Raw genomic sequence first — 144,179 nt, 5'->3', positions numbered from 1 at the left:
AATATGTTATACATTTATTTTATACTAAACAAAACAATATACCTAGGAAATAGCTGCTGTGCCAATTATGAAATAAACTAGGTAATGAATTCGATATGGTGAGTTGTAAGCAAATGCCACGTGGAACAATACTCATATACTTTTGGGGAAGCAATGGTTGAACACCATTTGGTCCTGATATACATTGTATAAACTATTTAAAGACCCACTACCTTTCCGAAAAAATACAAGTTTCTTAAAAATAATAACATATGGATATATATATCGATGCCATAAGATGATGTTAAATCACACAAATGCAATATTTACTGCGTAATGTATGATAAAAGTGGAGATTCATTTCGCTATTTTGCAGTTCGGCGCAGTCAACTAACGCGCGATCATTAGACGACGGCGGGAAACATAAGACGACCCGCGATATGAAAATTGACATTTCATTTATTTTAATCAAATGGTTCAGAAGGTAATGATAAGTGTAGAATAAATATTAAGGTTTTGTGACTCTTCAAAATTATCGATCTCGTTTTATATTCCCATTTTAAAAATCAAAAACCGTTTCGGTAAGTATAGTGGCCCTTTAAACATGACAGCATGCCGACAAGATAAACTTTAAACTATGTTTAGGTGAGAAGTGCATCTTTACTTGTGCTGTGTTGTATTTTATACGGCATTAAATAGGACCTCGGCGGAGAATGTTATGTTTCTAGGATAATCCGAGTCTGAGCTGTGACTTAATCTCCTCCACAGTAATTCTAATCTCATCAAAGTCGTATTGCGTAATCACGGCGTTTCATCTCAAAGTCTATGATACCAGGTGAGGGTATATCATATCCATACCAGGTCATTACCTGTTTACTTCTATAAGCTACCCACTTTGTGCAAACACCTTCCAATATATAAACAAACAGAAGGGTTATGGTTATATTAGGGTCTCCCCTGACGTTTGCTATTTACAAATTCATGTCAACAAAACCGCATCGTCATTGTCATATCCAAGTCAGATTCAGTAGTATTCAGTATGATTTGCTTGTCCTCCTATTGGCAGTCAGATCCACTTAAAAAGGAAGTGTTCGATGTGTTGGTGGAGGAAAGCCAGAGTACTTGGAGAAAAGTCCCCAACCAAGGGTCAGGACCTGGCAACTGCCCAATATGGGATCCGAACGTACGACCTAGTGATGGAGGACTTGTGGTAACATGTCGAGACATCTTAACTACTCGGCCACCGGTCCTTTTAGGACAAATGGTGATGTCGGTGTAAATGACCATTTATTTTTTACTCTATCGGTAAAGTGTAATATCCAGGTTCAATGTTATTACTGTTAAATATAAAAGCTATATTGCGATGTGATTTTTTCTTAAATTATTTGCCGAAACTTTAAATTATTTCATACAAATGCTTACGACTATTAAATTGTATTCATACACTACAACCATGCGTGTGTTACTAATTTTGATCAAGACATCATATTGATATTCAATTGTTGGATGGTTGGTTGATTCTATATCTCCTAAATATATGTCTGTGAAGTTTGCATGAGTTTTGGGAGACTGCAGTACAATCGGGCTTTCTATGTGTAATATTGTAACTCTTGTCAATTTTAAAGTGTTGTCTCCTTGAAGCATGCTGTAAAAGACATGTAAGCAAATCATGTTGGTTACATCATTACGACGATGGGGGAAACTCGGAATCCTACTTCACCTTTCTGTAGAGCGCTAAGCAGTATTTTAACTGCAATTAGAACTGAAAAACCAACTGAGGTAAAAAGAAACAACGCATAGTTAACTACAATAGCACTTCGCCTTACTATGAATTATGATGAAGTCGCTAAGCTAGAAATACATCAATACCGTAAGCGTGACAATTAGATAAATGTAACAATTAGAAATCTAGCACAAATGCGAAAATCAGAGCCAAAATGATGAAAAACTAAACAGTTAAATTGCAAAAAATAAAATCAATCAAAATGTGCTTCAACAAACAGTGGACTCACTGACCAATTTGTTTGGTCCTGTGTCCCATGGATAGTGTCGTATCCGATAGATCCATTTTTAGACACATATTTAGTGGACAAACATATATGACCTTGGTATGTAAATTGATATTTATATTGTACTTACCGAATTGTTTATCACAACTGCCTTTCTCCAGAAATACACACAAAAATCGGAGATATGGAACCGTTCCCAAATTTGGTGTTGGAGGCCTTTCACAGTGTGTTTAACAACTGCCAAAAAGGTCCCAACATCCGGGCAGTTTCGAACACGTTTGCGTCAAACTCTTCAGAAAAAGAAGACAGTTTTCAATGATAAATGGTTCATCAGAACACTTATGGCGGGCCACAATCACCACGGAGAAAGTGGGGAGATAAGAAGGTCGGGGACTTATGGTGACTGGGGTAAGAAATTCTAAACAAATTCGTGTTATAGTTCACTTTTATCGTATTAGTACTAATCTCAACAATGATAGGTCGTTTGTGTTATTCTATCTTGAATAATTGATAAACAAACAATGTTAATCTATTTGTCGTATTAAAGAACAACTCGTTTTCAAATCTTATCCTCAGTTGCCGGGTTAATGTCACCCCGATTCGTTTCTGTCTACTATATATAGCCTGCAGGCGAACTTACCGACATTTGGACAAGATTTCAAGGGTTAATCGTCACGATACTTGTTTTAGATTTAAAAAGCGAAAGCAAATATTCAATTATCACGTTACGTTCGCTTATAGTTTTCTATTTGTATTGTATCAGACAAAACGAGTCTAAATCCGACATATCAAATATTGAAATCTACATAATCTCCAAGGTTCATTAAGCACAGATCAGTGCTTGAGATTGGTATCTGTTTCAAAGAGCAACACATCTGGTATATACACCGCACATTAGAAACACTAATTAGATTTATATGCAAACATTCTTAATAGAAATCATTGTCATCTTACGAACTACAACTACACAGGGGGTGCACTTAACAGTCGCTAAGGGATGTAAACGCTCACTTGAAAATATAAAGCAAATTGAAAAGAAACATTTTCACTTTTTATCAAATGAAACTCCGATCATTGAATGATTTAGGGAGAAGCCATTTAAAATGTTTCTTGTTTATAAAACACTTTAAACGCTGAGTCGGATTTCTATCCTGTAAATTTGAACAACCTGATATACAGTTAAGTGGATGGCCACACAGGAATTGAAATCGATTAACAATGTAAATATTTCCCCTGTAACGTCAAACAAAGTATGTATTTCATCAGTACCTGTCCTTCGTACTAATTATTGATTATGTAAGTTGTCAGGACGTAATCTTCAGTATCCATGTTGAAAACGTTCAGAGGTCAGATTTTTTTTCTCTAGAATGAGGTTCGGTTCATTTTCATATATAATAAATGTAAGGGTCGCAATAAAAGAAAGTTTCAACTACACTAATAATGAATTAAGTGTAAAATCCAAAAGACAATCATATGACTGATAGATAATACTGATTAGGACAAAGACATATCGATGATGTATACGGAAAAGAGTATTGTATTGGGACTCGGAGATGAACTATTTTAGTCTATAGAATTACCGCGGAAATCCGGTCAAAACAAACTGTATAAATTAATCTGTATTTAGTATCATTATATATTGTCATAGGTTCATGCATCAAAATCATTTGAATGACGTATTTTATCACACTCAATCATTGTCAAGAAGATTTAAAGAGACAGAAGCTTTTCTGTGTTGCATTGACACATGTATTTGTATAGCTGTAGCATCTTTGTAATGATCTTCCGATGATCCCGTAGAAGTACAGTACAATGCAAGTCGAATCGCCTTGATGTAACTCTCAACACTGATATTGCCACAAACACTTTACTGACGTGCAAGTCCCATGCTTATCAGCCCTTGAGAGTATCTCCTATTTTAAGTACCCGAATACACTGTTCTCGAAACCCTACTTACCAACTTGAACTCCATTTTGCACGAGATAACGCGAGATAAGTCGAGATTTCCGCTCTGGCGGTAACGCAGATAACCATGTACTCTAGACCTTGTTAAAGAATGATTGAAAGTTTTTGTCAATAAATATCTCCAGAATCAGTCTCAAATCTAGTTTGCAATGCACTTTGGCAATTACTTGGCAAGTCAAGAATCTGAGAATATTACAATAACGAGAAAGAAGCGTCATTATTCAGTATCACTGACTGAGAGTACTAGTACTGGTGCCATTTCGTAAACCTGATTTTTCCTTTATAATTGTCACGTGCAGAGATAAATTGATACCGTACGGACTTGCTGCAAAAATATACGGTAAAGTTTGAGATGTTTTCGCGTATGGATATTTTCACCACGTCGGCTTCAAAACTATGAAAATATTCTTATTTTTTTCAAATTTAACTAACTAATGTGACTTTCTGATTATTTTGAGGAAAATAAACTATTACTCAGTTAACCAAGTATGCAAACCACGTTTTGACAAACTGACTTGAGATACTATACAAAAACATCAACAAATATTTTCAGAATATGTCTTAATTAAAACAATTTTTGACGTTGTCTACATGAGTTGCCGGAGACAGTACGGGGATATTGGTTTATCATAATATTATCATTTAAAACCGAATCACGTTTTAATACGTTCAATGTAATCTAATTAGTAGTTTTGATAAACATTAAGCTTTCAGATATGTTCAAAGAGACCGTCAAGAGGGTTGAGAGCTATGACGTCATTGGCAGTAATTTACCACCCGACATCATAAAGCACACATTTCGGATAAATAAACATACATATCATGCATGGTAGCATGTATCCGTATATATTGATTTATATCAGTAAGATTAAACATGCGTTAGGATACATCAGCAATCAGCCTATTTGTCTTAGTATTACTATGTTCGTGTGAGCGGAGTGACAGGATTTGAAATTTGAATTGAATGATAGCTTACAAATGATTGATTTATTACGAGATAAAGATTTACGTATTCAAACACTAATGGTGCCAAGTTACACAGTATATATGCTGGCTTGTACAACATGGAACCATTCTACCCATAGATTAACACAAATACATTCGGATAAATACACCGTTTAAAGTGATGGATGAATAACATTATCAAACATATCGGATGTTTTTATTGCAGTAATAATTCCATTTTGCTTGCATACAGTGTATCATAAATGATCATTTCCTGTCTTGAAAGTAAGTTTTGAAATTCAATTAGTTGAATGTATCTTGAAAATGCAACGGTTACAAAAAATAAAAGTAATTTAATCAATATACGTAATTGGCTAGCTATACATTATAGTGAAACGATTCTGCTACCAAATTCTCGAAAATACATTAAAATCAAAATTCAAATAATTTTCCTCTGCTACTTCAGTTACTAAGTTACTAATTTTGACATAAATCTACATTTCAGTAATTTTTTTTCAAGACACATGGCCTGTTCTTTGATTTTGATTGCACCTTTTAGTAATTCTTTACTGCAAAACGTTAATGTTGAGCTTCTGTGTTGACAAAAGTTATTATTTTAGAGGATATTGGGCCAAATTTGTTATTTTCGCACTGAATTATTTTACAAAGTCATATGACTACTACTCTTTGGCATGATTTTCTAAACAAAAATGCTTACATTTATGAAAATGAAAACACTTGCGAAGATAGAACTCATAGACAAATTATCAAATCGACTTAGATATATTTACCGTCTGCAGCGTCCTTCATTAGCAATGCTTTAAATCAACTTACCTTCAACTTTTCGGTCTCTTTGGAATAACTTTAGAGATAGAAGCTCCGACAAAACAGGTTCAAATACATCGATATCCATTTTGACGAAAAGTCGGTAGAATAAATCGTTTAAATGTGTCTTTTCACGATGAAAACTGCCCAAGAGACATATTTCAAGTCATGAACATTATTTAAGATTGTGTTATCTGAAAAATACTTCCAGAATACACAATATCAGCATGACTAGCGCGATCCATAATAGTAAGTGTTCTTCAAAAGACAGTTGGAATATTTCCGTGATAGCTTTACACTAATTCTCTGCAGAATGGCGCCCACCAGGTGACTAGAGACGCTTTCTAGCCTTATATGCAACACGTAATCGAATTTAAAAGTGTCGATATACAAAACTAAAACCATTCAAAACCGCATTATAATTGTAAGCATACAACGAAAATCGTATAATTTGTTTTCAAAATATTGACAATATGAATGCCTTCTCTTACATTTACTTCTGGTTATTGATAAAGAAATACGGCGATTAAAAAACCACCCTCCGGCTATATCGACATACGAAGGTCTTCAAAATAAACCAAATGGACAATGTTAAACATATAAAATACATACCTTCAATCGAATTTCAAAATCGAAGAAGTAATTCATTAGAAAAATGAAATTGACCAATATATAGCAGATTATTCAAGGCATTGTTGTTCTTGGACAGAACTATTTGAAAATACCGGATGTATATCAAAGGGTTTATCAAATAGGCATAACAAAGGACAGTTATATGTGAAATTGTATACAATGTAAGTAAGTTACCTACAAAGAGTTTGTTTATCGTCAACACGCTAAAGGGTACTAATAGGTATCGATTGGTCATAGAAGGTCCGAACTTGCCGGACCTTTAACGATAATGACGCAAAAATTACCTGAGAAGTACGTAAACGATGTTGATTGTGTGAACACGATTAAATCTGATGTCTGATATTATTATTTTGATTTTATTTGTAATGGGTGGATTTCTAACTACATTATGTACTATCTCGTGAAGAAATCAGAGAGATAAGATAAAGTGACCAGTGGTCAGTCGGTCAGTGACGTATTGTGTTCATTTAGACAAGGTCAAATAGTTATCGTGTCAAAAGATTCTTCTTACATTTGAATTAACATAGGTAGAAACGAACGCGGAAATTGATGTTAAATTAAAGGTCATGACCCTTAGAGCAGACGGGTGATGAAATTTAGAAGTGCTTTTAAGGGAATTAACTAAAGAAAGTGTATGTTCAGTTACCAAAACAATCTCTACAGCTCTTTTTGTCATGGAAATCTATACCCTATCCACAAAGGTATAGTGTAAGAATTTTTATCATTACGTTTATTTTAGCGTATTTTACGTTGAAGCCTTTCCCAAATTTCGGTGCAATCAACACCCTAAACTCGCTTAAACTCGAGGGATCTTATTAAGGACGTAGTATATTTATGTCAGAAAAGTTGTGATCCTCACAACATTCCAGTGTTTACTTTCAATCGCCTCTATTAACAGCTATTAAACTTGGTATGTATACGATTTAATATGATTCCACTACAGTCATGCTAATACGATATACTCATAGAAACGTGCTATTAGGCGATACTGACCAGATTCGGAACCCTTCACGTCGATAAGACATCTAAATCCTTCATACCTTAAGGTCACAATGTAATGTTGAATGTTGATCTAAAAAGCGGAACGACACTTGGTCTCAGCATAGTTTAAATCCTGCCGGATTACTTTTCTAGCACATCGATCAGGCAATTCTTGTTTTGGATTGGTGTTATATCGCTGATAATAATAAAACATCACGAAATGTAATTCTCATATAATTTGGTCTGAATTTCGAAAATTTGAAGTATACGGTCATGTTGGAATTTTAATTCTGCTGAGTCAGATTTGGAAATACTTATATTTAAATTTGATCTCTTTAAGAGGGAATCCATGCTTTCGTTTTAGTTAAAACATAACAATTTGACAAAAATAGTATGGTGTTTTTACAAAAACGAAACCTATTGTTTCTTTCACAGTGTCAGATTTTCGACCTGGAACGTGTGCAGTATACATGTTGTTAGTAAAAGAACATGATAAAGATAAGTGTAATCAGTAAACATGTACAATGCTACATTTAAATACTATTTGACTCGAAAACAAAATGGAAAAGTTATTTTCAATCAAACTATTTTGAAATGTGTGATACGGTAGTCGAGTAAAGCATATCAGTTGGCAATTTTAATGAGTATGACGAAATGTAAGCCTTGTTATAATGTAAAGAATGCCTGGATAATTGCCGCTTTCCAGTATTATGTCTGTGATATGAGAAGTGGAGTTGTTATAGTGTTGATAATAGAATTATGATTATCGTAATATTCAGACGTTTTTCGTACAAGATACTGGTTGTTTTGTGTTATTTTATCATAACATAAGGAGATAATTAGAAAATTGATAATAAACACCATTTAGATTCGTTGTCGCTTAGGCGTGGTCGGAGAAACGGACACCGTGATAATGTGACTGCAAAGAAGCTATGTCATGGCCAAAATAAAAGTGCAAAAAACAGGTTTATGTTAAGGAAACTCTACAGACCATTAAAACTAACGACATTAATGTACTTCATTTTTGGAGAGTTTTAAAACATCATTGATAAAGTGTCATCTTCACATGCCCTTTCATGTTTTGAATGCTTTAATGCAATCCCTTATGGTGGATGTTGTGATCATCTGTCAAATAAATATCTAAAAACATTTTCTCTATAAATGCCCACAGAAACGATAACATGTCATCTAATATGATTTATAACCGAATCATCTTCAAATTGCAGTCATAATGTGTGAAACTAAACTTCAAAGTAACTTGTAAATTGAACATTTGAGTTATGGTATGCATTGTTTGTAATGATTGTTTTTGTGATTAGCAACAGCATGCTATAATTAAAATGACTTAATAGCGCATAAAGGTCTGGTTGTCAATCTTAATTTTTGTACCTTTAAAATATATGACATTCTTGTATGATGAATCGACAGATGAATGCAGGAGCATCATCAAGCATCAGAATATTCTTTCAAAGTCAAGGGTAGTAGGATATATAATTGATTTTATAAAATAAAATGAAAGAAAATAAGTATGATATTGATGTATTCCTATAATATTTATAATGTTCAAAATATATACGATTATATTGGGATGAGATTGGGGTGTAATAACGAATCATAAAACTAGTGTTCATTATTGTAATCTTTCACTTTGTCCGTCGATATGCAGTATACATTATTTTGCGTTTTTCTGAAAGAAACATTGCTCAGTATGACAAGCTGATCAAGAAGAATGTATATATAAATGTATCATCTATCCTGACCACATACATACAAGTATTGAATTATTTAAATCGTGGTAACGTTTTGATATTGTGGTTATATTTACGCTGTAAAGTGAAACTGTGACATACACTGCTCACCAAGTTCGACTGTACTTTAATTCCTTACTGATCTAAATGAACTAGTATTGAAAGGTCAAGATCAGCTATCACTCATCCGAAATGTTGAATTGGCAATAAATAAAAAAAACCCATAAAAGATATTCACTATAGAAAGGATTGTCGGAGACACCGCGGGAATTACTAGCAATTAAAACATTGACCACTTGTTTTAAACTTCGATCAGTTAAGGATAGATGTTTTTTTTTTTTGTAAATTAAAAATATAATTACATGATTATTCCCAGACAATATAATTAGCAATGGGAGTTCGGGAGTTAATAGGTATTCTTCAATAGGAAGAAATAACGGAACTATCTCTAATTGATGAGGGCGCTTTGTAAAGCCCCACTCCCTGCTATACTGTCACCCTGCTGAGAGTTCACGGCCACTGTGATTTATAGCTCCAGTTTAGGTAATGGACACCAGTTTGTAAACGATAAATTGTCTTATCAGTAAACCGGAAGTTGGTCACCATTTACTTTAAAGGATAGAAATATTTTGTTTCCGCAATGATGCAAACAACTTGCTTTAATCGCCCACAAATACAGTTTTACATATTACGTTTGTAGACTTAAGTTATTATATTGATAAATGCTATATATTAAATGAATCATTTAAAAAAATGAATTGATAAAATTTCATTTTCAACATACCTGTATTACCTATTTTAAAGATTTAATGGTATCGCCGAGTGATTTATAGCTTTACCAGGAGCAAACAATCTCCAGCCAGGGGTTGGATTACCTAGACTAGATCCGAGACTAGTGTACCCATTGTCACAAAAAACACTTACTTTAATTATATGTATTCGTTAATAAGAAAGCACTTTAAAACTGTGTTATTGAAACATAATTGACATATTTCACCAAAATTGATTATTCACAAAATATTTGCTTCAAATAAAATTATGAAATTTGCACTACTTTATATCTAAATTGTAAAAAGTAACATTAACGGTTATCTTGACTAAATCAGAATCCACACGAAGCCTTATATTCCGAACAATGCTTTGTATCGAATTGTATTTCTTATAACGTAAGAGTGAAGAATATCCCTAATTAGAAGCATAGCTCTTACACTTGATTAATACATCTTTGGTCACTGAAGACATACGACAGGTACAGTCACAGCTCAATCCATAAATATCACTACTTTCCGACAAATATCAGGAAGAACTGTCATAACTCATTATAATGGTTATAATTTAGGTTTGTAAGACCAAACCCATAAGTTGTTTGTAAAAGATATGGTTTTGATGTGTTAATCAGACAGCCGCAAATGTGTTCATTGACGCAAATGTGAAATTTGATATTTATGTTATCATATAGTCGTCTTTTACAACAGTAAACTATAATTCATTGTAAGATATTAATTCCTAATTTAGTTACAGGTGTGTTTCCATTATAATAGATCATAATAACCATTTATTTCAAACATAATCGACTCAAACAAAATTACCCTTAACTACTATCACACCATTTAAACTATAATAACTGAAAATAAATTAACAAATAAACTGTTCAGATTATTATTCATATTACGGTCTGATAAGAAGTTTAGGATTTGAAAATACCGTGACAAAAATGGTGTAAATCTAATTGTTACGTTCTTCTTCGAAAAGCGATACTAGCCAAATGGTGTATCAAGACAGATTTCAAAACATCAAACGAATACCTGCGAATTAAATATGGACACCTTTTTATTTAATGAAATGTTAAGTTTAGCGGAAAGAAACCGTTTATTTTGTTGCACATTTTTCAGGAAACCTTCTAAACAATCATTACATAACTTAAAACCACTAATTAAGTGACAAGACAACGTTTTTCTCATATGACTCATCACCTTCTAAATGGATCATGAACGGTCGAAGTACCCCTTAATTAGCGGAGATTGTCTGATAAAAAATGAAGAGACTTAGATATTATCCTGTTCCGATTGCGATTGGATATCAATTTGTCATATTTGGTATTGTGACTAGAACATCATTTACAACGTGTAAACAATATGTTGGAATAAACTACATTTGAATCGTCTATGCCGGCACCATATAGGCTGGACAGACTGATATAGGTAGAATTACTCATCACAGTAACCAGATATTTCCAAGAATGCCGACAAAATTCTACCGCAAAACAAAAATAATTGAATTCTGTTGTATTGTGTATGTCTGGGAAAAGTCCCAAACACAATGTTATTAGATTCTTATTTTTTTTTATTTGTTATTAGCCGTGTTGCTAATATCATTAACCACAATGCTTAAATGGTTATCAGTAAAGCTTATTTTTTTTTCTCTACATCAATTTCACATTTGAACAATTTTTGTTCACGTTACGATATCAATTTGATTTTTTTCAATCAGAAGTACGTTTTATTCCTTTATTGCGAGGGCTTCTACCATTGTGAGAAATTTAACAACCATATAGGAAAGGCCAGAGAAGAATCACAGTATTCATCGCCAGTAAGAAATACCGCACAGTCGGTCATTTAGGCGGAGTGATGTTTTCACGATATCGCGGTACAACAAAATGTAATTGTATCTGATTCTGTAAATTTAGCGGGAAACTATGGGAGACGAGTTAGTTTATACTTTCATAAATTCACCTTCTCTAAATTGACTATTATACAATATAACCAGTGATTCGGTTGCGGGCTTTAGAATTCAGTCTCCCAGTCTTATCCAGACAAATCTTGACTAACTTCCGCCTATCTACCTAGACATGCTTGTCCATCAATTAGCTCGGCCACGCCCATTTTATCTACCCTGCCAACACATCACAAATACCCGACATAACCCGACCGATTTACCTGTATGTTTACCTGAACCACATCATAGACACAATGATCCACCTCATTATCTCCTTATACCACATCACAGACATATTGACCTTACGTTATAAAGGTCATTACCTATTTCCCTTCACTGACACAATGACCTATATCAAAACCGAGACAAATCCTTATAATAGGAATTAGGTATAAAACTATCTCAATATGTACGAAACAAACCAGTTTGTTACCGGGTCCCCCATGCTGTATACTACTTGTATCATAACAGGTTTTCATGTTCAACTTTTGATAAATGAAATTATTAAGCTATATCCTTGTTTTGTATTTTGTTCTTTAATAAACTATATATTAATTAAGTGTTTATATTCTTCATAACTTAATTAGTGTTCGTGAACTTTTTCACAATTACCACAGAGTTTTATATGATTATCAAATTTCTTCATTTTTGTATATTCCAATCGTATTTTTTAACCTTCACGATCTTATAATATTAAGCTAAATGCATTCATTATTTTATGAAAATCATACTTTTGTAATTTTAGGGGACTATACTTACATGCTTTAATTGATAACAATTTAGAAATTATTTGATAAAGTTTACGGGTCTTTCTATGTCGGTTTGACATGTTTTTGCTAATTAGTAGCGATGCGTAGCTTTCACGAACGTCATTAAGGTGAAAAATAACTGTATTGTGGGGAAATTGTTTTCTTGAAGGTAATACGATTTTGTGAGTCCTTTTTATGGAACATTACAATAAATCAGTAGCAAAAATGTATTTTGGAAATCAGTCCAGGTGCATAATCACAAAACTGTAACTATTTTCGTTTTTAATTGTGCACACGCGAGTCAAGGTCAACCCACAATTTCGCACCCACATTTTCACTTATATCACAAATAAAACTACTTACACAAATTAAATGTCACAGAGTCTATCAACATAAAATATGACACCGCGAACAAAACTTGCCATCAAGCCGACACCGCACGGGTGTTAACTGAATATAATATGTGCTACCCGGTGCATTAGAAACTTGTTATATTATTGCCGAAAACAAGACCCATCCTCTTAAGTGATTTCGTTTTAGGGGAGAAAAGGTCCCGGTTTGACACCATTAGCACTACGGTGAGATCATGTCTGCGATACGGGAGTGCAGTTCGCGTCAGAAACACAAGAACGCGTTGTGTGATCCCGTCACCGTTGGCTGAGTACAAACACTTACAAGGTTCTACCAGCTAAACATTCCAATAAATAAATATTAATATAAAATCGAAATACTACTGTATATCTGTTTTATTGAGGTGTGACTTACAAGTAAGAACAGACAGGAATGAATATTGATGATTTATTGCAAAATACTGCTACACAGCCGCTAATCCATTAATTCTACGGGGTGGTCGATTCAGAGAAGAAAGTGGAGCACGAAATTGTTCAGCAGTTTCTTTTTAAACAAATAAACACTTGTTTTTCAGTCATCAGCGTATATCTGTTGAAGATAATTACTTTTCATGTGTTTAGGTTAAAAGCCGAGGACAATGGCGGAAAAAGATGACATCATTCCGTACACATCTATGACACAACATTTGTTGGACTTTTGTGAGATAGATAAGGTAATATTCTAGTAGAACTTTCCAATCTAACCACCTCACTATACCGACCGTAACAATACCGCTGTTTTGCCTAAGATGCAATAAAAAACTATACTTTTCAATTTTAATCCTTTGAAAATACAATGGTCATTATTTCTATGATGTTTTGAAATTTGTCAATTAAAATTTCACTGCAAGGTACAATATTTGAGCTTGTCTTCACAGCGATGGAAGCTTTGTTATAGATTTAATTCCTTAGTAAGTACACCGTGTTTATGGTTAACTGAATTCTGACATTAAGACTTCATTCAAACATACATGTTCATTAACAAGTTTGATGGTTTATATCATAGCCCTATTCCTGAATACACATTGACGAAAACATATGTATTTCAAAGTAAGTTTGTATGGATTTCAAAGTTGAGGCTGGGGTTTGGGATATCTTGATGAATTAAATGTTCATTTAAATTTTAAGCATTTGTAAAATTCACCAAAATAAAGTTTCACACTATAGGTCTTTGGTAAACTTGCTTAATGTCATATTAACAGCCAGGCTCAATAAAGATAGTCTCCAATGTACGCGTATTTTGGGAGACTGTAGTAAAACATGCTCTCAGGGACACAAAACAAACAAGCACACCACACTTGTTAGTGGAATACTAACAACAGACAAACCAGTCATTCCACTTCATGAATTCTGAGCGTTAAGTATATTTTGAAATTAATTTCATCGAATGTGGTGTTTCTCGTCCAAAGAGCCTTCCTCACTGGGAATGAGCCCAAAAATAATTGATCGAAAACGTCCACAAAGGGCATGGACAAATAAGACACGAATGTACAATAGAAATATTCACACATTCAGCACATTAAAAGACTTATTAAACCATACAACTGTTGCGTACATATTTGAATTGTGTTAGCTTTGTCAAGGCTAAACTTCAAATAACCTACGTCAGCATTTACAAATACTCGATATCAAGACAATGTATAACCAAATCTTAGGCATTTATTACTGATCTCATTAAGGTATGTAAAACTATCATCAAAGACTTCTTAAACAATTCAGATTCAAAATGTTTACTGATTGTAGTGCTAAAAAGACAAGTGTTTAGATTTAACTGTGAGAAAATCTGATTAGCTCTAGATTCCCAGATAATTATTTTGAAAGAAAGGCTATTGTTTCTGTGACGACAATCCACTTAACATTGAATAAGGTCAGTTAAAATTCGATGGAAATCTCGAAAAAAACTAAATAGCCTCAATATCACATAAGTCATCTACTATCTACCCCTGTTTTTGTGAGAACTTGCGCATGAGTACCTATGCAAGCGCATAATGAATGCAGTCGTGGCCATGGCGACTTAAGGCGTGGAGAATGTTTCTGCTTATCGATGCTTAAAAGTTTGATGTTCATTGTGTAATTATATAACGCCCGAGTGATACGGATCAGATCATTCGGACACCCCTCTTATCTGTGTGTTGCAATCGGTGCATAATTAGATAAACAGTATAGTATTATAGGGAGTAGAATTTTACTAGGTAGTGACATGAACGTGTGCCTACCGCGAAAATGTTGTAAATGGTGATTCTCTGTTAAACACCTACGTCATACTGACACACCTGTCTAAGCGACCACCTGCTTAAAAAGGACCCCAAACCGTCAATTTCAATACAATTTGACCTGTGAATAAAGACCACCCGACTTTAAAGATCGTATGTCTTTGTCCATTGGGTTGTTTCTATAGACAGTTAAATTGTAACTGTTATTCACATTACATAGTTCATGTGAACGGTAAAATTTGTTCATTTCGATATAATCTTTTCGATAACAGTTTCCTAAAATAAAGGAGAAGGTACGTTAAGACCCGAATATGGCCTCAAAATTAATTCTCCAGTAAAGAACAACATATTTTGCCTTATAACAGCTGAATATATTTGCTAACGCATTACATCTCGAAAATAACCTGCATGTGCCAATTATGTTCACTATGACGTCATCAACATGCAGTTTCCCGCCATTTTTCACAAAAATCATTGAAAAATCATACTTTTTGAGTGGTTTTCTTTTAAAAATGAATGTGGCCGCCTTCGTGGAGCAGAAAGAGATTTTCACACGTTGTGTATCGTGTATTTACACATATCCATGCAAAATGTAAAGTTGTTCCAAGGTGGCGGCCAAATCCATTTCAAGCCTTTTCTAACCTAAAGATGATGAATTTCTAGCAAAATTTGGCGAGAAGAGGAAAATCATCAATTTGATGACGTCATAGGTGGGACACATCGTGTACATGGTTATAAAAATTATGTTTTGATGAATGGCAAGTATGAGAGTATTTATTGATATGAAATTGATGGGGATCAGAGTTAATTTTTATCGGCCTGAAAAATTAAGGCCAAATACTGGTCCTATCATATCTACTCCTTTTAGTTTGATTTTATTTTCTTTTGATTCTACATTAGTAACCTGACCATCACATTGGAAAAAGAGAGAAAAAAATATAAAAAAACAAACATGTGTGCTCCCTAATCAGTATAAAATAGAACTAAAACAATTTTACATTTAAAAATGTAATAATAAAGTTTGACCAGGATTGCAAGATTCTTTGTAACTTTTAGTGTTCCTCTTTATACTAGTGGATATTTTTAATCTTTCCGACACTATGAAAACTATAATACGTTCTAATTGACCGTAACTGTTAACAATGTGTGAAGAAACATGAATAAACCAGTCGACCGCCCAGTCCCACATGCCACTTTAACATTGTCTTCCGTTACACCTATAAAGTATAATATCCCACAGGTCGACAAACGTTCTGTATATCAACCATGTACACAAATTTGACACAGTTTCATATTCCACGTTAAACAAAGGATATATCAAATCTTAACACGTAGGGTAACGTTATTGAGTATTATAATTATTTTTAATGTATATATAAAGTGATGTATTACCATTAAAACAGTGAGCCACCTTCTGGCTGATCGCGTACAATACCTACCGATTTACCCATCCCGTCAAAACCAAGTAAACACACAAAGCAATTACGGTTTGATAATTACACCTCATTGTCATTTGACTCCGAATTCTAAAATCTGTTTTGACAATCAGAAATCATATTTATAACCTCTATAGGATGCCTCGATATCTTTTATCAGAAGCAGTGTAAAATTTTCACGCATTTTAACTTCAATAATAATGTCTTTCCATCAATACGTATAGTTTACAAACCTAGTGTAAAATAGAACAAGTATCAAGTTAGGATTATATATTCATCATTGTTTCAAAAACAATCAATCATCATTGTTAGCCCTTGAACTGATGATAGGCAGATTAAGGGCCCTGATAGAGGTCTGTGGTAGACACTAGAAGGAGCTAGTGTAATTCAACACTAGGTGGCGGTTTCCGGGTCATTGGCAATGGACAACTGGAGACCAGCTTTTAAAAATAAGATTCTTGTCAAATTTTACATCGGGATAAATTATCTTGTCTTTTTGTTTTTTACAGACCATGTATGAGTGTGTGGATAATACAATCGGTATGTCAATATTGACGAACACTGCTCCAAGGTTCTACGTTGATCACCCCTTGAAGACTTGAATATTAACCCCAGTGTTGAATTGTCCTGTGGTAATTGAGTGTGATTATAGAAAAAGACTACGAAATCTACAAAATGTATATTAAACAAAAACTAGTCTGCGATTCGAATCGAATGTTTGCACTTAATTTGGCACCAGAGTCGTTAGTGCTACAGATCATACAGAAATACTGTTTGATAGACAGAACAGGGACAATGTCAGTGTACTAAGTTACGACACTCTGATTACATGTCACTTTGTAGTGCTACAGATCATACAGAAATACTGTTTGATAGACAGGGACTAATGTCAGTGTACTAAGTTACGACCAGCTCTGATTACATGTCCACTTTGGCACCAGAGTCGTTAGTGCTACAGATCATACAGAAATACTGTTTGATAGACAGAACAGGGACTAATGTCAGTGTACTAAGTTACGACCAGCTCGATTACATGTCCACTTTGGCACCAGAGTCGTTAGTGCTACAGATCATACAGAAATACTGTTTGATAGACAGAACAGGGACTAATGTCAGTGTACTAAGTTACGACCAGCTCTGATTACATGTCCACTTTGGCACCAGAGTCGTTAGTGCTACAGATCATACAGAAATACTGTTTGATAGACAGGGACTAATGTCAGTGTACTAAGTTACGACCAGCTCTGATTACATGTCCACTTTGGCACCAGAGTCGTTAGTGCTACAGATCATACAGAAATACTGTTTGATAGACAGAACAGGGACTAATGTCAGTGTACTAAGTTACGACCAGCTCTGATTACATGTCCACTTTGGCACCAGAGTCGTTAGTGCTACAGATCATACAGAAATACTGTTTGATAGACAGAACAGGGACTAATGTCAGTGTACTAAGTTACGACCAGCTCTGATTACATGTCCACTTTGGCACCAGAGTCGTTAGTGCTACAGATCATACAGAAATACTGTTTGATAGACAGAACAGGGACTAATGTCAGTGTACTAAGTTACGACCAGCTCTGATTACATGTCCACTTTGGCACCAGAGTCGTTAGTGCTACAGATCATACAGAAATACTGTTTGATAGACAGGGACTAATGTCAGTGTACTAAGTTACGACCAGCTCTGATTACATGTCCACTTTGGCACCAGAGTCGTTAGTGCTACAGATCATACAGAAATACTGTTTGATAGACAGGGGACTAATGTCAGTGTACTAAGTTACGACCAGCTCTGATTACATGTCCACTTTGGCACCAGAGTCGTTAGTGCTACAGATCATACAGAAATACTGTTTGATAGACAGAACAGGGACTAATGTTAGTGTACTAAGTTACGACCAGCTCTGATTACATGTCCACTTTGGCACCAGAGTCGTTAGTGCTACAGATCATACAGAAATACTGTTTGATAGACAGAACAGGGACTAATGTCAGTGTACTAAGTTACGACCAGCTCTGATTACATGTCCACTTTGGCACCAGAGTCGTTAGTGCTACAGATCATACAGAAATACTGTTTGATAGACAGAACAGCAGGACTAATGTCAGTGTACTAAGTACGACCAGAACTTTACAGGTAATGATGTACTAAGTTACACCGCTCTGATACATGTCCACTTTGGCACCAGAGTCGTTAGTGCTACAGATCATACAGAAATACTGTTTGATAGACAGAACAGGGACTAATGTCAGTGTACTAAGTTACGACCAGCTCTGATTACATGTCCACTTTGGCACCAGAGTCGTTAGTGCTACAGATCATACAGAAATACTGTTTGATAGACAGAACAGGGACTAATGTCAGTGTACTAAGTTACGACCAGCTCTGATTACATGTCCACTTTGGCACCAGAGTCGTTAGTGCTACAGATCATACAGAAATACTGTTTGATAGACAGAACAGGGACTAATGTCAGTGTACTAAGTTACGACCAGCTCTGATTACATGTCCACTTTGGCACCAGAGTCGTTAGTGCTACAGATCATACAGAAATACTGTTTGATAGACAGAACAGGGACTAATGTCAGTGTACTAAGTTACGACCAGCTCTGATTACATGTCCACTTTGGCACCAGAGTCGTTAGTGCTACAGATCATACAGAAATACTGTTTGATAGACAGAACAGGGACTAATGTCAGTGTACTAAGTTACGACCAGCTCTGATTACATGTCCACTTTGAACTTACATCGCATGCTTATTGTCCGAGGAGTGACATAAGCAAACGGTGACATTACGTGAATATACAACAAGGCTTGAGTTACCATTTATTCCTTTCACAACTACTAACGATTTGTGGTGGATAGATTTAGTAGGAACACCCATCTTGTTATTCACTCACGCCATTCTGTGACAAATAAACTGTTTTCTGTACGATGTCTTTGCATATGACTCAGCCAGTTGTTTCCTGTATATTATCTTCAATAGATGAATGTAACATATAATGAGCAAATCCTAATAACTTCATTCTATAGAATACTACTTTCATTACAAAGTGTTTGAAACGTATTCGATATCACATTTACCTCTTCTTTGGCTGGGTAAATTGGTTCACCAGACATAAACGATTGCATTAGCTTACTAGATAATGTCGACAAATGTATCTACTTCCTTCAATTGTAAGAGGCATTGTCATTAAGGTGTTGCTAATAGAAGAAAAGAATGTTTGTTATACAATTAGGCTTAGGCATATCAAAACGACGTATTTGTGATATAATAATACAGATGATGATGATGATGATGATGATATGATGATGATGATGAACCTTTAATTAGGTTGATAGAAAACCCGGATTACCCGGGGGAAAAACCAAACAGTGGTCAGTACATGGCAACTGCTTTACGCGGGATTCGACCTCGCGAGCCAGAGGTGGATGACATGTGGTAATATGTCGGTTTACCTTAATTATTCGCCTTGGCACATAATCCCAAAGGTAGTTACTGAAGATGCATGTGGTATTAGAGGCATCTTTCGTTGACTTGGAACCACGGTGGTCAAGATGTCCTAAAATTATCACAAGCCCTTTACAATTGGATCGCGGATAGGGATGTTGTCATGTAATGGTTTTATCCGGGCTTTCTTCCAGTATGTAACGTCCTTAGTGACATTGACTGTTAAAAAGAAGTTAAACGAATCAAACCAAACGAAATATACTGTGGTTAGCATTTGTAAACGATGCACTTAAAACCAAAAACTGAAAATGTGTATACGGGAGTAAGCGGCAAGAAAAAAATACTCACCCTAATCCAAAGAATATACTAATGTTCCAAATGTAAATGTAAGATACATTTCCACACAACATCAATCAATTTATCATGTACATGTAATACATCCATATACTGTTTTGATTATCGGTATAAGGCATGAAAACTGGTATTTCCTAGACGAAAACTGCAATATATGGGAATTCTATCCAGTACAAGCCAGAATAACCAGAAGACGATTGAACAGTGTAAGGACATTTTTTGGTTTTTTTTTCTGTCCTTGACCAAAAATGTTCACAAACATGTTTGTATGAACCTTCCCTTCAATACATCTCAATCCTAAGCCATGGTTTTACATCATCATCGACAAATCGTGATCGCCTTATTTGAATGTACCGCAGGATCACCTTTTTTCTTGACATGATGGATTTAGATGGAATCAATGACTCATCTGCAGGAATCTCACACTTTTTCTACAGAATTAAAGGTTTCAATGCACTGCTTAAGACCAGTATGTGAAACAAAAAGTTGCCAGTTACGCACGAAAACTATTTCGGTTCATTTGTACTTGATCTTCAAATGATTCGACTGTGAGTCTCAAAAAGCAAGAATCACCGATGGTGACAAATTTAATTCAGATTGATTTATTAAGATAATCTATTTATGTTGATAATGGCGATGAGAATGTTGAAAGCCAAGGTCGTTTTATTGCTCAACAGTAACATATTTCTCCGGTATGACCTATTTTTGGGCAGGATTTCGCTGTGACCTAGATTTTATTGACGGTGTCGCTGCAACCTAGATTTGTCTGGTTGGTACATGTATTAATGTAACTAAAGTTTTTTAGAATGATGTTGCTGTGACCCAGATTTTACTGACAGTGTCTTTGTGACCTAGATTTTTCTGGCGTTTGTAAGAATATCCCTTCTATGCAACAACACCAGACCTTATTTTCTTTACACTTCATGTTATTTTTGATTGCAAATTTGATCAGTAATGATATCAAATAAGCAATGCGTTACTATGTTACTATTTTCGCATCTTTCAATGTAGGGAAACTTGAAATCACAGGAATACAGAATACTTAACCTGACGTACCCACATCATAATATATGAAAGCAGTGTTTTTATCAGAACCGTTCTGCTAATGCCCGTATCTAGTCCAAAGTGTTCGCGTTGTTTACAAACGGGGGCGTTTAGATAGCCAGTGTGTAAAGTCTTAGTGATGTATTCCTTTAAAATAGATACTAGTAAGTAATTTACGATTTGCACTGTCTTGAAAATTTTATAAGAAAAAACAAAATGCATACATCCCAAAACGAAGGGCAAATTAGAGAATGCAATTTGTCATCCCACGCTCATAAAATATCAACTATCGTTAAAGAGGGATAACTTGTTTCAGAAAATACTATCTCACATTGCCCAACTCTGATACCCCAACACTATATGCTAACAGATTTATAATCTGGAGATAAACTTTCGGCTTAAAGGATTTCATTAAAATCATTTCATGGACGACTATGATCGCATATCTTATTCTAGAATTCTCATTATATACTTAACACGTGACACGTTATGTCTGATAGTACGTTGATTGAAGGCAGAGGAGTCCTGATACATGTAGCTCTAGACATACATTATTTTGTAAAACATTTTTCTTATATTTACACTTGCTAGGCTTGGTCACTATACGCTAATACTAGCCGATTTTGTTTACCATAACTGCATGGTAACATTGAACTTTGAACTTGCGTATGAAAATGTTCTATGCAACGTAAAAGGACTACTTTTTTTAAAAAGAAACACATGGCTTTTTTTTACATTTTGACGCAACATTACGTGTATATTGTTGTTTTTCATAGAATTTTGGAAAAAATGTAAACAATATATACATGATTTATATTTATATATGATTCAAACAAATTTTAAATTAACAATTGTATAAAGAAACGGAAAAATATCCCGACCGGGGCGACGTGCTTTCATTTTTGTTAAAAATGATGGGTGTCAAATGTAAACATTACCTCTGTGTCTGTGTTCGTCCTACGATCGAGTCTTTGGGATGGACGGGCGCCCTCTGATAGAGGTCAGTTATAAACATATCCTCTTGTCTTTTTTCTTTGAGAATTTAATCATGTGTGTTATAAAACATGCACCGCTAGTAATCCACGTGTTGACAGCTACGCGTCACCACAAATACATTGTATCCATCGAACACAAGTGAATTTGTTTCATCTATCGATGGCGATGGATCTAAGCGTAGATTATATAATCACATGGCTCCCAAGGATGTAATATCGTCAAGTCAGACGACATCTCAAACACATTGAGCTACTTGAAAATCGGTGTTTTGACAACTTCGGCAAACTCAAGTGTGTAAGCGTGCGTCAGCTTCGCCTCGCTGCACAATAACGGTCGCCGAGTTCACACATGTGGCCGAGTACAAATACTTTATGTTATTACGCTATATATTAACTTTTAGCAAAATTGAATATATATTTAAAGTTCTGATCTGATTAAATAAAATTATCTCTGAAATTAACTTTGATTGTCATGTTTACTTTACAATAAAATATTGAACTTTTTGTCGTCGCGGATGAATAATTCTACCTGATGTGAAGGGTCATTATTCGCTGTTAAATTGAGTAAGCTCCTCCCACTTTTGACCGACTTTTATTGAATAATTACGTCACATTCAAATGACGATTTTATTGTATAAAATATAAATAAAAAAAGTCATGTGCGTGTAAATATAGGGATTGGATTTCGCTTTTATGTTAACCATGCTTGTATGGAGCAATTCCTCTAAGAATATATTCAATATGGGGCGCTAACGCGCCCATAGAATATATTCTTAGAGGAATTGCTCCATACCATCATGGTTAACATAAAAGCGAAATCCAATCCATATATAATAACACGACTGATAATCTGCGCTGCAATATCTCTTGTAAGACTTAAAGCAATTTTATAAGATACCGATATTTTAGATCATAACACGCTTCTTAAAATGTATTGTTTGGGAACAGTACCAGGTGTTCCGGATGACTAAGCCGTTGATGCATCTACATACGGCTATCGGCTATCAAAGTGTAAATGTAGGTCAAAATAAAGTGCAGAAACTTGATTGAAAATTGGATAAAGCTGAACGCATTACTCAAAACCCGAAACAGGTATGGTAATTTATTGAACAGGAAAGTATCTTATTCTTTAAAGAATATCATCGACCTTATAAGTTCCCAATCGTTCATCTTAATTTGATCCAAAGGAAATTATTATACTGATAATGTTTATTATCTAAATCTGATACGATTTATCTTGGAGATGTCTTATAATCTAGAAACTACCTTCAATATCACTGATATTAGACAACTGCAAGGACGAAAAAAATTATAATAAGTAAATCTTTATAACAAATGCAAAATTTTCTATATGGAATGATTGTAACATTATAGATTACAACCTACAGATAAACACACGTATCATCATTACTCGTCAAATATGTTTACCCTGTGTATGCTAGTGTCGTGTGTCACTTAGGGAGGAAATAATGTGTTTTACCGGCTGGGGAATCAATTTAACTTGACAGGAAGTTATTAGTGATATCAGTTTCTGTTTTTCGTGATCATGGCAAGACCGACAATAAAACTGGTACCCTCCTTCTGCGTGCATAATCTGTTTTATGTTTTTACAGTATTATTTGGGGTAAAAGGTATATTTCAAGATAAATTGTTTTCTTTAATTAATAATATATAGGTCTCGAATTGAACACAACTAAATATAGATAAGAACACAGTAAAAAAAATAAACAAAATTAAATCAGAAAATTAAGAAGATTTCAACGGAAGATAAATAGGAGTTGCAGAGCCTAAAATGAATACAAACCATACAGATGCTTTTCGAGTTTTGAAAACATAATTAGTGTCAGAGGTTATTTAAATGGAAATTATAATAATAGAATAAAGAGCATCACAATTAATACAACTGTTTCAATTTCAGATAGAGCAATCAGCTGTCGAGTTCATGGAGAATCCGGTTGCATTCCAAACCATCGGTTATCATCAACCAAAAAAGTGATGGGAATATCTTGGGTCTGTTAGTCTATGTGAAACAATTGTAGGTCTAAGTGCATCGAGGTGACATTCCGTTGATATGTGTCATGGCTGTTTACTTCGCCTTTGTCTCCTGCAAAGTCTGTCATTGTGATCGCTTTCTGCACTACTTCTTGACAAGCCGATCTCAACTCAACTAAATGTGACATTGATTATACATGTATAACGTTATCCCATCAAATCAAAGTAAGAGTTATTAATTAAAGAATGGAACAGAACGGGGAAATGAAAATCCGATTGTTTATTGTAGGAGAATCACGAGAAAAAGCTGAACAGTGTTTTAATAAATAAAAAAAATATCATTGCTTTTTTAAATTTTGGAATGTTCACTCAGTAAGAACCATCTACATGTCGGGGAATAATGTATGTGGATGCGATAAATATATTTCTAATATAAACAAGTATGCATTGAAGAACATATCTTCATTTCATTTTTTGAAATAATAATATTTTAGATCTTTTGAAATGTACTTAAATAAAATTCTAGAAAAAAATGTATGTGTCTGCCAATCCACTGCGTATAGCGCTGGTATATATCAGCTTTAATCTGCCAGAACATGTACTATTTGACATCAAAGAGATACCTAAAATTTTAATGAAGTAAACAAGTTGCATCAAATGTCAAAATTTGGATAAAATCCACTGAAATCGGGACCAATATGTACGCGAACCTGGAGACAAAATCTGCCTCTCGTGTGACATTTGGCCGCCATGTGGGAGGTCATCGAGATTTTAAAGAAAATGGCGACAAACCACAAGTCAGTTTGACCCGATAATGACCATAAATTCAAGAGAAATGACAATCATTGTCAAGATATTATTCTGATATGCCGATATTTATATTGAATAAGTTTATCTCGAGATCTTGTCATGAATGTATTGTTCAAAGAAACATGGGATCTAAGAAAACAATACAAACTTGTAACCCCCTTTTTGATTGGTCTATTTTGTTTTACACAGATTGTCTAGATCCACGAGTGATAAAGAGTCTTTATGTCAAAGATTCCGATCATGGTCGTTAGAATGTTTTGAAGATATGATCACGTAATGGGTAAGATTTGGAGGTTTTTAGTTACAAAGCAAATGGGGACTCATTGAAATCGTGTTGTCGTGTAGACCAGTCGGATGAGAGCCAGGTGATATACAATATGCCGTATAAGAGAAATAAAACAGTGGAAGAAACCCGATTCCGTCACCGCCAAGGACATGTTGGTATTTGTATATGTAACGGACCACGGGGTCGGGGGACATCTGAACTGATAATGACAACAAGCTTGGGAACAGATAAACATTTGTGTAAATTCTTGCTGACGTAATGACAATATGGATGAGTTTCCTATTAAATGGGATTTCAGGAACAAAAGAGTTCCTATAGATTCGACAGCCAACACGTGGCACAATTTAAATGGTATCTGTTCTGAACTCTGGTCAAGACTATAACGTATATGTTATAGATAAGTACCTAGACCCCAACGGCCACTGGTACGGATAAGACAAACATTCGGACAGGTGTTACCGAAGAGGAATGCCTCGTGTGAACTTTAGGTTGACATAAATTTCAATGTCACCGAATTAATTAACATTCCATACCATCCATTCGTTTATGGGAACAACCGCGCCAATTTAACTTTACTGCTAAAAATTCAAATTTCAAATTACAATTTTTTTTATTCTGATCTCTATATTGGTTTTTATACTGGTTTTCTTCTTGATTTGGTATGCATTTCTTTTTGGCTTTGTTATTTTTTCTTAATTTTACTTTTGAATTTATTTTTATTTGCCTTAGCTATCTGGATTTTTGAAATTAATATTAATATTTAAAATCATATACATGTATATAAAATATCTTGTTTGCATCGATATGTGTCCAAGGTTTATATAGTATAAAATATAATGGTTTTAAGAGGATTATTTCGGAAATATTGCATGACCGGTATCTCTCAGTACTTTGTAAAGACATCTTTGAATACTGAAAACAAGATAAGAGTCATCAATGCCTTTTAGTTTCCCTGAACTACAGTAGTTACAATGATCTGTTACCCTTAAATTGACACTAGAATTGACATTGGCATAGTATTCCCATACCATTTAAAGCTACCGTTACGCAAACCCTTACAGCTGAAACACAATTACGGCGCCTTACGATTCTTCATTTCTGATCTATTTCAAATCACGCCACATCAAAGTTAAATTCACCTGTCATCAAGTCTTATGTTTTCACCTGTAATTTCATGTTAATGAGACATTTCACCTGATTATCTGAAGGTTTCTCCAACCTTTCGTGGGGTGTTACAGTGGTGGTGAAGTTTGATTTGGTAATTATCGGCCTTATTATGGTGGCAAATTGGTAGGTATAAGGTCGTATTATTCAACACAAATAGATCGCCTGAGAGTGTTATGACACACTAAGTGCGCATATTACACGGGTAAAAGGCTATTACTGAAGGCCTCCATTGTCGCTGTGTCATAACCTGACGCGACGGACTAACCTTCAACACGCTACCTAAAGCCCTGTCTGTTAATCCGTGCTATTGAATATTCGGTAGGGTTATTTATATTTCTATATATACGTATATAAAGAGCCGGATAAATTTGTTAAATTGACCAGTGATATTTTCATAACTTATGAAATAGAAAATTGAATTACTAGATATATATCGGCATCTTTAGATTTAGTATGTTTTTCATTAAATTATATTTTTTATGTATAATTATGGACCGGAGCGACTATGCGTGTAGGTATAAGTCTTTTTATCAATGACTTCAGAAAATTGAATGACATTGTCTATTTATATACAAAACCTAAAAACCAAGACATAGATCTATGACGCCATAAAAATGGAAAATAAGTTATGAACGATTGCAATTCTATACAGTATACGCTGACAACAGATATATTGCACTTATTTGTACAAGTAAATTGCAGTAGATTTTAATATAAAAGCATGATGATCTCGCTTCATTCAAAGAAAATAGTCGCCTTTTCCCAAATTAAGACAACCTTGTAAATCATTTACATTGTCAAGTGACACGCATGTTTCTTCAAAGATAAGAAGACTTAACATTGAATAAATAAAATAGATAGAAAATAATTAAATGTTCGATAGATAAAAACATGGGACAAGGAAGTAATTCCATTCGTGTGGACAAAACAAAATTGTCAAATTTTCGAGGCGATCTGCCCCTTTATCAAGACAAACAAAACGAACAAGATTACATAATAGAATACGAACAGTAATGCGGGACAAAGTAGACAAATATTAAACTATATAGCACAAAGGAGCGCAAATTACCCTTCGGCAGTGGCACCCGGAAGGCCGGATCTACAAAAATGTGTCTATGCTGTTCGGCAGAACGCTTAAATATGAGTGATTACTGGAAAGCGTGCCCCGTGTAACTTCAAATGTGTGGCGAAATTTATATATATATTGTACTCATTGGTATAGGATGCAAATTTAGTCGCCTATCTTCTCCGTGTGTTGACAAAGAAGCAAAGTCCCAAATTTAGTCGCCTTTTGCTGGGCAGCATATGTGAAGGATCAAAAACGCGTAGAACAAAACGGGAAAATGCTGGAAGTAGGGATGATTAATTGAAAAGCAAGTGATTAATTGATGTCGATAAGTATATTTAACGTTCGTTAATGCCTTTGGGATAGCGGGTCTGTAGATAGGTAATCAGAATCTCTCTCGATCGTTGCTTGGTTTGTGTCCAGTAGGAACAGTGCTCAATTGCAATCACCTGCATGTCTTTCCAACTATGGATGGGTAAGTTGAAATTTTCCTGCATCCTAGGAGATATCAAAATGTAAAACAAGTATTCATTTACTATGCTATGATATAAAATTATTCAATATAGAGCATGCTAAAATACAGCGCAAACCGAATTTCAAATGCCTCAACAATAAAATGGAACACATCTGCCTCGCAATAGTAAATTAAAATTACAATTAGCGATTAAAGCAGCTGAAATATTCAGGATGCAGGTACTTAAATTTACTCTTTAAAAGTAAACGAGATGTTGTTTATATATATATATATATATATATAAAGCCGATAAGAAGACATGCCCTTTTTCTTGTTGAAATATGTCAAACAACTTGCAAAGCAAACTCTTTTAAGTTGTTGTGTTCGAGTATACGAAATCTTACCTTTTACTTTGGATGATTTTATCGCAAAAGTCAAAATGATTCAAAGATAAACACGTAAAAGATATTCTCAAATGTGTTGTTCTTGATAACATTAAGGAAAAACTGACCTGCTTTACAATCTTTGAAGTATAGAAATCGTGATTTTAACACACTTCTGTATTCTATTCCTGTTACACTAATTAAGCACTTGTTACTTACAGTTATTCAATACAGGAACAAAGTTGGAGAAAATTTCAAAAACACTTCACAACATCAACAGTTCAGTTGGAGTTACCTACCGTGACCCTTTCACTTCCGTTGACAAAGGTCGATATGTCAAAAAGAGCAGAAAGGTCAGTTCTTGCTGAGTGCTTGCCATAACAAACCTTGTTATGTTTATACTTACAACCGGAGTTAATAAGTGCGTTACCTTGAGATGTAACGTAACGTAAAGATAACCGTTCCTAACAACCAAACGAGAACAGTTTTTACTTTCTGGTACCAAGGGTATCAATGGCAGACAACATATAGTTAACAAAATACATTTTGTTTAATGTTTATCCAATGTGATTACGGATTGGGGTTTATTCTGGTTCACGTCCTATGATGAACTGGTGTTATTTAAGGACGTGCAATGTTAAAAAGCCAGAGTACCTAGAGAAAAACAACCATTTTCAGTCGGTACTTGACATGCATTCTGTCCTGTAAGTTTTCGATTTAGCAACAAATAGGTGAATATTTATGGGTAATACGTCAGGGCACCATAACCACTAAATCACTGCTGTCTCCTATGAATAATCTAATTGCAATATCAAATTGGTCTTAACGTCAAAAGTCGTATTATCCATTGTTAGATAACATATTCAATTGAGAAAGCTAGATATCCAACATTAAGCAAAGTTTTGTCAAATTATGGAAGTGTTTACAAAGTTTGGTCCCTAATATATTTAATTCATGTAAGTTATACATACTTTTGATAGTCGTGTTACAAAACTTTGATTGTCACTATAAATACAAATGCCATTTCTACTACTGAAAGTAACGACCCGGTTAACATAATCACATGTACCTTACTTCAAGTATATCATTGATATTCTGTAGGACAGAAAGTAAATTATCTAATTTGCCGTATTTTACGAAGCATGTGATGAGTTGCAAGTTTACCATTGTTTTCCTTTACAAGAATAGAATTGTTATTGTGATACTGATAATATCTATCTTTGACTGATAGAGATCTATACCTTTATATATTAACCCTTATCTACGGCGTGTGTCAGCCTTATCAGAACAATGCACAGGTAAGCATAGAGACCGTCACTTCTGACACTGCATTATCTATTGAAGCCAGTGAAATTTCATCAGATGTTTATAACACAACGCTAGTGTAATTTTGTAATTATAATGCAATATACTCATACTCCAACGTCGTTATGTTGGTGTAAACAAGGCCCGATATATCATTCTGATTCGGAGATTGTCGTTGGAAAGTTTCAAGTATATTGATACCTCTGGCATAAAATGAAGAAGAGACTTGGTTTATTACACTATTTACATGTTTGTATATGAACTATCACTGTAACAATCATCTTCTATTAAATATGAAATTGTTGTGTTCTTAGTAGTATGTCAGCAACTGTATAATGTGTGAAGTATTTTTTTTAACAGTTTTAATATCATATTGCAAACATACATGTATGACATCGAAAAGGAATCAAGGTCATTTGAGTTATCAAACTGCATCTTTCACTTACTAGAGGTTGGAGAGCATAATACATCCATAGATCAAAACCAACAAAATATTCGATGTGGGAAAATATGACGTGTTTAAGAAATATCAAACAATGCTGGTATCGCATATCTCCAATATCATATTTGATAAAGTCAAATAAAATCAAGATAGGGATGAGCATTTTGTTTTGAATTTATGATTTCTACATGTATAACTCCCATCTAAGTTAAACCCGTGGCCTACATTCGGGTAAATTTGCAATGTCACAATGTACATATATCAGAATATTTAGTACAAAGCTCATAAAATATCATAACGCATAAAAAGTAGCATAATTACTTTAAGTTTGTTGTACATTGTTGCGATCTGGCCTTGCAACTTTTAATGCAATAAATCATACGCGTTTGTAACACATAATATCAACAGAATTTATTTATTGTTACAAGACTTAGGAGCATAGTTACAGCCGAAATATAGGCAATAAAGGTGTGGGTACAATATAGTCCTTCAAATATAGTATGTTAAATTACAATAATACATGCGTAGCTATGAAACATCAGAGGATAAAATGAAATATTGTCATTCATTCTGACATTCTAGAAAGTGTATTAAATTATAAATAAAAGAAGTGATACCGAAATAACAAACTTTAAGTTAGTATGTTCAGAGACTGTACTATACATGTAGTATAATTCAAAATGTGTTTTTGTCACAATCTTTCTATCAGGACGGCAATTTTCCACAATACCGAAAATAGCAAATATACGCACATATATTCGTCACAAATAACCAAATTCAACTAGAGAGCATATTTGGCATGAAGAAAGTGATAGCAAAGTATTTCTAATTTTAATCTCTTTAAACGTATACTAGTCATGGTGTGTAACATACATTGTTTATTTTGTCCCGTATTCGTGATATGAAGTTTACATTTTGCTCCTCGAACACCTGTGCATGCATGTGCACCTGTATGCATTATCACCATCGCAAAGTAGTTCCACTTGTGCTTGAGTTCTCATGAATCATTTTAGAATTATTATCATTATTTCAACTTTTGTGTATCAACTTCCCCGTGAAAAGGGTGAAAACGCCCATATTGGTTTAGAAATCAAATTATGAGTAGAGACAAACTCATTCCGGTTGGTTTTGACTTGATAGAGTTTAGGTTTCAATACCACTCAAAATAAGCCAAATATTTTTGAATAATAAGACATAATGTCCCTGGCTAAGACCCTTTTATTTCCGTTCTGAAGATATCGTGTAAAAGGCAAAGTCATGCATGCCTAAATAACGCCACATTACCCTGTAATAAACTATTTAATTCCATATTAAGTATACATGGAGGTAATTGGTGTACTTTTGTCACATTCCTATCATAAATACAACACGGAAGATCTATTCAATTCACAAAAGATTATAATTTTTCTTTCTTTGGAACTGCGAATCCGTCTTAATTTTACGACGTTCCTGTCGTGTTTCGGGCGTTTAAGGTGTATGTATATTGTACAATAGATTACTAATAACTTCGGTCGAGTATGCAAAACTATGTATAACGAGCCAATGGTCGAGAAAAGCTTTAAGAAGTCAAAAGTATAATTCATAGCTTTAATTATCTAGTTTATTGATTAGAAATTTTTGATCACAAGATTCATATTTTATTTGAAATTCATTGACTAATATTCAAATTGACTTGTGATCTTTACAGTAGTGTCGTATTAATTTGTAATACGTGCTGCCTGTCTTCTGAACACAGTCCCCCATTACTTATTGTAGTCATAATGATACGTATTTTTATATCTACTAACCTAACACTTTACATGTGTACATCTTCATTATCCTTATACTAGTTTCATATGTCAATTATTCACGGAGCAATGCTGATCCTATATATAACCGAACTATTTAAGATATCTTGTAAAATATAAAAGATATCTTTTAGAATATAAAATATCGATAGAACTTTAAAATATATTGAAATGAAATTATGAAAGATATATAACATAACAAAAAATTGCATCTTATACGATTTGGTTGTATTTTGAATCAATATTGCATCAAGAGTGAATGCCAGTTTGGTTTTTCATACCGTCATTACACTAACTGTAGTCCGGACTGTAGTACCCGTATTTACAGTATTGTAACCCAACCTCCACAATTAATTGTTCTCTAATCAATAAACGTGTATATAACTACATTAGAACAGTCTGTGAAAGCCGTAACAGTACTGGCGACATCAGCCAGACAGTCGGCGTCCCTTTTATAACAATATTGGAAAGACGTCTTACGGTACTAAACCTACAGTAGATAGCGATACACCACAGCGTGGACTTTCTCTGATAGGTAAAGTAAACTGTTAAGGATACTCCCACATATCTCACAAAGTTTGGCGTAAACAACGTCATTAATACGTAGACTCAGACAACATTTTAAGGTCATTCTGCCAGACTAAAGATCCAAAATATGTATTTTACGCGATTTGAACAGATGTGATTTATGATAGCTTTTACATTTATTTCAAAATATTATTAATATTGTTGGTATAATTGAGTTCTGGCTACAGATCTCTCAAGGACATTAACACGAATGGGACATGGTTTTGGATCAAGCGGTCATTTGAGTTTTTCTTTTCAACAATGGAGAGTTACAATCTTAAGGAACTGCAATAATGGTCTTGCAAAGCTGACAGAGATATCGCAGATTTCAACCAAATTTTGTCTTCAGAAAATGCAGAACATCAGGTACAAGCAGTCCATCAAAATGTCCATTATATTATAGGTGGACTACACCTGCAAAGTCGTTTGCTTTTTTTGCAGAGTGACCCACTCAATACTAAAATAGAACCAGCCGAAAAATTTGAATCTAAAAAGTTTCGCATTGATAAAAAGTTTGCTAAAATGAATAACAAGTAGTTGGTAAAAACATGAGATAATAGACATAAAAGGATGACATTTATTTTCATAATGATATCAATACCTATTTGCGTGTTCTCTTTAACGTACTTATTAATTTTATTACTGATGATCTGCTATTGATAGTACGCTATATTTTAACGCCTGATAAGAAATCTAAATCATTTCCTATTGGGACCCATGTGCACCAATCTCACATCTCTCACAGGTTTGTAAATAGCGGCTATTGGAGGTGTAAGATTTATATCCATAATCATTTTCATCTCTACACATAAAAACCCCAGCAATTCAATACGCGAAGAGGCGGAGACGGCGGAACGACTTTTTACTCGTCGTCTCTTCCAGCTAGATGGGCACAGACAGCTGATCATATTGAGGGCTGGATTTTCTTATGATTTTATATAACCTAATAAAGTCGCGTTAGGCGTGGTCCGCACATAATGTTCGCTTCGGTTCGTACCGTTCAGTAGAACACAAACAGAGCATTGTCTATTCTTCTTCTGGTACTCTCAGTATGGTAACCACTGACCTACAGGTAACGTGACGTTACAGTAGCTAGACATCAGCGATAATCGGAACATTTGAAATTATATCAAAATAGGTAATGTTAAAATGAAACTCGTACACGATAACTTTGGGTCCTAATGCTATTTGTCCAATTTATCAACGATTTGGAATTCCAGACGATATTTCATAACAATAAACGTTCTTAACGTATATATTGGTAAACAAAAAGGAAGCTTTCTACCAAGTACATTCAGTTCCCTTACTTTCGTTATACTAATTGAATATACCCGTAATTAGGTATACAACCATTCATGTCTGTACCGATGCAATCGTATTATGCACACACTTTTAGTATGTTCTCCAATATTTTGGTAGATTCATTGCAATACAGTGACAAATGAAAATATTAGATACATATTTTTCGTGCTCTAAATTTCCAAGACATGCTCACCAGTAGCCATGTAGGAACACACTATTACTTTAAGTGAAATCTTGTTATGACTAGGCTATTCTTAAAATCGCCGGGATTATCTAACATTTATTTTGTATTCAATCCTGTTCACTTTACGTATTATATGAGCTAATATGATATTTAATGAAACCAGAAATAGATTAGTTTTATTCATATTTTGTTAGAATTATTTTCAATACACAAATAACTTCAGAAAACGTTCCAGTTTTTACCCAACACAATACCGTTGACCATAATTATGTGTTTCCCGTAACACCAGTGGAGCGATGAAGGAAGTCGATATCTTGGCCTTCCCTGTACATCTTTCTTAGTGTGTATATATGTCAGCGATCTTATATATCCTGCTATAGTATATTTTGATACCTTGTTTACTTTAGCCTAAGTATAATTGTCCGTCTTGTTAATCTGCTGATAAGTATCCATCAGGAGGTAAACTATGGCAATTCCAACAGAAACCAACGAAACAAATGAGTAAGTCTACAGCAGGTTAAACCAAGACAAGATATATATATAAATCTAAAGGGAATTAAAATTAGGCATACCTGACCGAGAAACAAGTGTAAGGAAAACATTCTGACAAAAGCAACATGAGGAGATACTTTAAGTACTAATTTTAGTCAGTGTGTTTGTTTCGAATAATTGTGATCTGATTTCGACAATATCATCTCAAAACTGGAATTTGAATAAAGCTCGATACAATGTAATGGTTTTAATGTAACTTTTATCAAATATTTGTATATTATGTGTTTGATTCATAATTTATGATATCAAGGTTAACCTATGATTTAGATATGTTTATGATGCCACAATAAATATTAATCTAACTATAGCATCCTCTCACTGCCCTGACAAGCAACATTTTATTTTTTCGGTACCATGGGATAAATCTAAATAGGGTCAAGGTAGGTGATGTTCCAATTATATAACACATAGACTCACTATTTAACCGATAATATAAAACACTTAGTCACCTTATAGCAACCGCTGTCGACATAGAAACAGTTCAGATAACACTTACGAACAACTAGGCCAATATTGAGTGTGTTCCTCACCACATGTTTACACTTCAGGTGCTAAATTACTCAAGTTGCAGTTATACATATAAATTCACGAAACATTAATGTTTTATTGACATGAAATGACTAGGGATTGATAGAAACGGGGTTTCAAGGTCAAGGAGCGACTGCGTATTGAATATTTGACAGAACAGCTTTGGCTATCAAAGATGTCGGAAATATTACGCAGGCATGGCGCCATGTACGATCGATGTATGACCTTGCATTTTGTTCCTCTTTGATTATGATTTTCGTATGTCATAACACTGACGTTAAAAATGATTAAATGTCAAATAAGATAAGATTGTACTAATCTGTAATGGCGACAAATTAAACCAGGTCTAATTTACTTCGATGTTATCTTATTCAATGTTATATAACCATACTACATTATCTCTTCACTCAATTTAAGGTGAAATTAACCTGAACTCAAACATGGGTCTAAGGGAGGTAACTCTTATCTTTGTTTTAGCTGTTACCATGGACTTAGGTTAATACTACATATTTGTTGACATTGTAATGTGTGATTTACGGTCTGAATTATCTAACATTGATCTGTCAAATGGTCTCACTTTTGTTCTTTTCACGCTGAGTGAAAATAGGTTAGTGTCTTTGAATTTACGAAAAGAATCTAAGTTAATTTATTTGGTAATAAGAATTGTTGAATATTTCGAAATGTTGATCATTCATAAACATCAGCTAATGTTTATGTTATAGTTGTCATATACATGTATTTCACCATTCACTATAATATACCATATTTAAACTAACGATATTATTGTCTACTCATTTAAAAATATGATAACAAATTAAGCATGACTTCATTCAAAATATGCAATTGCATATAATTTTGTATTCATGAGGAAATGTTAAACGGTGACAGGGATAAGCATTATAATAAATATAGGTGACACAACATGAAAGATATCTACGAAAACTTGTAACTACGAAATTGACATTTAGTACTTATTTACATATTAAGTCGTACAATTGTCATTAAAAACTTTACGTTCATTTATTGCATCATAAGAAAACGTATATTTCAAAACAATTGTCATGCACTGGTTTTTATTACAGTTTATCGCCATTTAATTACCACACGAATTAGTAAAATATATGGTATTACAGGTAATAAGTAATTCAAAAGACATAAATATGTGCCAGATCGGTGCAGAATTAGACAATATACATCAACATGACCGTTGAGGTCATAGATGTAATTGTCTCTGTCATATTCACATTTGTGATGTCTATAGACGTGATGTAGGTCGGGAACGCCATCAACTTTACAATGCAGATACATTATTTCACTTCTGAACTAAGGCCAGGATAAAGTAGATGACTAAGCGAACTGTACCTAAAATATGTTCATCAGGGGAACCCATTCAAATACAATTCCTCTATGCAATATCTTCACAAATGATTATGTATACTTAATAATATATACTAAATTCCAAGGGAAATCAACTACTTGGTGTCCTCATTACAAGAAAATGTACAATCAATTAGCAGATATCACTTATTCATATATCTTGTATTGATGAAAAATGACTTTTATACTTCGTATAATTTTCCTGGATGATTTGATGTAAGCATCATTTGATAGAATTTTTTTGATAGATTATATAAATATACGTACAGTAAAACATTATTTGAAATATACTGAACAACGGCACGTTATCGACGTTATTATCCAAACAATAAGCAATTACACTTGATCAATATAATAAAGGAGTAAATTTAATAGTAATTGTTCATTTCATTTTTTCTTATTCACTATCCCTTGAGTTGAGAATTAACTTAATTATGTCAGCCTTTTAACATGGAAATATAGGTTTTATTTGTGAAAAAAATCAAACGTTAGATAAGATGCTTTCCTAAAAGAGTTTTTTTTTATACATATTGTGATAATATTCTTGCATTAACATGCGCTCATACATCGTCTACTATACACACATTCATGTTTATAGATACTAAGCAAATGCTATTGACATTATAGATTAGTGACCTTAACAAACCCAGGGGATAACCTACATTGTCTGTCGCGTGCGATTAGTCAGTGTATTCAGCATACTGTAAAACCAAGATGGTATCGCACGTGATAATGGTCTGTTTTGTTGTACATAAATTAACGCCAATTTTCGAGTATTTAATAAACTATAGACCAACCAGGATATAAAATGTTCATAAATCAGACAGATTAACCATCTTTTTTGACCATTTCACACGTTATCTATAGGGGCCAAGGAAGGGGTTTTGACGAATTTCAGTGACGCTTAAAATAACGTCGCCAAAGATTCTTGAATTGATGCACAACTTGAAAGCAAACATGACGGATTATTAAGAAGACACAGCTTTTACACAATTTGAAGTAAAAAATATAAGCATTTCCTTTACCTCAAACTGGTGACACCCTATTTTGGTGACATGAGGGTATTTGGAAAACTTCATCGACGAGATTGTCATTCATGTTATGGAAGGAACGTAACGCCATGGTATGTGTGTATGATTTCACACGATAAGGGATTCTAATTGTTTTTGACAATTGTAGAGAAAGACTTAAGTATATCAGTATATAACCAGAGGACGGAACAGATTCCTATCGGGGCAATTGTGATTTATAAGCACCAACGCAAAACAAAAGGTAAACATCTCATATCATTCTAAAACACACTCCGAGAAAGAAAGAACTTCGCCCTCGTAAACAAGCATTTTCTTGATTAACTGATAACAGTAACACCCTTATATGCTAAATAGACAATGTAATTATCTAAACAGAGATAGAGATAAGTATATATAGCATGACCTTGATCAGAGGTTAGCAGCTTTAAACAAAATATGAAGTCATGCATAAATGTCAGTGCTTGCATTAAATATTTCTCCGTTTATACATTAATGAAACAAATAAATTGATAACTTTGAAATAATAACCGTGTATGCTGATTGTCATATGCTTATGTCAGACCTTCAACATTAGCTGTGACGTCATTCGAACTTTGTTAACATCGTAAGAATCACAGGTCTTCGCAGCCAAATGATACAAAATGGCATTCTTCATCGTTAGCAGTGACTTCATGAAACTTTTCGAACTCTATTAACGTCGTGTGGTGAGTTTCGCCGGTCTGCGCTGCTAAATGATCTTCATTAAATATCTTCTGGCCTGAATATCAACTTGCAATATTGTCAATTTTAATACCATCTTCGTTCTCGCACAGTTGAGATATCACAAAGTATATTGGACTTGGTCCAAAGCTTATGGGCTAATTCATCATATATCATATTTTATATATTACCCTATACAGACTTATCTTGAAAGTTGATCAAGTCTTCCCTCGTCAAACAGAATAACAGATTCCCAGTCAATGAGAAGACCTGGCATGTTCACCAGCCATAAACTATATGTGAGGCTGATCCACTGCATAGTGTGGATTGTACTGCTTTATGTATATCGTAGATTCAAAATTTGGCAACACGACTCATATCATCTGGAGAAAACAGTTTTTTAAATAAAATTACGTAAACGTTTGATATGAAATTACGAATTATGAAGCCACAACACGATAGTCAGTGTATTTCATGTGACAAGGCTAATCTAAGACTTCATAGGTTAGCGTTTCCCAACACACTAAGAATGAGGAAATGACTGATTCACCAACATACATAGTGTTATAATCGACCATTCAAATATCATCAAACGTTTAACAAACACATCAAATCATAATCAGCATAATCATCAGCGAATATCGTATGTGCCGCATTTCGATGACTAGTAGTATGTGTACACTGTCTTCTTTGTCAGATAAATGACCAGGCAGCATAAATATATGTACATAAGAACGTAAAAATGTACGATCTTCGGAATGAGATTTGAAGGCCGATGTTGGATTTTTCATTTCTGTATTACTGAATGCACAACACTCTCTATATATAAGATTATATTTATGTACATATCTTTCATTTTGAGCTGATCCTCGGTATGCTGTCTAAATTGAAAGTGGCAGAAACATCATTTCATTGTTGTGCAAATATACATGAAGCTATTATCTCCAATTAAAACATCAGTCGTGGTATCATCTCATCCCGCAGTGTAATTCATCACACATTATTGTATAACTATCTTTGATTATGATGCGTACACAAAGGTATTTTCAATTACATTCTTTTTATCAGAAACATAAAGCAACATCAATTTAAACTTACCCCAAACGACTTCCTCCATACTAGATCTCGATATGACACAAAAGTATGAAATAATTATTTTTCGAAATTTAGTTCTTGAGAAGGATTTGTTGGTTCACATCCGCCATAGGCTTGGGTAGGAGTGAAGGCTTTAATTTTGACTTGCCAGTGTTTGTATAGAGATAGAGAAATGTTAGGTGGTGAAGACAAATTTTATCAAGACGGATCAATTATGAAGTAAATCCACATTAATCCATCTTGTTTGCAGGGTGTCGACCGATACTGACCCAAACCAAACAGTGGATTGGAATTTCCATTTGGCGACATAAAAGTAATATTCCATTATACATACATCTTCATTCATCTAACGCAAAAGGAAGCATGACGTCTTGAGATCGTTCCCAAACATCTCTATTTGGATTTAGCATATCTATATTTAAGCAGTAGGTTATTTAAGCGATAAAAGGACATGTGTTTTATTGACTTCGTGTTATTTTTATTTTGGGATATCCTTCTGTTACATGTAATTTAACGGGGCATACATATATTGATCATTAAAATGCTGATATCAACATTGAGATAGAACCCTAAAGAAAATGAAAAATATTTTCATTGGAAAGCGTATTGTAAACAGTATTTATTGCGAATTTAGAAGATGCATGACATTAAAAACAAAAGGGGGAATAAACTACGTACATATTGTTATTCCGTTTTTCATATTAAAGAGTTATCTGCCCTTTGCGAGTATAACGTCATATTTTTCAGAGAAAACGACGCTCACAAAATAATTACGTCACAATCGATACCTTCTCACAAGGGGCGATAAAACTTTAATGCAAAAACGTAATAACACCGAACGACTACAGTATTTTAACAATAATAGGTGAGATCAGTTCTAAAAGGAAACGGCGATACGATAGATAGGATAGATACACAAAACGAAATCAGGAATGATGACAACATTTGATCCATGTACCGTTGAATTTATTGGGGACACTCCTGTGTTGAACTGGAGGTGTTGAAAACTGAAAACGAAATTCCTTCTTAAACAAATTATGAATGTACCCACTCCATTAGATATAAAAGAGCCCTAACACCCTGTATAATAAAAGTAATGTATACAGATCAAAATGAATTAAATTAAATGTTCTAAGATTTGAAGAAGTCTGAACGTCCTTACTGACTCTTATCAGACGGATCTTGGACGGGATTTGAGTAATCATTATTTACATGTTTAGATGTTTGTAGATCACACCGTGAACTGGTAAATAAGCGATGATATAAAAGTCACTGTCAACGCGGGCCTAAATATATTCTAGGTAATTCCCTCTCAGAGGACGTAAAGAGTAATTTAAAAATTAATGAAAACCTGTACAGAGTAATTAACCAAATGACGCAATGATATTGACTATTTTGTAAATGACAAGGTTCAAGTATCTGTTAAACAGCAGATAAGAAAGTATTGTGTACAGTCTAAACAGATACTACTCACCACGTTTATTATTTTTGTGAAATCAGTTGTACGGAACGGCCATGTGACTGATCGTGGGAGAGTGAAACTTGATAGCGTTTATAATTGTTACGAAATTAAGGGCGTATCTTATATATCATGTCTTCTCGTCCAAACAGATATATGTTTTAATTTGGTTTATCAAATTAAGATCAATGTCAAACATTCTGATGATATTGACTCCCGCATTGAGTCAGTATACGGCTTCTTCAAGACAGGATCGATATATAAGCGAGAAAGCATGAGTTCACATTAATAAGGAATTTTTTGTTAATAATTCATTCATGTTCAGCTCACTGTTTCGTAGTCATATGAAAGCCTAATTGTCGATTTTTTAAATATATATAAAAAATTCCAAATATTTTATTGACAAAAAATATCAAAATGTCAATAGGATTAGACAGCATTCAACTGTTTGTCTTCTCCTAAAATTGCTGGTCAAACAAAATGAATATAAAATATATATATAGAAAGGTTTATTAAGATAGGGGAGATAACTCTCTTTTGAAGAACGATAAAAGGCATATCTGAATCAATGAGTGATAAACTATTATATTCTTTATCTGGATTTAAATGCAATTAACCAATAATATGAAACTGCTGTGGCAGTGTGATAGGATGTACCAAATTAAGTGAAAGGTATCAAACACACATACACTCATGTTGCAAAACATTTGTTTATCAAAAACATCAACAGTATATCGGCTCTTATAGCATTGAAAAGATGTTTCTTTATCAATCAAGCCCAAACACGTTTTCTTTCAGAAAACATCACATAACATACAATACAATACAACTCGGCTCATTAAGTTACACAAGCGTAGTTCTTGAAACACGTATCTACATATACACTCGAAATTATACGCAATGAATTTAACGTAGAAATAACAATAAACGGTGCGTTTCGATTAGAAATTGATCAAGAATATACACTATGCAAACCTTTCAAATTTTGCGTTTAGCAATTTTCTTAAACAAGCATTGCTCAAAACTTTGACAAATGTGTCTTTTGTCATTTTATTCTGCTATTTGTGTTATATTGACAATGTAGATAATCGTTTTAATGAAGGCATGCTAACGGGTTATGTAGTACAAAATAACACAAGCACAGTAAATTACACTAGATGAACTAGTATAAAATCATTTTTGTAATAGCTTGTCAATTGTAAAAAGATCTCTGCGGCATGAGTTCATTAGTATTGATCAAATAAAAGTTTGATAGGAAAACAGTTTATCTGTAATGAAAGTGGGTCATGATATGCAAAATTAAAATGCACATGGTATAGAAAATCATTGTGTAACGGCAATACAGATTTGGAGAGAGATAATGCAGAAGAGTATATCATATTAACTTACCTTGATTCCTTAACCTTGCTCTTAAGAATGTATCACTTTCTCTTTTTATCTCTCCTTAAGGTCGTACTTGATATCCGATATCTACATATTCTAATATTTCACCAAGGAGAAATAACTCTTCACTGGACATATTCCACATGAAAGGACTCTAATAACTAGAATTAGCAAAACGGCGGTTGACACTTCTGAATAGTCAACATTTTGAACCCTAGTATTTGAGAACCAACATCCGTGAAAGCAGTACACATAGAAATTGACATAAGCCATACTCATCTTTCCTATATACCCTCTTTTATTTCCTTATAAATGGGTCAATTTATTATGTTAAATAGTCTTACAGGGCAATAAAGTATTTAAAACCGCTAAGAAAATTGGAAACTATAAATTTTCTTTTTAACAATTTGTTTATTAAAATATTTTATTTGTATTTCGATATTGTATTAGAAATCGGTCACACAATACGTGCCCTTACCGGTCGTTTTACTAGATCTAATGAAGTGTGTCTCCATTGAAAATAGGCCATCTGGAATAATTCTTCTCTCATCACAGACTATTTATCTGGCGCGGAGCTCAGGACAACTTGTACGGAAAGTTAATTTGGCGTTTCAACACCCAAAACTAAGTATTCAACAAGTCTGATTTACATACGACAGGTGAATATGAGATTTTTGTATATGATATGGTTGAGGTATATTTATAAAACTACATATTCCTCTATTTATGGCCAGAATTTGTTTAAAGTTCTAGCCCCAGAAATTATTTAACAACACAGTGACGTTTGTGTACGTAATAACGACAAGTTCTGAAGCCATTTTGTAAATAAACAGCATTCTATATTATAAAAGTTCAATGATATCGAATTAACACAGCGATACAAAAAGCAATATTTTTTCCTATAACGCACCTTAAGTATTTCAGTATCGTTCATAACATTTCAAAACGTGACTCTTAGTATCAGCAATAAATTACCACATCAATCCCTTTAACATAACATTTGACCAGATTGGAAGTCGCATTTCATTTTGTTAGCAAAATGTAAAAGGGCATGCCAGCTTTCTTCCCTTTGGGTACTCCAACATTAATATACACGCCCCTGAATACATAATCAATGTACATTTGTATAATCGATTGGTATAAGAATAGATATATGATTAGACAGTTTTTGGGGTTTCTCGATTAACCTGTTTCAGACTACACACTATACTTGTGCCGTAGCATTTCCGAAATTAAATTCTGGCGACACCGGCGGTGTCTCTTGATTACCTATCAACCATCTGTACGGCATGTACACTGTATATCATCCTGTACCATCGCTAGATTAGCATTCTTTAAGGATTAATACATTGATATCGAAAAGAAAACTTATTTTCTACTAATCTTTGATATTTGAATTAACACTGAATGATAAACGATTATAGAATTTACCGTGATGTTTTATTACTTAACATATTTTCCATTTGCGTAAATAATCATCCGACTATATAATTGGTATAATAAAATGCATAGAGGAAAAAAACCTTTGGGTCATGCATTAAATTCTTAAGGATTGCGCCAGCATTGTAATGGTTGGTATGTCAGTAATTCGTTGGACAAGTTGTTTTTGAGAGTTTTATCATGAATATGGTTGATTAAGTATTGAACTGCATTCCGTTGGCAATTATGGGAGGTTAAATGTCAACTGGACACACACAAAAAAATTGTTATGCTTCATAGTGAATTTGGCGTTGTCCAGTTGGCTTTCATTTTCCGCCATTGTCAACTGAAAATAGTTCAATGTTTATATTTACATTTGACTTCTACATTGTAACGGTCACTGGTCACTGAACTTCAACCAAACCAAAACATATTATTTTGCAATGGTCATTTAATCAACACTTGAAATTATTGCAATGATTAAATGATTAAAAATTTGTCCAAAACCGAAACTTGTTTATCTTCATTGTTCCTGAGTCTGGATTCAAAATATATACGGTAAATTTCAATTTACAATGATCACTGAACAAACCAAAACTACTATTTTTCCATCGTAATGGTCACTGCACTCTGACCCAAACAAAAGTGTGTTCATTGTAACGGTCACTAAACGTGACTTAACATAAAATCTATGCAACGTGGTGTATAAAGGTCACTGAACTATACATAAATTAAATCGTCTACATCATAATGGTCACCAAACGTTGATCAAAAACGATTTCATCTCAGAAAAAATTGAAACGTGGGAATCAGCCGATCGTTAAATAGCTTCATTCACGTTTGTTGATAATATTGTTGATTGGACATCAATTCACACCACATATATACATCTGTATACATCTGAAAATATACACGCACGAAGTATCCTGCTTTCAAATTTGAATAATGTAATTATTATATTAATATCTATGTAAATGAACTGCTACACGACCATTTTGTAAACGTCTTTTATGTATGTGATTCGCTGTTCTCATTGATATATTCATTTTCAGATTATTCAATAATAACAGCATACACATTGATAGTTATGTTAACGGAATATTTTGTCAGCAGGTATTGATAAAATGAATAATATTTAAAACATTTTTCCGTCAAAGTATTTTTCTATGATATGAAAACAAATATTCAATGTATTAAATAAGGATTAAAATAAGTTGATGAATAGATGATGTGCACAAAGCATACATTTATATTTTGATTTTTCATGACATTTTCTGCATAACAAATCGCAATATGATTTATGGGTTGATCAGATATTGTATGAATACGTGAAAGACAGCATGATTAAACAACTTAAATATAACTCAACCAAAATTATCATATCGTATTATCATATGAATAAAAATTTAAATGCATATTAATCACCTGGAAAATAAAAAAACTGTATCTTCCTACCTCAATTCGTCCTGCTTTGTCATTTTTTTGAATGAATGGTGAAAGGAAACTTTTTTTTTCGTTTCAGAGGAAACATTATCAGGTAGAGGCCCAAAGGACCAAGTCTTCATCTTAAATTGGTCCAAGACGGGACATGTGCTAATGGAGGGAAAGACACTAGTAATACTAAGATATATACCACTGAAAATATTTTACAAATTATTTTAAGATGCTTTTTATCCAATGCCTTTGTAGTAAAGTCCAAATTCAAATTGCTTATATTTCCATAACATTTCCGCATCTGAAGTTACTGTTTGGGAGCAGTAGTGAGAGTACGTGATTAAATAGAAGCAAATGACTATCTTTGATCCTCATTAGTTCGAAATTATACCAACGACCCTTTGACATTTCTTCCATTTTCAATAATGGTATGAACTCCTCTTACCCAAATCTTATATAAGGAAAAGGTTAGTTATAGGACAGTTTGACTTTTTTTTAGCAAATATGATCTTTAAAAAGGTAGTTTGGTTAAAAGTCTTTTAATCTGAAAGTATGGCTGTCAATAGACCGTAAAGCACAACAAATAAACATACGTTTACTCAATATCCAAAATGTTAAGATAGGTATGTGAACTTTGAACTATTGAAAAATACATTTCTTATCTTTTATCGTACACATTCTTCACCCTATCCAAATAAGTAGTGTTTACTCAGTAGGCCCGTATTGTCAGGGTTTTAATGTATACTTAATACTAGGTTAGGGGTTAAAATTAGGTAAAATGTCATGGTTTTATAATAATTAACCAATCACTTAACTACTATGGAGGTGAGAGCTTAATTTCTATTTATATGGTCAGGATATTGTAACAGACATATATACATTGTTTATCTAAGACAGACGACGTTTCAGGTGTTCACTAAAACATCAAACTAAGTGTAGAGATGATAAGTTTCATGGTATTTTGATTATACGCTATTCTATATTCCAATAAATTGGTATCATGCCAGAGGGAGGCGTTTGTGAATGTTTAATTTTATTACTATATTTACATTTTGTCACATAGTTAGTGAGTGCCAATTATTCTTATTGAACTCGTATTATCAGATTACATATTAAGGACAACATTCTTTTCTTTTTTTTTCGTCATTTTCTTTTACACTATGTAAAATGTGTTTTTTCTAGAATAACAAACTACCTATTGCTATGGACATTATTATTTACTCATTTCCCTTAACAGAAATAATAAGACACCCCTTTGAGTTGTATCATAAGGCCTAACTTACAAACGTTCGTAATTATAACAATTTTTAAGGAAAGGCTTAGTAATTCGTAAATCTGGTTTACGTAAACGTTACGAAATTGTACGAAACCGGATATTTGTCAATTCTTTAGTGAAATGATACCCGGTTCACATACAATCAATGTCAAAAGAAATGTGGTGCTACAAAATAACTCAAATGACAGATCAAGTGCAGGTTTTTGAATTAGTGTTACAAGAGCGATAACTCTAGATAGCTTTAGCTTTAGCTCGATACGCCGGTTTTGATATATCAAATCACCATAGGTTAGGTACTGTCGATTAGTCCACCTTTTGGTGATTGTAACGTCATATTTCCATGTGATTTTATTACGTCACAGTCTTTGAAAGGTGGACCGTATCGTACCGTACGTCATATTTCCATGTGATTTTATGACGTTGCAGTCTTTGGAAGGTGGACCGTATCGTCTTTACGAAAATGTTATTAAAAAAGAAGGGATTTTTCTCGGATTGTAAACCCTTGTCAGCTCATTGTTAATGTTGGCTGCGTTCTTGCATTTGATTCATATATTGCTCAGCCTCCAGATACAAAACTATTTCAATTTTAGATCTCATTGATAATGTTTTTATCGAATTAGAAAATTTAGCAAGATTTATGAATGATTATTTTAAAACTACCCATTAGCACAATACCGAAGAACAACAAATCACTATTTGATAATTCTAAAATATTAATAGTTTATTAAATCTACACATTGTATTAAAATCATATAAGATATATGGTTCTATAATGTTAACGCATATATACATTTATTATATATATCTATCTCAACATATCCTAGATAATCAATGGGTTACTATCACTGTCGTTGCAGCTTACTGATAGCTGGTTTATGCTGACTGAGGTTTCTGTATGCAACAACAGATGGAATACCTTCATCTTTACTATGACATAGTCAAGGGGTGGATATGACGACAGTAAAAGTATCCGTTGAAGTATCGAGGATAATATTACCAATGCTATCCAGTACAATACTGATTAAATGCAGATCAATTGAAATATATGTACATTTTTGTTTAGGCATGTGGTTTGCTATCATCGCTTTGACTAAACATGTGCAATTTGCCTACTAGCATTTCTATACTGACAAAGTGTACATTTATAGTCACAGTATTGATAATTCAATTAAATTCATCTTGTTCAACTTGATATGCACTAATGCCTAATTAACAATATAATTGCGTACATAAAGCTGTAATTGTGGAAATTTACTCGAGGGAAAATTTACGCTAATTACGCGTAGTTCGCTTCATTGCGATAATTCCTCCCTGCGCAATATTTTGTACATTAATGAGCATTGTTCTCAAAAGTCTAAAAGTGTATCTATCCGGAAAATAACAACACCACCGCGAAAGGACAATGCAAGCAAATCGCGAAAGTTTAAAAGCACTCCACGTATATCCACGTTTGCAATAACTGTAGTTATAAATAAATTCTTGTTTTTATGCTAACTAAATCAATTTTGAGCACGTGTGATTGTGTAAGCTATTTTATTTTTGCGTATACAATATTTCGCGAATTAGTAATTTTCTATTTATTTGCGAATACATGATTTCGTGGTCAGTGGCTCTGACTGACAATTAGTTTGTATTCATTTAGACGTTGTACATAAATCTTTTGTGAAAACATAATAATTTGTGTCCAATCTATTTACAAAATAACGCGGAAATGTGTATATCGAAAAAGGTAACGTGGTTAACAGCATTCAATATCACAAACGCATCATCATAAAATACAACAGAAACTAAAGGATATTAAAAAAAATATATATATTTACTATAATACTTTTCAAGTCTATATTACCGGGTCGGTCTTTTGAGCTATTGATATCTCTATAAATGCGTCTTTAAATGATGAAAAGTATGCTGCCGAGTTAAGAAATACTTTTTATAGAACTACACGTAGTACCAAATGATACAGCATCACAATACGGAGAGAAAAAATATGGATGTATATTTTACCATATCTCTTAAAGATGCTCCACCGCTGACAAATAGTATATTTTCACTATTAAAAACAGGAGAAGATGATTTAGCATTTCTCTTCAGTTACAAAAGTTACGTACTTTACATCAATACCACATTTGAAAAATTTGAGCATTTAATTTTACTTTAATTTCAAAAAATGAAAAATAATTAATCGCATCCCAAAACAAATACGTGACACTTTATCCTATATGGAATGGAGTGCTGGTTGCGCATGCACCAAAGGCAAAATTAATTATTTATCTTAATTTTTTGTGTTAATAAGACATATATATATATATACACGATTGAACACCAATTGTTGTTCAAATGGTGAATGGTATCTTTAATATATACTCTCCATCAATTATGACAAACCATAAAGGTAAGTAAAATATTACTAACGAGTCCCGAGTGGCCCCAGTGGCGCTTACATTTTTTTAGAAGAATTTATTTACTCGGAATGGAATTAATATATTACACGTTTTGGGCGATTTCTTTGAACGTGTTTCACAGTTTATCGAAAGATAACAAAGTGCTTATCTAATATCTGCTGTACAATGCCTCTGGAAATCATAACCTTGTCTTTACATACACTGAAAAATATGATTTTGTTCGTTGTATCTTTGTCGATGATATAGCACAGATATTGCACAAAGGCAAAATGCATTTCAGACACGTTTTGATTGATGGGTAAGTGTGATAAACATGGAACGATAGAATGTCAAAACGAAAAATTCTTGATAAAGGCGATTGCGAATTGGTTCTCTCAACAACACTTTCTCTTGCTGTCTTTGATAAGCATAAATATGTAGTTTGAGAAATAAAACAATTTCTTCTTTTAAAAATTTATGACCTCTTTGCAATCCTCAGAAATATGGAAACAAATCACAGCTATGCTATTCATCTTGAACGTTGTTGTATGAAAATGTGTGTTTCCTCCATTAATGTTTTTGATATTTCACAGCAATTACAACACCTTGATTCGGTTTAATTGTAATATTTGTCAAATCCACCTCTTGTTTGACAGAGAATGAACTGTCTGTGGTGACAACAATGGTACCCTTGGTTGAGAACACGGGACTTCTTGAGAAGTCGTTTGTTGCCTCCTGTGAACCAAGATTAATTACAACAAGATGCATCTGCCATCCATTTGCTTTTCTTATGTAGGATAAAACGTCATTAGTTACAACAGCAAACTCCAGAGTACTTGTCTCAAACGATGGATAGTTCCTTAGCTTGATCAGATCTTTGTATAACTGCAATAGTCCTCCTGTATTGTTTTTCTCCACCTGTAATTACGATACGAAATGTTAAACCTAAAGTGGACAAAATTTGAGATAAAATTTCAGTTTGGTTCACAGATTTCAACATTTAAGTCCACATAGAAAAGAGATTAAGAAATAATAAAAATATGGTGCTACAAAAATGTACCTGTAGTAACCATTTTGAAACACTAAATGAAAAACAGTTTAAGAAACAAATCTTCAATTGCATTATTTCTGATATTATGGTGAGGCGAAGAGGGTGCTGTTTCGTTAGAGTTTGGGTGATAGTGCAAACCTAGCATTATGTCAAGCTATATGTCCTATTGTTGCATACGTATCTAGACTAACCCGTGGTGAATCTTTTATCTTGTTAATCAACTTAATATTTTGACGTGTGATTAAATTGAGTGTATTTCGTAACGGAATGGAATTCGTGAAAATAAATCGCGGCAGAAACGTTGACTATAGACGAAATTAAAATGACACTTAAAGAAACGTAATGCAATATAACGCGAATTTAAGTAGACACATAAAATGAACTGCTTAACAGTACACATATCAAGGTTAATGAAGAGACAAATACACATTGCTACAGTGAAACATGCCTTCAACGAATTCATGGTTACAATGTTCTATTTTTTCAATAAGATGTCTTTAATATGCTTGTAATATGTGTATAACGAACTATGCTTAAGGAATTTCGCTGTTCCCATAGGTTCTGTATAACGGTGTTTTACCGTATGTACTTAAAGACTCTTTCGATACCACCCTGTCTGTGTACATCGAACCATACCTACCTCTACATTAACCTGTGCTGAATCGCTGCTGAGATGAAGCCAAGGAGTTGCTGAAACGTTGGTGAATCCGGCATTGACAGCAGATGTCCACTGCATTGGTGATCGTTCTGGATCCCTGGTCGCATTCAGGTAACCGTCCTGCATTGATAAGAAACAAAGGTATAATCCATCTAACGACTAAATGTCCAGGAATAACAATGTTGAGACTTCAATATGAACCTGAAATTGTTTTTTTTTTAAACTTAAAGAATCATTTTGTAAATCTATAAAAGAAATACAACTAATTTCTTACGACTCGAAAATGGCCGACCTCGAAGAGACGTTTGAAATTAAATAATAAAGCGATACGACCTATCCTATTCCAAAAATAGGTATGTTGATTCTATAGTCAATCAAATACCTAAATTATGCTAACCTCCCCGAGTCTACTTCCGAAAGTGTCCTGAGTCTCAGCAAAAGTATAGGATACGTCGGTCATCCCAATTTCCTCTCCATAATAGATTACTGGGGTACCAGGAAGGGTGAGAAGAAGCATAGCCATCGCTCGCGCCTTCTCCTTTCCAAGTCTTGTGGCGACTCGTGAGAAGTCGTGACTTCCTGTCTAGAATTCATATTCATTGTATAACAGAAAACATTTTATTAAGAAATTACAATACCAATACATTATTTTTATGATGAATATCGTGAATATAAATGAAAATCACCAGTCAACACGTAGTTGTAATTAAAGTATTAAAATCAAAGATAAAAACACTCTTGAACAGCCGAGAAATAATAAAAACCTAGTGCTTTCGAAAATCAAGTGCCTATCCATTCATTCAATCAACGCATTCAAGAAATCAGTATAGAAATCTAAAATAATTCTGTCTTACTAAGAAATTAGGCCAGTCGCCCGAACGTAGTATCGTCGTGTAGTCTTTTATCACATCTTTTAGGCAGATTCCATCACACGTGGTGTTGACCTGCTTAACCAGGTCAAAGTTAAATGGAATAGTACCGGCGTCATAATATTTCCTGATTATATCTTTATCAACAGTCGTAGCTTCGGAAAACATAACCCTGCAGGTAAAATGGTAAAGAAAACTATAAATCATACTTCTTTACATATACTCTTAACACCTCTATTTTGCGTATACATTGCGCGTCTTTGTTATTTTCCATATATTCCCGATTACACGAATTCACAACCACGGATTTTTACTGATAATCGTGCAATTATATACAAAGTTAATACATTTATTAACAATTTGTGTTCGAGCTTTCAAGTTTTGCGAAATAACACGAAAATTTGTATCTCACGAAAATGATGTGAGTTACAGTTCTCATATCTATCAATATTGTTATCGATAATACATATCCTATGAAAACCATTTAATTTAGCAGAAAAGTCGTGGACAGTCAGTCCTATTATTAATCTTTCGTTAGATTTAGAGAAACATGAAAAGGAAAAAATGGAAACATGAAATTAAAATGATCAAAAAGCATTTGATCTTTTATTATATTATTTAACAATTAAAGGATTGATAGATTGCATTTATATCTTCAATAAATGCAATATAACAATCTTTTAATAGTTGTATTTACATTTAACTTTCTAGTTCAAGGTAAAACATTATTTAAATGCAAGTGAACATTTGCATTTCCCGCTTCCGCCATCTAACCTCAACTGCCTAGTTTATTGTGATAAAAAATAGTCACTATAAAAAATTGAAATGGTAACAAAATTTCAATGTTTCACAATAGCTATTCAATTAACTTTCAATTATCCAGACATTTTAAAGATTTTTTTATAAGTTTCATAACCAAACTGGTTCATTCAACTACAATGTCAAATTTCCCGCGCGGACTAACATGATATTAGTAAATAAGACTCATATCCACTTATGTAGATATTACTACACCAAGTCTAGGCTGCATGTATTGGCTCATAATGCAGATCACGATTATCATTAGAGTAATGGGAGTCGCTGGGGCAAAATGTAAATATTGCTTATTAATGCAACATCTAGGTTGATTTACATAATTCTATGTGCCAAATCAATCTCGTGAAATTTAAAAAATGATTGTAATTCCTTTTCTGGTAAGTTCCATTATAAAATAATTAGACGTTGAAATAGAAAACGAATATACCGTGGTGGGTTGCTGTAATCGTTAATCAACATCTTCCATGCTTCAATTACAGAGAAGAGCTCAGGTAAATTTACAGTTTCGTTTTGTACAGTTTGTCCATCCTTCTCCTGCAATAATATAAGATACAACTTCATTGATTCATAAACTGCATATTAATGTCGCATAAATCTACAATATTTCCTAAACAACAATAACGATAGCCACATATACGATCATCTAGATTACACACAACTTTCCAAGAGTCTGCAATCGGACAATGATACGTGTACAACTAATCAACTTATTTTCGTGTGTTATTAAATTTTTTCCGTATTTCGCGGGTCAGTAGAAATCGCGAAAATAACTCTTGAAAAAGTTGCAAACAAAATTACAATGATACTAACCGAAGTGAAATCGCGAAATGAAATCACCGCAAAATAAGTTTTGAAGCACAAAACGCGAAGCAAAGTCGTGGCGAAATAAAGTTTGTTTACAATATTTGAATACAAACTGTACGCTGTTTAACAAACAGTCACCTACCACTTGGTCCTGTAGACTTTCACTTTCAAACAAGTGAACAACAGCATCAATCCTAAAGCCAGCCACTCCCTTCTCGAGCCAAAACCTCAGTACTTCCTGCAAAGGAAAAGACAACCTGACCTACCCGGACAATTACACATCATTTGTAATTTGTAGATGATTCAATATGGGAATAGCTAGTAGAACGACAAATTTTGCATTTTGAAAGGAAACAAAATGCTTGTGCTCCTTCCTCAAATTAAAGCATATTTTATTGACTATGTGACCTATAACGTTTCATCTTCTACGCTTTTGTCTGAAAAATTTCAGTTCAACCTTGTGACTAATGATCAATGCCAAAATAATTTACTTCAAAATCATACTACAACAAAATTCTTAATAAATGTGTATATTTCCTTCTGAAAGCTATATTATAAATATTTACAACATTTGCTGTCATTTGTATGTGGCTTTGTCTTCCTTGATCGATTCAATGTTTTTCTTTCCAGAATTGAAAATAATGGTTTTGCAGGATTATCTTACAGAATTTCATTTAGTGTCGATATAAGTAATATCCCAGCGTTAAAAAATCTAGGACAGACCTTCATGGCAGCTACGACGTCGGGGTTCCTGTAGTTAAGGTCAGGTTGCTCAGCAAGATAGTTATGGTAGTAGTACTGTTGTCTTTTATTGCTCCACGTCCAGGCTGACAAGCCGATGTTGTTTTTCTGTCGCAAACAATATCTTAGGTGTTGACAAACATTATTCAACTAACCTATTATTTCAACTCTCATCTTCTTTCAACGCATATTTAAGCCTTCATTAAAATCGAGAATTATTATGATATACATTAAACAATTTCCATCAATTAATTCTACATTCAAGATCACGGATTTAATAAAAATAAAATAAATGAATAATATTAAAAAGTGCACAAAAAACAGTTATAGGTAATGCCGAAGTTTACCCAGTTAGGGATATAATGGATTTGCTACATAGAAAAATAACAATCATTCCAAAGTACTTGCGACTCTTAATGATTAGCCACGTAGAAGAGGACAAACTTATTATATTTGAAAGACAATCCAAGTCAAAAACCAGTTAATGTTTCATTCCGAATGTACTGGTAACAACAATTTAAAACCTTACCTAGGTGTAAGGGATGTGCTGTGATAACCAGTAATGTCAAATAAGTGTATTCAGTTGGTCGGAGGCGTGCCCTCGTAACCGGCTACATCGTATCCATCAATGCCCTCTGTACCATTAAACTTACCCAGTTGTTTTGAGCATGCCCTCTGTACCGGTAACATCAATAAACTTACCCAGTTGTTGGGAAGTGTGCGCTTTGTTTCGGTTTTGCACAATAAACTAACCCATTTACTAGGAACATGTCAAGTTTACCGGTAACGCACAATGAAGTTACATGTACCCAGTCGTTCAGGTAACGCCCATTAATTTAAACGTATCCATTTGTTTGGAGGCTTTTCTTCTGTACCAGTTACGCCCATGACACTCACCCAGATGTTTGTTTGGAGGTATGCCCACGGTACCGGTAACGTCCATTCAATTTACACAGTTGTTTGGAGGTGTGCCCACGGTACCGGTAACACCTATTTAACTTACCCAGTTGTTTGGAGGAGTGCCCTCTGTACCATTTAACTTACCCAGTTGTTTGGAGGAGTGCCCTCTGTACGTACTTTTAACTTACCCAGTTGTTTGGAGGAGTGCCCTCTGTACCATTTAACTTACCCAGTTGTTTGGAGGAGTGCCCTCTGTACATAATACCAGTTGTAACTTTAACTTACCCAGTTGTTTGGAGGAGTGCCCTCTGTACCGGTAACACCTATTTAACTTACCCAGTTGTTTGGAGGAGTGCCCTCTGTACCGGTAACACCTATTTAACTTACCCAGTTGTTTGGAGGAGTGCCCTCTGTACCTATTTAACTTACCCAGTTGTTTGGAGGAGTGCCCTCTGTACCGGTAACACCTATTTAACTTACCCAGTTGTTTGGAGGAGTGCCCTCTGTACCGTTAAACTTACCCAGTTGTTTGGAGGAGTGCCCTCTGTACCATTAAACTTACCCAGTTGTTTGGAGGAGTGCCCTCTGTACCATTAAACTTACCCAGTTGTTTGGAGGAGTGCCCTCTGTACCATTAAACTTACCCAGTTGTTTGGAGGAGTGCCCTCTGTACCATTAAACTTACCCAGTTGTTTGGAGGAGTGCCCTCTGTACCATTTAACTTACCCAGTTGTTTGGAGGAGTGCCCTCTGTACCGGTAACATCAATAAACTTACCCAGTTGTTTGGAGGAGTGCCCTCTGTACCATTAAACTTACCCAGTTGTTTGGAGGAGTGCCCTCTGTACCATTTAACTTACCCAGTTGTTTGGAGGAGTGCCCTCTGTACCATTTAACTTACCCAGTTGTTTGGAGGAGTGCCCTCTGTACCATTTAACTTACCCAGTTGTTTGGAGGAGTGCCCTCTGTACCATACCAATTTAACTTACCCAGTTGTTTGGAGGAGTGCCCTCTGTACCATTTAACTTACCCAGTTGTTTGGAGGAGTGCCCTCTGTACCATTTAACTTACCCAGTTGTTTGGAGGAGTGCCCTCTGTACCATTTAACTTACCCAGTTGTTTGGAGGAGTGCCCTCTGTACCATTTAACTTACCCAGTTGTTTGGAGGAGTGCCCTCTGTACCATTTAACTTACCCAGTTGTTTGGAGGAGTGCCCTCTGTACCATTTAACTTACCCAGTTGTTTGGAGGAGTGCCCTCTGTACCATTTAACTTACCCAGTTGTTTGGAGGAGTGCCCTCTGTACCGGTAACCTATTTAACTTACCCAGTTGTTTGGAGGAGTGCCCTGTACCATTTAACTTACCCAGTTGTTTGGAGGAGTGCCCTCTGTACCATTTAACTTACCCAGTTGTTTGGAGGAGTGCCCTCTGTACCATTTAACTTACCCAGTTGTTTGGAGGAGTGCCCTCTGTACCATTTAACTTACCCAGTTGTTTGGAGGAGTGCCCTCTGTACCATTTAACTTACCCAGTTGTTTGGAGGAGTGCCCTCTGTACCATTAAACTTACCCAGTTGTTTGGAGGAGTGCCCTCTGTACCATTAAACTTACCCAGTTGTTTGGAGGAGTGCCCTCTGTACCATTAAACTTACCCAGTTGTTTGGAGGAGTGCCCTCTGTACCATTAAACTTACCCAGTTGTTTGGAGGAGTGCCCTCTGTACCATTAAACTTACCCCCAGTTGTTTGGAGGAGTGCCCTCTGTACCATTAAACTTACCCAGTTGTTTGGAGGAGTGCCCTCTGTACCATTAAACTTACCCAGTTGTTTGGAGGAGTGCCCTCTGTACCGGTAACACATTAAACTTACCCAGTTGTTTGGAGGAGTGCCCTCTGTACCATTAAACTTACCCAGTTGTTTGGAGGAGTGCCCTCTGTACCATTAAACTTACCCAGTTGTTTGGAGGAGTGCCCTCTGTACCATTAAACTTACCCAGTTGTTTGGAGGAGTGCCCTCTGTACCGGTAACACCTATAAACTTACCCAGTTGTTTGGAGGAGTGCCCTCTGTACCGGTAACACCTATTTAACTTACCCAGTTGTTTGGAGGAGTGCCCTCTGTACCGGTAACACCTATAAACTTACCCAGTTGTTTGGAGGAGTGCCCTCTGTACCATTAAACTTACCCAGTTGTTTGGAGGAGTGCCCTCTGTACCATTAAACTTACCCAGTTGTTTGGAGGAGTGCCCTCTGTACCATTAAACTTACCCAGTTGTTTGGAGGAGTGCCCTCTGTACCATTAAACTTACCCAGTTGTTTGGAGGAGTGCCCTCTGTACCATTAAACTTACCCAGTTGTTTGGAGGAGTGCCCTCTGTACCGGTTGTTTGGAGGAGTGCCCTCTGTACCATTAAACTTACCCAGTTGTTTGGAGGAGTGCCCTCTGTACCATTAAACTTACCCAGTTGTTTGGAGGAGTGCCCTCTGTACCAATAAACTTACCCAGTTGTTTGGAGGAGTGCCCTCTGTACCAATAAACTTACCCAGTTGTTTGGAGGAGTGCCCTCTGTACCGTTGACCCAAACGTAGAAGTCCTCGTAGCCTTCTGTTCTGTTCTCACTCTCGATAAACCACTGGCTCTCATTACTCGAGTGGTTTGGTACAAAGTCAATAATCACTTTGATGTCTGAAATATCGTAGTTATTGATGTGTATAATCCTGATACTCATTCGCTCAATTTTACAGTTATGATGTCAATGATTGTTTTTGTTTGCAGTAAAATACAAAAAAAAAAAAAAAAAAAAAAAAAACAACCGAAACATAGGAAGATTTAGAATACCGCATGAGCTACTTTTATGATCAATAATAAGCCTAAAAGAACTATTGTCACTGATTGTCATATGGATGACCACTGTAGACATGTTATAAAAATCGAGTAGAACTGATCTTTATCAATAACAGTTTATACGACATTTCATAGTTTGGATTTACCTTTTGACTTCGCTTCCTTCAGAAGATGTTCAAAATCGTCCATTGTTCCAAACAAATCGTTAATAGCTGTATAGTTACGGATATCATAGCCGTTATCATTCATGGGAGAATCATAGAACGGACTGATCCAAACAGCCTTCACCCCAAGTTCAGACAGGTAAGGTAATTTCTGTGTAATACCTGTACATAGGGGGATATAAAAATTCATTGATAAAGAGAGTTACAAGGATATTTCTTCTTAATACCAACTCCGCTACTTAATTTTAAATAATAAAAAAAAATCACAAAAAATTATATTTATAAACCACAACTCAATTAAAAAAAAAGAAAAGTAAGGGAGGTAACTCGAACATAGAAATGAATAAAAAAAAACTCATAAATAAACCGTAACATATATCTGACTACCGCTAAAATACTCTCGAAAGTTAGCCAATTTGAAAACAAGCCGGTACTTAAAAACAAGCCTATAATCTCTTGCTATCAAATGAAATAAGCAGCGTCTTGTTTTCAAGTTTTTGAGGTATATCCTGCTATAACTTTGTTGTAAGGGGGTGATACTCCGATAGAATACGTAAACACAATGAAGCATTGGATAATCTTTGAAATGTTATTGGTTGTGTAGCAGTCTGTTCTATCACTGCAAGTTGTTGTGACCTTCATTTTGATATACCACTGACAGGGCTACCGTCCAAGCAATCCGCTAAACCTGCCAATATTATTAGGCTTTTCCCTCAAATATATCGGGAACATATAGTAATACTAAAAAATGATGATGACAACTTCAGCGTCAAAGTAAGTCGATGTTAAGTCCCTATATGGTGAATCTTTGTACAGTTGTAGTAGGTTGAAAGAATGTTAAACAACTAAGCAAATGAACATTGGCACCTATAGCTTTGCGATCAGTGGGCATCTCATTTGAAATTTATCGTCGGATTCTGTGGTAGTTGGCCCTGCAGGTAGGGCGTTAGAATTGTACTTGCTGCCCCTATTGCATGATCGTAAAAGGCGACTAAATTTAGGATCTTATCTTTTCTATTCTTCCTAACTGACTTTATCCTTCCTAATGCCTCCCTTGGCACCGCCTCACTTTTGGCCTTGAGTTGAGCGTTCGCCCCTGTGAGGAAGGCTCTGGGTTCTGTCCCCTGGCCGAGACACACCAAAGTCTGTAAAAGTGGTAGTTTCTGCTCCTGCTTAGCGCTCAGCAAAAAGGGAGTGGGACGACTGGTTCGCCCGTTGTCAGTATAATGTGACCGGGTGGGGTGTGTTGCTTGGTGTCTTCGGCGGCATGCTTCAGTGATATAGCACTTTAAAAAGGGCAAAAGTTCCACTATACAAGAAGACACAACATGAATATACCGCAGTTTCCCGAAACACGCACCTCGCACAACATACACGCAAAACACCGCATATATGGGAGGCCGTCCTTACATGACCATAGCTGTTAATAGGACGTTAATTAATTAAACAAACAAACAAACAAAATCTGTGGTAGTTGATATTTAATCGACATTATAGATCTCTTGAAGTGAACAAAAATGTTTCTGTTAGTAATTATTTATGTCATTGCAAATAAACATTAGGTGTTCGCAACCTTAATATCCATTACTAGCAAACACTGACTTTCATTTTTGATCTTATCATATTGACTTTGTACTAATAAACCTCATTGTAAACACTAAACCTGACATCAGGCGGATTCGTGTTTTATATGTTAAGACGGGGATGTTGACTAGGACATATAACATTAAACGTGTGACCTATGAAACGTAGAACTATTGACTCCTTACAAATGTACATCGTCATTTGACTTTCAAAATGTTATGATTTTTTTTTCAACAACTGTCCTTCGCTTGTGTCGCGAATTTCTTGATACAAATAAGTTTTTGAAAGTTTATCTCTGCGATCTAACATATCTATATCATTGATACGGCTAGGAATGTCCAGTCATTTATTAATCCGTGAATGGTTATCTTCGTGAACTTTTTTCAAACAGAAATAGCGAAATTTAGTAGCCGCGAAAAAAGTCGGTTTACAGTAAAATGTTTGTTTATTAAGGCATCGCGATGTTTGATATGGACAAGCTATTTCCGTTTCGCCATTACGGGTACTTACCGTTGATGTCCCCTTTTCCATTATCGTCAGTGTCCTTGAATGAAATGGGGTAGATTTGATACACTGGCGTTTTCTTCCACCATTCCAGTTTGGACGTATCGTATTGGACCTTCTCTCGGACATCGTCAGACACGAAAGTGACCACACATACTACTGCGATACTGACCAAAAGACCGACCAAAACAATAACAGAACATCGAGTTTTAGAGCAGCAGGACTTCTTAGGGTTTTCATCCTCAAGGTCCATCTTGATGGTTCAGTAGTGGATATCAGCTAATACACTTTACGTAACTCAATTCATCTACCTTTTCTCTGTGACTTAGCCGATTTCTTTCTGATTTACAGAATGAATATGTTCACTTACACATTAAAGAACCTTAAACATTCTTATGTTGTTGTCTAGATAAGCATACAGCCAACACAACTACCCGTTTTTAAAGGTCTTTGGGGTAAGCCAATTTTGTGAAACTACGCCGACCCCTGGCTTAAATCGCTTCTATGTATTAAGGCAGTGTTATCAGTTTGTGGACTTCGCCTGAGATATATCTTTCTTAGGTAAGTATACACAGGTAGGTATAAATAAGAAAATAGAATAGTTCAAGTCTGTACATATCGGGTGCAACTCCTATCGGATCTGATATGAAATAGTGTTTGTAAACATAGTGATACGTATTCGCATTTATTTACTGAAATGGAATCATATCCTGTTAAGTGTTGCTATTCTGTATTTTAGTATATATTTCTTGTCTGTTATTAGATGATATTTGTTATTTGTAGTCATCGAGTGTTTTGTTTGTTTTTATCTTTTTTATTTTTGTATGTTTTAGCAAAGCAAAGTTGGCAGTGGTTGTACTCGGAGAACAGCACGTAGTCGCAACTACAAAGTGGAAAGTTGACTCTACCATAGGCCAATACAAATGTAAAGTTTTTAAAGACACATTCAAGTGGGACGACACTTTGCATTGCTGCTTGTAAATATATGGATAGACGTTGGTTAGATAAGTAATACATAAATTTAACCAATTCCCAGTAGATATGAATTTGAATAAGAACAATCAAATAAGATATATTTAAAAGTATTTATTAAGTGCAATCAATTTAAATGTAAATGAAGATTTCAAAGAGAGCGCGAAAAGCGCTAAAAAGAAGAGCTAAACTAGTACGGTTACAGTATTCTGTTCTGGTAGTTGTTATTTTTATGATGCGCAACTTGTACAAATAATTATTATAGTAAGCTTCTGTTGTAGAGGATAAAACACTCGAGTTCTCAAATTTCGAAATACACGCAAAATTTAGTCACATGCAAAATACGGAGGTTTAATCATAGCATTGTTAGAGACTGTTATTTATTATTAGATATCTTGTTGAGCACTCTCAGTCGTATTTTTCGGAAAAAAATCGCATTAAAAGCATGAGTTAAAAAGAGTCCATTTTTAAAAATTGTGGTGTACATTTCTATTATAAAGATTATATAATAAATTGATAATTGAGTATTGTGTACATGCTATGATGATACAAACCCTTTATCACCAACAATTAATATTACGTTGAGTTATGAATAAGAAAAGCACCACGGAAGATGGTGAAATTCTGCGTAATCAAAGTATAGCCTGAACACTTTTGTTGAACTAGCTTCAGTGATTTTCAAACAAAACAGAGCTAATCAAAATAACCTCTTTCATTTGAGCCTCAGTGCGTTTAAGTACCAGTCCACATATCACCATGTGACCTGAATTGCTGGTCATATCATGTGACACCCCAGAGTTAGTGGTCAAAATGGCGGACGGAGGAAGTGTTGTTATAGGAAGATAGACATATACAGGCCTTGGTTAACATGTCGTATTTTAACGACGATAATGATGAAGAGGATAGACTTCTTAATACTCATCCACCACCGGTATACAGGTAAGATTAACCATTGCTGAATTAGAACTACCAATAACAACAACATCTGTGTATAGAATGAATAGGTAAACACTACTATGCGGACTAGACTGTTTATCGGCTGTACGGGTGATAAACACCATACATATATAACAACACCTTGACTCTTGTGGGAATCTGCTTTTACGCCTGCTTGCGCAGATTACTATAACTTTCTTAGTGAACTATGGGTTAGTTCGATGGTAACACTATTTACAATGTTGATACAGAGTTTTCGTTAGTGATTCAAATATTTATCTTGACAAATCTTCATAGTCTACTGCGTAATTCAAGTTCATTGCGTTTTTTATTGCAAATATCAATTAGGATCTTCGTTGAGGTTATTTTTTTTATATTAGATATGCAATTCCGTTGACAAATGGCAACAGAATTATCATATATATTTTTATGTACAATTGTATATTACAAAAAGAACGATGACAATAGGACGTCACCCTGAAGACCTCAACGTTTGCGTAATGACGTCACAGAAGGAATGGGAATGTTGACTCGATGTTTCTAAAAATGGAAACACCGTGTTGATATGCTTTGTCATATCGAACCTTATGTGACCATTATTAGCCAATTGCAATGAGACTAGAGACATCAGAGCAAATTCACCCCGTCCCTTGCGACAAATGTCGGAGATGTGCACGTGAGCTATTGAAATGTGCTTGCCAACATAACTTAGACAATTAACATTTAATCACTCAATAATCAGTGGATGCTAGAAAATTTCGGATATTACTGAATTTTATTGAAAATTTACATGACACTCGGTAAATGTGTCAATTGCACCGCTGGATGTTTTACAAATCTACGCGATCATTGAGACCGACAATGTACATATTTGTATCTCCGACTGCGATCATCAGTCGATCACTGCTGTTATTTTTTTAGTGCGTAAATGATATAGCATATACGTTAATCAAGTCTAGGTTTTCTCGATGTTAAAATATCTCGACAGAAGTTTTGTTTATGTGCAATTTGTAGCATCATAGATTGTTCGATACCTATGTATCTCGTTTCAGTATTTACATTTTACTGGCATGTGCGTGCAGTTAACGTGTATGTAAACTTACAAAATTCAGTATTTTTAACATTAGAACAGGAAAGTATGAACAAGCTGTAACACATGAGAGAAGATATGAATATGTCAATTATCGCAAGTGGAAATCATGTGCAACCAGTCAGAATCAAACAACTATTTTCGGTTAACCATCCGAGCATAACTTTGATAATCTCACAAATACAACCAGAAATAGTAACCAAAATGTAATAAACTTTTGTAGACGACAGAACTAAGTGATTGAGACGCGCATTTAGATCACCAGGAAAAAATAAATTCAAAACAATACAAACACATAGCCTGATTAAACAGGGATCATAAGATTAAAAACAAAACAACGCAAAATTGTCACTACCCGATTCCAAAATCTTTCTGCGTTCTGCATATCGTAATATTCACGTTAACCTTATAGATATATTGATAGAAAAAATTCCCGTAAATGAACTAATGATTCCTTTCTACTGGACTCTATGAATTAACAATTAGTGGATGAAGTTCATATCCTAGTTATAGTTGTATTGTAGTACTATATAATCTCCTATGTTTCTACGTTGATAAAAAATGCAGTTTTGAGACAACGGCCTGATTGTCAAGAAACGCCAATGTCTATCATCCGACGACCTCCGCAAAATTCTGGATGTATTTACTAACTTTCAGATTCTCTGTGGTAACACATCATTGAATTTTCGTTTCCGAAACTTCAAAAAATCCACGTATTCCAAAATTTCCTTGTTTGAAATCCGTATTCATTGTTTTTACAAAACTCATGTATAAAAAAAAAATCCGGTCATCACCGGTCTGTAAGTCCCCAAGCACTTGACAACGTGAACAGCACGAAAATGTCTGAAACAATAAAAATATTCGACTTTTTATTAGTGCTCATCAACATCTTAGGCTTCCAAAATAATAAATCTCCTTTTCAATTGACACTATATTATGACGAACACGTTTGTTTATCCATGCCTAAAGAGGAACACTGTATCTGTATTAGTCAACTTGCAGAATGAAGCAAATTTACAGCTAGTGTCGAAATCAAACCATCATGCTGAAACAAAAGTTGGTAACTGATTTGTATTTCTACCAGTAAATGTCATAACGAACATCGCCCTGCATGCCTTACCTCCCCATGATTCTTGTATTGGACATATGCTTAACAAGTTATTCAAACCATCTTAAACGTCCCCAAAATTGAAAACCACTAAATCACTGTACTGTCTGCTTGTCCTAGTGATCATGCAAGCAAACGATATTGAAGCAAACTCATGACCAGGTAACGATAGCACCAAATCCATGTGCGGTACAAGTGTGCGGTACACTGTAAACTGGGACCACTGGGGTACAATGTGTGATACCTGTTACCAATGGTACCGTATCAACTGCCAAAACGTCCATACGGAAACCAATGGTACGATATCAACTACCAAATCGTCCATACTGAAACTTGTGAAGAATTAAATGTTTGTGATATTAGCCGGCACTGTATCATATGTAATAACCCAAACTTTAGCCATATTATGTTTAAGCTTCATGACATTAGCACCGCCAACCACTTTCATAAAGTATCTAGTCTTGGTGACATGGGTTCATTCGGTGTCTGGAGAAACCCACAAAAACAAAATACAAATCATTTACGTGTGTTAAACATCAACTTCAATCAATCCTTAACACTAGCTCAGAAATATTTTAGACAGCTCCATGACAGACATTGAAATTGGCACTGAGACTCGGTTAAAACCATATTTCAAAAATACTTAAATTTTTCCACCAGTGTTCAAACTTTTTCGTAAAGATCGAAAACAATGTGATTCCAACAAAGATGACGGAAGTGCACTCATTGCTATAAAGGAAGATCTCATAAGCGACGAAGTACACAATCTCACACCGAGTGACTCATTTCAGATGGTATGGGCTATGTATCCATAGTAGAGAGTAGCAGTTCCTTCTATTACCCAAAAACATCTGATGAAGAGACTTTTTGTTACAACATGACTTTCGCAAATCCCGATCGTGTGAAAGTCAGTCGCCACCTGGATTGAGAATTTCCTTCTGGATAGAAAGCAGCAGGTAATGGTTGAGGAGGAGGCGTCTGTTTATGTCAATGTCCACTAAGGCGTGCCCCAAAGATCAGTCCTCAGACCTAGTTTATTTCTCTGTTGTATAAACGACATTTCTGTTGGCCTACATTCCATCATCCATCGGTTTGCAGATGATACCATTGCCTATTTAGTTGTCAAGTCTGGCAGTGATGCTGAAACCTTACAGCAAGACTTGAACATACTCTCGCTTTGGGAAAAAACATGGAGGATGTCCTTCCACCAGAGCAAGTGCAACAGTACACAGAGTGAAAACTCTAAACCTTCACAACTACATCCTCCATGGACACACATAAAACGTAGATAAAGTCAAGTAACTGGATATGACAACATAATCAAACATCAAATGGAACTGGCAAATAAATAACAGAGCTACAAAGGCATATTCCACATTGGGCTTCTTACGAGAAAACATCAAGATAGGGTCAGCATCAGTTAAGGCCCAGGCATACAAAACACTAGTTCGTCCATCTCTAGAATATGCCCGTACAGTTTTGGACCCTTTTACCAAGGAAAACATAGATCTAATTGAAATTGTACAACGTAGGGCTGCATGTTATGTATGCTGTAAATTGTAATAAATGTAAATATTGTGTTCTGTTGGTCTTTCATTTGTGAAACATGTGGCAATATGTCTCGGTTAGGTTACACTCACACATTAACCGTATCACAGTAAAATTAAAAAACTTACCACAGGTTTGAAATTCTATATTGCATAAATTAAATGAGATAAATAAAAACAGTATAACAAGATGTGAAAGACCAACCAAAATTAAAGAAAAAAAAGTATTAATATACATCTGTATATACAACTGTATATTATAATGTACAGTAAAAGTATCTGTTTAGAATAGATACTATTTATAATAATTAAAACCATTTTGAACTAATTTTGTTATTTCCAAAAAGGAGGGTTTTAAAGCAGCAAAATAATAAATGACGAATCGCAAATTACAAATCATGTAAAACAACAATACACAGGCAGTTGCTAGTCTAGTTGCTATTGGGGAAAACACAACAGGCAACAAGTCATTGTTACATGCTGAACAGGAAAAGATCTAGATAGGACTGTCCGAATATATGCATACTCTTATTTACCGCTGTCTGGACATACACGAATGACTGTTCGTACTTAACATCTTACTAGTATTTGATAATTGTGACAAAAACGGAGTTTTAAAAAGTAAAATCATGATTTTTTTACATTATACAACAAACATATACATGTACTGTACCGTAAAAAAGTGTTAAACTGTATCAGATATTTAAAACCTCTCAAAATGAAATAATTTTCTAAACATTGTCCATGTACAAAGTTTCAATAATACTACAGGTTAGATTCTAAAAAAGTTTTCTTCCTCTATATACTATACATGTACCTGCCTGAGACTTCAATATTTACACGTTTGTCAGAGAGGAGACTGAGAGATACAAGCTTTGTTTTGATACGATGATTAAAAAAGCCGAAATGACCATTAGGATGGGTTACAATTCAAAAACTTTTTATTTCAGTCCCGGATCTGTCGGTGTACCCAGCACGATATTGGAGCCACCCAATGTCTACAAAAGTCGATGGCGGTCCATCCGGGTCATGTACCTTACCATGTTCCTCAGTAGTGTTTCATTCTCCATATGTATGTCTTCAATATGGCCCTACCTTCAGTTAGTAAGTAGATATTCTCAGCATTTATAATTTTATTTATTTTCGCGAATTTCGCGATCCATGTAGATTTGCGAATCTTCAAATTAACTTCAACAGTATTTATATCGATAGGAACATGGTCAACATTTAAATCCGTGAATGCTAATCTTCGCGAACTAGTGTTGAAATGCAAATCGCGAAATTGAGTAGCATCGAAAAGAAGTTGGTTTATTAACTACAACTACCTGGAATCTACTTTCAGTTAGACCCATCAGCGACTACTGATTTCCTCGGTTGGGTGGTCGCCTCCTACAGCTTGGGGCAGCTACTGGCTTCGCCTATCTTCGGCTTTTGGGCAAATAAACGACAGAGAAGCAGAGAACCGCTGGTCGTGTCTCTCATCATCAATATACTAGCGACTATCCTGTATGCCTATCTAGAAAGTCTACGATCTCACAGAAGTATAGCTCTGCTGTTGTCACGAACATTCATTGGGTTTGGGGCAGGTAGGGAAAATATGCGAACTGCAATTGCACATGAGACATTGCAAAAGTGACGTTACACAAGAAGTGAATGATAGATGAACTCATCCTAATTCTTTGTATATCCTCGTATAACGCAATGGTTTCTTGATTAAAAATCAGTTATTACATACTTACATGAATATGTTTTGTACAGATGCAATCAGTCATGTGAACATCTAACGTTTCATCGTTAATAAATATACAATAAAACACTGTTATAACGAGCCAATGGAACATATGGAATCACTTCGTTATAAGCATAGTTAGTTATATACATATTACAGACATCTTATATGAACGTTGACGTGGAATGTAAACTATAACGTTACAACCATGAATGACTTTACTTAGCAGTACTCCTTTTATAAATTTAATAATGTTGTAACTTGCTTTTGTATCGAATGCACATGACAATTTTAGTAGGACTGTTGAATAGAACGCGATTTCTTTGGTGACCTATTTAAATTCTTAATTGCATATCATATAGTCATTCACCCAATGGATTTAAGATAAAAATATTACTCTTCTTTCGCATTGTAGTAGACCGGTTTAGTAAAATTTGATTTCAAGCCCCAACTGTTCGTTCACGTTCAGAAGTCAAAGGATTACATCAAACAGACATAAAAGAGTATGAAGATGTAAGATGTAGAAGAGATGATAAGTAATTTAAGGTTTATTGTTGTGTTTAGGTAATGTTGCTGTAGTACGGTCATATGTCTCTGGTGCCACCACCACCCGAGAGAGGACGGGAGCTATGGCCAGCATGAGTGCCTGTCAGGCTGTGGGTTTCATCTTTGGACCAGGTGAGTGTACTATAAGGTACATTATAAGGTAATATTTACTTGGTCTGTCGTTCTGTTTTATTTGATCATTTATTCAGCTCCTTGTCAGTGTTTAATTAAATATTTTAATTAGTACGAACCATAAAGCACTGATTCATTACAAGGCAATATAAACTATATTTAAGAGTATCGAAATAAAATTATAAGAAATCTTATCAGAAAGTATAATCCATGGAACAAATACAAGTGTAAAGGACAAGATTTTCAGAATCGGGTGCTTTGAAATGGTTATTGTTGTGTGTCTGTTAATAGGACATGCTATCTCGAAAACTTACAAAAATTAAATCTGCAATATCGACCAAACCAGTATAAAACACACTGGATCTCATTAGACATCTCCCATTCTGCCCGACACGGAGTACCGACACCGACACGGACTTCCTAAATTCGGGGGTTGTCTCAAAAACCAAATTCAACAAATTAAACTCGTCTCACTTTTTCATGTTCATTCCGTGTCTATCCGGACATATATGTATATAGAGTAGAATAATGATTATAATTTGATACAGATAAGTCAATGAGGTACCAATTAAGCATAAATTTCCGTGATTTCACTTACTTTTACTATTAAAAATCGAGTTGTGGCGCATTGATATCTTACCCAATAATTCAGTTTGGCCAATGACTGCGCCGCTTTTAAAATTCACTGCGAAAATGTTCTGTATTAGGAAGTCATACTGAGTTTACTCTGACACGCTGAATATAATCGGACACGCTGAGTTTTCGGTCTTCACTCTGAATATAACTGAGCATGCTGAGTTTAATCTAACACGCTGAATATAATCTTCCAGTCTGAGTTTTCGGTCTTCACTCTGAATATAACCGAACATGCTGAGTTTAATCTAACACGCTGAATATAATCGGACATGCTGAGTTTTCGGTATTCACTCTGAATATAATGTAACACGCTGAGTTTTCGGTTACAATTCTGAATATAACCTGACCACACTGAATATAATCGTGACACGCTGAAAAACTCAGAGTTGTTGCTTAAAACTACCCCAAAACGAGGAAATTCAGAGTTTTATATTCACCAGTGATACTTGACGTGCAGTTCTTTCGATCGATAGAAAAATAATCTCCATGATTTAAGCAATATAAATGAGTGTAACATATGAAATGAATTTAAAAGGGAATGAAAAAAATACGTAGCTATCTATTTATCTATTATGCATTGCGTAACTCGTCCAGTCGTCTAAATGAAATATGTTCACATGGTCACCTTTACTATGTATTTAATATGCGAAAGGACGAGTTATGTCTTCAATTATTTCTTTAAATTTCGGGTAAGTCAGTAAATGATTAATTATATAATTATAATCAAGAATGTCAAAAATCTTGAAGACATTTGCCCCTCATTACGTTTGATCTTAAAGCCACTGATCAATATTACCTTTGAAAATTTATGTATTAAAACCAAATCAATAATAGATAAATTGTATTTATCAAAAATCTTGAGGACATTTGCCGCTCATTACGTTTTATCTTAAATAAGATATACCAGAAATTGTTACCGGTCATGCACCGTCACTATTGATACACAGGCTTTCGACTCTGTAGATTTACGGGCACCTCTGTATGTGTAATACTGGGTACACCTATAGAGGTTGTCCGTATATCAATAGCAAAAGCCTGTGTATCAAATGAAAAAAATAAATGATATCGGTCTGGATATGCACTCAAGCATGATCAGCTTCCACGTCCACAGCACAGTGCTGTAGCAGACGACTATTTTGATGTGCGAAACAAGCATATCGTAGCCGAAAATGTATAATTAACAAACTTAAACAATTAATAAAACTAACAAAATTGAAAGTAATTACACATTTAAAGTAATATAGAAGTTGCAATCAGTATTCAACTTATTCCAAAATATATATATCATCTACGTCCTTGATATATATATATATATATAAATGTACCGAATTATACCTGAAGTATGTTTTAAAGACACGAAATTTGATTGCATCCCCTGATTTTAAGCTGAGCCAATCAAATGACCAGATGTTGTATAATGAATATGAATAATTAGTATGAATAATTAGTATGATTTTTAACCTGACATTATAAAATGAAAGAAAATACACAATCATTTCACAATTGAATATGATACCATTTAAACTTAAACTACTTCCAGCAATAATGTCTAACTTTAAAAGATACGACACGACAAGTATATTCTATTTATAACGTATTTGTTACAATTTTGTCTATTTAACATTTTGTGACGTCCCCCATTTCGGAAGTCCGTGTCGGTGTCGGTGTCTGTACTCTGTGTCGCGCAAAATAAGAGATGTCTATTAGTCTGTCTATCGCCATTCCGACATATACCATTGTTTATATTTTAGCTATCCAGACGGCTATGGTACCTATAGGATATCCTGGTCCTATACATACGGATGGTCTCCACCTCGACCTATATACTAGTCCTGCCTGGTTCAGTGCTATCGTCGGAATCATCAACATCATCCTACTGGCGGTGGTGTTCCAGGAACACAAAGTCGACAACGACGAGGACATCAATTTCAACATCCAATCTGGTGGTATGTTTATCCATCAATTTAACCTTCACAAATAGAAGTTGTTTATTTCAAATCTTTCTTTGATTCGTAGTAGTTTGTTGTATCAAGTAAACTTGCCTCGGCTATTAGGCAACCATTGATAGTTCTATTCACTCCTGGATTGTGTCGCAATTGTGAAACTGAAGGCTATGTGTGATCAGGTAGTTCGGTCCTTTGAGGTACATAAAAAGAATCGAATAACGATACGTTGTATGGTTTTCAAGTCGATCGTCGCTTCGAAGCCATAACAGTGTGACGTTATTCGATTCATTTGATGTGTATTAAATAATCAAACTGCCTGTCTCATTTATTGTCACATACAGAGCCTTCAGTCACTAATTCCTCAGTCAAGATATCACGGAATATCACGGTAGTGGTAGTAACTCCTGGAGTATCGAGGATGATAATAGGCTAACTCGAAGTTATATCAAGTTCGACTTTGGGTTATCGAGTCATGACATTAGGTTCAAGAGGCATATACAGTAATGACAATGCTTAGAATTGTGAATATTTAAATTTGCAACTGATTTTAATGACATACTTAAATATTTCTGAATAAATCGATGAATTGAGTGTAACAGTACAGAGATCTATGAAAAAGTGGAGGGCATATGAAAAGTGTATTTGGAAAGGCAAGAATTAGTAGGTTTTAGAGTATATAAAATTTCCATAAATATTTCAGTTAATCCGAAGGAATCTGATGTTGAATCAGTTTTTTACAAAATAGTATGAGTCGAATTAACCATATTGGATTTTATAAAATGTAGGTTACATGGATTGTTAGGATTATATCTTAGTGTTATCCTTAATATAACATGAATCACATATGTGTTTACAAATGTCGTTCCTTCACACAGAGCCCCTTCCTGACTATACACCTGATCGGATCGCAGTCGCAGCTTCGCTCGTCCTCTTTTTCTTCGTCCTATTCCTCTTCACAGTGTTTGAAACGTAAATATGATAGTATCACCAAACAGTTTTGTTGTTTATCGTTCGAGAATTTATTCGTGGACATATATATGTAATTTATACATTTTGATTAATATGATATGTATTAAAATTACATAACTATATATTGATGAAGTGTTGATTGCAAAAAAAAAAAAAAAAAAAAAAATATCTGTCAGTGCAAGTTTAAACTATTCGTGTTGAGATAACAAACCAAATTCAACGGGTTAGCAGATGTCCTCTAGGGCACTGTATATCGGTCATTTTCTAAGGAACCTAGTGGGCATTTTGCGTTAAGGGCACTTAAGGTTACCAGTGTAAGGTGGGCATAGAAGCAGTCTTGTTAAACCGGTTACAGTTGTCTTCTGCAAACCATTTGAAAGAAAAAATTATTTTTCACCTCAACACAGATGTAAATTTTAAACTTGTATTATCAGTTTTAATTGAATTATCCATTCCTTGAAACTGCTAAATCAAAATGTGTCTATTTTTTATGATGAATAGTTTCAATTTCAAAATACATTCATTTCAATTAAATTGAAAAGTGATTGAACAACAGGAAATGCCTATGTAAGTTCTTTCCATGGTAACAAAATGTTTAATAAATACAAATGAAAAGTTTCGCTTTTAAATTATCTGTGTTATTTTATTACTATATTTTCGTTTACCACACCTCTTGCGTTCATAATCAATTTATATTTGATTGAATTCTGCTATATATGAACTCAAAACATTTCAGTTTGTAATGCTGAGTTCTTCTTTTTGCTTCCGTTAACAGTATCGCCACTCCTCTGACTATGGACATGTTCTCCTGGACTAAAAGTCAGACTACACTCTACACCGGTATAATACTCGCAGTCGGGGGGATCGTCGCTATCCTAGTCTTCATCGTCGTGAAAATCATTGTAAAAAAGTAAATAAAAGATTTAGTAACATTCGTACTCTAAAGAAAGGAATATCACAGGTAGGCACTAAAGTAATTCATATAAAAATAGCAGCACGTCAGCTTGCTTGCTACAGAACAGCACAATTACCTATATGCTGTTCAATTACTGTACCCGTAATTTGTTTTCAAAATTGTTGTTTCAAGCATCACTTGTGATTATGTATATTAGATTTCGGTAATAAATATTTTACCACCGTTTGTCTGACCTATTAAGCTAATGTATATCATATGTGGTTTCCTTTGCAGAATCAATGAACGCTACATTTTGCTGGCCGGGTTTTTAGTTTGTCTGATCGGATTCTTCCTCTTCCTTCCTTGGGGAAACACATATCCTGATTATCAGGACCAAGGTATTGTCGCAACACCTATGCAGATAATGCTTTCAAAATCTTCTTAAATAAGTGATGTATTTTTATTGGGAAATGCCGTATAGGCGGTTATTTTCGCGGGGATGATAATTTCGCAATTTCGCGGGACATTGCTAGGATCGCGAACATTTCATCTGCGAAATAATGAAAAATGTTGAATGATGTCTACCCTTAAATCCATATCGCGAACATTTAAATTCGATAACAAATGATTTTCTCGTTTTTAGATCAAATCGCGAAAATTTTGGTCCGCGAAAATATCCTGCTCTCTCTATATATAAATATGTTTCAAACTTCTAACGTAACGAAAACGAACTATAGGTTGATGATAATATAATGCATCGTGAAATTCAAATCCATTATAAGGATATTTTTCAAAAGCAATATTCAAACAATAGAGCAGTTGTTTTAAATAATGTACTAAAAAAAGCCATACAATACCACTTACCGTCAAATATAATCATTTCGGTATATTTGATCTAATTCATGAACATTGGTATTCTTGTAATGAAATCATGTGGATTTTACATAGTTTATATACCTATTACATTCCGCACAGACCTGGTGCCTGCGGTTACACCCCATCCAACAATATCGCCAAACTTGACGACAGGGCCAACAGATTTGTCGACACCTCTGATGACTACACCGAGGCATAACAGTTCGTCAGGTGATGAGCCCGAGAAGAGAGGGTGTCCGACCTCCTATGAGTGGTGTGCCTTTACACCACGCCTTCCACTAGTGCAGTTCCTCGCGGGGACCCTCCTGGTCGTCATTGGGTACCCAGTCTGTAACCTCATGATCTATACAATCTTCTCAAAAGTACTTGGACCAAAACCACAGGTAAGAAACACTACTTTTAGTATACTAACATCACGAAATAGTATGTTCGTGGAAGAATTCACAAATATGTCTGATCATATAATATAATGCCCGCATGCATATGAATTTTGTTCGCCGAAAGAAATTCCCAAAGATTTGGTAAAAGTTTGAATAGATTATTTAGGAACTCTCTGATAACATAAGCCGCAAGATTTTCGTTTCATCTTTAACATTATGTAAAATAGTTGAATCAAATAAAAAAGTGTTTCTGCTTTAGTTAACAAACTAGGCTCCATTTAGAATTTCTTGAGACTACTCTTTTGAAGACGAAATACCATTGTTATTCTACTTGATCATTTAGATTCCAAAGATCGTATGGTGCACCGTATTTGACCAAACAGACGCATGGTGCAATTTCTCTGCAATCTATTTCGATATACATTTACCTGAAGGTTTTATTGTTACAGGGGGTGATGATGGGTCTACTGACAGGCTCTGGTAGTCTGGCACGGACACTCGGACCAGTGTTCGTCAGTCAGGTATACAACGCATACGGACCCCGAGTGACTTTCTCAGCAACGTGTGGCATCGTGTTATTATCATTTTGTGGATGCATAGCAGTGTTTAAAAAACTAGTGCCATTTAGATACGAGTCCGGTTACACGACGTCTACATAACGCCGTACAGCAGCAGTCATTTCACGCGCCCGTAACATCTACTCACAAACTGTTTTGATTGCTGTGGATACTACGTACCCAACCTATTACGTGATATTTTAAACCTGTTTTACGATGGAATGTTTTTGTAGTTATCACGCAACTGGAATACCAACCATTGCACCTCCTTTAATAGTTTGACATATCTCACACATCTTGAATTGATACTATGTAAGTATGAATTTGTGCCATCTGAGGACGGAAAATACCACAATAACTTACAAGAAAACGAATGATGATTGCAATCATGACGAAATATGGGGATAACATAATATTGCAGTCGTGACATTTAGTATGACATTGCAATAGTGGATTAGATTTCTGTTACGTTCTGCAAAAATTACAATGTTGCCAGCAAATAAGGCAGAGGTTTCGACATCATTCCCCTGCACCAGGGCGGCTTGATCAACAACTGGCGAACTGATCATCAATTACATTTGTTGTGGTCAATGTGTTGTTTTATTAACCTTGTATACCTCGTTTGAGTTTTTGAATGCTTAAGACTGTATGGTCGGGCATAACACCGCAACGATTTGTTCAAATATATATGTACATGTACTTGGGCTGGGCCATTTTAGTTTTATTGTGCATGTAAATAATTTTGTATATTAATCTTTATCATGAATCGTTTAGCAGAATGTTTCAATAGAATTAATATGATAAAAACATGCATTGTGTGGTAACATAATCACGTTAAACGAAATGAATCACCACGATGTTTCTGAAGCCGATATCTCAACACATTACCACGATGTTTCTGAAGCCGATATCTCAACACATCATCTTTCTCAACATAAGATTAAATCATCGTGGTGTATAGTCCTCGTACAATACTTTTTTAACATTTTATGCCAGCCTTTGTTTGAATTGAAGAAATATACAGATACAAGTAATGTTTTAAAATATGTTCCAATATGGTATTAAAATATTAAAGTGAACAGTCGGGCAAGGATGGCTAATGTCGGTAAAAATGGTATGATAATTTCTTATGGAATAGAAATATAAACTTTCTCGTCAAAACCTGTCTGTGTTCGTAGAAATTAATTTAAAGTATAGGAATCCTAAAACGTCCTCCCGGCTGACTATGTCCGTGGTTACATTTCCACGCAGCCTCGCTTTCAATTCTTTCAACTTTTCTTTATTTCAATGTCAGAACTGGGAAACGTAAGCAGAACTTGACCGTCGTAATAATATGTGAGAACTTTTGGAAGGACAATGAACGCATTTAGACTGGTTTTCTTTGCCCGACTATTCACTTTAACATCTCACTCATTATTTACATCTTTATTATTTTAATTTTGTGTATCAATTCCACCAATACATATATTTGGATTGATGTGCAATATTTTCAATATATGACTATCCATTTTATCTTTATTTTTGTCTTTTAACTTATCTTTGTTGAATTCATTCGAATATTTGCAATAATGTCGGGCTCTGATATTTCTTAATGTAACACTTAAAGGTGATAAAAAACAGAAGGGACATGGAAAATGAGATAATACGCTAGAAACATTTGTATGTCCTATCTAAACATATACCAGTTTGATATTTGCTTATATATTGTCTCTAAATAGTAAAATTAATGAAAGCAATCTTCACATCTTTTCGACGACAGATTTTTTCTATGACTTACCTCCCTTGAGTTCCGATGAGTTGTGACGTCATCTGAGAAGCCGGTGTGCCGATCGCGGAACTGTCAACACGCATGTGTACTTTAGCCAACGGAAATACACACGGAGAAAAATATGTTATATTTCGACTTATTAGGTAGCGTGATTTATCCCCGGCCGAAGGCCGCGTAGAGCGAAGCTCTACTAACCATAACACGTGTGTGAGCATATAGATTCCAATACACTCCAGTACCCCTTGGACTTTGAAATTGTGTCCCGCGGGAAAAGTCTCGCGCCTCCATGTAGGCAGCCATGTTTTAATTCTCGTTATCAGCACGACGAGATTTGAAATTTCTGTACTAGAATAAATGTGTTATCAGTATACGCTTTAAAATTACTGTAAGTAGTTTTAATTTACACATATACAAGAACAACGCAATAAATGTAGTTGTCCAATATATACTGTGTATGTTCTCAAGCGCACGGCACCGTCAGCAGTGACGTCACAAAACCTGACGCCAAAGATGACGGCACAGATTCGCGCGTATTTTGATAGCATGGCATGTTGCCAAGTTTTCTCTGCATCTGATAAAAACAAGATTGAAGTATATTGAACTATTCCTTTTGGATTGTTTTGAATTCTTTCTAACTATCGATAGTATTTGCATGTCAGTGAAATATTTTATTGTTAATCTCGTAGAAAAATATAGACAATATAGAGTTATGATGTTATAATCGTTTACATGTAGCTGCGCTCTTCTAAGGCTTTGCCTTATATTTCGACTTATTAGGTAGCGTGATTTATCCCCTTCATAATGACACATTTTTGACGTCATAACCTATAAAATGACGTCACTATATGTAAATGATGATGTCATTAATGTCGAGTACATATATCATGTGGAGTATCATGTGAGGGGTTAAATATAAGGTCATTTTTCACAAATGAATAGGTATTACTTTCCTATTCAGTCCACCCTGGAGTAATACGACTGTGCATGTATGTAATTTATAGTTTACACATAAAATTAACCGGGGAGTTTTTATATACATACTGGTAATTTTATGTGCAAAATAAGATCGTAGTGAAAATGAACAATTATTGCGGCCTACCTCTTTAGACCTACGTTTTGATGAGAAAAATCATCCGTTACAAGCATACGGAAACATAAAAAATACACGCAGATTTTTTATCTGTTCTGTCTTTTTGCCCTCCATTTTCGTCGACTGAAATGTTCGCATTTAAAAGAAAAAAGGGTCTTCCTAAACAGTTTTCATACTTCACTTTAGGGATTCTACTGCATGTAGTTTAAAAAATCTTGGCAAGACAATTAATTCATTATTAGATTTCTTTGTACTTTGAGTTAAACAACAATGTGCCGATGGCGTGAAGCCGGTATGTTCAGATCGAGCAGGGTTGCATAATGATATGATGACATTAACAATATTATCATTATTTAAATGCAGGTAATTCAAAATCGAAAAATTACAATGTTAAAAACGCTTTAAAGTTATCAAAATACATCGTAAAACTCATCACAGCCATTGTAAATAGTAATATATTTTCCTTCTCGGGGGAGACCATCGGACCCCCAACTCCAAAATACCGCTCGCAAAATAATTAAAATACATCGTGAAACTCATATCTCAGCCATTCTAAATCGTAATATGTTTTCCCGGGGGTCTCCCCCGAACCCTCAAAACACCACAATGCTCGCCAATTTGGCCAATTTGCATACTCATTAATTTCCTGTTGTATTCTACATAGTACATTTGCGTATATGTAGAATACAAATTTTATCGATTTTTTTAACTAGACTCGTAAATCGTCTCATAGTGTTCAATAGGCTATCTAGTGTGTCCATATTGATATAAACTAACTAATTCTCAAATCACTGTGGACTGTTCGTATACTTTTAAAATTTACTTAAGGTTCACAGGTTTGTTATTTCCAAAACTGCGCACGATTAGATAATATAATGAAGCGGTTGTGTTTTATAAGAAATATGTTGTTCCATGGCCCTGTGTTAGTTGAACTATTAAACATGCATATCTTGTCCACGAGTACATGTCATGCATATTTGGTCATTGTATCTAGTACCTGTGTTTTGTCCAGTCTTTTTTATCGGTCGTGCGTGAAATGTTACTATTGTACATGTTATTCTATTTTCGTACACGGAAAGCCCCGAAATTTTGTCGAATAAATCCCTAAAACTCATTACAGAACTTTAAAAAATAAATAAGCCTAACCCTTTCTGTGCGGTGTTCTGAATGATTAAATTCCAAATAGGAAATAGAGGTGTGTAGTACATATATAAGGCGGGATAGGGGCACGTTAACGTTTGTCGCGGTATGATAGGATTTTGGAAAGGGTATGAAAGGTGGCGGGGTCTACTTTATATGCATTATATGTATGTACATGTAGCATGTAGTGTCATTGATGTTTTGGTCCATTTTCTTGCAAACTTATATTTCTTATTGTTGATATAAACTTTAAAGTCTAAGTTTAGAGTTTTAATTTACAGACAAAAGTCAAGCGTAACCTCCTTGAACCTGAGTTGACACATCCGTAGCCTACACGATGTCAAATGACTTTTGACCTAAAGAATATAACAATTTTATAGCCCAGAATATGACGATTAGAATGAGTAAACGATCGTTTTTATTATATCAGGGTATGTTATAGATTGTATATTATATATACGGATACATGTCCACTTATCAATATAGCAATTACACGTAGCGCGACTGTTTTAAATATCTATAATCGCCAATACCGCAACACTGCCCCATATGAATTTCCCGGCTCTTGTCACAGCTGTTTGTCTCAGATGACGTCACGAATCTACGGCCACCTGGTGATATCAGGGGCGATAAGCGATGCGATCGTTCTAGACAAGGGTCGTTGTGGACTTCGTTTCAAGCACATTTTATGGAAATTACGTCAAATACAACCTGTATTTTTTGTTGGAAATCATAAAGTGCACCACAATAAACAAATATCAACACAAAAATAGCATATTTAAAATCTGTTTATATCACCTTTAAGTCTCATAATTCTATCGTCTATCAATGTTTGAACACAATAATACTACAGCTCCAGTATCAATATATATTAATTCACAGAACTGTTGATTACTATATTGCGGATGGTCAGAAACCGCGAACATACGATGGTCAGAAACCGCGAACATACGACACAAAATCGCGATATCAAATGGCCATAAAAGGTCGCTAGGCATACCTGGGAACGGGAATGAAGTCGTCAAGGAAATATGTTGGTTCTCCTTTGTGTTCATGTAATATCTAGATCAGAAATCATGAATGTCGTTATCTTTCAAAATGGCTTATCATACAGCATTCCATTATCTGTATGCGTGTTATTTCCGAAGTACTGTTAATGCTTGCCAGTAATTTCAGGTTATCAGATACTTTTCTGAAATCACCCACACACAACATAATTTCTAGACGCCCCCACCTATGTGCAATGGACAATTCACTCAGGCTAATTCTTTTACATAACCAAGAAGCAAAATATGGCATAAATGTATTGTTCTACATTTCTTATGAAACATATAACATAAGATATTGACAAATTCCACGTCATTGTTTAGTATTTTAATTGATACCGTTGTAATTACAAATCGTTGATCAATACGATTAAGCAGGTACAATATGTACGCTGTACCAATATCCGAGCCAAAGTCACGCACGTTAAACAAATGAACTACATAACCAATGTGGAGGTGATAAAATGATTTTTAGGCAAGACAATTCACCTAATAAGGTAAACACACTACTGTCAGAGCGATTTGAGCAGTTCTAGACAAAAGTAGCATTACTCTACGAGCAAGGGACTGGGTTCGGCATACAAGATATTCGACCACAATGTGTAATGGCGGACAGCGAGTGAGTTTGAACATTTCACACGCATTTCACCACCATGGGATTTTCTGACATATCACAGTAAAACCGACTGATCTAATTTCCATTAGAACTGGGGGTTTTCCGATATATATACAAATTTTAATGTTCTCGTAAAATGAATTGACCCACACACAACATAATTTCTAGACGCCCCCACCTATGTGCAATGTGTATGATTTGGGAGAATGATCATCGGTATATCATATCTGATTAGTGTCCTTGATAGTTTTCTGTGATAGTTACTTTTGTATTCAGGTTGTTTTCGTGAACTTTTATGCTGTAATATGCAATGCAAATTATGATGGATACCTTTATTCATAACCTGGTGTCATTAACTCATATACATAGATATTACAGTAATTATCTTATTTTCATATGCAAACCATGCTTACTCCTATGCTATATTTGAAATATATTATATACGGCAAATTTTGGAACGCATACTGTGAAACAAGGCATTTCATTGTACATGTAAATCAAGGAACGACAACATATGTTTGATAAATAAAACCCTGATTAAATTGAGTAAAATGATGAACGGTCAAAAACGGTGTATCCATTTGTAAAATAACAAGAGGCCCAGAGGGCCTGTATCGCTCACCTGGTTTGTAATGCCAAGTAATGTTCTGAATACAGGTTCATTGTTTCTTTTCTGAAGGAATTTTCATATTAACCTCTAAATCCCCTATTGGGCCCCACCCCTCCTGCCCCCAGGGGGTCAGAGCCAAAATTTATACAAGTTCTGTTCCCCTTCCCCCAAGGATGTTTGTGGTCAAATTTGGTCACAATCCAAGCAAAACTCTAGCACAAGTAGCGATTTATAGGATTTACCTCTATTTCCCCTATTGGGCCCCATCCGTCCTGCCCCCGGGGGGCCAGAGCCAAAATTTATACAAGTTCTTTTCCCTTTCCAAAAAAGGATGTTTGTGGCCAAATTTGGTTACATTCTATGCAGAACTCTATGACTAGTAGCAATTTAAAGGATTTACCTCTATTTCCTCTATTGGGCCCCGCCCCTCCTGCCCCCAGGGGGTCAGAGCCAAAATTTATACAAGTTCTGTTCCCCTTCCCCCAAGGATGTTTGTGGCCAAATTTGGTTACATTCCATTCAGAACTCTATGACAAGTAGCGATTTAAAGAATTTACCTCTATTTCCCCTATTGGGCCCCGCCCCTCCTGCTTCCGGGGGATCAGGGCCAAAATTTATACAAGTTCTGTTCCCCTTCCCCCAAGGATGTTTGTGGCCAAATCTGGTTACAATCCATGCAGAACTCTAGGACAAGTAGCGATTTATAGAATTTACCTATAATTTCCCTATTGGGCCCCGCCCCTCCTGCCCCCCGGGACCACAGCCAAAATTTATACAAACTCAGTTCTTATTCTCCAAAGGATATTTCTGGCCAAATTTGGTTACATTCCATACATTCCATACAGAACTCTATGACTAGTAGCGATTTAAAGGATTTACCTCTATTTCCCCTATTGGGCCCCGCCCCTCCTGCCCCCGGGGGGCCAGAGCCAAAATTTATACAAGTTCTGTTCCCCTTCCCCCAAGGATGTTTGTGGCCAAATTTGGTTACATTCCATTCAGAACTCTATGACAAGTAGCGATTTAAAGGATTTACCTCTATTTCCCCTATTGGGCCCCGCCCCTCCTGCTTCCGGGGGATCAGGGCCAAAATTTATACAAGTTCTGTTCCCCTTCCCCCAAGGATGTTTGTGGCCAAATCTGGTTACAATCCATGCAGAACTCTAGGACAAGTAGCGATTTATAGAATTTACCTATATTTCCCTATTGGGCCCCGCCCCTCCTGCCCCCCGGGACCACAGCCAAAATTTATACAAACTCAGTTCTTATTCTCCCAAGGATATTTCTGGCCAAATTTGGTTACATTCCATACATTCCATGCAGAACTCTATGACTAGTAGCGATTTATAGGATTTACCTCTATTTCCCCTATTGGGCCCCGCCCCTCCTGCCCCCAGGGGGTCAGAGCCAAAATTTATACAATTTTCTGTTCCCTTCCCCCAAGGATGCATTTCTGGCCAAATTTGGTTACAATCCATGCAGAACTCTAGGACAAGTAGCGATTTAAAGGATTTACCTCTATTTCCCCTATTGGGCCCCATCCCTCTTGCCCCCGGGGTTCAGAGCCAAAATTTATACAAGTTCTGTTCCCCTTCCCCCAAGGATGTTTTTGGTCAAATTTGGTTACAATCATGCAGAACTCTAGGACTAAGTAGCGATTTAAAGGATTTACCTCTATTTCCCCTATTGGGCCCCGCCCCTCCTGCCCCCGGGGGGTCCAGAGCCAAAATTTATACAAGTTCTGTTCCCCTTCCCCCAAGGATGTTTGTGGCCAAATTTGGTTACAATCCATGCAGAACTCTAGGACAAGTAGCGATTTATAGGATTTACCTCTATTTCCCCTATTGGGCCCCGCCCCTCCTGCCCCCAGGGGGTCCAGAGCCAAAATTTATACAAGTTCTGTTCCCCTTCCCCCAAGGATGTTTTGTGGCCAAATTTGGTTACATTCCATGCAGAACTGTAGGACAAGTAGCGATTCATAGGATTTACCTCTATTTCCCCTATTGGGCCCCGCCCCTCTTGCCCCAGGGAGTCAGAGCCTAAATTTACACAAGTTCTGTTCCACTTCCGCCAAGAATGTTTGTGGCCAAATTTGGTTACAATTCATGTAGAACTCCAGGACAAGTAGCGTTTTATAGGATTTACCTTTATTATCCCTATTGGGCCCCGCCCCTCCTGCCCCCGGGGAGTCAGAGCAAAAATTTATACAAGTTCTGTTCCCCTTCCCCCAAGGATGTTTGTGGCCAAATTTGGTTACAATCCATGCAGAACTCTATGACTAGTAGCGATTTAAAGGATTTACCTCTATTTCCCCTATTGGGCCCCGCCCCTCCTGCCCCCAGGGGGTCAGAGCCAAAATTTATACAAGTTCTGTTCCCCCTCCCCCAAGAATGTTTGTGGCCAAATTTGGTTACAATCCATGCAGAACTCTAGGACAAGTAGCGATTTATAGGAAATGTTGACGGACGGACGGACGGACGGACGGACGACGGACGACGGACGACGGACGACGGACGCCGCGCCATGACATAAGCTCACCGTCTAAAAATGACGATATCGACAAACAAGAGGCCCAGAGGGCCTGTATCGCTCACCTGGTTTGTAATGCCTAGGAAAGTTCTGAATACAAGTTCATTGTTTCTTTTCTGAAGGAATTTGAATATTTACCTCTAATTCCCCTATTGGGCCCCACTCTTTCTGCTCAAGGGTGTCAAAGCCAAAAATTTATACAAATTCTGTTAACCCCAAGGATATTTCTGGGCCAAATTTGGTTAAAATCCAAGCAGAACTATATGGCTATTAGCGATTTATAGGATTTACCTCTATTTTCCCTATTGGGCCCCGCCCCTCCTGCCCCCAGGGGGTCAGAGCCAAAATTTATACAATTTTCTGTTCTCCTTCCCCCAAGGATGCATTTCTGGCCAAATTTGGTTACAATCCATGCAGAACTCTAGGACAAGTAGCGATTTATAGGATTTACCTCTATTTCCCCTATTGGGCCCCACCTCTCTTGCCCCCAGGGGATCAGAGCCAAAATTTATACAAGTTCTGTTCCCCTTCCCCCAAGGATGTTTCTGGTCAAATTTGGTTACAATCCATGCAGAACTCTAGGATAAGTAGCGATTTATAGGATTTACCTCTATTTCCCCTATTGGGCCCCGCCCCTCCTGCCCCCGGGGGGTCAGAGCCAAAATTTATACAAGTTCTGTTCCCCTTCCCCCAAGGATGTTTGTGGCCAAATTTGGTTAAAATCCCTGCAGAACTCTAGGTCAAGTAGCGATTCATAGGATTTACCTCTATTTCCCCTATTGGGCCCCGCCCCTCCTGCCCCCAGGGGGTCAGAACCAAATTTCATACAAGTTCTGTTCGCCTTCCCCCAAGGATGTTTGTGGCCAAATTTGGTTACATTCCATGCAGAACTGTAGGACAAATACCGATTTATAGAATTTACCTCTATTTCCCCTATTGGGCCCCGCCCCTCCTGCTTCCGGGGGATCAGAGCCAAAATTTATACAAGTTCTGTTCCCCTTCCCCCAAGATGTTTGTGGCCAAATTTGGTTACAATCCATGCAGAACTCTAGGACAAGTAGCGATTTATAGAATTTACCTTTATTTCCCTATTGGGCCCCGCCCCTCCTGCCCCCGGGGAGTCAGAGCAAAAATTTATACAAATTCTGTTCCCCTTCCCCCAAGGATGTTTGTGGCCAAATTTGGTTACATTCCATCATTCCATGCAGAACTCTAGGACAAGTAGCGATTTATAGGATTTACCTCTATTTCCCCTATTGGGCCCCGCCCCTCCAGCCCCCGGGGGTCAGAGCAAAAATTTATACAAGTTCTGTTCCCCTTCCCCCAAGGATGTTTGTGGCCAAATTTGGTTAAAATCCCTGCAGAACTCTAGGACAAGTAGCGATTTATAGGATTTACCTCTATTTCCCCTATTTGGCCCCGCCCCTCCTGCCCCCCGGGGGCCAGAGCCAAAATTTATACAAGTTCTGTTCCCCTTCCCCCAAGGATGTTTTTGGCCAAATTTGGTTACAATTTCCATGCAGAACTATGACTAGTAGCGATTCAAGGATTTACCTCTATTTCCCTATTGGGCCCCGCCCCTCTTGCCCCGGGGGTCAGAGCCAAATTTACACAAGTTCTTTCCCTTCCCCAAGAATGTTTTGGCCAAATTTGGTTACATCATTGAACTCTAGACAAGTAGCGTTTTATAGGATTTACCTTTATTATCCCTATTGGGCCCCGCCCCTCCTGCCCCCGGGGGTCAGAGCCAAAATTTATACAAGTTCTGTTCCCCTTCCCCCAAGAATGTTTGTGGCCAAATTTGGTTACAATCCATGCAGAACTCTAGGACAAGTAGCGATTTATAGGAAATGTTGACGGACGGACGGACGGACGGACGGACGGACGACGACGGACGGACGACGGACGACGGACGCCGCGCCATGACATAAGCTCACCGGCCCTTCGGGCCAGAGTAGACTAAAAAACCTCAAACAATGAGTTTAAACTATAATCAGTAAAATTAACATTGCAATCAACTACAGCCCTCTATATTTTAAATTTGTTTTCTTTGGTCTTGGAATTATTTCTTTATACATTTAGCTTCAAGCAAAAACCGCTTCCTCCCAAAAGAAATAAAAAAGACATCAGTGATTCGTTGATACAACATTTTATTAAAATATTTCAATTTCATAATTCATTTAATGTCATCAATCATGGCAGTATCGTTATAATTTCATTTTGAGACGGAACCTTGAACATCAGTTTTACACATGTTAATTTTAAAGGGACAATTCGCTCAGGCTAATTCGTTTAAATAACCAAGAAGCAAAATATGGCATAAATGTATTGTTCTACATTTCTTATGAAACATATAAAATAAAATATTACCAAATTCTACGCCATTGCTTAGTATTTTAATTAATATCGTTGAAATATCAAATCGTTGATCAATACGATTAAGCAGGTACAATATGGACGCTGTACCAATATCCGAGCCAAAGTCACCCACGTTAAACAAATAAACTTCATAACCACTGAGAAGGTGATAAAAAAGATTTTAGGCAAGACAATTCACCTAATAAGGTTAACCCACTACTGTCGGAGCGCTTTGAGTAGTTCTAGACAAAAGTTGCATTACTCTATGGGCAAGGGACATGGTTCGGCATACAAGAAGTTCGACCATAATGTGTAATGGCGGACAGCGAGCGAGGTTGAACATCTACACACATGTCACAACCATGGGCTTTTCAGACATATCACAGTAAAACCGACTGATCTAATTTCCATTAGAACTGATTTTTTTCCGATATATGTACACATTTTAATGTTCTTTTACACTAAATTGTCCCTTTAACTCAAATACAGATCAACATAGAAAATGTATTATTGGAATGGTAATAGATCATAACATAGAGTGAAAAGAATCATGTATCAAAACGGATAGGATACAATACAGCTGACTGTAAGGATTTAATACAAGCATGTTTAAAGTGAATAGTCGGGCAGTGAAACCAGTCTAAATGCGTTCGTTGGCCTTCCAAAAGCCCTTATATATCAAAACGGCGGTCAAGTTCTGCTTAAGTTGTCTAGTTTTGACCATTGAAATTATTGAAAAGCCTCGGGTACATTTAGCACAGTGATGTCAACACGGACATAGCCAGCCGGTAGTACGTTTTAGGATTCCTGTAATATAAATTAATTCCTTCGCATGCAGAGGGATTTTGATGGGAAGTTTTATTTTCCTATTTCATAAAAAATATATCTTACATAGGCACTTCCTGTTGTTTCTTACATAGGCACTGCCTGTTGTTTGATCCCATTTCAATTTATTTGAAATAAAATTTTGTTGAAATGAAATGAAAAAAAATATACTGGACATACCGACTTTAGCATTCCTTTACTATTTACCTTAAAGATTTCATAAGTAGTTAATACCTAAGTTTTACACGTTAAAATAGACAGGATACATTGCAGATGACTTTTGATTTAAGAGATAAATGTTTAAAGAGGTCATATTTGTAAATATCCAAGTTTTATACTTTAATATTGAAAACACGACACGGAAACAAACTATGACATCAATGACGTTAATGTAGTCTCTAAAACGAATCGTGGACTTCTGCAGTAAACTGCGATATCTATGCGATCCAAAAAACAGCCATAAAAGAATAACATCTATGCATATAGTTTCCAATTATATAAACAATGAACACTCGAAACTAGAAAGTGGTTGCTATTTTTTTCTGTTTCGCCTCTCGGCATGGGAGATATAAATTATCAAGGCATATGGAATGGAATGAAGAATGGGAAATCAAAAGTCACAAGGCACTTGTTACACATGACCAATACGATACATAAGGTACAAATTAATGTCATTGTATATTAATGTTAATTTGAGCAGCAAATTATATATGGTTAAATTAATTTTCATACAAAGGAGTAGGAAAAGTCCAACAATATGTCAACGGTATAGAATAGCCTCAATTGTTCCAGGAATTGATATTAAGGCGAGCAAAAATATTTAAATCCATATTAAGTCATGACATAATCTATTACAAATTGGTAATACAATTGTGTGAATTAGTCTACTTGGAAGGAAAATTGTGCGTAATGAGTAAATGAAGTAATAAGGGAACACAGAAAGTTGGAAGATGAATTTTCAATATTTGGTAATGTTATCCCAATGCACTGTCCTTTTTGTAAGCCGTAATGGATTGTTCCGTCTTGTTGATCAAATTCAACTAAATTGAAATATGGCTTATCTTAGCCACGATAAAAAGGGACATAGATCGAGGGCAATATATTACCAGTGTTTTGTTTATTTAAGGTTAAAACTTTAAATAAGAATACTGGTTTATTTGATAATTTAACAACACTTGAAAACTGATCACTGCCTTCGGTAAAATCAACATCTAAGTCTTGTCTTCATAGAATAATGTCAGAGAAGAAACAAAATAAATTCATGATGATAAATTATTAAACAGTTTTTTTTCATAAACCTATAAAAACAAAACAATGTAACAAATAGTGTCCATCAGTAAACAAACATGTTGTTGCAGAAACACCTAATAGTTCATCAGCACACCCTATCCATGAGATGAACCTACATATAAATCAATAAATAAAATAATTTATATTGATCACATACATGCATTGTACATGGCACGATATATCTTACATCAATACATCAATCACTATATACCAAGATTAAAAATCCTATCGATAGCTGCCACTAGCTAAACAAATGAGGAATGACAACAACGACTTAACGTAATACAAATGTAGAATGTATAAAATAAATTTCTGATCAAAATAATTTAATAGGTAATTCCGATGTGTGATATTTAAATTTAATTGCATAAGCAATACTCTTTATTGAAACAATATATCATTAAATACATTTTGTAATTTTAATTATTACTCAAAATACTTTTTTATTCAAAAACATTATTTGGCAATCCAAAATATGCCGCTGACGTAGCGTAAGTCAAATCTGTCCTACGATTTCACTCTTCTAAGAGGTACCGCGAGCTGACTATATATTAGGCAAAAAATATTTAAAAAAAAACTAATAATATAGGAGGTTTAGCGGACTATGCTATCCCATGCTTAGTTTCTGAGAAGTCATTTATATAGAAATAGCAAAATTGATCCCTTTTTGACCCCGACTCTCAGGCCCCTGGGGGTCAGCCCCATCATTTGTACAATTTTCAGTCAGTCATGAACGCCACGGTATTAAATAATCTCAGGTTGGCCCTTCAGACCAGGTGAGCTAAAAATTATAATGATGATAATTACAAAGTGGGAACATCTATCGAGTTTAGATGAAACCAAATAAATACAAGATATAGGTCCATTTTCTGCTTGGCCGCATGTCCTAGTGATAAATCATTATCAACTTCTGCAAGGTAATAAGACCGGCTCCGGGAAATAAGTTTATCAGTATTACTAGAGTTAGCGTGCGCATGTAATTCATCTATATAAAATTGCTTAGGGAGTAAAGATAAGTTCAGATTTAACAATATGCTAACGAATTTGGGAACTCTTCTCAAACTCGATTTTACATTTATCTTTTCGTCGGTTCAGTTATGAACACTTTAAGCAAATCTAAGTTAATTGTATCAATATAATTGAGTTGCTTTCAGACTACTTTGGTCTTGACAGTTACATGTATATCTGACAATGCAACTGACATCGTTCTTCATTTTGACACATTATTTTGGCGTCTTTAATTTAACAAACTGGCAAAAAAATGTTATGGATCTCGTTTACAAATAATATCTTAATAAGCTATTAAAGTTATATGTGCCGTAAATGAACAAAAAATTTGAGATGCATTATTTTCTTTAGTAATCTATTTAAAACCATAAGGTTTAACGAATAAAAAATCATTCAAATGGACAGAAAACATTTATGATGCCTTATAGAGAATACAGACGTTATGCAATGTACAATTCTGGTTTTTATCCCTTTTTGCCTTATGTATGTTTAGATGGAAAGATACCTTCAGAAATCACTCTACAATTACTAATTATACTGTAAAAATGTGAAATGAAATTGTAAACAATAATTTGGCATTATGGTTTGACATTATGTTCTCATTTCACTACACCAATGATTTCAATATAACGATTTTTGGCATAAACATTTCCAGCTCTTATGTGTACTTGTTAAAATTAAACCTATGTATTGAAAATATTTTAATTCTCAAAATATTGGTAACTTATGAGTAATATATTAAAATATCTTATTGATTCTTGAGTATGAAAAATACGGTATATATAACTTTAACAAAAAGGGGAAACGATAGACGAAATGTACAATGCGTTTTATACTTATAATATTGATAAATTGGTATACACAATATAATTCTAACGTGTCTATTACAATGTGTCCAAATATAAAAAGTTTTGTAAGGCAGAACAAAATATTTATGTTTTATTTTTTTCGAAGTAAATTATCCTGTCGAAGTAAAATTGCTGAATGAATTTGCGACCCACATTTTGGTCCTATTCTTACTGCAAATTGTACTTAATATCGCCACATTATTCATAATGAAAAGATATTTAGCAAAGTTTGTAGAAAGAATAGGACCGAAATTCCGGTCGCAATTCACTCAGTAATTTGCCTTTAACAGGATAATATACACTGAAAAATAATGTGATAACAATACCAATTACTGTACACCAACCAATTTCCGTGACCGTTTAATTTCTTTGGCAAGTACAAATCGCGAAATCAAATCGTCCCGAAAAATGTTAGGTATTAGAAGGACCTTTTGACTTAAAATCTCGAAACTAAAACGCCACAAAAATCGGTTGGTTAATGGTTAACATACATTGATGAAAGGCAACACGTACATGTAACTCTCTTAGTTTATAAAATAGTAATCGATAACAATTTCATAAATTTTTAAAGCAACAGCTTACAACAATAAATATATATATATATTGGAAAATATACATCTGAAATGTGTAAATAACTAGTTTATCACATTTTACTAAGACGTATTTATTAATAGACAAACAACAATAAAATCTTATGAACAATAACAAACATATAAAATATTATCATTAAATGAATGTTATTTCATTGTAACTGGAACAGCAATTGGATCATACAGACTTTCACATTCGCGTTACCAGTATTTGGCGTTTTCCTTTACTGGACAAATAAGCGGAGCTTAAATTTCGCGATTCATCAATTTCTATTATTACTGATGTTTTAATGTTCTTAATCTTTCGCTGATGCTTAGACATATGATTAGACAAGTTTTTCTCCCATACCTGACAGGGTTATCCCGCAGGGTTGCTAGGGAAAAGATAACTGTCTTTTACCGGGGTAGGTTAAAAACCCCAGCTCACATGCGCTTGACAATAACGTCATCAATACATGCCGAGATTATTGACGAGTACGCCGAGATAATTGACGAGTACGCCATTAATTGTGAACATTATAAAAATAATTTCTAATCTATTTTTTTATAATGGGAGGAAAATAATCTTACATAGGTTTATTAATTCTATTAATCCGTAAAAATGTGATTGTAGCGAAAATATCCCATCCGCCTAATTCAACCACTATTCAGTATGTTATGGGTAACACGACATTAAAGTTCAAGGATAATATTCCATGGTTTGAAAATTTTAAATGAATTCCTTATTCAGGGGTAGCTAATTCTTTAAAAGATAAATCAATGATTTCAGGATATAATAAATAAAAATCAACTTAGCAGTTTTTATGTTGATTGTTTCATAGCAACGACGAAAAGCATAAATATTTCTATATTTGGACAAAGATGTAAATACTTTTAGCTACCTGGCAATATTTTTTCTTATTTGTATGACGTTGAGCAAACGGTTACGGTAAAGTGATACTTTTCCTGTTTATGATATGCAACATTCATATTCATCTCAAAATCAATAACATATGATATGTACATTTGATATTAGTATATGAGCTTATGTGGCACTTTGAAAACAATCACAAATGGAAACAATGGCCATCAATCCTAGTTAAACGATATGCACATTCATTAATAAAAAAAAAAAAACTGAGCGAGTTTACGAAATATAGTATGAAAACATCATCATTTAGTTCCTAAATAGAATAAACACTCTGTAAATACAATTGTCAAACAGGATTTTATTTCGCTGTATACAAATATATTCTTGTGGAACCGAGATCTCTTGGTTTTCCCAAATACCGTATGAAATAAACGGCACACGAACATCGAGAGAATTTCGAATATAAAAAGTTGATTGAACATGTTGCACAACCTGATGGTACATGTATATCTTAGATTTATCTAAACTAAACCAAAACCATACTATTTAACAAATGCATCCCTTCGAATTCAATAGTAACCCCATCCATATACATAACTGATAAACTTTATACTAAAACCAATCGTAATCACTAACAGGTTAAGACTTTCCTACTTCATATTCAACTGTTTTATATTTAAGCTAATTTATACTAATTATAATTGAAATACGCCCATTAACATATTTATTACAGTAATATATCATATAGTGTATCCTATACACAACACTGTAACAGTAACTTAATTAAATGCAGACTTTCAAAGTTATTGATAAATACAATATTCCACCCTTCAGGGATAAAGAGTTGTTATCTTTTGGGGGTGAATGAGTTTATATTATGCGTTTTCATATCTTTCATATATACATACATGTACGATGTGCAGTAGTCTCCTCGTTGGGGACGGTAAATGACATGGAAATAACCTTCAAACCTGATCATATGTTGTCTGATATCCTTTTCATACACTCATATTCAAGATCTGCCAACTGATTTTTCTGCTCTTGCACTGAGGCCTGAAATAAAAGATAAATATATAGAGATAAAGTACAATTATTATATGGTTCTAATAGTTGAACATCCTATTCACAGCCAGGGTCATGTAATTATAAGGACGTGCCAGGTTTGTTGGTGAAGGAAAGCCGGAGTACCCGGAGAAAAGCCACCGACCAGCGGTCGGTAACTGGCGACTGCGCTGCGCCACATAGGATTTGAACCTGAATCCCAGAGGTGGGGGCTTGTGGTATTATTATTATAAGACCATGTACTAAAGACAAAGAAAATTTTGTAACCGATTTCTCTCTTATTTTGGTTTTCTTTTCCAAGATTTTTGTTCTGTCAAAACTAGTTTGTAAATATAATTTTCAATGAAATAATTTCATTTTACTGTTAGACATTAAGTGCTCACTAAATACTTCCTAACTCTAATTTCCGCTATGAAATCATCCTCTGCAACAGGTGTATGTAGCTCTTTCCTTGGTGCATTGTAATGAAAACTTTCCTTTACTTAATCAAAACTTTAAATGTGAAATTACTTTGAAGTTCTTTGTTATATAAAAATATGTTTATTATCATATTAATATTGATACAATATTCTGGGGTACATTAGATCTAGAGCTCAGACACTCCGACTGATATTTCATAATGTGTGTTTTTATTTATTCTGTTTCTCTCACGCAAAGCTGTGTAATTTTTTATATAAATACATTATTAATTAGAACTGCAGCAAATGCCGTCTATGGTCACAGGTTTTAGTAAGCGACAGTGTAACATACACCTAGGACCTAGGATGATGTAAAATAAATTAAATGTGTGGCCGGTGTCATATCATTTGTATCCCCCATCAAAAAAGTTTGTCCATCAAAAAAGTATCCAGGGATACTATTTTGCCCATAAAAAAAGTATCCCTCCAATCAAAAAGTATCCATCCATGACATCAAAAGTGATTGTTATAATTTTAGTTGGAAGTAAATCCAATGGTCATATAGATATACCAATAATTACAACTAAAAAGTATCTAGAGTGAGATTAGTCAAATATCTTGGGGGTGGGATTTGAAGGCCATAGAAAAAGTATCTAGGGGGAGATAAGTATGATATCTAGGTGGGATACATATTTGATGGCCATAAAAAAAGTATCTAAGGAGAGATCTGTCTAATATCTAGGGGGGGGGGGGGGTAAATATTTGATGGACAAAGAAAAAGTATCTAGAGTGAGATTAGTCTAATATCTAGGGGGGATACATATTTGATTGTCATAGAAAAAGTATCTAGGGGGAGATTAGTCTAATATCAAGGGGGAATACATATTTGATGGCCATCGAAAAAAGTATCTATGGGGAGATTATAGTCTAATATCAAGAGGGATACATCTTTGATGGAAATCAAAAAAAATCTATGGGGAGATTATAGTCTAATATCAAGAAGGATACATCTTTGATGGCAATCAAAAACAATAGGCCCAGAGGGCCTGTATCGCTCACCTGGTTTGTAATGCCAAGTAATGTTCTGAATACAGGTTCATTGTTTCTTTTCTGAAGGAATTTTAATATTAACCTCTATATCCCCTATTGGGCCCCACCCCTCCCGCCCCCAGGGGGTCAGAGCCAAAATTTATACAAGTTCTGTTCCCCTTCCCCATTTCCCCTATTGGGCCCCACCTGTCCTGCCCTCAGGGGGCCAGAGTCAAAATTTATACGAGTTCTGTTCCCCTTCCCCCAAGGATGTTTGTGGCCAAATTTGGTTACAATCCATGCAGAACTCAATGACTAGTAGCGATTTAAAGGATTTACCTCTATTTCCCCTATTGGGCCCCGCCCCTCCTGCCCCCGGGGGGTCAGAGCCAAAATTTATACAAGTTCTGTTCCCCTTCCCCAAAGGATGTTTGTGGCCAAATTTGGTTACATTCCATTCAGAACTCTATGACTAGTAGCGATTTAAAGGATTTACCTCTATTACCCCTATTGGGCCCCGCCCCTCCTGCCCCCGGGGGACCAGAGCCAAAATTTATACAAGTTCTGTTCCCCTTCCCCAAAGGATGTTTGTGGCCAAATTTGGTTACATTCCATTCAGAACTCTATGACAAGTAGTGATTTAAAGGATTTACCTCTATTTCCCCTATTGGGCCCCGCCCCTCCTGCCCCTGGGGGATCAGAGCCAAAATTTATACAAGTTCTGTTCCCCTTCCCCCAAGGATGTTTGTGGCCAAATTTGGTTACAATCCATGCAGAACTCTAGAAAAGTAGAGATTTAAAGGATTTACCTCTATTTCCCCTATTGGGCCCCGCCCCTCCTGCCCCCAGGGGGTCAGAGCCAAAATTTATACAAGGTTCTGTTCCCCCTCCCCCAAGGATGTTTGTGGCCAAATTTGGTTACATTCCATTCAGAACTCTATGACTAGTAGCGATTTAAAGGATTTACCTCTATTACCCTTATTGGGCCCCGCCCCTCCTGCCCCCGGGGGACCAGAGCCAAAATTTATACAAGTTCGGTTCCCCTTCCCCCAAGGATGTTTGTGGCCAAATTTGGTTACATTCCATTCAGAACTCTATGACTAGTAGCAGTTTAAATGATTTACCTCTATTTCCCCTATTGGGCCCCGCCCCTCCTGCCCCCGGGGGACCAGAGCCAAAATTTATACAAGTTCTGTTCCCCTTCCCCCAAGATGTTTGTGGCCAAATTTGGTTACATTCCATTCAGAGCTCTATGACAAGTAGCGATTTTAAAGGATTTACCTCTATTACCCCTATTGGGCCCCGCCCCTCCTGCCCCCGGGGGGTCAGAGCCAAAATTTATACAAGTTCTGTTCCCCTTCCCCCAAGATGTTTGTGGTCAAATTTGGTTACATTCCATTCAGAGCTCTATGACAAGTAGCAATTTTAAAGGATTTACCTCTATTTCCCCTATTGGGCCCCGCCCCTCCTGCCCCCGGGGGGTCAGAGCCAAAATTTATACAAGTTCTGTTCCCCTTCCCCCAAGATTTTTGTGGCCAAATTCGGTTACATTCCATTCAGAGCTCTATGACAAGTAGCGATTTTAAAGGATTTACCTCTATTTCCCCTATTGGGCCCCGCCCCTCCTGCCCCCGGGGGGTCAGAGCCAAAATTTATACAAGTTCTGTTCCCCTTCCCCCAAGGATGTTTGTGGCCAAATTTGGTTACAATCCATGCAGAACTCTAGGACAAGTAGCGATTTATAGGATTTACCTCTATTTCCCCTATTGGGCCCCGCCCCTCCTGCCCCTGGGGGACCAGAGCCAAAATTTATACAAGTTCTGTTCCCCTTCCCCCAAGATTTTTGTGGCCAAATTCGGTTACATTCCATTCAGAGCTCTATGACAAGTAGCGATTTTAAAGGATTTACCTCTATTTCCCCTATTGGGCCCCGCCCCTCCTGCCCCCGGGGGGTCAGAGCCAAAATTTTATACAAGTTCTGTTCCCCTTCCCCCAAGGATGTTTGTGGCCAAATTTGGTTACATTCCATTCAGAACTCTATGACTTGTAGCGATTTAAATGATTTACCTCTATTTCCCCTATTGGGCTCCGCCCCTCCTGCCCCGGGGGATCAGAGCCAAAATTTATAGAAGTTCTGTTCCCCTTCCCCCAAGGATGTTTGTGGCTAATTTTGGTTACAATCCATGCAGAACTCTTGGACAAGTAGCGATTTAAAGGATTTACCTCTATTACCCCTATTGGGCCCCGCCCCTCCTGCCCCTGGGGGACCAGAGCCAAAATTTATACAAGTTCTGTTCCCCCTCCCCCAAGGATGTTTGTGGTCAAATTTGGTTACATTCCATTCAGAACTCTATGACTAGTAGCAGTTTAAAATGATTTACCTCTATTTCCCCTATTGGGCCCCGCCCCTCCTGCCCCCGGGGGACCAGAGCCAAAATTTATACAAGTTCTGTTCCCCTTCCCCCAAGATGTTTGTGGCCAAATTTGGTTACATTCCATTCAGAACTCTATGACTAGTAGCAGTTTAAATGATTTACCTCTATTTCCCCTATTGGGCCCCGCCCCTCCTGCCCCCGGGGAACCAGAGCCAAAATTTATACAAGTTCTGTTCCCCTTCCCCCAAGATGTTTGTGGCCAAATTTGGTTACATTCCATTCAGAGCTCTATGACAAGTAGCGATTTTAAAGGATTTACCTCTATTACCCCTATTGGGCCCCGCCCCTCCTGCCCCCGGGGGTCAGAGCCAAAATTTATACAAGTTCTGTTCCCCTTCCCCCAAGATGTTTGTGGCCAAATTTGGTTACATTCCATTCAGAGCTCTATGACAAGTAGCAATTTTAAAGGATTTACCTCTATTTCCCCTATTGGGCCCCGCCCCTCCTGCCCCCGGGGGGTCAGAGCCAAAATTTATACAAGTTCTGTTCCCCTTCCCCCAAGATTTTTGTGGCCAAATTCGGTTACATTCCATTCAGAGCTCTATGACAAGTAGCGATTTTAAAGGATTTACCTCTATTTCCCCTATTGGGCCCCGCCCCTCCTGCCCCCGGGGGGTCAGAGCCAAAATTTATACAAGTTCTGTTCCCCTTCCCCCAAGGATGTTTGTGGCCAAATTTGGTTACATTCCATTCAGAACTCTATGACTTGTAGCGATTTAAAGGATTTACCTCTATTTCCCCTATTGGGCTCCGCCCCTCCTGCCCCCGGGGGATCAGAGCCAAAATTTATACAAGTTCTGTTCCCCTTCCCCCAAGGATGTTTGTGGCTAATTTTGGTTACAATCCATGCAGAACTCTATGACAAGTAGCGATTTAAAGGATTTACCTCTATTTCCCCTATTGGGCCCCGCCCCTCCTGCCCCTGGGGGATCAGAGCCAAAATTTATACAAGTTCTGTTCCCCCTCCCCCAAGGATGTTTGTGGCCAAATTTGGTTACAATCCATGCAGAACTCTAGGACAAGTAGCGATTTATAGGATTTACCTCTATTTCCCCTATTGGGCCCCGCCCCTCCTGCCCCCGGGGGACCAGAGCCAAAATTTATACAAGTTCTGTTCCCCTTCCCCCAAGGATGTTTGTGGCCAAATTTGGTTACATTCCATTCAGAGCTCTATGACAAGTAGCGATTTTAAAGGATTTACCTCTATTTCCCCTATTGGGCCCCGCCCCTCCTGCCCCCGGGGGGTCAGAGCCAAAATTTATACAAGTTCTGTTCCCCTTCCCCCCAAGGATGTTTGTGGCCAAATTTGGTTACATTCCATTCAGAACTCTATGACTTGTAGCGATTTAAATGATTTACCTCTATTTCCCCTATTGGGCTCCGCCCCTCCTGCCCCGGGGGATCAGAGCCAAAATTTATAGAAGTTCTGTTCCCCTTCCCCCAAGGATATTTGTGGCCAAATTTGGTTACATTCCATGCAGATCTCTAGGACAAGTAGCGATTTAAAGGATTTACCTCTATTACCCCTATTGGGCCCCGCCCCTCCTGCCCCTGGGGGACCAGAGCCAAAATTTATACAAGTTCTGTTCCCCCTCCCCCAAGGATGTTTGTGGTCAAATTTGGTTACAATCCATGCAGAACTCTAGGACAAGTAGCGATTTATAGGATTTACCTCTATTTCCCCTATTGGGCCCCGCCCCTCCTGCCCCTGGGGGACCAGAGCCAAAATTATACAAGTTCTGTTCAAAAAAAATCTATGGGGACATTAGTCAAATATCTAGGGGGGATACATATTTGATGGCCATCGAAAAAGTATCTAGCTGGATCTAAGTATGATATCTAGAGGGGATACATATTTGATAGCCATAGAAAAAGTATCTAGAGTGAGATTAGACAAATATCTAGGGGTGGGATTTGAAGGCCACAGAAAAAGTATCTAGTAGGGAGAGATCCATCAAATATCTAGGGGGATACATGTTTGATGGCCATAAACAAGAGGCCCAGAGGGCCTGTATCGCTCACCTGGTTTGTAATGCCAAGTAATGTTCTGAATACAGGTTCATTGTTTCTTTTCTGAAGGAATTTGAATATTTACCTCTAAATTCCCTATTGGGCCCCACCCCTCCTGCCCCCAGGGGGTCAGAGCCAAAATTTATACAAGTTCTGTTCCCCTTACTAAAAGTTGTCTGTTTTGTCACTTTCTTTTATTGACTATATATAAACCTGAATTGCATTGTTTTGTTCTGGAAGTTTCCAAAGTTGATCAGATGCTTAGAATATTGTGACCGATGCAAGAGTTTGTATGATACGCTGCTTGTTTACACAAAATAAATGCGTTTAGCACTGTAAGATGTCATTGTTGTTAATTTATAGTAAATTGTTCCTGGCATGTATATCTTAATATATGTTTTTGAAAGTTTGGTGTCACTAAACCATGGCTAAATCTATTAAACGCTATAAGACACTGACGTCCAGTATCGTGTGTGCATTTGGAATCTGGGCATAGCGGATGTACACCGACTCTATAACCGACAAGGAAAATAATAGTATGAGTACACTCAGACTATAAAATGTCGTAACACATAATATCCCATATGAAAGTATTACCGCAGTGATGTTAAGTTGCTTTCCTGAACTTCTGCTATATTTTCATAAAAAGAAATTTCAATTAAGTAGTTTCCTTAAATAATGAATGTTCATGAAACTAGGGCCTGATACTGTAAAAGGTAACATATACATGCACACTCTACTAAAATTTACATTATTAAAGACAGATTCAAAAGTGCATTTACCTGCAAATTACGAATATGCTGATGCAACCTTGAACCATTGTGTCCATTGACAGCTTGCGCGTTGGCTACCAGGTTCAAATTTTCTTGAATCTGACAAAGGGCAGACTCCTGGGAATTCAGCATCTGGCTCATCTGTTTATGCTTAACACGGAGCTGACCAGCCAGTTTCAAATATACATTATGGTCTTTCTTTCCAACATCTTTCATAGATTCTCCTTTAGCAGCTTTTTTAAGTCCACTGCTTTCTGAAACACTTGTGTGAGATTCTTTTTCCATTCCCATTGGATACGAATCACCTTGAATCTTACCGAATTCTCCAGAAAATGCGTTTTCTGGCACTGTCTCGGATTTGCCTTCATGACCAATATCTATATTTCGTTGTTCATGCCTACCCTGTAGCAATTCTGAATTTCTTTTGGAATGTTGTTGACTGAACGACGGCTGTGTCAAATGGGTTTCCTCAAAATTTCCCCATTTATCGCGATCTGGACTTCTGTGTGCAATAGACAAGACACCAACGTTGTTGAATGCATGACGTGCTTGTTCAAAAGGAAGCTGATTGGAACATTCCTTCATTGAAGACTTTGATTGATGATGTAATGAATTGTGATGGCTTGACATCATCGATGGCGAACTGAACTGAGCAGAGCTTTCTTGGCTAGGAGGTTGATAGCAATGTGTTTGGCTCGACCACATTGAATCTTTATTTTGAGTTTCTTTATATGTTGGACTAGGCAGTGCCTGGCTAGAATACCCTTGTAATCTGTATGGTTCAGAGTACCTCACACACGTGCTATTTAGGTCCAACTTCATGGAGCGTTGACTGTGACTTGGTGAATGCAATGATAACTGTTCAGACTGACTTTTGAAAATTCTTGATTCTGAACATGATTGCTGATTCGCTGAGTCAGAAAGTTCTGTTTCCATGCTGAATGAAGATGGTGTACATGCTAAGTGCTGCTGCCTTAAAGACTGGTTATTAACTGATCTTGACTGCACAGAATAAGTTTTGTGAATATGAGGTGATGCACTGTAAGTCATGAAGGACTGACTTTTGTTTTGTTGGTGAAGGCAAGTTTTATGAAATTGGGAGGACGGCTGAAAAGATTGGATACTAGGGTCGCTGATATCAGAAGGAGATTTATATGTTGAAGTTATGTGGTGGTGACTGGAGTAGGCCTCATGTGAATCCTCAATGTCTGCATTCCTAGCAATATCCATTTCTTCTTCTTTTTCTGTCGAATCTGTCAAGTTTCTAACATTTTGCATACTAAACAGAGATGATGTAATCTGCCTGCAAGGCAGTTCATCTTCCATTGTGCTTATCTGATTCTCATCTATGTTGCTGCTTGTTTCCATTTTATCTGTATGATCACCAAGCGGTGCATTCTCGGTTAAAGTATCAACATTTGAAGCTTCGTCGTTCAGGTGAGAATGTTCTTTGATATTTGTGACATAAAGACTCTCTCCACTAAAACCAAGTGGACTGTCTTCATTCCTGAAGATCTGTGGACTGTCATGTTTTCCAAGTGAGGAGTCATCACTGTTTGTGGAAACATTACCAACATTTGAAGCACTATTTGCTGAGAATGGGCCTCCACTGCTTATTGAGTGATAACCACTGCTTAGAGGGCTTGTGCTGTCACATACTTCAGTAACAATTGTACATGGTGTATTTGGTGAACTGGTTTGGTCATTACCCAAAAGACGTTTGAGAAGAGGGGTACCAGACTTTTTAAGTCCTAAATCTGTGGCTGCACAGTAATCAGAAATTTTGGCATTGCTGGCAGGGCTCTTTGAAATACCACTGCTTCTTGCAGGGCTCATTGAAGTACCACTGCTTCCTGCAGGGCTCATTGAAGTACCACTGCTTCCTGCAGGGCTCTTTGAAGTAACACTGCTTCCTGACACCCTGGAATCATCACAACTAATGTCTTTTCGAGTTGGAACATCTGAATTCTGAAGGCTTAGCTGCTTTGTGACAGCAATAAGGGCTTCAACTTTCTTTTGTTGTTCTTTCAATAACTGGTTCCCTTCAGATTTTCTGAAATCATAGAAAAAATAACTGCAAAATTAGTGATGTCAATCAAAAATAATTGTGTTCTTTTTATTTTGAAATTCACAGTTTCATTAAGATGACAAGTTCAAAAAGTAGGTCACAGTGACCTAGTTAAGCATTTATTGTATTTTATTATTAAAAACTTTAAATATATGACCTAATTTTTGCATGTGACCTAGCCAATGTGACCCTAGGTTGTAATCATCTTAAGCAGGTCATATCAAGATCCTTATGCAGTACTAAACGTCAATTTCAAGTTATCAAATCTTTGAAAAAATTCTAGTTTTCAGCAAAAATATTAAAGTTTTTAATGCTAAAATAGAATAAATGCTTCAGTAGGTCACTGTGACCTACGTTTTGAACTTTTCATCAGTTTTCAGAACTGAACTTCACAAACCCAATATTTACAGGCTAAATCTGCAAAATTTTTTATCTTTCTTCTAATATTTAATTAATTAGAACTTAAGCAATGAAACTGTGAATTTTCACCCATTAACATTTTACCTCTGAATTTAGCAAGAAGAGCATACAATGTGCAGCTGACCCTAATGTATCTTCATGCAAAAATTTTTGTTTATCACTGAGTGGCCGTAAAACAACCCAAAGTAATATCCCTCCTCTAACTTACTCTATGATGATATTGATGCTGGAAATGAATTTGGCTTTCTTGGTCCACTTGTCTCGGACAATAATAGATCGAGACACAATATACCTAGCCTCCTGATTGGGCACTTTCAGTCTGAATATAGTTTGTGGCGCCTCGTCGTCCGTCATTACTGCAGGAAGACACAATATTATATTATTTATACATTATTATATAGTCTACATTATTTTTTAAATTCATTGATCACTTCAGCTAAAGTTCTTTAGACTGAAGTTCAATAACCATTTCCATTTACACTAGTCTTGTTACTGATAAAAGTTTATAAGGCAATTTGTCATACAAGTGACAACATAATAACAAATAAGGTTACATTAAAAGGTACACAAAGGAATTCTACAGAACTCACTTTTCATGTGACTGAAGCTGACAGCTTGGACATCCTCAGGAACAATGTACTGATAACAGGTATAGCCAGTTATTTCCCCTGACAACAGACCAAGGCACTGCGACACTCTGAAACAAACACCTGGTTATATCTCATAAAATGTATTATACCTCACGGATGAATCAAAACTTTTGTGTCTGTGGGAGTTTTCCTTCAGCCTCATCCAGGGTAATAAATGTCATGTTTTTATTAATCTAAAGAGGTTTTTTTAACAGCAGTCTTCAACACATTTTCTTGGTTCTTTACATTTTATTATATTTTATTTTCAACTACATTGAAAATCTAGGATTCCTATAATCTGATTTTATTTCAGAAAATAGTGTCATTTAAAAATATGCCAAAGCTGGTGGAAAGTTGGTCCAGGAATATACTTAGATACGTAAACCACCGATTTAAGTTCAGTGCCTAGCTATATATAGCTACTGCCTAATGTTGGATTCAAACTTGAAACCCAGAGGTTCAGAACTAGAAGTAATATATTGAAAACCTTAACCACTATGCCACTGCAGTCTCATTTGAGTAAAATAGCTGAACTAATTAATTCATCAAGAAAAAAAAACATACGTAGATCTAGATATTTTATGATATGAAATTTAAAGCTGCATAGATTTGTACCTTTGGTCAGCAAATACGATTGTGCCATCCATACTATGCTGAGTACACCATTCCATTTTGTCCAAACCCATCACCGATAGTTCATGCATGACTCGATCCTTAACGAGCCGTCCAACAGCCACCAGCCATGTGTTCTGTTTATCTGAAATTTTCACCATAATATGGTTTTTAACTTGCATTCTGAAGAGCAATGAAAACATTCATCAACCTACAATCATTTCTAGGCAGCTCACTAAATTTCTGTATCAAACTTGTAGCCCAGTAATGCATCAGAGTAGCACACTTTTATTTTTTTTACTTTTCTTTACATGGAATGGTAAAAAGATAAATCAAATAATAAAACATCAGAAAATTGAGATTCCGAGTAGCACACTTTTTTTATCTTTTTTACTTTTCTTTGCATTGAATGGTAAAAAGATAAATTAAATAATAAAACATAAGAAAATTGAGATCCCGAGTAGCACACTTTTATATTTTTTTTTTTCTTTACATGGAATGGTAAAAAGATAAATTAAATAATAAAACATGAGAAAATTGAGATCCCGATCAAACTTATTTGATTTTAACTAAACATTTCCCAGTAAACGTACTTACTAGATATTCCCTCTAATTCTATCTGCTGTTCTTTATAAAACATATTCTCTTGTTGAATAATCTTGATGTCACAGCTCTTTCTACTTTGATATATTGAGGTTAACAATGTTGTCATCAAGAAAATAAAAGTGTCTGCTTCTCATAAGAGATGCTAAGCTATATGGTAGTGACATTAATATCAAAATTGAAAATTGAAAAAGCATAAAAGCTAAGCAATATGGTATTGACTTTATATAAATATCAATATTAAAATTGGAAAAAGCATTAAAGCTAAGCTATATAGTACGTATATTGATATTAATATCAAAATTGAAAATTGAAAAAAGCAGAGTTCCTCAAGATGGTGTCCAAAAACTATAGTGTATTTTTCTTTTAATTGATATGCATATCAAATGATGCTATTCAACAAAAGATTGAGTGTACAAACCTGGTGGGTTCACATTTTTGTCTGTAACCTTTTGGTCATCTGATGAGATCCTCCCAAGAAAATGGACAGTTTCATACTGTGGGGCGTTATTATTTTTCAGCAGATTTTGAATCCGCACTAGGAAAGATCTATGGTTACTTTTAAAAGTATTAACTGTAAAAGATTTATAGATATATATATATATAAACAGGATTTCTGTGGAAAACAAATCTGCAAATAAAGAAATAGGAAAGAACAAATTATTTGGCTCATGGCCTAGCACATAGGTCATGGTCAGAATAACTTGTGTACTGCACACTAGTTTTCATACTGATCTACCAGAGTTGCTTCCCTTTATTTACATACCATCAGTACTGGCAAGAGTAATGCCTAGTTATAGGTTTATGATGCAAGTATCCAGCGAGCCAGATGGAATTAGATATACTCAAAATGACTATATGGCTTAATAAGTAAAGAAAGTAAGTACTTTAAAGAACCTATAAACCTCTATGTAAGGCTAACAAGAGATCCCAGAGGGATCTTGGCGCCCACCGAAGAATGATCTATATCTGACAATGGAAAGAGGGATCTTTTCCCTGCTTTTCAAACTTTTTCAAACACACGACATATAAAATTTGAGACAGATCGCTATAGTACTTTCTAAGAAATAGTGGTAACAAACTTCAACAATGAAATCTAAGATGGCGGCCGGTTGGCCATCTTGTTTACCGGTCAGTCCCGAAAGGCATTACGCATCAGTCCTAAAAGGTACTATGCACAACTAGGGTACAAGGGGAACCTACACATAAAATTTGAGAAAGATCCGGATCCTTTCAGTACTTTCTGAGAAATAGCGGTAACAGAGTTTAACAATCAAAATCCAATATGGCCGTCGGTCAGCCATCTTGTTTACCGATCGGTCCCAAATAACAATATGCACAACTAGGGTCCTTGAGGAACCTTCATATGAAATTTGTTAACGATACCTTCAGTACTTTTTGAGAAATAGCGGTAAAAAACTTTAACTATCAAAATCCAAGATGGCCATCTGTCGGCCATCTTGTTGATCGATCGGTCCCAAAATGCAATATGCACAACTATAGGGGCCCTAGGGGAACCTGTATATGAAATTTGAGAAAGATCCCTTCAGTACTTTTTGAGTAATAGCGGTAACAAACTTTAACTATCAAAATCCAAGATGGCCATCTGTCGGCCATCTTGTTCACCGATCGGTCCCAAAATGCAATATGCACAACTAGGGTCCTAGGGGAACCTGTATATGAAATTTGAGAAAGATCACTTCAGCACTTTTTGAGAAATAGCGGTAACAAACTTTAACTATCAAAATCCAAGATGGCCGCCTGTCGGCTATCTTGTTGACCGATCGGTCCCAAAATGCAATATGCACAACTAGGGCCCTAGGGGAACCTACATATGAAATTTGAGAAAGATCCCTTCAGTACTTTCTGAGAAATAGTGGTAACAAAAATTGTAAACGGACGGACGGACGGACGGACGGAAGGACGGATGGACGACGGACCACGGACGAAAGGCGATTTGAATAGCCCACCATCATCAACATCTGATGATGGTGGGCTAAAAATTAATGCACACTGTATTTCACTTGATTCAAATGAGAGGGGATAGATTCTTATCAATCTCCACCAACAACATTGTGTATATGAAACAATAGGCCTTTTATTGAGTTTTGTTAACTTATTCAAGACACAGTCTTTATTCTGTATTTGGATCTTACAGAGTGTGATCAGCCCTTGCTGATGGCTTTGTCATGCGTTTGTGTGCACCTAACATAATATATTACAGGAAACAACACATTACTTGGCTTCAGTCATTAAATGACATACAATTAATAGCAACCAAGCAAAATGGGCAGATAACTCTGTAATAAGCATAGAAATAAAATAATAGGACTCAACTGAAACATATGATAACTCACTTTGTGCCTTTGTCTGGTGAGACGATAAACTCTCGGATAAAAATGGATTTTCATCAGCTGTCCGAAACTGTCGGCTAAACATCTCACAGTCATTATAATGGAGAATGCTTGAGATAGGCAGGCCAATTATATTTATCTGGATTAGATCAAATATACTCTTTTATATTTACATATCTGTTTTTTCCTTTGTTATATACATCTTTTAACTTTATCAACTGGGATCTCGTTTACACTTGTGTAAAAGCAGTTGGTTGTCGTGTAAGACCACATACATTTCATCAATTGATCATGACTGGCTGTTGCATCAATTGTATAACGTTGAAAAAACATAGTTTCATTTTATCGGAACAATTGAAATGTAAATATAGGAATGATTTTTATTTTTTGTTGTTTACTGGTGTGTAAACTGTATTTTAAATGACGTGCATTGCCATTAGCGCATCATGTTGAAATATCTGTCCAACAAATGCAGTTTACACACCAGTAAACAACAAAAAATAAAAAACATTCCTTAAATAGTTGCTATCACACTAGGATAAAGATTGAACTATTTTTAGAATGCTTAAAGGGAAAAAAATGATAATTTGAATTATTATTATCATAACAGTTTTCTTCTATGTAAAAATTTAAATAAACTGTCTTTGAGTAAATATGAAGCTATTATACACAATCTTTCAAATTCTGAACAGCCTAATCTTAAAGTTGAGTTAAGAATAAATGACAAAACATCTGAGACAATTAATCCAAAACTGCATGTCCACATTTATGTACTACATGCACTTGGTATTAGCTGTATTCTAAAAACCTACACGATCAATACTGGAGAGGCTTAGAACATGTACTTTAATCAACACTTAATCGAAAACAAAACTACTGGATCTAATGTGGTAATGTCTCACAATTGCTTATATATGTTATAATGGAGACTACAACAATTGTAGATACAATCATTATAACAATTATCTAATATATCTGTACATGGATACCAACTTACTGGTGAATGGCCAAGTGCACCAGCAATACCCTCCGACACATAAATAACAGTCCCGGAGTGTGAGACAACCATCAAAAATCCACCCGTAGCCTGTCCAAATGTAAATTATATCTAAATACATACACTCAAAGTAAGACTCATATATTCAAAATAAATTGATTATTATAAACAGCTATTTAGCACAACCAAAAGACTATCACTGTTCATGACATTTTGATAATTAACCATTACATGTAGCTCTTAAAGTAATTAAGAAGATCTTGATACTATTTATAATACATACTATAACAGTACATGTACAATAGATATCAAAGTTACAATGTAACTACCTCATTAAGACAGTGACGAAGAATATCTGATGACAAGAAGCTCGGTGGTCTCCATTTTTGGAGTGAAATCTTCTTTTCTTTGATACCTGCAATGAAGATGGGTTCATTTTTAAACTATAAATGCAAGAAAAGTGAAAGGTACTGTAAAATCATGGAAACCATTTGCTAGGATATTTGAAACTGAAATGATTACAAGAAATCACACAATCAATCTGAAATACTCAATCAACAGTTGATGTTTCTGCTCGAAGATAATGAACTCTATAAACCTTGGAGTCTTGTGAGTGACCCTGAAATACAATGTAGGTCAAAGAATTTAATTATTCTGTTGGAATCTATGTCCTAATATATATATATATAGGAATTGAATGTATTTTTCTAGAAGCTATCTACATATCTCGGAAGATATGTAGATAGCTTCTATAATTCATAGCCGCTATGAAAATCAGAAAAATACATTCAATCCATATATTGACATTAGAATAATTTATGAAAATAAAAAATTTTGAAAGGTACTCATATTATATTTAAAATTATGACACCCATACACGACGAGAAACCAGATTAATGGAACAGCTGGAGGACAAAGTTGTTCCACAACGTCGCGTTTTCCAGCTTCAGCCTTCTGGTCGACATTTTTTTTTTTTTTTTGCAAATGACAAACAATATACAATGTACAAGCAATAAAGTTAAAATAAGATTTGATTGACTTAATATTAAAGTAAACCTTTCATTCTACATAAAGAAGCAACACATTAAAGATTATACATTAAAATATTATGGGGGACTATTTTTTATTGATATGAAACTGGCATGATAATGTTTAAAATCAGGTGATCCATGCATGAGAATCGTTGTATTCATAGTGTATTCATAGTGTTTTCATAGGCAAATGTTTGTTTTCGTCAGTTGGTTGATTAATATAGTGAAGAAACACTCAGAATGTAAATATATGTATGTGTATTATAGTGTCAAGTGTATGAACTCTACAATTATAGAGAAAAACAGACTCATCTTTTTTAATCTGAGTTTTTTTGTTTTTCTTATAAATGGGCTCTACATACGTGTAACCCATATCCTACCTTAACAAGAGGTCCAGAGGGCCTGTATTGCTCACCTGGTTTGTAATGCCAAGTAATGTTCTGAATACAGGTTCATTGTTTCTTTTCTGAAGATATTTGAAGATTTACCTATAATTCCCCTATTGGGCCCCACCCCTCCTGCCCCCAGGGGGTCAGAGCCAAGATTCATACGAGGTCTGTTCCCCTTCCCAAAGGATGTTTGTAGCAAAATTTGGTTATAATCCAAGCAGAACTCTAGAACAAGTAGCTATAGCAATTTATAGGATTTACCTCTATTTCCCCTATTTGGCCCCGACCCTCCTGCCCCCAGGGGATCAGAGCCAAACTTTATACAAGTTCTGTTCCCCTTCACCCAAGGATGTTTGTGGCCACAATCCATGCAGAACTCTGGGACAAGTAGCAATTTATAGGATTTACATGTACCTCTAATTCCCCTATTGAGCTGCGCCCCTCCTGCCCCTAGGAGGTCAGAGCCAAAATCCATTCAAGTTCTGTTCCCCTTAACCCAAGGATGTTTGTGGACAAATTTGGTTACAATCCATGCAGAACTCTATGACTAGTAGCGTTTTAAAAGAAATGTTGACGGACGGATGGACGGCGCACAATGACATAAGCTCACCGGCCCTTTGCGCCAGGTGAGCTTAAAATATATATATACCGTTGGTCAGAAATTTGTGCCAGGTCCCTGTGTATAGGCCTGCACAAGTTCTACAAACGCTAACTTGTTTGTTTCTTTTTTTCCGGTGCAAAGTCGATTGGGTCACAACAATTGCCAGATCCTTCATACATACTCATGCCTATTTCCATGAAATTCTTCGTATGGCTTCGTTTTGTATTTATTGTGGGCCACATCATTAATTATATCTATTTTTTTATTTTTTTTTGGTCACAGTAACATCTTACCTGGCTTTAGTCAGCATTTTATGCAGAGAACGTAGTAAATGTTTGTGATTATAAAATAAATTCTAAAGTTACGTATATTGTGCCTTTAAATATTGTCTCTGTCATGATCAGTTGACAACTGATTATGCGTCTTTGGCGAGGTTGGTAAAATCACTGGTTTTTCATGCCAAAATTAGATCAAAGTTCAATACCTGGTCAGCTAGATATAAAATGTATATACATGTAACTAGGGCATTGGACAGCAATGTATATTTTTCCTATTCTTCTATGTGTACATACAAAAATGTATATGTTCAAGACTGTTGTTACCCAAGCATATGATATCAAATATTTCAAATTATTTCAACCTATTTTAACTTGAAAAGTCATGTTCATGTATAATTGTTTAATTTCACTGGGAGAACATTTCAATATTTTCTCTTTGATACTAATTTGTAGAAAAACAATATTTGCAAACTGCTAATTTCTACTATATCAATAAGCTATATATTGTTAAGTAATTTTTCTCACCATTTGTTTTTTTTATTACATTCTCGGGAGTTTAAGTTTGCAGAAATCATATTTACCGCAAACACAGCAAAATTTACACCCACTCCAACTTTAAACAACTAATACAGTAAATATTTCAGTAGCGTTCATCAATGAATATTTAGAACACCAATTGGAACATCATGACTGTTCCGGCTTATCTGTGTAAAAATGAAATAATTATAACAAGTCTTCCATGTGAAGCTACCTGACAATGTCATCCCCATTTGACCTTTATATGTAGGATATAGTAATGTAGAAAGAATACTAGGTGTGTGTCTATAGACCTATTGATATTTAACCATCTGTCAGTCTGGCGTGTTATTTGTAAATACAGATCATATTAACACATCTAGCTGATATTCACACCAAAGGGAACAAGAGGCCCAGAGGGCCTGTATCGCTCACCTGGTTTTTTGTTAGTAATTATCACAAGAATCTGACAATTAGAAAAATAAGCAAAATTGACTCCCAAAGTTTAATTTTGAATCACAACCATACAATGATGCTATTGATACCATACAAATATGCTATCCAATACAGAGGTTCAGAGACAAAGTAATTTATATGAAAATAGTAGCCTAATTGACCTTTTTGACCTCGCATCTATTGCCGTTTAAGGCCCCGGGGGTCAGCCCTATCATTTGTACAATTTCAAATCCCAACCCTATAAGGATGCTACCATTGCATTATAAGTGCTCTTCCATTCTTAGTTGCAGAGAAGAAGTCGTTTATATGGAAATAGCTAAATTGACCCCTTTTGACTCCACCCTTCAGGCTACCGGGGGGGGGGGGGGGGGGGGGGGGGGGGGGGGGGGGGGGGGGTCAGCCCCATCATTTGCAAAATTTTGAATCCAAACCCTATAAGGATCAATCCAAACCCTATAAGGATGTAACCATTGCATTATGAGCGCAATCCCATGTTAAGTTACAGAGAAAAAGTCATTTATATCCATGGAAATTGACAAGCCGCCTGGGGTCAGCCCTATCATTTGCTCAATTTTGAATCCCCAGCCTACAAGGATGTTACCATTGCATTATGGGTGCTATACCATGCTTAGTTGCAGAGAAGAAGTCATTTATATGGAAATAGCCAAATTGACCCCTTTTGACCCCGCCCCTCAGGCCCCCCGGGGTCAGCCCTATCATTTGCACAATTTTGAATCCCCACACTATAAGGATGCTACCATTGCATAATGGGTGCTATACCATGCTTAGTTGCAGAGAAGAAGTCATTTATATGGAAATAGCCAAATTGACCCCTTTTGACCCCGCCCCTCAGGCCCCCGGGGGTCAGCCCTATCATTTGCACAATTTTGAATCCCCACCCTATAAAGATGATATCATTGCATTATGGGTGCTATCCCATGCTTAGTTTCAGAGAAGAAGTCATTTATATGGAAATAGCCAAATTGACCCCTTTTGGCCCCGCCCCTCAGGCCCCCGGGGGGTCAGCCCCATCATTTGTACAATTTCCAGCTAGTAGCCCATAAGGATGCTACCATTCAAATTTTATTGAAATCCGACGAGCGGTTATGGAGAAGAAGTCGATTGTTGACGGACGCCGGACGCCGGACGTGGACGCCGTACGCCGGACGCCGGACGCTGCGGTATCCCATAAGCTCACCTCGGTCCTTTGGACCAGGTGAGCTAATAATTAAGACCCTGACAGGTCTTAACAACACAAATCATAAACTACAGTGATTCAGATTGGGGCTAAATTTTGGCCATTTTTTCAGTACTCTTTCAAAATGTCCTAACATTTTTGAAAATCCTTAATGATTTCAATTGAGAATGCCCTAACAAAATTTTGTAAAACCCCAAAATGTCCTTAAGATTTTTAAATCAATATGATGCACTGAAAACAACATACATATTGAATATTGCACATATAGTTAAATAAAGTAATATGTGCCGTAACTGGGTGACAAATTTAACATGTTATTTTTCATTCAGATATCCATTGAAAACCATATGGTTTGATTAATTCAGCTGTGGAATTCATTCAAATAGCTTCAAATACCTTATAAATGTTAGCTAAAATACAGAAATTATGTAATGAAAACTGGTGTTTTATGTGCTTTAATATGTAGGTATAATGGGAACATACCTGTAGAAATTACTTACAATTACTATAAATTAGCACTGTAAAAATGTGAAAAGAAAGACCACAATTTGACTTGATGGTCTTACTGTATGTACTATTTTCACTTCGCTATAGATGTAATCACATGTATAAATCATTTTCAGCTATCATTGTGCTTATAAAATGAAAACCTATACTGACATGTATATACTGTAATCCTCAAAATGTTGGTAACTTTTGGTGATGAACAACATATTACTTAAAAGCTCTTCATGATTCATGAATAATATACCACGTACATGTATAACTTAAACTGTAGGCGAGATTATGATATATATAAACTATCAAATTATTGGAGTATTCAAGTTATGTAGACAGTATAATGTAATAATAAAGTGAAAAGTTTGTACAAACCATGCAAGTCTACCACCTTTATTTAAACAGGTTTTATAGTGTCCTTTAATAGATATAACTTTCAGTTAACAGGGTTAAAATATAACCTAGCTGGCATGTACATATATATATGCATAATACATTTATCATTGCCAAGTACCAAGCAATATAAAAAGTAGGTAAAGTTTCATACTATTAAGTAATTAATTTTCAATAATTAATTCCACTTAACAAGTAACCTATACCACTGTGACTTAATTCCCACTTTATATATACATACATTTTATAATTTATAATTTAAAATAAATTATTTTGCAGTCAAACTAAAATAATATTATGGAGTTCTCTGGGAATTGGAAAATACCTAAAATTGTCAAGGTTGAATTATTTCAGGTGGGAAAGTGAAATTGTGTTGAAATAGGAGCTTTTTAGGTTACGTTATTACAATTTTAAAGTATTTCATATCACAATTTAAATCAAATGGGTGCCACTGTATATACAATTAGGGTTAGAATTCTAACTTCAGTATTAACACTGAAACTCTAGTACACCCTGGATTCATATGTAATGACTGTTTTTTTAATTTGGCAGCTTTAGTTGCCATGTTAACATTGGAAATATGCATATATTACAAAAACAATGACAATTTTGGCCACTTTTTTTATTGTCTAGGAAACCATAGAGTGCATCCTTGAACAAACTCAGAGAACATGTTTCCACTTCCGATACATTTTAATGACAGATATAAAATTTGTAATAGTTCACGGATGCGCTCTATGATTTCTCAAAGAAAAATTGATTTTTAATGTTGGTTTTTATATTCAAATTCATTTTGATTGATTTCTGAAAATTTTCCTCCGACATATTCCTGAAATTAAACAGCACAGAAATTATAGTTTACCAGTTTGTAGTACTATATGCCATATTTACTCACCATAATGAAACCTTAAGTAGTTAACAACTAATACAGTAAATATTTCAGTAGCGTTCATCAATGAATATTTAGAACACCAATTGGAACATCATGACTGTTCCGGCTTGTCTGTGTAAAAATGAAATAATTATAACAAGTCTTCCATGTGAAGCTACCTGACAATGTCATCCCGTATTTGACCTTTATATGTAGGATATAGTAATGTAGAAAGAATACTAGGTGTGTGTCTATAGACCTATTGATATTTAACCATCTGTCAGTCTGGCGTGTTATTTGTAAATACAGATCATATTAACACATCTAGCTGATATTCACACCAAAGGGAACAAGAGGCCCAGAGGGCCTGTATTGCTCACCTGGTTTTTTGTTAGTAATTATCACAAGAATCTGACAATTAGAAAAATAAGCAAAATTGACTCCCAAAGTTTAATTTTGAATCACAACCATACAATGATGCTATTGATACCATTTTGATTGATTTCTGAAAAATTTCCTCCAACATATTCCTGAAATTAAACAGCACAGAAATTATAGTTTACCAGTTTGTAGTACTATATGCCATATTTACTCACCATAATGAAACCTTAAGTAGTTAACAGTGAGTTTGAGTATCTGGGATCGATCAACTTTTTGATTAGCATCTGAGATCCAAGGAATTTCTTGGGCAAGTACAGACAAGTAGCTCTTCAGCTTGTCCCGACGAATCTTCTCTCCAACTTTTCTGGACTGTCTACAATTGCATAACATGACACAACATGAAAATTTTACTTTTGAATAAATAGGCAGTAATTTGCATTTAAGAATAAATCCAATTTTATTAAAAGGACAAGAATATAATTTTATGCTCCAACAAATGGCTATCACATCAATTTTTGAAGCTAGCTTTTCGTTTTTCATCTGTGAAGCACTACGAAACTGATAAGTAAATGTATTTTGAAACAGTGCATGTACAATCCAACATGTCTAAAAAGACCACCCAATTCAAGGCACCAGAAAATAGGTGTTAAATAAAAGCTGAGTGGTCTTTACAGTCAAATTGTGTTCAAATTGGCCTTTTAGGACAATGATAAAGTGGTCTCATTAGGAAGGTGGTCTTTATACAGAGTTGGTCACACTAAGGCAGGTTTGACTGTATATCACAATAACAATATCTAAAGATTCAGGAGTTTGAATCCCATGTGGGCGGGCAGTTGCCAGGTAATGACAGCTGGTCAGTGGTTTTCGTCTATGTTTTCCTCTGCCATCTAACCACGCACATCCTGACATGACCATGGCTGTAAAAGGCCACTATATATACCTTTCCAAAACAGCTTTTAAAATGGAAATGTAAAATGAGATTGATAATTTTGTAGAGTCACAAAAGTTATTAGCTTACTGTTTATACTTCACGTATCATCACCATTTGAACAATATGGTTAAATAAATGAAATGTTAATTTTTATAACGTTGGTCTTCTTATGTTTCCTGCCGTCGTCCTTATTAAATACTGCACGGTAGTTGACTATCATTCCATTAGATGGCAAAACAGTGAAATGACTCTCCACTCTTATCTTATATTATGAAGGAAATCTGGCATGACTGGTGTTGTACCCTCATCTTAGGCGATCAGTATATAATTTCTGATATTATTAATTTTGTTTAAGAAACCTTAGTGGGCCTTTAATATGATGTAAAAACTAACAACCAAAGAAAACAAACCTCAAATAGAAACATACATGTATAATCAGATAGTGTAGATACATTGTACCTTTAAATCATACATACTTTTTTATGTCAATGTCCTCATGGAGTTTGCTTTTTCTCTTGTCTCTGCCACCATCACAACTGCAAACAAGCATATCTACATTAATATAGGTACTGGACACATTGAGTGTATCTATGACCATTTACCGGAGGAAATGGGTTTGTATACCGTTGAGGACAGCCCCAACACATACATGAGATGGAAGATATCTAACATATATACCTGTCAGGGGAGGAGTTTTTACATCTCGTGGGAGGTCTCAGCAACCATACACTAGAAGGAAGGATTCACCTTGAGTATACCTGAGGGGTCAGGAGGGTCTAACATACATTCATATATCTGAGGGGAGGGGCTTGACCATAAACCTGAGGAGTCAGAATTCGAGGGGTTCATCATATACCTGAGGGGTGCATGGGGATGGTTGACCATATATACCTGAGGGTCAGAAAGGTCCACCATATACCTGAGAGGTCTGGACGGTCCACCATATATATACCTGAGGGGTTGGGATATGGTCCACCATATACCTGAAGGGTCAGGAAGGTCCACCATATGCCTGAGGGGTCTGGACGGTCCACCATATATACCTGAGGGGTTGGGATATGGTCCACCATATACCTGAAGGGTCAGGAAGGTCCACCATATACCTGAGGGGTCTGGACGGTCCACCATATATACCTGAGGGGTTGGGACGGTACACCATATACCTGAGGGGTCAGAGGTTCAACCATAAACCTGAGGGGTCTGGACAGTCCACCATATATATACCTGAGGGGTCAGGAGGTTTCACCATATACAAACATCGCAAAATTGGTCTGACCAATGAACATGTCTAGAAAAAGTTGATGCAGACCGCGTATTTTAAAATCGGGTCCAGACTGACCGACCAGCAATTATTGAGTTCTGGAAGTCAGTAGCAATGGCATGATTGCTCATTTGATTTAACAAAATCATTATTTGTTAACCCCACAGTAATGTAGAATTTAAACTGCATAAAATATTCATGACAGCAGCTGCATGTCTGGATATATAGTTATACTAATAGCAGAAGTTATGTTTACTTTCGAAATTCACATTAATGTTCAGTATTAATGATCGTTTCGACAAAATCTTGTCCGGTCTGGCTTACTCACAGTCCTTGCTGGTCGGAATGTCTATAGCCATTTTTTTCAACTTTTGCAATATCTGCATATAACTGAGGGCAGTGGTTCATCATATACCTAAGGAGTCAAAATGGTCCACCATATACCTGAGGGGTCAGATGGGTCCACCATATATATACCTGAGGGGAGCGGTTCACCATATATCATAAGGGGTCTGGATGGTCCACCATATATCTAAGGGGTCAGGACGCTTACGGTCCACCTGAGGAGGTGAGATGGTCCACTATTACCTGAGGGGTCAGATGGGTTCACCATATACCTGAGGGGAGTGGTTCACCATATACCAAGGGGTCAGGAGGGTCCACCATACAACTCAGGCGATGGCTTTTCCACTTTATACCTGAGGGGAAGGGTTCACCATATACCTGAGGGCCAGGGGTCGGAAGGGTCTAACTCAGGGGACAGTCTGAACAATATCTGAGGGGATGGATTCAACATTCACCTGATTAGATGGATTCACCATACAACGGAGAAGTGAGGTCGACAATAAATCTATTTGCAAATTGATGGGATATGACCACTTAAAACCCGGAGAAAAGGTTTACTTTAGCCATATACATGTACCTGAGGGGAAGAGTCCACTATAATGTACAGCTGATCATGAGGGGCCGAAGGGAGGGGTAACCATAATTATCTGACAGGAGGAGTCCAATGTAGCCATAAACATGTACATGTACCTGAGAGGGGCCGAAGGGAGGGGTAACCAAATATCTGAGGGGATCGAGGAGTCCACTTTACAGCTGATCATAAGGGGCTGGAGGGAGGGGTTCACCAAATATCTGAGAAGAGGAGTCCAATGTACAACTGATCATGAGGAGCCTGAGGGAGGGGTAACCAAATATCTAAGGGGAGGAATCCACTGTACAGCTGATCATGAGGAGCCTGAGGGAGGGGTAACCAAATATCTAAGGGGAGGAATCCACTGTACAGCTGATCATGACGGGCCGATGGGAGGAGTAACCAAATATCTGAGGGGATCGAGGAATCCACTTTACATCTGATCATAAGGGGCCGGAGGGAGGTGTCACGCTCGCATAATGAAATAAATACATGTAATACCTGTTTCGTGTTGTTTTGTATGGATGGAGTATATAGGGTTAGTAATTTGTGTAGTGCGACCTATAATGCTGAACTCACTATCAGGTAAGTATGAGAGAAGATACCCGAGAGGTACCGGGTAGAGACGCACATGGATATGGCGGCAAGACGTACACAGTCTGGATTGTGTCCAGTTGTAGGATTGTATAGGCCGGCCAATATTTGGAGCACAGAAAGCTGACTATGGTAAGTGTTTGCCCTCGTAATATCATTACACGATACCATTTTGTATTGTGTCCGTTTGGATTGTATAATTTACCTGATGGGGACCGGTCAAGCATTCATAGGCGTTGCGGTCCCGTTGCGGTCCACTCGTGCATGACTGAGTTGTTTACGTGTACGTTCCATTTATAAGTAATCTAGTTATAAGTGTTTAAATATTAGATAAATGCATATATTTACACTTGCTAGGTTTGATCACTATACGTAAGTACTAGCCGATTTTGTTTACCATAACTGCATGGAAACATTGAACTTTGAACTTGCGTATGAAAATGTTCTATGCAACGTAAAGGGGCTACTTTTTTTTTTTTTTAAAGCAACACATGGCTTTGTTTACATTTTGACGCAACATTACGTGTATATTGTTGTTTTTCGTAGAATTTTGGAAAAATGTAAACAATACATATATGTTTTATATTAATATATGATATCATTTTAAAAATTAACAGTTGAAGAAACGGGGAAAAATATCCGAAAAATGATGGATGTCAAATGTAAACATTACCTCTGTGTCTGTGTCCTACGATCGAGTCTTTGGGGTTGGCGGATGTGAGACCCTCTGACAGAGCTAGGTCAGTTATAAACATATTCTCTTGTCTTTGTTCTTTGAGAATTTAATCATGTGTATTATAAAACATGCACCGCTAGTAGGCTAATCCACGCGTTGACAGTTATGCGTCACCACAAATACATTGTATCCATCGAACACAAGTGAAGTTGTTCCATCTATCGATCTAAGCGTAGATTAAATAATCACATGGCTCCGAAGGATGTAATATTGTCAAGTCAGACGACAATCTCAAACAAATTTAGCTACTTGAAAAGCGGTGTTTGACAACTTCGGCAAACTCCAGTGTGTAAGCGTGCGTCAGCTTTGCCTCGCTGCACAATAACGGTCTCCCAGTTCACACATGTGGCCGAGTACAAATTCTTTATGTTATTACGCGATATATTAACTTTTAGCAAAATTGAATACCTATTTAAAGTTCTGATCTGATTAAATAAAATTATCTCTGAAATTTACTTTGTTTGTCATGTTTATTTTACACTAAAATATTGAACTTTTTTGTCGTTGCGGATGAATAATTCTACCTTACGTGAAAAGTCATCATTCGCTGTTCAATTGAGTAAGCTCCTCCCACTTTTGACCGACTTTTATTGAATAATTACGTCACTTTCAAATGACGATTTTATTGCATAAAATATAAATAAAAAGTCGTGTGAGTGTAAATATAGGGATTGAATTTCGTTTTTATGTTAACCATGCTTGTATGGAGCAATTCCTCTAAGAATATATTCAATATGGGGCGCTAGATATATTCAACATGGGGCGCTAGCGCCCCATATTGAATATATTCTTAGAGGAATTGCTCCATACAAGCATGGTTAACATAAAAACGAAATCCAATCCCTATTTATACGTTATATGTTGGATTAAGCAATATATTTAGTATGTAATAGTTTTGTAGAACCTGTTATTATAGAATAGTTGGTCATATATATATATATAAGCGTATGCGTTTTCTATGAGTATAGGTATGGAGGCCCATAGATAACACAGTACAGGCTCGGTATATAGTGTTCGTATTGGACCTGCACGGTTGTGTAATACGTCTTTTGCTTATATTTAGTTTAGTATTGAGCATTAAGATATTTTATTATGAGGAACGTTGTTATGTAATTATTATCAATTTAGTATAATTTCAGTAATAACTATCTTCAGTTTGGTAGAATAATAAATGTATGGAAGCGTATGTGAGCAGTAATTGATAGGTTTGACATACCTGCAAAGACATTATAGTCATATGAAATTAGGCAGATCTAAACATATTCTGTCCTGTTTTCTGTATTTACCAGCTTTTTATCCATGGAATGGGATGACAGACCAGCCAACACATCAGATGTGACTATGACAGTCATATATTTATGGCTACAGTGATGGTAAAACAGGTTCCATGGCACTCAGCGGTGCAGTAACCCCAGAGTGAGGCGACTTACGTTTGAGTCCACGGTCTACGATTGATGACTGGATGTGACACTTTGTTGTTCCACCAGTGGCCAATGGTGGGCATGTGACTTTCTATGTGACACTAAGGTGTCTACCATGGTTTACACTAGGTGTAACTCATAGCTGGAATTAGATGGACATATCATCATCGACCAGAGGAGTGTTTTTTGTGATTAAGAAGAGGACAAGACAATATCAGTGACTTTCTAGTGGTGTGTGGTGAATGGGAGAGAGAGTGAATGTATATGTATATTGATTCTATTATATAGTTTTATGTATATATAGTGTAAATAAACTTGTGTATATTGTATAGAATGCATCATTGTGTTGTCTTTTCCGAGTAAGGCTGCAGAGTTAAAATATTGCTAAAATCGTACTGAAACCATCTGAAAATTAGTGTAACTGTTGTAACATATGATCAAAGTTTTTTTACTGAATCACATACAAAGGTACATCTGCCTCTCTAATATATGTTTGTGATTATCACAAACTCTGAATTCAAATACCTTTTCCAAAATGTTATATTTCTGGAAAACGATATGCGGTGAATGTATCGTAAAAATGAAATAAAATACCATAAAAGTAAACGAACAGCAAATCAAAATTTTTGAGACAAATATATTTTGTTATGTATTTTGTATATTACTTCAACATTTGTTTATGGAATTTGTTTGTAGTTGAAATGAAAGGTCTGATAACGTACTGATTGTTTGCATTAGCTGTAATATAAAACAGTAGATTTAAATCATTATTGTAAAAAAAACACCGAATTTCCCGAAATCGGCGTGCGGTGAAAATGTTAATATTTTATTAATACACACGATGGATTTCATTTGAAAATTAAATCATCAAAACTGTGGTTCACAGGGGAAATTAAAGACAGTGCCCCCTGAAAATACTACGCGTTGCTATGCGTAGTAAACGAATCCCATTCATAAATCACACTTTCCTTGACCAATATGCGTACAAATCACGTGTATGACTACAAGGGGAATAACTCGTACAGGAATTTTGTCTGTTCCATATATGGTAATTCAGTCGACCTGATCTATTTTTACATTGAGAGTGACCATGGGTCATTGCGTACCCGCGTTTTATAGGGTAGCGTCACTCCTGTACTGGCCGTCGTAGAGGAAGGACGTACTTGTATGTATGACTATATGTAGATCTTGATCTAGAGCATACTTTAGATAGATCAGCTCCATTACTATGTAAGTACTTTATTTATGAATTATCTATGTTCACATTCCTTATAAAGATTATGTTTAATTGTATTATTTATATCTTTTGTTTCATCTGTAAATCAGAAGTATTTGGAGAGTAAATTCGCTAATTGATTAGTATTTGTATTTCCCGCCAAATTGTATCAATTGTAATATTTGTGTCTTGATTGATCTGGTAATTGTAAGCTTTATGCATTTCATAGTCATAGGTAGGTTTGGTGAATTCTGCTAGATGTCTGACGCCAGTACTTTTATGTGTTTTTTACTATTTTTGTCATATGTTAAATTGTAGCGTTTTGTGCGCACGTTCCATACGACGTACGAGTGTTCCCGGGAGTCGGGCCCTCTTCATTCATGAAGAGGTAGGTTTGGTGAATTCTCCTATGTTGTAACTGTTTGTAGTAGCATTGAATTATTTCAAGTTAATTTACCGATGTAACGTTGTATTGCTGTAAGCATTAGCCATACTATTGTACTATTAATAGCGACTGAGTTATTCAGTAAGAGCTGCGTTAGAGCAATTGTATAGGTTTAGTGTGAGCTAGTCCCTTGTGCTGGGTGCGTACATCCGTCACGTTATTGTAAATGGATTGTTCCATTATACTGTATTCATATGTAAGCTACATTATCTACATTGTACATTATAAATATATAAATTTGTTGTTATTTATTATTTTAGGGTGTTTTATGGAGAAATAAACTTCTTCATTGGATTACTTTCTGCGTGGAGTGCTTCATACTTTAAAACCACCAAGTAGACTCTGCTACAATAAGGGGAAGGAGGGAGGGGTACACCAAATATCTAAGGGGAGGAGTCCACTTTACAGCTGATCATATGGGGCCGGAGGGAGGGGTACACTAAATATCTAAGGGGGAGGGGGGGGGGGGGGAAATCCACTGTACAGCTGATCATAAGGGGCCGAAGGGAGGGGTACACCAAATATCTAAGGGGAGGAGTCCACTTTACAGCTGATCATAAGGGGCCGGAGGGAGGGGTACACTAAATATCTAAGGGGGGGAATCCACTGTACAGCTGATCATGAGGGGCCGAAGGGAGGGGTACACCAAATATCTAAGGGGAGGAGTCCACTTTACAGCTGATCATATGGGGCCGGAGGGAGGGGTACACTAAATATCTAAGGGGGGGGGGGGGAATCCACTGTTCAGCTGATCATGAGGGGCCGAAGGGAGGGGTACACCAAATATCTAAGGGGGGGGGGGAATCCACTGTACAGCTGATCATAAGGGGCTGAAGGGAGGGGTACACCAAATATCTAAGGGGGGGGGAATCCACTGTACAGCTGATCATAAGGGGCTGAAGGGAAGGGTACACCAAATATCTAAGGGGGTATTCCACTTTACAGCTGATCATGAGGGGCTGAAGGGAGGGGTATACCAAATATCTGATCACGAGGGGAGGGGTCTTCCATAAGCTGAGGTTGGAGGGATCATCCTTAACAATTAAAGGATTGATAGATTGCATTTATATCTCCAATAAATGCAATCTAACAATCCTTTAATTTTTATATTTACATTTGATTTTCTAGTTCAAAGTTTATCATAATTTAAATGCAAGTGAACATTTGAATTTCCTGCTTCAGCCATTTCAACGTGATAAATAATAGTCCCTATAAAAAATTGAAAAGATAACAAAATTTCGATGTTTTTTAATAGCTATTCAGTTAACTTTCAATTATCCAGACATTTTAAAGATTTTTTTCATAACCAAACTGGTTCATTCAACTACAATGTTAATTTTCCTGCGCGGACTAACATGGTTTTAGTAAACAAGACTCACATCCATTTATGTAGATATTACTACACCAAGTCTAGGCTGCATTTATTGGCTCATAATGCAGATCACGATTATCATAGAGTAATGAGAGTCGCTGTGGCAAAATGTAAATATATATAAATGTATGCGTACACCTGAGTATAGCTACATTGTATGTACTGCACTGTTGTAGCGGAAAAGACAGACTTTTTTCCCTACAACAGCTGTACATGCAACATCTGATGGAAGGCTTCCACCATCTGGTAAACCTGAGAGAGGTTATTTTGCTTGTGAATATTACAGTACGAACATTACATATTCTTGTATATTGGAGTAGGAATAATGGTACAATCAAAATTATATGTGAGCAACTATTAAGTTGTCATTTTTATGTTCACATTAATCAAAAATTCTTCTAAACCAATCCAAGGCAGTACATGTACAGCTAGGTCAAACTGTGTTTAGATACTGTAGACTACATACAACACTAACGTACACACCTACGGGTTGGGCACATGTAAATGTATTGCTATTATAGCAATATATAGCTATAATAGCTATTTATAGCTATACAAAACTAGCGAAAAACAACATTTCTGGAGATAAAAATGCTTGCGCTCAAAACCGACTCCTGAAACTTGCAGGGAATGTGTATAAGGATAACTTGAACACTATGCAACCATTTTTCGTTCGAAACAATAGAGCAATAATTAACTTAATTAGCTTAATTATACATCATCAAAACTGCTTTCTATATAGGTTTGAATGATCATTATAAACAACCATTGCAAGTTTCAGGAGTCAGTTTTGAGTGGAAGCAATTGTAAGGAAGCTGCAGTGCGCTTCGTTGTAATATTTTCTGGAAATTGTATTTACCGAAACTTTGACGATACTTCGCTGGGCACGAGATCTCGGGACTGCGCCTAGACTTTCAGTTTTCTACCGGGCCTTGAGAGGTGAGGAGTGAGTTTTGAATCTTATGTAATTTTTATATATTTGTCACCCATCCTTTCCCTAATTTGCTGTTATCGTATAGTATGGAACTGCATTTACATAGTGTGTGTGTATTTTTCGCTGTCAGTTCGATATTTTTGCTATATTTTTGAGTTTGAAATACTTGTAAAATTGTGCAATATTGGACTTGGCATGTCTCGCTTTTAGACGGTTTCGATAGTAATTAATAGTCTTCACTCTTGTTTTGAGAGCCGTTGGAAAAGAATGGGAGCCTCCTGTATTGAGTTTCGGGGTAGCCATTAAGGAGATATTTTGTGAATCTTTGCTGCATGGAGAACTGTGTTTGTGAAATTGGAGGTTAAACTATCAATAATCGGCCCTGTGGGTAGCGCCACGTGCTTGGTCTATCATTGATGGGTAGGTGATAATTACAATAGCAGAGATAGGTTATAATTACAATAGCAGAGATATGAGATTATCGGCGATAGCAGCAAAACTGTCCCTACTTCCTACTGAGCCACGCGGGTATTTTCTTGTTGTTGTTGACTTTACATATGTTAAACGTTAATAAACTGTAAAATGAATTTGATGTCGTCCATTATCCATGCTCACCAGTACCTGTCAATATTATTGCGAGACCTATGAATCTGCAAGCTAACGCGGCAGTCGAACCCAGGGCAAAACAAATTAATTGTATCATTCTACTCTAACAAGTTATTACACAATTTTATCTTCAAAAACGTTGTTTACCGTCAGTTTTGTATAGCTATAAATAGCTATTATAGCTTTATATCGGTTAATCCAATAATATTTGATCTCGATATTGAGAAACTTCTGATGTGCAATACAACGTAATGATCAAAGGTGTCTCGTCGTGCTATACCTCTAACATTGTTGGAGTATTTATCGGTATAATAGCAATAAATTTACATCTGACCTAACGTTACATGTCATTTGTAGTCCGTACATGTATATGTGTGTATGGGGGGGGGGGGGGGTTGTGTGTAAGCAGCGACGTATATTGTATTTATATATTAGTCTCTGGTGTAAGTAGATAAATTTAAGCTTAGTTGAACAGTTGTACAGGTGTACATTTGTAACGTGTTAGCTACAACAGTGCCATCAGTGGCCTTTAGACTCAATTAAAAGCTGTCATTAAATGTATTATAATCAGCGTAAATATGCAATGAGTTTGCATAAGAAAATGATAAACGGTATAAATAAAGTTACACGTAACTAACCTGGTGGCATCACTCATTCTCAGTCGGTTACATGAGACGAAGTTGTTGCTCTCTGAATGCAAACATCACAAGGACTGTGATTAGACCTAATTTGTCAACACAACGTTTACCGGTGTCAGGTTAGAAATGACCCTCGACAAAATAGACCTAAGTATATTAATATGACTGAAAGGGCGCAGCCAGATGTTTCAGTAACCATTAATTATGCAATGTTAAAAAGTTCAATTTATGGAAATCACGGAGCCGAATTTTCTGTTTATTTTTTATTCATATATCTCACTTTATACTTGTCCCCAAACCCCCATTTTAAATCTACATAAGAGAAAGAAGAAATTTTTCCGTAACAGATATTCCGTTTTGGATCATTTGTCGGTACTATGGCAGGATCATTTCATGCAAGTGTCAGCTAAATCGCACTGGTAGAACTTGAGAAGTTGAAAATGTGTTTTCAAGATGGTGTCTGTGGCAGCCATCTTGAATTTTGGATCGACCCGAAAAATAACAACACTTTGTAGGGACTATGTCAGGATCATTTCATGCAAGTATCAGCTAAATTGCACTGGTAGAACTTGAGAAGAAGTTGAAAATGTATTTTCAATATGTGGTCCGTGGCGGCCATCTTTGATTTCGGATCGACCCGGAAAATAACAACACTTGGTCATACATGTATGTCAGGATCATTTCATGCAAGTTTCAGCTACACGCACGACGGACGACGACGGACGAAACATGATGACTTATATATAAGTTATCCTCATCTTTCGGGTTAGATGACTTATACAGGGCGCAGCCCTTCGTGCCCGAACGAAGTGCGAAGCACTTCTAAGGTAACACATACATGAAAATATAACAAAAACAAAATCTTTAAAATTCATTCCTACACACTGACAGCTTCAGTTCGGCCGCGTTTGTTTTACCCATTGTAAAAAAATCCCATCAGCGTGAATGCGATGCTTTGAAGTCATCTCAATATATAATCAAGCGGTCCAAACGCTTTTATGATCCGACGAATGTGATCTTCGTCTGGTAGAAGCTCAGTGCAATTGCTCTTTATTTGCAAGCGTTCAGGTGATAGACCACACTAGTACTCCAATTTTCGAATCGATCCGAAAACCTAGATGGCCGCAACAGCCGCCATCTTGAAATCACATTTTGAACTTTTTCTCATGTTCTAGTGCGATTTAGCTGAAACTTGCATGATATGATCCTGACATGATCTCTGGTTGATCTCAAATCGAAGGTGGCTACCATGACACCGTATATGATTAATTTGACTATTGCAAAGGTGCATATAGTGAGATGACCACTAAGGCCTTTTGGACTCTTGTTTAAATGTCTAGTGGCTATGGTTTGGTACCTTTTTGGCTCCCAAATTCGTCGATTTTTTAAAAACTAAGAAATAACATAATATTTACTGAGGATATATACATGTTCATGAGAAATATATACAGTAAAGTGTCTAATGGTGTGTTATCTGGTTTATAGATGATAGTGTAATATACAATGTCCTCATTTTCATAATTAACACACGTTTTGGACGGTCACCACATAGCAAATGTAGTGGTATTGAAGCTTTGAAGCTCAAATATGTCATAATGTTGTATGAAGGTTGGGATAAAAGCATACAGATCACGTATTTAAAACGTGTCGCGAATGACTGAACTCGATGCATTATGATAAAAAATATGAAAAATGTTATAAGTAATAAACCTGGGAATACAAATACATTGTAAAAAGGACGTTAGAGTCTATTTTCTTTCATAAACATAATCGTTATCGTATAATTCTAAGAAATTAACTGAACTGTTCATGTACGTAAATATATGTTATGTTTCTGTCTATAAATTTCTATTCAGCGAGTTCATATGTCATAATCAAACTGAATAAGTACATTGCATATCATTAATTGACGTAATTACATCTAAATTACATATTATATAGCAAATTATAAAACTGTGCAATTATTATGAACATTATATCATTGTGCCTTTATTAGTGCATTTTGATATATTGGAATTTAGTGTTCGGTAATGTATTATGTTTAATTTTTTTTTCTAAATCTATATTTACATCTTTTCTTAATTCTTAATTTGTTCTTCGTCTAATTCTTACAAGATCTCAATTTAACGTTACTTTTTACTACAGATTTTAAAAACAATGTAAAACAAAGTTTATTATTTGTACACACGCGCCAAAGGATGATAGTTGTTCTAGGCAAATATTTATCTAGTAATGTAGTGTAATACATACTATTCTAAATTTTGTATGTTTACTATACACTCCGTCATTTTATTTCACCAAGTTGTTATTTCAATAATTCTGTAATTTATATTTTTAGCGATATTATTTTTTTCCTGAACTTAGCTTTTCGACAATTTTTGCTAAAGTTATATTATGTTAATTTAATTTCATTGGTATGTTCATGACTTGTGCTATTTATTTTCATCATTCTCAGAGAAGGTTCCTTAACATACTATTTATTTTAAACTATTTTTATTTACACAAATACACTTTCATAATATAAAACATATATTTAAACGTCTGGAAATGTTCTGCTGACATGGTCTAACATGCAGTTTTAAAAGTAATTGGAACTTCCAGTATGTCTGAGAACAATAGGGTGGTGAGCTATCTCATTAAGGCCCATTTTCTCGATATCAATGACATATTTACGTTTATGTATATTATTTCACGTTGGGAGGAATACCCGATGCAGTTTAATGCCGGGCACAAACAAGTTTTTTATGTTTCTCTCAACGTTTACATGCACACACAAATACACAACATGGAACTTTCTTTGTAAGATGATTTTCATTTCATTTTATTTATTATAAGATCTTAGCCTGATTGGAGTGCAAGATTTCACGGCTTGATTGTTAAGACGGTATGACGTCAGCACAAGCATTTTTTTCTTTTCATTAACTTCATTTTTTAAAGCACAAGTTTGAACAGTACTAGTTCAGGTTAATCATTTTTCTATCCTTTTTGGATTTAATAACTAAATGAAAATTCTATGCTTATGAACTCTATCGTCCTTTATTTTACAAAATCAAGACATTTAAACATTCTTAACTATTACTATTAGTCTAAGATATTTAAAATACAATACAACAATATTCTGTATTACATATGTTGTCACTCTGAGCAAATGTACAATTACTTTTTTATAGCATTTTCATTTTTACTGGTTGGTTTATACTTAAATATTATTCATAATACATTTGTAATCATGCACATGGTAATTTTTATATAGGAGATTTCAGAAAAGATGGCGATGACGTCACACAAAGGTACATCCGAGCGCTCAAAGGTACAACTCCGTATATCTGTACACATTGACATGGTGGGAACACAGAATGGAAAATTATATTTAGATATGTTATTCTGTTTGATCTCCTGACAAGAATGTTGAAAACCGCATCAAAATCGGCCGCTTCAGTACCGAGATACAGCCCTCCGAAGTGCTCGATTTTTACCTGTATATCGACTGCTAATCAGGGAATCGGCCGCTAACGCTGATTTGGGGAATAACCGGATGTGACGTCACGAGGACAACGGCAGTGAGGTGTTTGGTAGTGGAGTTAAATGGGGTTTCGAGAATTTTACAAATATATATACAGTATACAGTTATGTTGACGATTTCATTATATATGTGATAGGAAATATTACAACTGAAATCAGGCTAAATACATATATATGTAGATATGTTTCTGGTACATTTAACTAGAGATCTTATCTCTGTTTTAACAACTTTCTAAATTATCAAACCTCGGGAATATTCCATTTTCATAATGTGATCTACAAAGAGACGAATTAGAAAAATGATGGTTATATAATTATTCATTTGAATATGTTTCTGTATAAATAAAAATTATCTCTATGCCTATGGATTTCAACAGAATTATATATGTATATATGTTTCTGATTTCAAGAACCAACATAACGAAAAGAAAATGTTTTATATGTATTTTATAGTTCAATATACGTAGATATCATAGACATAAATTAGGAGGGGAGTAAACAAAAATGGATATCCGAAATTTAGCAACTATCAGAAATATCAAAATTCTGACATTGGACATTATATTTGCATTGTTCTTTCTCGACATGCCATTTGTAAATAATTTTGTAGTTTTTGTTATAAAAATACATTTACGTGTAACCAGAATATATAAACAAGACAAATGTATAATGAGTCTTCCTAAAATATATACTGTACATCTAGTAATTGATACACTTGTTAAATGTTATGTTGGAACGGTATATTTTACTGTAAACCATAGATTTTTAAGTGTAAACAAATATTACATTATACAACAATTACATGATGGTCCATCGCTAACTTACCTGTGATCTTACTTTTGACACCTGACGCGAGCTAATCAACAAAGCGTGACAGGTCAATAAACACCTTTCTGACGTAATCTGGTTAGCCCCCTCATTATTCTCGGTTGACCACGCAGTTTAGTTACTGCAGTATACATGTGTAACAGGAGAGGAGAAAATGTAGCGGCCAGACCGGGATTCGAACCCGGAACCCTCAGAATACTAGCCGAGTGCTCTACCGACTGCGCTAAGGCGGCCGCATGAACAACGGGAGATCGTAACCGCAATTTAAACCTACTTTTCATGGCGCGTAATACAAAAATAGCAATTTTGCATAAAATTTTCGATTGTGTTCGTCATGTTTTTTAAAGAATCATTCAATTACAACGTGCCGGATATCATTCTTTAATGGGTCAAGAACGTATATACCATAAAATGTACACGGAAAAGGGTAACAATTAAATTCCTGTACTATCAATATACGATTAATGCAGGTTATTTTATGTTGTTTTTTCCAGTAACATTTGTTTTTGATATTTCATAAAAGTCACTATAGTTTTCCTAAACGTATAAGTTACAGATCTACATCTCTGATACTTGTGAAGAAAGAAACACCGGTATTAATATTTTTTATTAAAGTTTTACATGTAGATACATACCTGGTCACCGATGATCGACCCAGTCCAATCCCGCTACACTCCTCCCTCCTTTCTCGAAGTCTTCGCCCTCGAAGACACACGAGACCCTTCCAAACACCACCACCGTGGGTTATTTAGTTGGGCGCCAATTCTGTAACAGGAGAGGAGAAAATGTAGCGGCCAGACCGGGATTCGAACCCGGGACCCTCCGAATACTAGCCGAGTGCTCTACCGACTGAGCTACCTGGTCACCGATGATCGACCCAGTCCAATCCCGCTACACTTGTATAAATATAGAGCACGACATTGGCTATTCGGAATGACAGTTCTGTTTTTGTTCTGTAGTTGATATCTGCTACTTGGATTAGACTTGTCACAAGTCTCATTGTTTTCGTCTGACCCGTGCATGATTTATTTTTCAATTAAAGACACTAATGAATGAACTTGAGCGAAATATCAATAAGTCGTCGATTAGTAGATGCATTTACATATATGTCGGGCTTTGGATAACATAATCAAGAATCATTGATATAATATTCGCATATATGTGGTTTCAACCACCGCAGATATACAACGTACGTGGATTATTATGAACATTTTATTGTGTATAATTATGCAGTAATTGCGTAGAGATGTTCATTTATCTAAGACAGGTACATCAATATACATGTATGCATGGTATAAATCCCTGTTTTCAAGCGTTTTTCAAACTATCTGTGATTCAGGATAATATTAAATAGGTATCGGACATGAACACAGGTATTTGTGTCTTCAAAATCGATATTTACAAACAGATAGTTTATATTAGATGGCAGACACCAAAAATCGCCTCTCTATCTTATGCGAGTAGAATAGGTCCCGTTGTCCTCGTGACGTCACAGGTCAGGGGTCCCGAATCGGGGTCAATGGCTTGGGGCTTCAGGTGTGTTCTAGAGAAAAGTCGCATTATCTCTAATACCGTAATCGCTATGAAACTCGTACTTTCTCCATTCTAAATTTTATCCAAAGACGCATTTATCAAGCCTTATATACCAAACCATTCCGTGTACACTTTAACATGGTGGGAACACAGCCGCTTCGATGTTTGTTTACATTTTATTGTAATAAATAGTACGGCAATCCGACAATTGTTGCTTTATCTTAATTTCAAAAGGTGTAAATAAAAATATGTAACAATAGTATATAGATATAAACATATGGTATTCATATATTTTACGATGTTTATACTCCATTTTCGACCGCCACGAGAAAAAACACGGTCGCCATTATGTATAAATTTTGACAGAATATGGCAAATATCAGCTTGAAATTACAAATTCAATTCCAAGTTACGCAAATATCGTACTGAAATTTTAATAAGCGATTACTGTTTTCTTAGTCTTACTTTGAAAAACACCTTAAGATGTGTGATTATCACCAAATTAAAGTTTGCTTTCGTAGATCACCCCAAGCGCACGGCAGCCATTACGTACAGTACTGCCGAGATCTCGAATTTCGTCCTTTTTCAGAGTCACAAAATTACGTATTCTTGATAATCTTTTTCGTCAAAATTTTGGATTTTAGTTTATGGCATACAAATGAGTCAGTTTATAGTTACTTTTTTATCATATTTTTAAACAAAACTTTAAGTATTTTAGGATTTTCGAAGCCGTGCGCAATGTGTCCTGGTCGGCATTTACAGTATTACGATCTGTATTCATAAAAAATCTAAATGTAGTCTATCTAACATGTATTCCAATTATTTTAAAGTAATATCACTTCAATTTGAGACTTCACTTGGAAACTCATGGAATAAAAGCGCATGAAATTAAAAAATGACCTCTACAGCATTAAAACTGAACGATTTCACCATTTTATTTTTCGAGATATCGGCAGCCTTACGTTACGTAAACATGTACATTGCTTAGATCTGCATACATTGTATAAGTGTAACACAGTGGTTTATAGCATTCCTTTAAAGCAAGATATACATGGAAAAGAACGAAATATATATCTTTTGCAAGTACTTATTGAGATATGTGTTTGTAATTACGTATTTATATTATTAAATTCCCAACTATAAGATGTGGTATGAGGTGATCTACCAGCGAAGCCATGCATGAGCGGCCGTGGTCTGGCAAGATGGTTTATACATTTCGTTATATTTAAAAGTGTTGTGAACAGCTTTTTCATGCATAACAGAAAGTTACTCAATCAAATCAATTATCTATTCATAACTTTTTCACAACATGGATTTCTACCTGTGAAGAAAAAAGGGGTACTGTGACGGCCCGACACCGCTTGGCAAGCTGGCTTCAACACTAAATTTACACATATATATTTAGCAATAAACAATTGTAAATGCAAAAATATAAATGTCTGTAACGTCTGAAACAATAAGAAACAATTTTAAAATCGGAATTTGCAAGTATGAATGTGTATACTTTTGTCAAAGTATCGATTGTGTAGCAGGGATGTACGTATCTGTTATTGTTTTTATTAGTCGCCATACTGTGTTTGTACCTTTGAGGACCCGGATGTAAACTTTCTGTGACGTCACGCCATCTTTTCTGAAATCTCCTGGTCACTTTATAACTGATTTATTAACTAACGTTTATCAGATATACAAAAACACTGTGCCTCAGGTCAAATTATTCAATTACATATATTGCATCATGTACATTTATAACGGATAACTAACAAGAAACATATTATGTTCTAATGTAGCTACAACCTATCATACATGTATATATACCTATGATTACTTAGAGAATATTTTTCCACATTTTTAAAAGTACACATTTTCTTAAAGCAATGTAAAATTTATTGCTAAATTTTTATATACTTTATGACTATGCTGTTGTTCTATAATTTTTCATATGGAAGTTCTTTTAACTTTTAATATTGTGACATTAATACACATGATATTCATATACACTTAATATAATGTAAGATATACACACACATTTAATTATAATAAGTTGGGGGAATGCCCAATGCAGTTTTATGCTGGGTTCACATAAGTTGAAATATATTCCTCTTGCGTTATTTACACAACTTTGCTACATTTATTACTTACACAATAACAAAGAACTTCCTGTGAATTGTATCATTACTTTAATTGTTTACCAGTCTTATAATTAGTCTAATTAAAGACAAGGCATCATGCTAATGTTTTAAAACTATATGACGTTGACCTAGCGCTTTTCATTTGCTTTCATATTTATTTTTATTCTAATAACAGCATAATTATCATGAATATATCAAAGTCAGATAGATTTTTTTCTCCGTATTTTGCTTACATAATTTTCAAGCTACCTACACAAAGAAGTTAATATGGTATGATTAGTATTATTTTAGGAAATCTATTATTTAATTATTTCAAATTATATCTAATTTTAAATAATTATTAACAAGGGGACGTAATATGGTATAAGTAGTATTATTTTAGGAATCTTTAATGATCATTTATTAAAATCTTCAAGACTTAATGTACGGTATTTGAGACATATACTCGTGTTGTGTCTCCAGGGCAAATGTCTACTTGTCAGTGACGTAACAGTCTGGTGTATATAGATAGCTTCCTAGCTGTCAATATCATAATGTTATGTTGTACTTATAATTACATGTAATACCTGTCATTTTGTACATGTATGCGATATCTGATCAGTATATAATGGGGCTGGCCAGTGAGACATACACATATATACATATACAGAGTAGAGGGACGGATAGCGGACACACCCTGTCTGGTCCCATTTTGGGGCCAACCACAGCATTACTCTGTAACCATGCTTACATGTATATATTGTAAACTGTACCACATGAAATAAAACGTCGACACAACTTTGGAGTTCTTGATCATTCAACTCTACATCAACACAATAACAACATGTACCTGACGAGCTATGAACTATACAATCAACAATACAACCCATAAAAAGACGCATTTTATTATAGTTCATCAAAATTGTGACCAGTATACAATGTAGATTTCAACCCATATTCCGGTTGGGGCATACAATTTCAAAGACACAGCGTCATTTTATACGGAAGTACGGAAGCGTATTAGGCTCACATAGGAAAATATTTTACGCCATGACGACCGCCATATGATTATCTGGCGGCCGTCAAATAAATTATTTTCGTTATCCCGAAAAACATTTTACTATGTTAGCCTAATACGCTTCCGTAATTTTAAGCTTGACCACAGTTTTAAGACGCGCGCACGCAAAAAAAAAAAAAAAAAGTTTTTTTTTTTATTTATTTATTTACATGTATTTTTTTTTGCGCGCGTAGTAAACCTGTGCTATAGCCTATCATATTTTGTACTGGTACCCTGCAACATGCATCTTTAGTTAAAAATAATACTTTATCCACTTTTACACCCCGAAATTAAAGAAAAATAACAAAATAAGTTTGACAGACATAATAAATATTTGATAATGCACCATCGATATACACTATCCAATGCTTGATACGATTTGGTAACATGTTTAAGCTACATGTATGTTTGTGTTCTTGCGGTCGGGGAGACTAGAGTTTTCCCCTTAACGTTTGATACTAGGTATACTTTGATTTTCCACTTAAGTTTCAATGGCTACATGTTCTTGGTCATTTCTTTTCACTTGAAACACATTGTTATAGGATTTTTTCACAGTATACAAGGACAAATACAAAAGAAACATCTCTTTCACTCTCATTTTCTCACTTATGGTAATTAGTATATTTTGAATGCCTTGGTTTCAGTCACAGGTAAAAGTTAAAAAAAATTATATCTTTTTCTTACTTGGTCATTTTAGCATATCGACTCATGGTGTTTCCAACTTTAGAAAAACATCGAGTTGATATTAAGTTTGGTGACGTCACAACTGGATTGATATTGTGGTTGTGAACTTCGAATTTATCGCTAGCTTAAACATGTTACCAAATCGTATCAAGCATTGGATAGTGTATATCTATGGTGCATTATCAAATATTTATTATGTCTGTCAAACTTATTTTGTTATTTTTCTTTAATTTCGGGGTGTAAAAGTGGATAAAGTATTATTTTTAATTTATTGTGTGTGTGTGTGTGTGCGTGTGTGCGTGTGTGCGTGTGTGCGTGTGTGCGTGTGCGCGTGCGCGCGTGCGCGTGCGCGTGTGCGCGTGTGTGCGTGTGTGCGTGTGTGCGTGTGTGCGTGTGTGTGTGTGTGTGTGTGTGTGTGTAATGGAGCAAATTCCTAAATTTAGTCGCCTTTTGCCGGGCGTGTTTGAATGGGAGCTAGGGGTCGTCCCCTGTACTGTTTAGGACGAGCTGATATTAGCTAAGGATACACCCATGTGTTATGTGGATTTTGACTTATGTATAGAATGTAAATAAACTTGTAAAAAGAACTTCCCCGCTATGGATTGTCGCCATTTTCTCAATCCCATTGTATTATTCTCTTCTCGTTGATAAACAAGTTCAGTTCCGTGGTTATGAAAAGTGCAGAAAGAAAATGAAGAGTTTGTACATAAGGTATTTGTTGCAATGCCTCAATTATTTATAAACGATCCGAAACAGACTGTATGTAAGTTATGCAAACACATAGTGGAATCTTTTACTGGTAGACTGTCATATGTCGATATATACATGTATATCATAATATGTATGTTAAAAAGCATTATTCAGGGCATGGCGAGAAAAAATCGTGATATTCCATATATTATATTATTCCATTTACTCTCTACCCATACAGTATATGGTGAATTACACTTTATCAAAAGAGGGGAAGGGCGCGGTGGCCGAGTGTTTAAGATGTCTCAACATATTACTACAAGCCCTTCACCTCTTGACCGCGAGTTCGAATCCCATGTGGGACAGTTACTAGGTACTGACCGCTGATAGGTGGTTTTTCTCCGGGTACCCCGGCTTTCCTGCATCAACAAACCTGACACGTCCTTACATGACCCTTGCTGTTAATAAGACTTTAAACTAATAAAACCCCAAACAATCTGATCAAAAATAACTAAACATCTAATACGCGTAAATAACAACTCATACTTGGTCTAGTTGTTCGGTCAGATTAACTTTTATTAACTAAAATCCACGATAAAGACATGTATTCAAACAATATAACCAAGTGAGTTGTAATTTCTAAATGAAGATCACTATCAATCAAATCTGTTTGAAGAGTATAAAATATCTATATTTATAACATAATTCGTCTGATATTCAGTGATTTCGTATGTGAAATATTCTTGCGTATGTCAATGGTGTAATATGACCTGGAGCGATTTTCATTGACTGGAAATTCATGGTGACGTCATGACAGAAACAATAAAATAACGTCAGGAGAAATTACGTGACAGAAGGATTATGAGGACGTCGGGACAAAATGGCTGCTTCTGTTGGATTTTCGGAATTCATTTTGGCGTGAAATTCTTTGTTATGTAGGTATTTGTAGATAGTCATGTGATAAAAGGATCTAAAATTTGTGTTTATTTCACATGAGATTTTATGAAACTTGTCTCAAAACTCACAAAAATAAAAACATTATTTTCTTTTAAAATGGTTGTAACACATGTGCACATATACATTTACCTTTATGAGTCTGAATAGCAAAATGAAGTCGCGGCGAAAATCAGTTAGTTTGTACAGCAAATTTAAGTTCTTCAAGATTTTTTTTTATTTGACATGTAAGATGTCCGATATCATTTGTTATATATCTCATAGTGAAGTTCAGTTAACCTTCATGTATATTGTATTACACATTACTGTAAAGAAATTGCATTACTTGTGTTTGTAATTATGCGTCTTTACGAAATCAAATAAGACAGGGCATTTGCTTTGGTTTTGAAGAAACACGAGGGGTCGCAGCGGCTATGTGACTTAAAGTGATTCAATATATGTATACTATCACTGGTTCTTCGCCTTTGGGTAAAAACTCCAGATACCTCTTAAATATGGCGGTTATTAGTTCGTAAAGGGAAATGAACAAATAATCAATTAATCATAATAACCTGTCAAATGAATTATCCCAGTTAGTTGTCATTGAAGTTCCATTTTTGTATACAAAAGTTTTGAATTTTGATAATCTTTAATATAAATTGTGAGAGAGTATATGACCAATATTGCTTTCATTATACTTATGGCAATAAATTTATCAGGAAAAACCTACCATTTCGGTGTAGTGCCCATTATTAGAAGCAATCGTAAAGCTATACGTTTGTGTACATTCCATTTCTCTACTGCTATGGCAACTGCTAGTCCTCCAATAAGGACAAATGTAATATTCTGAAAAACAAGAAGAAAGTTACAATCGACAAACAAGATTACTTCGTCTTTGCATATTACAGAGTTAGCCCCCTTGTGGGTAGTTATTTATACAAACGTCATTATTTTTTGGCGCAATTTACGTCGTTTTCACCGAAAAGTATGACGTCACAATCAATATCTGCCCCTATGAATTGCAAATACAGAATAGTAAGTATGAAAGGTCCTTTGTCAAATGAACATCATTTTAATTCCTGTTATCTTATTAATTATGCTATATAGCACTCATTAAACAAATATTTTGTCTGATGAATTTAATAAGAAGATAGTTGCATTTATTAGTATTTTATATACATTGTTTTAATTACCATATAAATGTCTGATAAGTAACATTATTACATTAACGACTAAAAGTTTATTCCACACTGAAATCCATATACAGTATGTATATGTGGAAAAATCATACCGATGATTTCTTAATAAATACTCAAATATTGCATGTGTCTCTATCGTTTGCTGCACATATTCCTTTTATTTATTAATGGAAGTACTTATATTTTTACAAGTGTATAATTGTAGCTAGGCATAAAATGCCTAATCGATATTATTTTCATAGACTTTTAAAAGATATATTTTCAAAATTAGATTATTCCTCTAATGTCTTTCACTATGAAGAAAATTGTTGAAATTACTGAATCTCGTCAATTAAAGAATTAAAACTAATGTAAAAACAGTTCTGGGTTATTATTATGTTAGTACCAATACTCTAATTCAAAATGATAACGTACATTAAAATATTTGGCCGACAGTGAACTGACTTTACTAACTCCCATCATCGGAAAAAGAACAATAGGAAGGGTTGCTGTAATGGCAACTGGGAACGTCTCTGTTGTCCAATAGAACGCCATTAGGAGTAAACCGTAGGCACATTTTGATTCCTTAGTAAAGATAAAAATTAGGATTGAATATTTTTGAAATCAAGAAAATATATAAAAAAAAAAAAAATTAGTAAAATTAGTAATTATTGTGTTTAGTTTATTAACATAGTCATAAACTCGAATTAGATTGCAAAGAAAGAAAAGCAAAGAACATAGAAACCCCATTATCTGGATTTAAAGAAAAATGCACGACATTTGTTAAAGGCAATTATTACATTGTATTTCCGCACAACTTTTAAGCTATAAGAATCATCTCAGTTTATCACATTACAAAACTAATCAAATTATCTGGATTGATAGAGTTCTCTGGGAAACATAAGAAAGATGCATTCTTACCTGTGATCCTATAGTCAATGGTAACGGTAGAAGAACAATGGGTGGTACAAAAGTAAACAAGAGCGTTTTATGTTGTCTTAAGAACGTCAGAAAAGTCATTTTGTAGATGTCAGACACGTGAACATAGAGTGAGATCTGCTATGAATACATAGTTGTCTCTATCATAGATAGGAGGATGAGGTGAACAATTTGCTGGTATGTCCAGTCATGCTCACATTAATGATATGCATAAGGATGCTTGTTCGTGACCATTCATTCGAAAACATTAATGTATATTATATTATTGATGATATGTGCATAATTATTATATATGCGTTTACTCGGAATTTAACATTTATCTTTAAATATTTCATATTGATCTTGATAAAACAAACAAACATGTCGGTTTTCTACATAGAGTAAACATGCATTAGCTTTTTCTTTTCAGTTAATGGCGACCTCGGTAATTGCATATGAGCCACAATATACATAATGTTTAAACGGCAAATTATTTTCTGATAAAGTTATTTTGACATTTGTCCTCTATGAGTGATAAAGATTACATTTGTTTCCAAATACCATATCTGACACGCATGCGCAAGAGCGAGCCCTCCACCAAGAAATACAATTACACCCCAAGGTAACTTCTGGCTAAACGTTTTCCAGTCCAAGAGTGGCTTTCTTCCTTTGATAGTATCTTAAATCATGACCTATCAATATATTTTTACAATGTCATTATTATACGAAATTAAGCAAACGAATTATAGAAATATGCGGTAGGGAAAATATTTCTTTCTTTCCACTTAGATTCACACATATATGTTTAGCACGGTCTTAATTGCTATGGTTTTATAGTTTGGTTTTATTAATTTAACGTACTTTTAACATCCAGGGTCGTTTAAGGACGCGCCAGGTTTGTTGGTGAAAGTTTTAGAACAATTTGGGTAACATAACATGTTGTTAAGGAAATACATTTGGGTGTAAAGGCATTCACTTTGGAATTATCATGAGGGAAAAAATAACATGGCGTCACTTTTCCCTTCTATAAAAAAGATAGATGTCTGCAAATAATCGGGATTTTATCACAGTTCTGTTGATAGATACATATCATAGAATACCATCAAACTCCTTGTTATTAACAAGTTGAACTACTATTGGGAATATACATATTTGCTTTGATTAACCTGCATGATTAATAATTCATGAATACATTCATGAAACATTTATGACACATCTTAACTATCGGGTAAATAAATAATAATAGGATGCAATTGTATATAAAGGTCTTCAAATACAAATCACACATTCACCATATATAGTCACTTTTATAAGTTTCGAGAACATTTTGTAATATGAGATTTATGAACACTTTCCGAAAAAACAAAACACTCTTTCTAACTTTTATACCACCAATTGTTCTTTTACCATTACCACACAATCTCAGGTAAGTATTTAATATCATTTTCTGTTTTTAAAAGATGAGAGACACGTTTGATAACTATCGTAAAGCCGGTTTTTTCAGAGGGGGTGTTTTTGCAATTTCACATTACTGTGATTTCGCGGAACATTGCTAGATTATTATCTACAGTCGCGAAAATTGGATCCGAAAATTGGATCCGCAAAAAAAAAAAAGAAAAAAAGAAGACGTATTTGAACCATACATAGCCTTGGTTAAAGATCCTGTTAAAACTTGTGATTTTTATGTATGCCTATATATCACTTCTTAGGTGTACTTGAACATAACTTAGTTGATATAAGGTATCTATGCATTCGCACTAACCTTAGATATTATTGTTGACTTGTAGATTGTTGTGTTGTTTGTAAATTTTGGCAAAATATAAAAATCATTGTGAAATTCAGTTTTACAAGTCCACAGGGCTCAGTACATATTTCTGTCACCTAATAACCACGCCATTGTGTTTACTAGTGTTTATAGCATGTATTAGGAGCGATGGTTTGACCGGATTCTGCTTCACAAAGGCATACACTTCAAGTCCTTGTTTGACATTGTCAGGAAATTGGCGGGTGTAGATTATATTTTGCAAATATAGCATGTAGGAAGGCATTTCAATCATCTTTAAATTGCGTCTATTATATTATTTTATGAACACTGAACTTGAAACGAAGACTACACTTTGTAGTTTTAGGGATAATCGTTTAACTGCTGAATTTGGGGCAAAACATGCAGATTTATGGAAATGCACGTAAACTCTTAAATCAAAATTTGTTTCTTATAAATATTATTCCCACTATACATGATAACATCGAATATAAACATTGGTATCAATTGCGGCGTCCCATGTATGCCAATTTTGCATTTTATAATCTACAGTCGCCATTTTCATGACAAGGTAAAAAAGGACTCGATGTGATTTACTGTAGTTCAAATCATTAAAATGATACAATGTATCGTTGTTAGATATGACTATGAAAGTGGAGTTATTCGCGATGCAAACAAATTCATGGAAATATAACCATCCTCAAAAATATTAATAAGCGTAAAATGTAAATATGAATAATGTCATCATAGGCATACTGCGAACAGTTTGAAAGATGCTGGGGCCAAACTATCGTTTGGTACCGTTGTGTTATCTCGCAATACTTAATCATACTAGTGTTTCATCCAGGAGTCGAAATGTGCCTATGGCTTACTTCTGATGGCGTTCTACTGGATTACAGAGACGTTCCCAGTCGCCGTTACAGCAATGATTCCTATTGTTTTATTTCCGATGATGGGAGATGATGGGAAAGTGGGAACATTAGCAGTTAAATATATACATGTAAGGTATTTCTTTTCTCTATTGCTCAGATAACAAATTAAACCTTGTTTTGAAAATATGAAGCCACGGTCAGTTTTCCTTAAAGTTAATAATTTGTTTTATTTTATTAAATTTGTGTAATTACATGGTAACGGAATTAGGTATCAAATTAACTATAACAAGTGAAATGGGATCTTTTGAGTAGCGTTCAAAACGCCATTGAAATAGTAAAGTAAACACCTGAAATGCGTGGCATCCTGTTAAATGTAGTGCATGCTGCTACATTATATGGGATATCATATTTTAATCCCTTTGTGTTAGGAATTTAATTGTAGGTTGCATATGTCATATATCCCTGGATATAGATCTGCTTTGGACTAGAATATTACTGGTGATATATATGTATTTGCCAGGCATTTGTTTTACATTTATTTCATTGTGTTACACAATTAAAGAGTTCTTTATATCTTTAATGTGATACCCTACCTACTTAAGATATTATTTATATTTCGTTTCTTTTCTTTTTTTCTATCTTGATGCATATATCATTTGTCTTAATCGGAGGATTTGCGGTTGCCATAGCAATAGAGAAATGGAATGTACACAGACGCATCGCTCTACGATTACTTTTGATATTCGGTACCACACCCAAATGGTAAATGGTTAATAAAGAAAACAGGAGTTATATCGTTTTGATTTATTAGTATTGGTACATGTATTATAACAAATGGTATGATAATTGACACAACAATGCTTCTGATGGCCATTGATTCTATGATGACTTGACATGTTTTATAATTTTAGATACAAAGATGATCGTAGATTCAGTTACAAATATTATGTAGGTCTAAAGTTGTCGAAGTCATTCAATTTCAATTTCAACAAATCTTATTGGCATATTATTTAAAATCAAAATAATTAGACAGCAGGACAGTGGATAGTTATACAAAATTTATAAATTATAAATTTCTTGTTGTAAATGTCATCAGTATATAATTGCGTTATTATTTTTCTTCCAATTTTAATATTGAGAAATGCTTTCGTTTCTTAATGAAGGTTTGGAGAGTTAAAAAAACAAATGTAGATTTTTGTACTGTATTATGTTTTATCCCGCTCAGACAAGAATCTTTTGACTAAAATGACGTCACGTGATATCCAATATATAGTCGTATCAGATTAGTAGAAATCATATCAGGTTTGTACGATAGAATTATCGTTCTTTGCCCCTAACGTCATTCGCAACAAGATGACGGTCAAGTAACGCTTCGCGACGACGGCACTCAACGAGATCTCGATGGAGACAAAATGTTTGAATGAAAACGCTGATGACCACTTTCAAAGCGAACCGAAATCGGCAACACTTATTTAGGATTATTTAACAGAAATGGACCACTCTTAGACTTGAAAACGTTTAGCCAGAAGTTACCTTGGGGTGTACTCTTACTTCTTGGTGGAGGATTTTCTCTTGCGCATGCTTGTCAGGTAGAATATTTGGAAACATCTGGTTTCTTATTGACTCATAGAGGACCTATTGTTTTCAAAATTATGAGACGTTATTTTTTCATCCTCATCAAAGTGAACACTGACATGTTCATATAAACTTTTCTCATCTGCTCTACATCTCAAAAGATGAATAAAATAATATCTGATTTAGTGAGAATCAATTTTTTATTTGTCTTAATTTTTGTTGAATACACTGGTATCGCCATTGAAATGGATGTCAAAATAAAACATGTTTCATTACTTACAAACTGCATCATCATACACAGGAATCTGGATTGTCGTTGTGGCTAGCACACCAGATGGGGATCATGACTGAAATTCCAACTTGGGTCGTGATTGCTATAATTTGTCTGATTATCTCCCTTTCTACAGAAGTGACCACCAACACCGCTATCTGTACCATCTTCATGCCTATCTTGGCAGACTTGGTGAGAATAATGTTAAAAATGAATTATTCCATGATTTGGCAGACTTGGTGGGTATAATGTTAAACCGAAATATTCCGTAATTTGACAGACTTGTTGAGTATAATGTAAAAAACGAATTATTCTCGAATTCAATATACTTTTAATTTGCAATACTAATGAATATTCAGTACAAATATGCGTACCTTGTTGTTTATACGATAAAAGAAAAAGAAAAACATCGATAAAATAAACCAATGAGTCATAAATAGAACCATCTTAGCATTAAAACTTATTCCAAATTTTCATTAGTAGATCGAACAAAAACTCCCATCATCCTATGGTGTGATAATTATTAAAGCAAATTAAATTATTATGTAAAAAAGAAGGGATATACCAAGGATATTAGAAATTGTATAATTATCATTCAAGAGAAATTAGTGTATAAACCTATCAAAAATGTTTAGACATGACAAATGTTTGAGCAAGCTAAACATTGTGATACATAAAAAATCAATTCATATAAGATTTATCACGATATTTACATTATATATACATACATATGTATATCTTAAACGTTATAAAGACCTATTTTTTCAAATACTGATAAGCATGAAAATAATATCGTAATACATCTTTGAAATATCCTTACAATGTATCTACCATAATGATTAATCTTTGTTCACATTTGAAATGTCCACCTAGGATTGTAAAACTAACTGACTGTTTCGATGATATACACATTTACCGATCGATTTGAAACAATTAGAATGGTGGTTTTTTTTCAGGCAAAAGGCATTTATGTGCATCCATTGTACGTAATGTGTCCGGCAGCAATATCGAGTTCATTTGCATTCATGTTACCAGTGGCAACACCGCCTAATACCATCGCCTTCTCCTATGGATACATCAAAATCACCGACATGGTATGTTCATTGAAATATTCCTAAAATTAGTTTACATTTACACAAACAATGTTTCTTGAAAAGTTTTCGCTTAAATAATATATATATAAATTTTGATTATGATGACACTGGCTACTTAAATGAACACAATGAACCAGTTATAATATGGAACTTTTTTGTATTTTGTAGGTGAAGGTCGGTTGGATCCTGAACCTGGTGTGTGTGTTAATCGTTACTCTTGCTATCAATACGTGGGGCATGGCGTACTTCCGGTTAGACGTTTATCCTGATTGGGCTGTTTTAACGGAAGTGTCATCACCTTTGCAGAACTCCACGTCAATGGCTATCCTAAATCTGCTGCCAACTAACGCTTCATTCGTAGATTTTGCCTGAGATGCCTTATTATTAGTTTGTTTAAAGCTAATATCATATATTACATGTGCCAGTAAAGAATGATAATACATTTGTTGTTAAGTTTTTAGATTTTTTGGCTATATTCGGTATCTTGTCTTTGGATCATGTGCTAGTTAATAAAAACGCTATTTATTTGTAAAAAGTGAACATATTTACATAATGAACGTCTGTACCAAATTCATTTAGGAAAGGATTAATAAGCCATAAAATTGAAAGTAATATGGATTAATAGAATCTTACGTGGGTCTGTCCAGTGGACAAGGATTTCTCAGCCCGTGTAGAGAGATTTCGGCCAGTCAGCCCGAGGCTTGCCAAGGGTTGACGGTCAAAATCTTTCATGGGGGTTGAAATATTCCTGTCTACTTGACAGATCCGTCTTTGATTCTTGTTCTCTCATACGTAGTAGAAAATAAATGAAATTCAGGTTGGTTTCCAGGTTTTTCATCGCATCGTTATCGCAGGAATGTCGTAATGCGTCAAAATTAATGATGTCATCTGTAATGCACGCCGCGGTTACATCGCATGTATTGATGACGTCACGTAATTGTATAGAGCGTGTGAACTGTCTTACACCTCCTGTACAAGATAGAGTTATCTTTACTTCAACAACCACGAGATATCCAGGTGAAGTATGGGAGAAAAACCATTCCGATTTTCCGATGTTATCGGGCGATAAAAATGGTCGTTAAGCAGAAACGCAACTAAATATAATTGTATCTGTCTGTAGGAAGTATGATGAGATCATAATTATTACTCAAGTACATAAATTATGTTTCTGTTAAAACATGTTCAATTAAAAACAATAAACAATGTTTATTAGTTTATTTCTTTAAGTAATGACATTTACTTATTTATTTACTTATATAGAGTACTGTTACTGTTACCCTAATCTAAATACCATCATGAGAGTATGGTGTAAGTTTTATCAAGATCAATATAGATTCTTCATGGTTGAGACATTAATGTCCTTAATGATAAGTGTTAAATTCCAGGTATACAAATATATAATATTTAGGTATTGTACAATTCATTTTACACATGTCAAGTGTTATTAAAACT

General features: G+C 35.4%; 3 protein-coding genes and 1 long non-coding RNA gene across 5 annotated transcripts; 1 reads left to right on the top strand and 3 right to left on the bottom strand.

Moving 5' to 3' along the window:
• Positions 1-47,137: 47,137 nt before the first annotated feature.
• On the bottom strand, positions 47,138-60,293 carry LOC138327584 (maltase A3-like). Its single transcript, XM_069273780.1, has 10 exons — positions 59,750-60,293; positions 57,638-57,817; positions 57,190-57,332; positions 53,737-53,862; positions 53,156-53,251; positions 52,637-52,743; positions 51,379-51,565; positions 50,922-51,107; positions 50,507-50,644; positions 47,138-49,733 (listed from the first exon to the last, which is right to left on the bottom strand). Exons 1-10 carry the CDS (start codon positions 59,994-59,996, stop codon positions 49,386-49,388), a joined length of 1,758 nt encoding a protein of 585 aa, XP_069129881.1. The 5' UTR covers positions 59,997-60,293; the 3' UTR covers positions 47,138-49,385.
• Positions 60,294-60,569: 276 nt separating this feature from the next.
• Positions 60,570-75,798, top strand: LOC138327585 (major facilitator superfamily domain-containing protein 8-like). The gene is made up of 10 exons (XM_069273781.1): positions 60,570-61,654; positions 66,347-66,500; positions 66,739-66,982; positions 67,690-67,803; positions 70,191-70,385; positions 71,261-71,354; positions 72,130-72,264; positions 72,544-72,647; positions 73,225-73,508; positions 73,955-75,798. Exons 1-10 carry the CDS (start codon positions 61,584-61,586, stop codon positions 74,162-74,164), a joined length of 1,605 nt encoding a protein of 534 aa, XP_069129882.1. The 5' UTR covers positions 60,570-61,583; the 3' UTR covers positions 74,165-75,798.
• Positions 75,799-84,994: 9,196 nt separating this feature from the next.
• LOC138327586 (aryl hydrocarbon receptor nuclear translocator 2-like) lies at positions 84,995-123,798 on the bottom strand. 2 transcript variants are annotated; one of them, XM_069273782.1, is made up of 12 exons: positions 123,703-123,798; positions 114,040-114,099; positions 112,848-113,005; positions 106,350-106,435; positions 106,021-106,110; positions 105,027-105,162; positions 103,091-103,243; positions 102,070-102,211; positions 101,416-101,522; positions 101,034-101,181; positions 98,347-100,390; positions 84,995-91,683 (listed from the first exon to the last, which is right to left on the bottom strand). In XM_069273782.1, the coding sequence occupies exons 1-12, from the start codon at positions 123,717-123,719 to the stop codon at positions 91,606-91,608; spliced, it is 3,219 nt and encodes a 1,072-aa protein (XP_069129883.1). In that variant the 5' UTR covers positions 123,720-123,798; the 3' UTR covers positions 84,995-91,605. The 2 variants fall into 2 exon arrangements, with proteins under 2 accessions (XP_069129883.1, XP_069129884.1); XM_069273783.1 differs by lacking the exon at positions 103,091-103,243.
• Positions 123,799-135,742: 11,944 nt separating this feature from the next.
• Positions 135,743-137,313, bottom strand: LOC138326803 (uncharacterized). Its single transcript, XR_011208956.1, has 3 exons — positions 137,157-137,313; positions 136,671-136,820; positions 135,743-135,903 (listed from the first exon to the last, which is right to left on the bottom strand). It is a non-coding gene; the product is annotated as an uncharacterized lncRNA (long non-coding RNA).
• Between the last annotated feature and the right edge of the window lie 6,866 nt (positions 137,314-144,179).

This window comes from Argopecten irradians, chromosome 7 (genome assembly GCF_041381155.1).
Source record: "Argopecten irradians isolate NY chromosome 7, Ai_NY, whole genome shotgun sequence".
NCBI classification, from domain to species: domain Eukaryota; kingdom Metazoa; phylum Mollusca; class Bivalvia; order Pectinida; family Pectinidae; genus Argopecten; species Argopecten irradians.
This window is presented reverse-complemented; position numbering and strand designations above follow the sequence as displayed.

What these genes read in the sequence shown, in the direction of transcription:
- LOC138327585 (XM_069273781.1), top strand. Translation starts at nt 61,584, where the DNA reads ATGTCGTATTTTAACGACGATAATGATGAAGAGGATAGACTTCTTAAT. An exon ending in CATCCACCACCGGTATACAG is followed by an intron (nt 61,655 to 66,346) that starts GTAAGATTAACC and finishes TTTTTATTTCAG; the next exon opens with TCCCGGATCTGTCGGTGTAC. An exon ending in CTCTTCACAGTGTTTGAAAC is followed by an intron (nt 71,355 to 72,129) that starts GTAAATATGATA and finishes TTCCGTTAACAG; the next exon opens with TATCGCCACTCCTCTGACTA.
- LOC138327584 (XM_069273780.1), bottom strand. Translation starts at nt 59,996, where the DNA reads ATGGACCTTGAGGATGAAAACCCTAAGAAGTCCTGCTGCTCTAAAACT. An exon ending in GCGACTGGCCTAATTTCTTA is followed by an intron (nt 51,108 to 51,378) that starts GTAAGACAGAAT and finishes TATGAATTCTAG; the next exon opens with ACAGGAAGTCACGACTTCTC. An exon ending in TCGGAAGTAGACTCGGGGAG is followed by an intron (nt 50,645 to 50,921) that starts GTTAGCATAATT and finishes TTATCAATGCAG; the next exon opens with GACGGTTACCTGAATGCGAC.
- LOC138327586 (XM_069273782.1), bottom strand. An exon ending in TTCGTCACTGTCTTAATGAG is followed by an intron (nt 106,111 to 106,349) that starts GTAGTTACATTG and finishes ACATTTGGACAG; the next exon opens with GCTACGGGTGGATTTTTGAT. An exon ending in AGCATATTCGTAATTTGCAG is followed by an intron (nt 91,684 to 98,346) that starts GTAAATGCACTT and finishes CTTTTATTTCAG; the next exon opens with GCCTCAGTGCAAGAGCAGAA.